The 144179-nt window shown below is 40.9% G+C and overlaps 1 protein-coding gene across 4 annotated transcripts; it reads right to left on the minus strand.

Moving 5' to 3' along the window:
• Window positions 1-18100: 18100 nt before the first annotated feature.
• On the minus strand, window positions 18101-86296 carry LOC124551061 (speckle-type POZ protein-like). Of its 4 annotated transcripts, none has more exons than XM_047125942.1 (4): window positions 85957-86265; window positions 53487-53575; window positions 42655-43693; window positions 18101-18150 (listed from the first exon to the last, which is right to left on the minus strand). In XM_047125942.1, the coding sequence occupies exons 2-3, from the start codon at window positions 53524-53526 to the stop codon at window positions 42666-42668; spliced, it is 1068 nt and encodes a 355-aa protein (XP_046981898.1). In that variant the 5' UTR covers window positions 53527-53575; window positions 85957-86265; the 3' UTR covers window positions 18101-18150; window positions 42655-42665. The 4 variants fall into 4 exon arrangements, with proteins under 4 accessions (XP_046981898.1, XP_046981899.1, XP_046981896.1 ...); XM_047125943.1 differs by having other exon boundaries at window positions 18101-18153; XM_047125940.1 differs by lacking the exon at window positions 18101-18150 and adding an exon at window positions 37711-37802 and having other exon boundaries at window positions 86240-86296.
• Between the last annotated feature and the right edge of the window lie 57883 nt (window positions 86297-144179).

Here is a 144179-nt window from a genome sequence, read left to right on the forward strand (position 1 = left end):
ATGGTTGGCCAAGAAATCTCTTTCTAAAATATTGTTGAACCAAACTGCGATTACCGATGTGACAGAAAGCGAAATATATTGTAGATTCGCTTGAACTACACTCATAGCTTCAGCACCGACAGGAAAGGGGCGATAAAAAATTTTTCGACATGCGCTTTCGGTTGCCAGGCGTCGTATTGGCTAATCTCGCGTTTTACCTCAAGAATACGGTTGTAGTCAAGAGTGATGTACTCAGACTGCAGTCAAGACTTCTTCCGGGAAGTGCCACAGTCTACAAAGTTGCGAGATCGAGCATATCGCCATACATAGAATTCTGAGGGGAGCACGGCTGTATTGTCCAACTTACGTGAACGGCTCGGCGCTCAATTTTTTTTGTCTAAGACTGTATCTACGACACATATTGCACGCTGAAGAAAAACAAAATTAGTTTATGAGAGCAACATTAACTATAGCGTTCGAAGTATTTATGGTATTGTATATGTGTGTGTAAACGCCTTCCAATGCCCACTCTGAGTGGCCAAGCGGTTCTACGCGCTACAGTCTGGAACCGCGTGACCGCTATGGTCGCAGGTTCGAATCCTGCCTTGGGCGTGGACGTGTGTGATGTCCTTAGGTTAGTTAGGTTTAAGTAGTTCTCAGTTCTAGGGGATTGATGACCTCAGCAGTTAAGTCCCATAGTGCTCAGGGCCATTTGAGCCAATGCCCACTCAAGGAAGACAAGGATACACAGTCTAGCTTCAATATTATAAATATGCATCAGTTTGTGGATGAACGCAGACTTAGGTTGATAATAATTTTGAATATTTAGCAGTACTGTACCCTTTAGTGTTAAACTTGTTTTCAAGCAATGGTTCCCACAGCTACTGGAACACTACCTGTGATACCTCTTAGACAAAATACTTATGCAGTGCTATCAGATGAAAAGATCAACCCGACACAGACAGTGGAAAGTTTGTTTTACAGCCTTCGTACCTGGATAAAGAGCTTTTCCTATTTGAGATAGATTTAAGAAGAAACTAATTTCCTTCAGCTACGACAATGTTTAAAGAAATCATCTTAACGGCACTAAATCGTGGTTTATGAATCGTTTACCGGCTGTACTCTGCAGCATTTCGCTGCTTGGAAGGCAAAAAGCTTATTGACAACTTTCACAGAAGGAAAAGGGGGACGAAATGTCTCCCACTGGAAGGTCATGTTGTTTTATTTAAATGATTACAAAATCATATAAAACGAACAGTGTGGTTGTCAGTATAAGCACATTACTGTTTTCAGTATGATGTTGCACCGCCCAGGGCCTGTAATGATAAGGGCTCATTTAGGTCAGGCATATTGTATACAGAAATGGAAGAGAGAGCACCACTAAATTCTACAATCCGTATGCATTACATACAGAGAGAAATTACTGTCATAGTGCACTTATGGAGGACAACAAGTGAACTGTGTATTTTCCGGTGAGAAAGAGCACTAGCAAACAGTATTCGCTACACTAGGTTGCTTAAACTGGTGTCACTCTGAGATAGAATTTATGGTCAGCGACTAAATGTAAGGTCAATGAGTCGGATGCGGGTTTTGCAACTGTGAAATACTTTAATACATTATAGAAACAAATATTAAATTTGAACTAATATTGCGAAAATTTTGAACTTGGATAGCTTAGAATGAAAATCTTTCTGTTTATTGTAAAGGAAAACAATTGATTTTCTAAAACATTCTCTGTCATACACAACTTGAAACAGGTCACGTTGACCAAATCAAATGGGGGAACTGACAGCAACGTATATCGGAAGGCAGTAAGTTGGCTTTTGGTTTGGCAGTATTCGACAGCCATTTCTAGGCGCAATTAAATGAAGAAAGGTAGCGCGTTTTTGTTATCAAGTAATGTCTTCATCAATTACTTTAGTTTTAATATAATCTACGAGTAATTGCTGGTGTTTGATATTAACATGAAAAGGACTCTGTAGACAGAGAAAGAACCTGTTCTTGGACAACTATTTCGATAATGACAAAAAGGCATTAAATGATCATCAAGCACATGTGTTCCAGCAGTGGTATGAAGATAATGATAGTAGTAATTACGGCAATAATCGAATTATCCGGTAACATCACACTTCACAGTGGATTTTCTCGAACTAAGAAATTTGCTGAATTAGTGAACATTTCAAAATGACTTCACATCGAGGCTATGATGCCTAGAAGAGTCTTTACATTCTGCTGACATGAGAATAGCATAATCTCCGCGTCAGAAGCTTGCTTCTACCTAACCATTTAATAGAGTCGCATTTTTTCCACCGTGACTAATTTTGTAAGCTAAGCACATCATCTGTCACAGCACACTCCTGGGGCTGGGAAATGTGTCCACAATGATCTGGTGGAACGAACTATCACAGGTGCAATTTGTAGGTTCAGGCATTTACTTTTAAGAAGCACAAACAAATTTACTTTTACCTCTGGTAATCTCAAGAAAAAGACGTTATTATCCAGAACCCGCATTAAAAATCACGTTCCTTCATTACCAACTGGGCAGAACCGGTTTATGCTGGGAAATGGCATAGGAAAAGTCATGGTAAACAGAAGTACTGACCCCAGTAAACTTAGTTACGTTAGAAAATGTTATTTTATTTACTGTACCGATAGTTATTTAAAGTAACAGGGCTTTTATTTTACTTGTACTTGATTGAACTATAGACGCTAAAGAATTTGGTGTTGGACTGCTATTGAATTCGTGTCTCCTCTTTCGAGGATCTGAATCTCTCGGAACACTGTAGTTCAATCATTTCGTCCCTTTTCCCAAGACTGCAGTCTTCTGTAGGTCTGCTCCAAAGGTAAGTATGTGGGTCTGAATACTGATCCAGTACAAAAATATTCATAATTTCGTTTCAAGCCCTATCACGTGCACACCAGCCTGCTAGTAAAAATTAACGTGCATTTTTAATGCCTGTTCATGTGTTGCCAACAATCGCAACAGGTGTCGTTATTTCTGGTCAAACATGCACACATCTTACTGTTGGTGAGTAAGCAATTGATACTTAAGCTATATTCGTGGATGATAAAGAAGGACGGTAGGTGTGTTGTTAGATTGTCTCTCAGGCCCAAAAATTTGTATCCTTATTTTAGATTCAAACACCTTGCAGTTGGTAAGAAAAACCGATAATAACATTTGATTTTATTTAGTTAACAGTCCGATTATGTGTTGGGTTCGTGTCTCCATCACAGAACTTCACATCATGTGCTTCATCTTTAAATGCATGCACTCTTTGTTACTTCTGAATGGAGGTATATCAGACATCTTTTGTGGTTAGCTAACAGGGACGAAAGGGTCTTGATAGGAGTCCCAGTTTATTACAAAAACTTTCGTCTTTTATTTTGAAGTTTGGATTTAGTTACTGATATTGACGAAAATTTCGGTAATTCATGCCTCTTTCTGACTAGTCAGCAATATGATATGATTAGATTAGATTAGATTAATCATTTTTCCACAGATCATGAATACGACATGTTGTAATGATGTGGAACATGTCATTTTAAAGAAATATTTCTTTACATACTATGATACTATTTCTTTACAACAATTTTTTACCCTCTCTCTCATTCTTACACACACACACACACACACACACACACACACACACACACACACATTCCTTTTTTTATTTGCTTGTTGTGCTCGACTATCAGCAAGGCACAAAAAGGTCCGTGAATGAGTTTCTAAGTTTTGAGTACAATTATGAAAGAAATATAAAAACAACTATGAGAGTTACTGATTTATGATGCTTAGTTTTCAGTCAGTTCTGAGTTTCATTAGTAACTACACTCCTGTCCCTAAACCTTGTTACAGAAATGTGAATCAGATGCATTATGTATTCCAATCCATAGCAGCCGTGTCTTTGAGACGTCACCTATGGTCACTTCCCAGCCCGCTGTAGGATCACATCAGTTCGTCTTCTTCCTGCTGGTACTGTAACTGAGATTTGGCAACAAGGCAAGGTATGTTACTTCCTGGTATGCACAGAATTAAGCCTCAAAGTTCACTTGATTTTTCCTGTCATTTCCATTGAATAATCTCAGTTATTATCGCTTGAAGTGTAACAGAAGATTGTAAACTTACGGTTTCCAGCCCAGGAAAGTCGTTGCAAGTGGAAATCGCTACTAATGTGGTCCTTTAAATAGCGGCTTACGAGTTCTAGCCGTTATAGTCCTCATAAGAGGTTGGCAAGACATACCTCTTTGCTAGCTCTGTAGTAACGAGTTTACCTGTGAAAAAGCGTCTGTTATAGTTCACGGTTCCAGCCTCGCTGACTGTTACGTTTTTATCCCTTCTGTGAAAGAGCTACAAATAGTCAGATCAAACATCGATAAGGAAATCGCAAGAAAATATTTTCGGCTCATAGTGGAATGGTGAAAAACTTACAATGCTGCACAACAGGTAACACCTCTTTCCGCTGCTGACAAGCAAATTTTGGGTTTCTAGGAATACATAACTTTATTTATGAAATACAGCATTTGCATACCTCTTGAGTATGGCAAAGCATACCAGTTAAACACAGACCCAATCGAAATCTAAGTGAGTAGTATTTTACTAATTCGTGCCAATCCAGGCACGCTTGTGTACAGATACTCAGTTTTATTAAAACAGATTTTCATTGTAAGGTTATCGTACGTAGTTTTATTTCATTACTTATAATAGTGTGCACAATTTTCGTAAGGGTTCTTTTAGTGTTGTTAAAACAATAGTAAACGTGAGAGAGAAACTAATCATCAACGATATATGCGAATTCTCTGATGTTGTCTATAACAGTTTGACAATGCACATGCAGTTTATTGATTACAAGCATGTAGAAAACTTGTTCTGAGTTAAAACTGTCAAAAAAGGTTTGAAGAAAAATAAAATGCCACTATCACACGACACCTAATGTAGGAAATGCTTTTCTGACGTATTTTGGCACGATGTGCTCATTACACTATTAGCTGACACGTAGTTACAGCAGCTCCAGAAGTCAACATTAATTCCTCCAGAACTTCCGCATTCCACAGTGCTGTGAGATAATGCATATGGCCAGATCGAGACTTCCGAGAGACAGACACTTACAGCTTTTCTTTCGCACTGCACGGCTTTTTTTTAACAAACATAGCGCAATACAGTAGCTCAAGTGGAAAGGAACACTTCCTATTTAAATCTCTGCATCCTACGGTGTTGACAGTTCCGTGTAGGTGGCAGTTACGTGATTTTATTTCAGTTATTAGAAAATAGAGTCGAATGTATGCAATGGGTAGCCGAGTCAGCTAGTTCATGGCGATTAGTCCAAGCAAGTAAATGAATGTACTGAACATGCTGCGAACCGCTACAGGGAGCCAGTGTGTCAGAATTCTCATCCAGTTTGGTGTAACGGCGTTGTGATAGAAAAATGAGTCACAGAGGAGAGGGTTTACTGGTTTGTTGCATTGATGATAGGTTCATATACTTATGGTCTGGGTTCTATTCCAACTTCTTCCAATGGCTTTTGGCAGGGAGAGACAGATTCTATTCCCTTCTAGGTACGCCACGTGAAGAAGGTATAATGGCATTGTGGTCTGAAATTCACATTAAACATGATATTCCTTCTCTACCAAGTAACCTTTAGGTTGAACCACGAAAAAATCAGGAGTGGCGACATGTAGAAACTCTATCACCAGTAACTTCTCTTATACAAAGTTATTTATTTCTAGTGACGAAACAAACGCTATGTAAGGTCACAGGACACTTATTCCATCTTTTATTTGAGCTTCTGTATGTCGATGAAATTGGTTCTCAACGACTACAATTTGTTGTTTGCTCAGAACTGCAGATTCCTCAACATCTCCACATATTTCACGTGAATGGGTTCATATCCTGGCCCAGCACTAAAGTTTCCATTATGTATTATCAAGCTCTAGCATAAGAACACCTGTCTGCTGGTGGATAATAATTTTGTTTTTAATGTATTTTCGTGCGTTATCAACACTAACTATATCTGACGTTTTTGACTACCATCGAGACACAAAATTTTTTGTGAGATCACTGCAAGTTCAAAGATGTTATTCCGAGCTGCTGGTGGAGAAAAAATCGTTAGTTGACGTCTCTTCGTGTGTAGTCAACAACGATATGTGTGGGGTTCGATTCCCAGTCAGCACTGAACTCTTCGTCATATTATTTCTAGTTCAGATATGCTCACATGTCGCCGCTGGTGCAACAAACCCTTATTTGCCGTTCGTTTTCTCTAGAGTCTAGAATATAACAGCAATAGGTGCCGGTTTGGATTCCTGGGAAGGAAAAAAATTAATGTTTCGTCTCGCCATTTCAGTTAAAACATCTAGCTACTGCCGAGAAAATCCGATATATTACAGTTGATTTGCCCTTCGATATTAATCCGATTAAGTTCTGGGTTCGAATCCCTGTCCAACACAAAGCTTTATCTCACGGCATTTCAAGTTAGTTACTTGTGAAGGAGCAATATTTAACATCTCTCGTAGTTCGTTAACAGGCACAATAGATCCTGGGTAGGAATTCCCGTCCGTTAAAGATTTTTACGTTATGTAATTTAAAGTTGATATTTGCTAACTGATACTGTCTAAAATCTAGGTATATCACTCTCTATATGCCTAGTCAGGAATGACTGATAGTTTCCGTCAGTCACGAAATCTTTGCTTAGTCTGCATATGCAGAACACGACGGTTCGTCGTGTCATTTGAATGTCATACATATTCTCATCTAACTGTTCGTGAATAACTTAAATTTTTAATGTCATTTTGTGTTAAATAATAAGTTAGGTATGTTACTTTGAAGAGGAAATCATGAATACGACGAACTTACTACGTGCATTACCTATCTACGTAATAATGAGAGTGGTAACATTTCAGGTATGTCATTTATTGTAATAAATGTGAGCTTACGATCCTTAAGGACAGTCTTATCTGTGGTAAGGTGTTCCCTGATATTTGCAGTATCATGGTATTACTTTACATATTGAGTTATTGCGATACAGAGTAGTGTTTTCTAGTGGTGACTTGTTGGAACCATTTTCAGTAGTCAAACGACTGTACCGAGGAGCGACTAGACGACGCGCTAGACAGCTGCGTTATGCGGGTTGCATGCAAATCAGGCGAAATGCAATTTAAGTCGTTCGGATACTTTTGAGCACGACTGTACATCTTTTAATAGCAGCGTGAAACGAACAAATTAAATTACCAGTACTTAAATTATTTGACTGTGTTTAATTTCTTACACTTGCAGAAATATGAGAAATCTGCCAGATTTTTAGCTGGTTGCTGAGAAGAATATTTTCCGGCTTTAAGAAACACAAATTGGCAACACTGTCAAGAGTTGCTACCACATTGTTTGAATATCACTGGCGAATGGCGATTATGCCGATGGATGGAGAGGAGGGATGTGCCACAGCTGGCCAGAGTGCGTGATTCTGTGTCTGTAAACAGTTCATTCCTCATGACTGAGCATTCGTGAAGTGCTTTATATTTTGCTATGGAGGGGTGTTGCACTTTATTAGTCGAAATGCCCTCAGGTTATCAAACTCCAATCATAAATATTTTAAGTAAGAAATGATTTGCAAATTGCAATTATGGATCTGTGTCAGATGGAGAGTACTTCAAAACAAATGAAAATCCATGCCAGACTGGGACTCAAACCCAGATTTCCCATTTGTCGGGAGCAGTCACCATAGCCACTTTGGCTATCCGAGCATGCTTCCAGAAGCAGCCCAAACTTTCATTCGTGCTGGTGTCTGCATTCCCTAGTGCTCATACTGTACTATCGTGGTTCCAGCACAGGTCAAGACACTGTTTTTCAATCATCACATGGCACTGCGGTGGAGTGAAATCTTGCACTGTAGTACAGTGTGTGTGATTGTACTATTTCGTCTGCAGCAACGTGCATTTGGAGATGCATGCATGTCTGAATGAAAACTGCTTTTGATCTATATAGCACAAAACGGACACTGCACTACAGTAAAGAAGAATTTTACCTGTGTCCCTTCCATAGCTAAATGTTAGCATTCACATGGTGGACTTGCATTTGATTACTGGTGACAGAACCAATTTAAACTGTCAAGGCCACCACAGATGAAAATATTTCCACGAAGCTGTGAGCCACACAACATTTGTTATTTGGTTGTCACCTAATGGGAAAGGTGTTTTGTATCCTTCGCACCTGTAGGCACCTTTCCTTCGTAAACTGTGAGCATCATATTTTGTTTAATACTAACTGTTTATTGGAAGGGACTCTAATGGGAATGTGTGTATTATGGTGTTGTGCAAGTGTCGGATGATAAAGGGAGAGGGTGAAACCTGATGTAAGCACTTAGCACCAAGCACCATGGGGGCCTCCAAGCCTAACTTCCCCACCTGACAGACAGACCACCACCAACAGTGTCAAGTGACCTTACTTTGCAACACACTGCAGAGAAGTTTGGAACTGAATCCAGGACACTGCCGCAAAGACTTGTGATTGGGGCTTCATACCACCAACCCTCCTGATGTAAAGGCAAAAGGGACAATTGCCAACAGCATCTGGCATGCTTGAACGGTCATCCATTCAAGTACAGGCCACACCCAATGATGCTTAACTTCGGTGATTTGATGGGAACTGGTAACCAGTGTATCGACCACGACAAGGCCATTGACCAATGTTCGGTTATGTGCCACCCTGGCTTCAGTAGTGATTATTGTCTTGATACAAATGTATTTGAAATGAAGACATTTCTATAAAATCAAATTTCATCCATGGGCTTCCTTACCTTAGCAACATGGTGATATGTGGCACATGTACAATGTGGGGCAGGCACATTTTGCTATTGATATTAGACATCTGGAGTGCAAATATGGTTCAAGATAGATAGGTAGTGCACAGTCACCAAGATCACTTGTTCTAAATCCTCTGGATATTTCTGCATGAAGTCATCTGAAAAGTGAAGTATACAGCACTCCCACTGATACAGTTGAAGAACTGGAATAGCAAACTGTACAGTAAAAAGCTCCTCCAACAGGTACAAGTGTACAGTAAATTGTAACAAGTGAGATGCTGACGCAGTGTTTTATTTTTTTGTTAAGGTATGCCTTATTTAAATTTTGAGTCCAGCTACAAGGGACTTAATCAAAAAGATTACACTTGTAACACATTTACACCAACTAGGACAATATTTGACACATTCACAATTATCTTGCAGACAGCTCCTTTTCAGATCCACATTTACTGGAACATTTTTATTCTGTTCTCGTATACTTTCAGCCATGTCAGTTTTTGCTAATTATTATAAACACTGTATACGAGTTACAGTTGATGCCTCACGCAGCCACTAGTGTTGCTTGGGCCTCAAACTGGCTCTGAGGACAGCTTATCAGAGTGGATCATTGCATTTTTGTTTGCAAAGCTCCACTCTGTTAAGGAAAGAGGTGTGTTATTAATGCCACAGGGTGAGGAAAAAGTCTGGATACACCCCTATAAAAGTTGAATAATGCGAGGAATCATAATGGCATACGGTGTGGGGTGTCTGTAGGTTGCAGTGCAACTTACAGCAGCTATGGCTACAGCAGCGGCCACCTTAAATCCGCCATCATGCATTTGGGTTACATGTTTCAAGTGGGAAGGGGGCATGTGGCACATCATTTTGAACTGCCTCTTTTTCAGGAACACAAATCTGAAATCTGTTTTAAGATCACTTTATTTGTGTAGGAGTTATGCCCTGTTAAAGTTTGAAACTGCAAGGAGATGATCAATTCTGTTTATTGTTGCAAGTGATCCACAATGGCACTTACACTACACGAATGCACTGAAATTGTGTTAATGAGTAATGGACAAAGTACCAGAGTGGTTGCTGCTGACTTCAATGCCTGGCATCCTGAGGCAATGACATTTCACATATGACATTAACCAAGTTATTGGACAAATTCGTGCAACAAGTTACGTGGTGAACACGCCATGCAGTGGATATCCAAGAACAGCAACTGAGGGGAAGACTGCAACAGCAATTGTGACATTGTTTGTGAAAAGTCAACATTCCAGTACACACCAGCTATCATCAGTATTCAGTGTCAGTCAGCATTCAATCCTGCATGTGTTTCATACCTATAAACGTTACAATTGCAATTTTATCTCTCGGAGGATGACCCTGAACGGTAGGTGCAGTTTACAGAATGGGCTCTGGATCAGTTTAACAGGAATCCAAACTTCATATACCAGGTGTTGTTCAGAGATAAAGCTAATTATTATGTGCAAAGAGAAGAAAACAAAATAGAATCATCGTTACTGGTCACATGCAAACCCCTTGTGGATGAGTCCCTGTAAAAAGTGATGGTTTGGTGTGGAATTTGGGGCACAAGAATCGTGGGTCTGGTATTTATTGATGGAACCTTGAGTGGAGAGAGGTAGCTTAACATGCTCTGTAACTGTGCGCTTCCAATGCTGTTGAATCCGGAGAGTGATTTCCCAACTTCGTTCCATCAAGATGGTCCACTTTCCTATTTTGCTACTGAAATCAGAGAGTCACTGGATAGGTAGGAGGGATCCTATTGAGTAGCCACAATGGTCCCCTTATCTTAAACCTCTTGACTTTTATCTGTGGGGACGTTTGAAATCAATTATGTACGACATAAAAATCAACAATGTAGTCCACCTTTGCTGCTGTATTGAGGCGGCGTGTGCCTCTACTAAGCCACACAAGTGTCCTAACTTTAACAAATTGTAAGTCTTACACAAATATAGATATCTTAAAATAGACTTCACACGTGCACTCTTGAGAAAGAGTGGCAGTTCAAAATGATGTGCCACATAACCCCCTTCACATTTGAAAATCATAACCCAAACCCAAGATGGCGGATTTCAAGATGGCCGCCGCTATCACCATAGCTCCTACAAGTTGTGACCCCATCTACAGGCACCATATACCACAGGCCATTATGATTCCTCACACCGTTCGACTTTTACAGAGGTGTATCTAGACTTTTGCCTCACTCTGTACAGAAACATTTTATGGCACACACAACCTTAGGTTTCCCTAAGATCATGAAGAAAATCAATAGATAATTGTTTTCATAAACTTTGTAATTTCCTGTATGCAAAATCCTTTACAAGTGCTACTCTATAATGGAGATTTTCTCCCAAGCTAATAAACACGGTATATTTTTGTAATAGACTTTATATGTAACTCGGACTCAATGTAATCTGTATCTTACCGATTATATTTTTTGTATATATTTACATACGCATCAACAAAAATTCAAAGAAAAGTAACAGATGTCGTATCCAGCATGGTGGTGTTGATATATCACCTGTTATTTGTGTATAATGTATTACATATTAGCAAAAGTGTTTTGGTCCAATAGAAGAAGTGTAATATTTGAAAATTTTGTGGAGACAGAAGGAACAAAAATGAGGATGAACAGTTCATGGGCTGCTGAAGTGCAAGGATGGATGGCAGAGTAGTGTTACATGCCATTTAGGCAAATAACATTTCTCACTCCCTATTTATGGCAAAATAGTAAAGTAGTATTGGATAGGGAATAAGTCATGAAACACATACTGTGTGTGGTTGTTTTGTTTCACATTTGTGCAGCGTTGAATAGAGAGGTGTGCAGTTTGAGAAACCAGCAGGCCTTTTACATTTTGATGTCGCAGCCTGGCAGCTCTAAAATGAAATGCCAGTATCTCTTCTCAAGCCTTCAAGGTGGATGTTGTATTTAATTTGCATTGTATCTGCTCCAAGTTGTGATACTTCTCTGCAGGACCTCCGCATAAGGAAGATAATTAATGCTGACCGAGTTACATCAAAGTTATATTAAAGCATGTAAATGTTCTGACTCGGCTTCAGAAATATAAGAAGGTGAGCTACAAGAACATTTCAGCAGAGACATGTCAGTTTATTTGTGAAAAAATAAGTTGTGTTCTATAAAAAGAAGTTGCTTTCTTGACAGTAGTTGATGGAGGTAGAAATGTGGAAAGGAGAATCGAAGTATTTATGTGACAACAGCTGAAGCTGGGACATTGATGCGTAAACACAGATGTAAGGGATGTGTCGTCTTATTAATGGAAAAGAATGATAACTTTGTGAAAAAGAGGCAGTTTCCTTTGTGGTAATAGTGGGAATGTGTAGCAGGGAGAAGGGAATTTAGTACTGAAGCACTGTAAGCTATGTTGCCAATACAAGCGGAGCAAAGAAGTTGCAAGCTGATTATCATAATGGTATTGATGCAAAGCATTACTAAATTTTAAGAAGAGACACTGATTTTGAAAGTATCAATGAAGAAGAGGAGACCAAGAGAGAAGATCTCAAGGACTGAGACTAAAGATTTAATAAAAAAAATTGGCACAGAAGACAAAAGGGATCTAGGTTTACAAGGTGTCACACAGAAGAGGGTTGCAAACAGTCTCATCACAAGAACATGAATATTTGATAGATCAGCAAAGAATATGTACAAAGGAGATAAAGTGATTTAGGCTAAGACACAGATTGAGATTATGAACTACAGCAGTGGTGCAGACTCAGCTACAGGAACTGACTGTTTACTGATTTTCATGTCTGAGGACATAGTCAGTGAGCGAATCAAATATTGTTACAAGGGATTTACTGTGAGGACCAAAGCATGCATTAAATCTGACAACGAAATGATAATAAATATATCCACTGAGTGTGTGTGCTGTCAGTTTGTTCAGTAATCCTATCTCCATATTACATCCTGAATGTTTCACACAGTTGCTGGAACTGCAGTTACACCTCAAGTGAGGCACAGAGGAATCACATTGGTACTACTTTGGAGGTGAATATCATTTTTCACAAATCAATGGATGTTTATAACACAAACAACCATTAGCTTATGGACATAAACTAGAGTCAGACAAAAGTAAAAGTCATTGAGATTAATGAAAGTTATTTCAAACAGTAACAATAAACCCAGGTATATTCTATTTGCATTCAAATAAAGAATTTTCTCACCATCACCATTTTCTGTCCACTACTTAACTTGAGCAGAAAAACCAGAGTTACTTGACAGCAAAGTGTTAAATGGGTATAATTTTCTGCTTTATCTGCAGTTAGTAATTTTTCAATTTAAGATCATTTGTAAGGATCCGCAGATTTGTATCATTTTGTGAAAAACATATTAACAGAAGCTAATCCATACACTGCAGCTGTAATATTACAAAAGACACCGTGTTACTGTTTCTTTCCAATCGTCACCTTTATGTACTGATTCAATAATTCATAACATTTTAAACATTCTTAAATTTACACAAAAAGGTTCACTATAGTTACATTGATGCACAACCATTCAGTCAAAAAAGGTAAGTAATTTAATTTGCATAAATAATATTCTGATGTTATGTTTCACATGTTCTATGTGTGTGTGACTGTGCGCATGCATGTGTGGAACTAAGCCACTTGTTATACGCAAGAGCAGAAGTGAGGCTTAGCTGTGTGTTGATGTAGTGAAGAGAATTTGTCTATAGTTGGAGTCGAACGACGGCAGTCGACATTGGGCTTGTTCTGCGCATTTACATCACACATTCTCCGGCAACCAGTGAACATTCAGCAGTGTTATTACTGCACTGCACTTAGTTCGTAGCCAATCCAAGCATTAAATGTGATCGTAGCAATATTTTAGTGAATTTTTATTCCATCTCTTGTAAGTTGTCACAGCTGACGGTGGCGGTAAGTGAAGCACAGAACAGGTGTATGCACTTACCGCAACCGTCTCTCAGAACTGGCGACAATGCAGTCCTTGTCTGTGTCTTAAGCTGAGCGAACCGCAATCGTTCGTGGATCGGACTATAGTACTGAATTACTTTGGCAGGCTTGGCGGTACTATTTTGAGTCTCTATCGCCTACAGTAGCAATTTGTAACCCATCGAGCATTCCCTCATATTTATATTGGTGTCGGCTAGTAGCCAAGCATACCACAGTGGTATTCAAGTGTACTAATACATTATTTCAGAGTTACTTTGACAATCAATTATTGTTGTATTATTCATTTCATAACTGTATTAACATTGGTAGATATTTAATAAGTTCTGATAGTGAAGGAGCATCCTTGTCCTTATTCTGTTGAAGGTACAGTACCTTAAAACATAATTTGAAAACAGAAGGAAGGACATGGATTTGTAATAACAGATATCTGTTTAATAGACATCTGTTATAAAATCTACCTCAAGTCATTGATTATAAATTTTGCTCAAATATAGTCCTCCTAAAAGAGAACAAAATGTAAATAATATTCAAGAAAGCACCACAATGAAAAGAAAGAATGCTTTTAAGCAGCTTAACAATTTGTCCAGTACCGCATCTTCAGCAGCTGTGTATCTGAAACTATTGTCTGCAGTAGGTGTACACTACATCTGCAGCAGTGAATCTAATGCGCTTGCATATGGATTTGTCTTTGTAGATGCAATGCGTGTTATCCCCAAACACCTCTTGTATAGAAACTCAGTTTTATTCTTTATATTGTTTAATAGATACACTGCTGGCCATTAAAATTGCTACACCAAGAAGAAATGTAGATGATAAACGGGTATTCATTGGACAAATATATTTTACTAGAACTGACGTGATTACATTTTCACGCAATTTGGGTGCACAGATCCTGAGAAATCAGTACCCAGAACAACCACCTCTGGCCGTAATAACGGCCTTGATACGCCCAGGCATTGAGTCAAACAGAGCTTGGATGGCGTGTAAAGGTACAGCTGCCCATACAGCTTCAACATGATACCACAGTTCATCAAGAGTAGCGACTGGCGTATAGTGACGAGCCAGTTGCTCGGCCACCATTAACCAGACGTTTTCAATTGATGAGAGATCTGGAGAATGTGCTGACCAGGGCAGCAGTTGAACATTTTCACCAGAAAGACCCGTACAGGACCTGTAACATGCGGTCGTGCATTATCCTGCTGAAATGTAGGTTTTTCGCAGGGATCGAATGAAGGGTAGAGCCATGGGTCGTAACACATCTGAAATGTTACGTCCACTGTTCAAAGCGCCGTCAATGCAAACAAGAGGTGGCCGAGACATGTAACCAATGTCACCTCATACCATCACGCTGGGTGATACGCCAGTATTGCGATGAAGAATACACGCTTCCAATGTGTGTTCACCGCGATGTCGCCAATCACGGATGCGACCATTATGATGCTGTAAACAGAACCTGGATTCATCCGAAAAAATGACGTTTTGCCATTCGTGCACCCAGCTTTGTCGTTGAGTACACCATCGCAGGCGCTCCTCTCTGTGATGCAGCGTCAAGGGTAACCACAGCCATGGTCTCCGAGCTGATAGTCCATGCTGCTGCAAACGTCGTCAAACTGTTCATGCAGGTGGTTGTTGTCTTGCAAATGTCCCCATCTGTTGACTCAGGGATCAAAGCGTGGCTGCACGATCCGTTACAGCCATGCAGATAAGTTGCCTGTCATCTCGACTGCTAGTGATACGAGGCCGTTGGGATCTAGCACGGCGTTCGGTATTACCCTCAACCCACCGATTCCATATTCTGCTAACAGTCATTGGATCTCAACAAACACGAGCAGCAATGTCGCGATACAATAAACCGCAATCGCGATACGCTACAATCTGACCTTTATCAAAGTCAGAAACGTGATGGTAAGCATTTCTCCTCCTTACATGAGGCATCACAACGTTTCACCAGGCAATGCTTGTCAACTGCTGTTTGTGTATGAGAAATCGGTTGGAAACTTTCCTCATGTCAGCACGTTGTAGGTGTCGCCACTGGTGCCAACATTGTGTGAATGCTCTGGAAAGCTAATCATTTGCATATCACGGCATCTTCTTCCTGTCGGTTAAATTTCGTGTCTGTAGCATGTCATCTTCGTGGTGTAGCAATTTTAATGGCCAATAGTGTATATTTTTCCTTTTTTCTTGGACTGTTTCATTTTACGTGTATGTGGTGTGTATTTTACAGTATTGTTGGTAATCTAGTTTCAGTTCACGAGTGCTGTGCTTGTAATCAGATACAATTTCCAGCAGAGAATTTCATGCCATTCTCTCTGATTTTACACTCAACTGTTCCAGAAGAAACAGTAATCAGTACTATGGGATTATGTTTCAGAGTTAACAACTTGATAGTTTGGATGCAAAATGTAAATTCCTTCTTTGAACTGTTCCTGTATGTTGTCTAAGTATTCTTCCAAAGTAATTAGTTATGATTTTGTTATTCTTTCTCTCTTTTATGATTCAACCCTAAGCCAGCAGCACATTTTATTGTTAATATTTGAGTGTCACGACTAAATGAATTTTATTATAGATTTTAATTTTAAATAAGCAGGCTATGAAGTTTTCTTTCTCCAATTTACTTTATGAAGTTTAAGATATTTTTCAATAGATATGTGCATTGGTGGTACTGCTAACTTGTTATTCCCACTAGCTTGTGAAAGCTTTCAAAGAGCTGTTTCTCCAGGTATGCACTAATCTAAAGGGCCTGGAAGGTAACCACAATTTTTACATATATATCATTTCTCAACTCCGCTTACTGGTTGTACAATATGACATTAGCTTCTCCATTGAGGAAGATCTTTCCTTTTTATGTCTTCCAAGTGAGGTTTTGATAAGTGTAACAAATCATATACTGTAGCACCCTTGTCCTTTCATCTTTCTTCATTGGTACTACAAATTCTCCCATTTTAATTCAGAAGTTTATTATGCTTATAGGGAAAATATTACGTTCTAGACAAATTTCAGAGTTTTGCTTTGTTATTATCTCTCAATTCTGTTTATTTACTCTTCATTACTGACTCTTATTAAGAATTCAGGCCAAAAATGTACATCGAAACTAATGGAAATATTTGGTAACTAGTGATGGAGGTATCCCCTAAAAAAAATATCATTTAAATGCTGAATGCATTGCGCACTTCCCGTGATAATTCATAAATTGTTGTTTGTCTATTGAGAATAATTTTAAACAAGCTGTGACCTAATGAACAAGATGTATATAATCATGGACAAAATCCTTATTTCTTGTATTGTTGTTTTCTCACTGCAATTAATGTATGTTCTCCTTTCATTTCAAATGTTACTACTGTAGAAGGCAGTGCGTCGTTGACATGGACAGTTTCTCACTTTATCGCAAAATGTGAGTATGATAAATCTGAGCTGCTATGGGTTTGTTTTTGCTGATTCTTGCACAGAGACATAATTTGACAGTTTAATATCTACCATAAGCTCATAGGCTTCCACAGCCAGTGTCATTTTGGGTAAAATAATTTTGGATATTGGGCTGCACCACTGAAAACTAACAAAGCAACTAAATTGCCAATGTTTCAACGGACTTGCTGCAATCATTTTCAGGGTAAGGACCGCAGCAAGTTGTTTGAAACATTGGCAGTTTAGTTATTTCAATAATGTGGCCCAATACCCAAAATTATTTTATCCAAAACTTTTCTAGTTATTTTTGCAAAATGATGAGTGTGTACTTTGAAGCAATGTTTCTGATGGTCAGCTAAGCTCATTTTCCATGTGGGATGAGATAAAAAATTCACTTAGATCTCAGATGCTGATATGGCAACAGTGCTGTAGGGCCTGCAGTAAACTGATCGGATAAACAGAGGTACTACAAATCCAATTACAACAATTAAATACAGCTTTTGTTCAGGTTTCAATCTCACGTACAGAATAAAAGTAGAAATTTCAGTGTTTTACATTTATTTGGTCTTAGTTACATTTTTACACTTATAAATTCATTGGACAATACAAATGTTTTCCATTAAAAAAGGGTCACAAAACAGTAATTGTTGACCAGGGAATATCAAAAGGGAACTTCATCCTTAACTTTCTTGATTTTACAATGGAATGACATTTCTGAGTAAAATAGAGATGAAGGTGTAATTTGAAACAGTAATTAAGAAATGTGTTGGTTGTGCAGAAGACGACTGAAGTGAATTATTATATTATTAAAAGAAAGATATATCAAAGTTGATTTATCTTGATAAAGCATATGATGAATGTTCCTCATTTGTCATTAGTGCTAAACTAAAGTCAGCTGAGTTCAGTGTTCAATAACATGTTCTGAGTTCCCGTTTATTGCATACCCAATTATTCCTGGAACTCCTGGAAATGAATTTCATGGTGATCTCTGCTGGTGAATTCTGCTTCTTCTGTCTTCCATCTGCTGATGTTATAGCTTCATCTTCTGCTAGAGGCAAAAACTTAGTATCAGCTTCTCGTATGTGTTTCGAGATTCTGTTTTACATTGAATCAGTTTTGAGTGTGTCTCACAGAAGTGTGATAAATCATTTCTGTGCCTGTCATGTATTATATGCTAAATTGATAGTATTAGCAGCAGTCTGGCCTTTTTGCAGATGCTGCTACTACCTACAATTTAGCACAATCCAATAGCTATAATATTGAATCAGGTGTGGACAAAAATCAGCCTGGCATGCAAAAACTGAAACTAGCTCTACACAGAAAGGAAGGGTGTTATGCAAATTCCAAAGTGGGGCAAACTTTGACTACTGAATTAATGAAACACAAATGGAGTCATTTAAGCACCGCAAATCCTTGGGCTTAAAAATATGTAAACATACTATTTAGAATGATCTCACTTGCTCATCTGTAGACTCATTTGTAGATAATGCAAATGACGTTACCTGTAAACTAATGTTTCTTCCAAAAATGTTGCTTGCAGGACACTTGTGTGGTCTACACTTGACTGTGTGTGTATGGAATGGAATTCAAATTGGGCGCAAGTATCATTGGACATGAGACACACACAGTGGAGAACAGCAGTAATTGGCAAACACTTGTTTGGAGAGAGCGTAACAAGAGGAAGACAAGTGCTTCTTGCTTTTCATTTTGCAGGCAGACTCTACCTCCTCAGCATTTCCTGTTCAGTTCTCTAATCTGAGTAGACAAAATAACTTTGACAAGCTTATGTTTATGTAGGGGAGCTACTTTCAGCCTATTAAAAGAGTATTTATTTGCATTTGTTAAGTGAGCTAATTATGAAAGGAAAGCTCCACAGCTGGAGATGTCAGCTGTCAATGCCACTGAAGAGCCTGTCCCAACTGTAACATGCTGGCAACATGTATTCAACAATGTCGCTTCCATTGTCTCTGGTATACTTTTCACATCATGAGGGGTATCAACTGCATCACCCTAAACTCCGGTCTCCTGATGTCTCAACAGACTGAGGCTTAAATTGGCTCCCTCTGTAATAGTAGTATGTTACCTAGTTGTTACAGAACTTCAGATATTTCACTGTAAGTCAAGCAACATCAGATTACTGTTCTTATCTGAAAATGATCAGTCTCATTCCATCCAACATATTCATGCCCACCTTGGAAAATATACACTCATGTTCAGAAGAAACGGAACACCCGAACGACTAGAGATAGGATGATCATATTCATAGGACGTGTATATTAGTATGTTCTGCAGAAATGATCAGCAAGTGTCCTGTTGCCTAATAGGCACAAGGTTTATCATGGGCCATGATAACTTGTTTCAGTGCATGATGGCAGCGACTTGCATAAGGCATGAATGGTGTCCTGTGGTATAGCCATCCATGCTGCATTCACCTGGTTCTGAAATTCACTTGAGATTGTTGGCACTGGATCACACAGCAGCACCCGTCATTTCACCATATCCCACACATTTTCAATTGGTGACTAGTCTGGTGATCTGGTAAGCCAGGGCGAATGGCTGACATCCTATGACACCAAGAAATCATGTATTTGTGCAACAACATGTGATCGTGCATTGTCTTGCTGAAAAATGACGTCTGGGGTGTCGTGCAGAAAGGGCACGGCTACAGGTCACAAGATGTCATTCACGTAGGTCACACTGGTCTCAGTGCCCTGGGCACGCACCAATTTTGATTTTGGTTGTACCCAATAGCACCCCATTTCATAAGTCCTCGAGTTAGATCACTGTGATGCCCCTCTCCCTGTCTGTGGCAAAGCAAAATGCACCCATCATTTCAAACCAGCAAAAACTCCACCTGATGCCATTCCTGTCCCCAGTAATGTTCTATACACCATTGCCATCTACCATGTTTCTGCACATTTGTCAAAGGCAGGGAGAGAAGTGGACGATGTGCACGTAACCGATGCCACAATAAATGGGGACAGACTGTCTCCCTTAGTAGTGTGCAATGTGTTACTCTGTTCCACTGTTGCGCCAGAGCCGAGGAGGACACAGATCTGTTTTGCAATGCCATTTGGATGTGGTGTCAATCTTCTCAGGAGGTGGTCTGGGTGTTACGACGTGACCCATCTCATCATGTTCTACGGCCTTCCATGAACCATTCTGCACAACCTGTTGCACTGCTGAAACGCTTCTTCACACATGAGCAGAAATTTCTCAGGTCAATGCATCATATTTTCTCATGCCAATAAAACATTCTCTTTCAAACTCACTAATTTGGGGGTATGGTTTGCACATATGTCTGCAAAGCAGCCTGCTCGTCTGCTCAAGCCATACAGATGGTGCACCGCGATACACGAGGTGCTATCCAAAATTTTCGGGACTGGTGCTGCCATCTGTCAAAAACCTTACCTTTGGGCTAATGGTCACCATGACCCTCGAAGTAGTTCCCATCCACAAATACACATCAGTCCCAGCACTTCTGCCACTGGTCAGATGTTTTCTGGAAGTCCTGTTCCTTGAGGGTGTTCATCGCTACCAGCGATGCATCTTGAACCCTCTCTAGAGTGTCGAATCGACGGCCTTTCAAATTCAGTTTCAGTTTTGTGAATAGTGCGACGTTGCAAGGTGCCAAATCTGATGAGTACGGTGGGTGGGGTACAACCGCCATGTTGTTTTTTGCCAAAAACGTCCTAGTGAGCAAGGACGTGTGACAGGGTGCGTTGGGATGCAGCAGCCAGTTCCCCTCACGTCAAAGTTTGGGCCGACGTCGCTGCAATTTTTCACGGAGCTGTTGCAAAACATCACAGTAGTACGCAGAATTCACTGTTTGGTTGGGTGCACAGTTCCCTTGGCATCAAAGAAAACGATGATCATTCTCTTCACTTTGCTCTTTATCTGTTTTGCTTTTTTGGGTCTTGGAGACCCCAGGCTCTTCCACTGGGACGATTGTTGCTTTGTCTCTGGGTCATAACTGTAAATACAACTCTCATCGTCGGTGATACCCCGTGACAAGAAGGTTGGATCATCAGATGTGGTCTGACAAAGGTCCGTGCACACTTCAACACGCTGTGCCTTCTGATCGGCAGTCAAGATCCTTGGCAAAAATTTTGCAGCAACACGATGCATGCCCAATTCATCAGTCAACATTCGTTGACATGTTCCATAATCAATACCAACTTCATCCGCACGGTCTCGAATGGTTCGACATCGATACGCACAAACCAATTGTTGAAGGTTGACAACAATGTCTGGCGTTGCGCAGCTAACTTCCAGTGAGCATCATCTTTGACATCTGTACAGCTGGCCCTGAACTGAGCATGCCACTTACACACGTACTGCTCATGCTCTGTCCCCCAAACACTTGTTGAATCATTACAAGGGTCTCTGCAGCACTTTTCCCGAGATTCGCACAGAATGTGATACACACACGCTGTTCTGTTCACAGATCCATCGTAAAATCACCACACACCAAACACAGAGTATTACGGAAATCACTGTGGACAGGCAACATGTCCTCCCAACTGAATGCCACTCCACACACTGACTGATCAGATATGCAGCTCCCGCCACCGAGCGGTGCAAAGATCTACTACTCCTATTTTCCAGATGGCAGCTCAAATGGCTCTGAGCACTATGCGACTTAACTTCTGAGGTCATCAGTCACCTAGAACTTAGAACTAATTAAACCTAACTAACCTAAGGACATCACACACATCCATGCCCGAGGCAGGATTCGAACCTGCGATCGTAGCGGTCGCTCAGTTCCAGACTGCAGCGCCTAGAACTGCACGGCCACTCCGGCCCCAGATGGCAGCACCGGTCTCAAAAATTCTGGATTCCACCTCATAGATGTTGACCTTGAACACGTGGGCTGACATGATTCAAATGCTAATATTTTCTGCAGAACATACAAATGTACATGTCCTGTGAATTGGAGTGTCTTATCTCTAGTCTTTCAAGGTGTCCAGTTTTTTCTGAACGTGAGTGTACATGCTGTGGACATGTGGTAATTGGCTCCATCCAGTACACAGCTATACAACTTTACAGTACACTGTCAACAATAGACAACAGCAAGGTGCCAAATTTACCAGTCCAATCCCTTTCCCACAAACAATACAAAGGTCACTGACAACATCAGACTTTTAACTTATCTCTTCTCAGCTACTGTTTATAGGAACAAATTTTACATAAAAGCTCACTCAACAATTGCAAACAAGTACTCAATTAATAAACTGAAAATAGCTCCACTATATAATCAAGACTTTAGTGAAGTTGTTTTGTCTATTCACATAAGAGAACCAGACAGGAAATGCTGGGGAGGTATCATCTGTCTGCAAAATGAAAAGTTAACAATGCTTGTGGTGGGGGAAGCTGCCTTTCCTAGAAGAATGCTATGCACTCACAACACATAACTAAGAATCAATTTGTCCTTTTAGCTGTGTAGAACAGTGTGCTGAAATTTATGTAGATTCTGTCCATGTGTGTTTTCAAGAGCAACCAAGGGGTTATTATTGAAGATAAGAAAGCGATCTTTAAACGTCCCCCCCCTCCCCTTCTCTCATGTTCACACCCTGCCAGTGAGGAATGTTGTTGCTGATATTCGCTTCTACCACTGTACAAAGACTGGCATGTACATGATTTTTCCTTCAATTTTCCTTCATTGACTGGACTAAGAGGAATAAGACATACAACTAGCCATTCTTCTTCTTCTAGTGCTCCAATCCGAGGGGGGGGGGGGGGTAAAAATTACCGAGTGTTGACTGTAGGTGAAGATATGAAGTTTTATCCCAGTATAAACTGTTGTAAATGTAAACCTTGTTTGTCAGGAGATTATAGCTACTCCTCATTCTCTATCCCTAAAGGTAGAGTGAAATGGCACGAAGCCTCCAGCTACTGAAAATCCACTCCATGACCAGCATTACTATAAAAACTCCCAGTGTGGATAAGGATTAAGCGTGTCACACACAGAACTGTAATCTATAAAAGTGTCCAATAATTTCATTTCAGTCTCAATGCCGGCTACAGGAAAATTAAGAGAGACCTTTAGAGAAAAGAGAAGCACCTATGTGAATAGTAAGAACTCTGATGTCATGACATACTAAGCAATAAAGAGAAGGCTGAAAGGTGAAAGTCTGAACAAGACTAACAAGATGAAGATTATGTAGCACAGAGAATCTGGCACAGCAATGAAAGACCTAAGCTGAAACAAGGCAGCTGGAGCAGGGACAGTCCATCAGAATGAGAGACCATTTGGTGAGCCAGCCATAGCAAAACAAACTCCATCTATTATGCAAGATATAGGAGAGGTAAACAGCCCCAGCCTTCAAGAAGAAAGTGACGATTCCAATTTGAAACAAGGCAGGTGCTAATAGGAGTTAATATTGCACAATCATCAGCTGAATACGAGGGGCATTCACTGAGCAATGCAACACATTTTTTTCTCAGTCACTTTCGCTTAAAAACTGCAGAATTCGTTACAGGACATTGTCGAACACTCCCACTTCAGCCTCTACAGCTTCATGAAGTTCCAATGGGTGGTGGCACTATGTCCCACCTCCCAGTTGCTGGATGGCCGCACACAGTTGCGACTTGTGCAACGTCGAAACGTGCGGACAGTCAGTCTCATTCACGGTGGTCGATGGATTACAATCAAATTCCTCACTGGACAAATGGACGTCTCTTTTGGTAGTGCTGATACAGTCGCTCATCAGCTGAGGTGTGTGCTCCCTAGGTTCCTCGTTGCTCAAGAAAAGACCATAAAGACCAATGGAGGACCATCCGTGCAGAACTGTTCTTATGTTACAAGGCCGATTGCAACCTTGCAACCAATTTTTGTCGAACATCATGACTGGCGATGAAACAGAGTTCAAATTAGAAACAAAACAGCAATCCACGGTGTGGCGCCGCACCACCTCTCTGCCAAACAAGAAGAACAAAGCCGCACCCCCAGCTGGTAAAGCCGTGCCAAATGTCTCCTGGTGCTCTGAAGGGGTTATTCAGTTTGATGTCCTCCGTTTGTGCAATGATCTACCCTGAAGTGTATTTTGCTACCCTCAGGAAATTGACGACAAAAAATGCAAACGAACTTCTGCTCCTTCGTGACAACGCAACGATTCACACCGGTCTGCACCAAAGAGGAGCTCACAAAACTTCATTTGACTGTTCTTCCTCATCCAACCTAAGAGCCCAGGTCTCATCAATTCTGACTTTCATCTGTTTGGCCCAAAGAAGGATGCATTCCATGGAAATCAGTATATGGATGATGTGGAGGTTATTGATACAGCAAGACATTGGCTCCTCCTACACAGACCAATATAGTGGTACCATGCGGGCACATAGGCCTTCCAGTAAGACAGTGTAAGGTAGTCACATTGAATGGAGATTAAATTGAAAAACTAGGTTTTGTAGCCAAGAATGGTGGGGAATAATATATTGTATTGGAATCGTGAATAAAATCAACCTGCTTTCCTTAAAAAAAAAAATGTGTTGCATTATGTATTTAATGCACCTTCTATCATAGCTAAGAAATATGAACAAGAATTATTTAAACAATAAGAGAAAAATTGACAGAAGCCAATCTCCAGTAATATGATACCCTGGCCGACAATTTGGACAGACCGCCGGAGGCACAGAGACAGACGACAGCTGTTAGGCGGCATCCCTACAACCTGTGAGCACTACTGTTGCTGCCAAAGGGCCATGCCCAGTGCACCACCCTACTGGTGCTCACAAGGATGCCTGTAATGCTGGCAGCACAGGGGCTCAGAAGTGAGTCGTGTTCTGACTGCACATTGTTCAGTTCTTGTTCTTGCTACGTCTAGGCTCATGATATGTCTTCCTCTTCTGACTTGTCATTCTATCATTGCTGTCCATAGCTGTTGTTATCATCTTCATTGTTATTCACAGCTGTTGTCTTTCTGCAGTTTTGGCAACTCACTGCGAGGGCCTCGGCTAGTCGGCCTGCACCTTTCGGTTGTGTCCGATTTCAATTACTAGAGGTAAGATCAGCTTGGCTTCTGGGGAAATGTAGAACTCTGTGATTCAGTACTGACCCGATGACTTACTTTAAGAGGTTTTCGTAACATAAATTTGAATCCACTCTTAAAATTTTAAACATAGCATTTGTAAAATATGGAGTGGAAGTTATTTTACAACTTGTACTCAAAACACATTACAGTTATGAGAGTCAAAGAGCATGATAGGAAAGCAGCAGATGAGAAGGAAGTGTGACAGGGCTGTAGCCAATCCTTGGTGTTATTGGATCTATGCATTAAGTGAGCAGTAAAGGAAACCAAGATGAAATTTGATTCTCTTAAGTTCAGGCAGAAGATATAAAAATTTTAAGGTTTGCTGAAGACACTGTAATTCTATCAGATACAGAAAAGGGCTATGAAGATCAGATACTGTTTTGAAAAGAGATTGTTAGATGGGTATCAATTATTTACAAGGGCAATGGAATGTAGGAGAATTAAATCAAGCTATGCTGAGGCAATTGTATTACGCAATGAGACAGTAATAACAGTAGGCGATTTTGCTATTTGGGTGAAGGTAAGTGACGATGGCGGAAGTAGAGAGGATACAAAATGCAGAGCGGCAAAAGCAGGAACGGGATTTCTGGAAAAGAGACATTTGTTGACATCTAACACACATTTAAGTGCTAGGATATCTTTCCTGAAAGTATTAGTTTGGAGTGTTGCCTTGTTTTTAAGTGAAATTCAGATGAGAATGTAAGGCTACAGAAAAATGTTGAAGACAGAATGAGTACACTTGAAACAAATGAAGAGGTTCAGATGCAATTTCTTTACTTCTTGGCTTGCATATTTCTTAATTAAAACTTTTATGCTAACTGAAATAAGTAAATTTCACATGCGTGTGAGAAGGTTGTATGTGTGCATGCTCTACCCAGAGAAAATATATCAATGTAAAATCAGAGGAAGAAGGAAATGCAGACAGTTGAAGGAGTAAAGTGTCATAGGAGAGAAGAGACTGATTCGTGACATGCTGAGTGAGGGATACTAAAGTAGAAACAGAAGACACTGAAAATTAATACTGTTTGTGTAAGGCATTTTAAAGCACAGGCAAATTTATGCCTAAGCAGATTAGGCAGCTACCTGGGCCAGCAGACGTTAAAGGCCAGCAGATTTTAAAGAGTGGCTTATAAGCTGTTACTGTTTGTTTAAAACACTTTATTCACAACTCTTGAAAAAAGTATGTGAATTTAACTCAGAATTAAACGGATATGGCTAACATTGGCAACAATCAGCTCAAATTTAATGGATGGTCTCGTGAGACAATGGGATAAGGACAGTTTTTATTTTAGTAATAATGTTACGTTTTAACAGTGGCACAATTATCCACTTTCTTCAGTACTGTTCATTCTCATGTGGTAGGTCTATATATTAGGAAGACAAATGTCATTGCTCACAATTAAGCTTCAGCATAGGAGATGCCACTGACACAGTCATAGGAATACTGCTAATCATTCTAACAGCCAACTGGTTAAGTGAGAGTTCAGTTTAATTTGAAACTGTAGTTGTTTTGTGTTTAGTTCATGACTTCTATTTTAGTATTGATTAAAATGGGTGACAGTCAGAGAAGAGGAAGTGATTCTCGGTACTGGAAACTCACGAAAGATATGGCAATAAAGAAAGAGGAAACTGCGAGGAAGAGTACAGAAATCAATGTACTATTTAAAAATGAAACACAGCCAGCTAGTTACAGCTTGAGCTCAAATCTAAACAGATCAGAACACAATAATGTGGAGTGTAATAGTTGTGAACAGCATTGAAAATAGTGCACCATGTGACTTATCCGAGTCAGAAGTTTCTGATATAAGAAACAGTAATACCGGCTTAGAAACAATCATTCTGATATTAGAAACAGTAATAACAGCTTCTATTCTCTTCTTGTATAAACTATTTATCATACATGTTTCACTTCCATACATGGCTATACTCCATACATATACTTTCAGAAACGACTTTCTGACACTTAAATCTATGCCTGATATTAACAAATTCCTCTTCTTCAGAAACGCTTTCCTTGCCATTGCCAGTCTATATTTTATATCCTCTCTACTGCTGAAGATTAGATGGGTAGATCACATAACGAATGAGGAGGTACTGAATAGGATTGGGGAGGAGTTTGTGGAACAACTTGACAAGAAGGGATCGGTTGGTAGGACATGTTCTGAGGCATCAAGGGATCACAAATTTAGTATTGGAGGGCAGCGTGGAGGATAAAAATCGTTGAGGGAGACGAAGAGATGAATACACTAAGCAGATTCAGAAGGATGTAGGTTGCAGTAGGTACTGGGAGATGAAGAAGCTTGCACAGGATAGAGTAGCGTGGAGAGCTGCATCAAACCAGTCTCAGGACTGAAGACCACAACAACAACAACAGCTTAGAAGCAATCATTTCACTTGCCCCAGATGGCGCATATAGAGTGAATGATTAGGATGGTTCTTTTTTTTTACAATGTGAACTGTATAACAAATGAATTCTTCACGATCATTACACTAAGAAGGTCTTGTGTCACAGAATATGGATTGTGATTTCAGTAACTCATGCAGGCAATATACTAATTATCCAAGGTAGTGAAATAAAGGTTTTTTAGAACCATGAGGAATGGCAAGAAACAATAGACTATTTTTAGCATGCTCTCATGGCAAGCATGGTGTAAATTTTGTTCCTTGTTTATTGTTTAATGGTGCATCGCAGTTTGCAAAACCTAATGAGAGATTTAATGACAGAAAAAATGCTCAGTCCTGATTAACTGCCCATGAAAATTCTGCTGAATGTAGGAAATGTGTGTTAACTTAAAAACTAAGAGGATAAATCATGGGGAGAAAGCATAAAAACCTAACATCTCAGCTTGCGACAGAAGTAAAATACTGGAGGGACATGATAAAACGGGTTGTTGCTGCAGTCAAAAATTTTCCATACTAGGCCTACCTTTCAGGTTTACAACTATGGATCTGGATCAACACATTGTGGAAATTTTGAGAAGGCACTACAGCCAATACTGGAATTCAGTCTTCTTCTAGTTAAACACTTAGTACTTATGGAAACAACGGAAAAGGGAGCACATCATATCTTTCATTTCAAACATGTTAAGAGCTTACACCATTTCTTGCAGAAAGGGTGATGAAGGATAGTGTGGATGAAGTGAAGGAAACTAAATATTTCTTCATCATATTACCATATTTGACTCCATCAAGCAAGGGGAAACTACAGCCGTAATTTTTCCCGAGGGCATGCAGCTTTACTGTATGATTACATGATGATGGCGTTCTCTTGGGTAAAATATTCCGGAGGTAAAATAGTCCCCCATTCGGATCTCCGGGCGGGGACTACTCAAGAGGATGTCGTTATCAGAAGAAAGAAAACTGGCGTTCTACGGATCGGAGCGTGGAATGTCAGATCCCTTAATCGGGCAGGTAGGTTAGAAAATTTAAAAAGGGAAATGGATAGGTTGAAGTTAGATATAGTGGGAATTAGTGAAGTTCGGTGGCAGGAGGAACAAGACTTCTGGTCAGGTGACTACAGGGTTATAAACACAAAATCAAATAGGGGTAATGCAGGAGTAGGTTTAATAATGAATAGGAAAATAGGAATGCGGGTAAGCTACTACAAACAGCATAGTGAACGCATTATTGTGGCCAAGATAGATACGAAGCCCACGCCTACTACAGTAGTACAAGTTTATATGCCAACTAGCTCTGCAGATGACGAAGAAATTGAAGAAATGTATGATGAAATAAAAGAAATTATTCAGATTGTGAAGGGAGACGAAAATTTAATAGTCATGGGTGACTGGAATTCGAGTGTAGGAAAAGGGAGAGAAGGAAACATAGTAGGTGAATATGGATTGGGGGACAGAAATGAAAGAGGAAGCCGCCTGGTCGAATTTTGCACAGAGCACAACATAATCATAACTAACACTTGGTTTAAGAATCATGAAAGAAGGTTGTATACATGGAAGAACCCTGGAGATACTAAAAGGTATCAGATAGATTATATAATGGTAAGACAGAGATTTAGGAACCAGGTTTTAAATTGTAAGACATTTCCAGGGGCAGATGTGGACTCTGACCACAATCTATTGGTTATGACCTGTAGATTAAAACTCAAGAAACTGCAAAAAGGTGGGAATTTAAGGAGATGGGACCTGGATAAACTGAAAGAACCAGAGGTTGTACAGAGTTTCAGGGAGAGCATAAGGGAACAATTGACAGGAATGGGGGAAATAAATACAGTAGAAGAAGAATGGGTAGCTTTGAGGGATGAAGTAGTGAAGGCAGCAGAGGATCAAGTAGGTAAAAAGACGAGGGCTAGTAGAAATCCTTGGGTAACAGAAGAAATATTGAATTTAATTGATGAAAGGAGAAAATATAAAAATGCAGTAAGTGAAACAGGCAAAAAGGAATACAAACGTCTCAAAAATGAGATCGACAGGAAGTGCAAAATGGCTAAGCAGGGATGGCTAGAGGACAAATGTAAGGATGTAGAGGCCTATCTCACTAGGGGTAAGATAGATACCGCCTACAGGAAAATTAAAGAGACCTTTGGAGATAAGAGAACGACTTGTATGAATATCAAGACCTCAGATGGAAACCCAGTTCTAAGCAAAGAAGGGAAAGCAGAAAGGTGGAAGGAGTATATAGAGGGTCTATACAAGGGCGATGTACTTGAGGACAATATTATGGAAATGGAAGAGGATGTAGATGAAGATGAAATGGGAGATATGATACTGCGTGAAGAGTTTGACAGAGCACTGAAAGACCTGAGTCGAAACAAGGCCCCCGGAGTAGACAATATTCCATTGGAACTACTGACGGCCTTGGGAGAGCCAGTCACGACAAAACTCTACCATCTGGTGAGCAAGATGTATGAAACAGGCGAAATACCCTCAGACTTCAAGAAGAATATAATAATTCCAATCCCAAAGAAAGCAGGTGTTGACAGATGTGAAAATTACCGAACTATTAGCTTAATAAGTCACAGCTGCAAAATACTAACACGAATTCTTTACAGACGAATGGAAAAACTAGTAGAAGCCAACCTCGGGGAAGATCAGTTTGGATTCCGTAGAAACACTGGAACACGTGAGGCAATACTGACCTTACGACTTATCTTAGAAGAAAGATTAAGGAAAGGCAAACCTATGTTTCTAGCATTTGTAGACTTAGAGAAAGCTTTTGACAATGTTGACTGGAATACTCTCTTTCAAATTCTAAAGGTGTCGGGGGTAAAATACAGGGCGCGAAAGGCTATTTACAATTTGTACAGAAACCAGATGGCAGTTATAAGAGTCGAGGGACATGAAAGGGAAGCAGTGGTTGGGAAGGGAGTAAGACAGGGTTGTAGCCTCTCCCCGATGTTGTTCAATCTGTATATTGAGCAAGCAGTAAAGGAAACAAAAGAAAAATTCGGAGTAGGTATTAAAATTCATGGAGAAGAAATAAAAACTTTGAGGTTCGCCGATGACATTGTAATTCTGGCGGAGACAGCAAAGGACTTGGAAGAGCAGTTGAATGGAATGGACAGTGTCTTGAAAGGAGGATATAAGATGAACATCAACAAAAGCAAAACAAGGATAATGGAATGTAGTCTAATTAAGTCGGGTGATGCTGAGGGAATTAGATTAGGAAATGAGGCACTTAAAGTAGTAAAGGAGTTTTGCTATTTGGGGAGCAAAATAACTGATGATGGTCGAAGTAGAGAGGATATAAAATGTAGGCTGGCAATGGCAAGGAAAGCGTTTCTGAAGAAGAGAAATTTGTTAACATCCAGTATAGATTTAAGTGTCAGGAAGTCATTTCTGAAAGTATTCGTATGGAGTGTAGCCATGTATGGAAGTGAAACATGGACGATAAATAGTTTGGACAACAAGAGAATAGAAGCTTTTGAAATGTGGTGCTACAGAAGAATGCTGAAGATTAGATGGGTAGATCACATAACTAATGAGGAAGTATTGAATAGGATTGGGGAGAAGAGAAGTTTGTGGCACAACTTGACCAGAAGAAGGGATCGGTTGGTAGGACATGTTCTGAGGCATCAAGGGATCACCAATTTAGTATTGGAGGGCAGCGTGGAGGGTAAAAATCGTAGAGGGAGACCAAGAGATGAATACACTAAGCAGATTCAGAAGGATGTAGGTTGCAGTAGGTACTGGGAGATGAAAAAGCTTGCACAGGATAGAGTAGCATGGAGAGCTGCATCAAACCAGTCTCAGGACTGAAGACCACAACAACAACAACATAGTATTATGCAACTGGATCAGCTGTATTTTGTTATTACGGTTTTTTATAAAAAGATGTATTTGCTTTGTCCCAAATTTAGGGCACAAATCAGAAGAATTAGCTTAACTCGGTAGAAATAATATTAGCTTTGGAAGTTATTCGGGACAATGAAACTCAAAAGGCTTCACTAAGATATGAGGCAGCTGGAACACTGAGCAGTCTTAACTGCAATAACAACTACTTCTTAGTTAATGTTATGGAAGAGATTTAAAGCTAGGAATAAGCTATTGCAAAGTGTTGATACTGATACTGTAATAAAGTTGTACGATTATTTACTTAAATAAATTCGAGAAAACCATTTTATGTACACCACATATAAAAAGAGTAGCACAAAAGAGTAAAATGAATATGTAGAAAAAGGGGCTCAGATAGGAAAAAAGTCAATAAACTGAAAGTAGAAGAAACAACCAAGCCTGATAAAGCTTTTGATGGAAAGTAAGATTTTCAGATGAATACATTTCTTTCTGGTTATTACAGGCAGATTGATATCAAAATTGCAGGGAGAGGAGAGGAGAGGGGAGGGGAGGGGAGGGGGAGGGGAGGGGGGGGGGGGGAGCACTGGAAGAGTTTTAACAGCAATTTTGAGTTCAAATTCATTTTCCTGGATGGGACAACACTGAACCATTGAAATGTGTTAGAAAACTGTGACAGCATCACAAAGCCTTGGAAGAATTTTTGAGTATTTAATAACATCATTTTATAACATTTTGCCTGGTTTGAATGTTGCAAGTTCAATTTGCATATATTTATTATTATTATTATAACGTTTGTCCCCTTCAGGAGAGCGATTGAACTTGAATTCATAATTTCATCTCCGGACATTTTTCTTCTTTGCCTCCCAAAAACTCTTCATCCTCTGAGAATGCTGGTCCTTCCATTCTTCTATCCATTTTTTACCAGGCCGGTGCAATGTAACCACCTCAAACTTCACCCTTGTGATTTTATTCCGGCACTCAGTGTGGCCTTCGAGATTTTTCATGTTGACCTGCTGCAGATACCTCTGGACTTCTTTCAGCCATTCTGTGCCGCATTTACTCTTTGTTATTATATTGAAAAGTTTCCTTGCTGTTCTGGAGTCTGTAGATAGGTGTATAAAATTTGGCTCGGTGTTTTCTGATTTCTTCTGTTATTGTGTTGGTCTTTATATAGAGTTCATTTTGTGGTCTCTTCGTCCAAATGCCATTTTTGTTGATTGCCCTGTAAATCTTCCTGAGAATTTTTCTTTCCTGCTTTTCTATTTTTGAATGACCATCAATCACCACTGCTTCAGCTGTGTAGATTGCTTCTGGAAGAATCACTGTTCTATAGTGCCTTAATTTTGCATCTGTTGAAATGCACTTCTTGTTGTAATGTGTCCATATTAGCTTGTAAGTGTTCTGGAGCTCAGCAATTCTTTTGTTTATTGGTGGTTCAGTTTAATCTTGAGGACTGTATAGTTTCTCCAAGGTATTTAAAATGGCAGACTTGTACAGTTTTACCATGTTTTGTGATTAAAGAGGATTTATCTTCTGGCTGTCTTTCATATATTTGGTTTTTTCACGAGATATCTGTAGTCTGGTTTTTGTAGTAATTTCATGTAGCTTTTCCACTGCGTGAATTGATCTGTTCTGTTATTGGTGATAATTGCTATATTGTCAACGAAAGCCCTTTACATGAGATTCACATTCCGTGATGTTCTTTTCTAGAACAATGTTGAAAGCATTTGGGATAGTCCATCCCCATGTCAGACTCCAGTTTTGATTGCAAAGGGTTCTGATATTATGAATTTCACTTTGGATGTTGTTCCTGTAAGTGTCCTGTGATTTTTTCATGTCTTTCGGTCGATCCCAAATTCTTCCATAACTTTACACAGGATTTCATGGTCCACTGAATCGTATGCTTTCCTGAAGTAGATGAATGTAATTACTGTGTTTCTGCATTTTCTCATTTGTATTATCGTCTTTAAGCACCAGATATGTTATGCACATGATTGTCCTTTCCTGAATCTGGCCTGGTATTCACCAATTAATGGATCTGCTTGGGATTCTCTCCTGTTTAATAGTGCTTTGGAAAGGATTTTGTAAGTAACTGGGAGCAGGGAAATTCCTCTGTAATTGTTGATGTCTGTCTTGTCGCCCTTTTTGTGTAGTGGGTGAGAGTAGCAGCAGCAGTAGTAGTTATTGTATTCAGTTATATACAAATTTAAGTTACTCGGTGGTACATTTATTTTGAAATGAGGGATAGAAATACTTTTCTCTGCTTTGGGGTGGCAAATTGCTACATTCACTCCTGGTTTAAGATGTGTGCAAACTGTTGGAATTAGAAGCTAACATTTAAAATTAACTACTAGAGATCACGCATTACTCCAAAACTAGGTGGAACATTATTTAACGTCATTTATAAAACGAAATTGTGTAAAAAGGCCATGTGCAAGTGCTTAAACTGTGAGGGCTTAGTTTGTTAAAATGATTTATCACTCATTTACCAGCCATAAATAATTTTAAGCATGAGTTTAGTGATAATCACGAAGAAATTTTAGCACTGGACCCAACAGAGACTGTGTGAACAGTCCCGCACAAACTCAGCTACCTAAAGAACACAAATATTATGAAAATGACAGACTACGCACCAATTCAGTTTACGTTAAGTTATGGCATAATTTTGTGGGGTGGAACCTCAAAAACCAATACCAACAAGGCGTCGAAAATGCAGGAAAGAGCAAGAACAGTAATTGCCACTCTTAAATGTAGAGAATAATATATGCAAGTATTTGAAGCAATTGAGATACTAACACTACAAAGCATCTACCAACATGATGCCCTATAATGGGCATAGTTCAAATTTTTTCACAATACTCAATATATCGACAAACAACACAACAGTGAAATTAAATTTCTTCCACGACCAAACACACTACCATGGATTTCAAATCACAGCCATCCTATACACGAACAAAACCCATAGAAAAACTCACTTCAAACTTCAGAGAGAACAACAACAAAAAGATTTGCAACACTCTTTCTAAGCATTGATATAAAACTGTTTCTACAGTGTAAATGAGCTCTTGTACACTACAGCTTATGACAAAGGGCTATGTAACACTGCATTCAATGTGAGCTGTAAAGTAAACCACAAAATATGTTCTTAAAAGAGAAAAATAAACACACACACACACACGATTTATACAACTGTAACTGGCTAAATGCTTATCATCAGCCTACATCATCACCTGTCCTCTGGGGCTGACCGGCATCTGGATGTGGTGGTATTGGTGATTGGCTGAAGTTAATGATGTCCTAAGAAAGGCAGCTTGATCTTTAAGCCTGAACCAATAGATGTCTCTGTAGTCTGTTTGTGGTGTTGTGACCCTTTGTAGTGATAATACTAAGAACAGACCTCATGTGAATTGTTGAAAGCCTTTCACAAGTTTTAAAACGTGTTGCATATTAAATGGGTCCATGATTCATCCTGTTGCCACCAGAGCATTGATTGCTGAAAAACTTTCAGTGGTGCATTTGTGTTGAAGTGTTACGTTTTTTGTGCATAAAAATGGCTGTGAAAGAATTGAACTGTGCTTAGTCTTTGGATGCAAATTAGGTAAGAAACACTCCATTGCATTACCAATAAAAGGAATTGTTATGGAGACAGTTTTTGAGATAAGATGGCACAACTTTCGAGGGGGGGGGGGGGGGACATGGAAGACTTAATCTGAGGTTTGTAAAGGATCATGTCTTAAGAACGATTAATGAGCGTATTCACAAAAGAGATGGCCTACAAAACACTCGGTGTCTCATCTTTGAAAATTTCTCAAGCATTCAAATAGGACTAATGGGGCATAGTGAAATAACCTTAGAAATGGCTTATCCAGTTTGACATGGACCCCACAGCCTCGTGCATCTTGGCATTTTTCACATTAACAAGTTGTTGTCAGATGTAGAAGAAGTGACAAAAAAAATGGAAGAAGAAGAAGATAATAGCATCAATACAGCAAGGAACCAAGAACCTTTACATTAGTAGTCCAGTACCAGGTCTCGCCACATTAATGTGACCACCAGTCAAGAATGAGTAATCACCTTTTGCAGTGTGGACATGTCACTCAGGTTCTGGAAGGTAAAAAACATGGATGTGGAGCCATGCCAATCCCAGTGCTGTGGGCAGCTGACCTAGGTTTTTCCATTTAGGATCCACAGCGCGAACAGCCAGAATGAGGTGATCCCACAGATTCTTAATTAGATTTAAATCTGGGAAGTATGGTGCCAGGGAAATACGGTAAACGCATCCTAATGCTTTTTGAACCACATATGTACACTGCGAGCTGTGTGACACATTGCATCCTGCCACTGGTAGATACCATTGTGCCGGGCAAAAAGCAAACTGCACGTAGAGGTGCACATGGTTCTCAAGGATAGATGCATATGTGTGTTGATCTACTATGCCTTTCAGAATGATGAGATCACACAAGGAATGCCACAAAAACATTCCCCAGACCTAATGCTCCCTCCTCCAGTTTTGGCCCTTCCGATCACTGCTGCTGGGCTGTACACGCCGATGGAGCACAGAATGTGGTTCACCTGAAAAGGCCATCTGTCACCACTCAGTGACGTCCAGGTGCAGTACTAGGGTGCAAATTCCAGCCTTTGTCACTAATAAACAACAGTTAGCATTGGTGCATGAACCAGGTGCCCGAATCAGAGGGCCATATGCAGCAATGTTCGCTGAACTGTCATTAAGCAGACACTGTTAGTAGCCCACCAGTTCATCTGGGTGGTCAGTTGCTCAACAGTTGCACATCTACTTGCCCATACACATTTTCACAGCAATTGTCCTCCCATCACCACTGGCCCGTTGTGCACCACTACCACCTTGGCACTGGTTTGGATAGTGCCATTCTTCCACACACAGTATACTTTAACCATGGGAGCACACGAATAGCTTACAAATTAGCTGTTTTGGAAATGCCTCCACCCTTGGCCCAAAAGCTAATAATCATACCCTACTGGACAGCAGACAAATCCCTCCATTCTGGCATTACAACAACGAATGTACTGTTTTCCGCAATCCCTGACACACTTTCTATACTTGTCCACTGCCAGTGCTGCCACCTGCCAACTGTAAGTGGTTACTGTGTATTGACGTCAAACACAGATGTTGGTCACACTGAAGTGATTGGACTGTGTATTTTGTTCCAGAGTCACTTAATCCAACAATCACTAATAGCTAAAGATACAGACATAGCATTTTGCAAGTGGGGAACCTGTTTCACTCTATAAAACTCATGTAAGTTGTGAGAATGAAGCTGGGAGTGTAAGGGTACCATTATCCGTAGCCTTACCAGTGAGCTACCTATCAGCATACGCTAACTGGTGGACTTTAGCTTCCAGAATTATTTGTCACTTTGTGCTTTCTTTCAGTGGTTGCGGTACTGTCGTGTCGCGCTGACGACACTAGCGGTGGCGAGTGCGCGAAGTCAGTAATGGGTTCGAGTTGGTCAGTATCTGGTGACAGTGTCTGAGGGCAGGTGTAAGTGAAATTGAAGGGGAATGTTTTTAATAGCTGTATTGAGGAGCAGATTTAATTGATATAGTGAGGTTGGATTGACCATAGCTTTTCAGAGTGAACAGACTTGAATTTATGAATTTCATCAATGTGAGTGGGCAGGGTGTAGTTAGGAGTGTTCTATTGTTGGAACTTCAATAATCTGAGTAAATGGTCATCTATTATGACCATCTTTTACAATTAATGTTATGTGACAGGTAATGACAGACACATTATGCACAGTTCGTCTGCAGTTTAATTTCTTAGTTCAACACGGTCTGTTATAATGCGTCATACTCAAAAGGTCTGACAGCAAGAGTCTTAGGAATATGGTAGTTTTAATTAGAATTTATAAGGGAGAACTTACAGTAGGAGCACAGTTATGATGTAACAAAATGCAGTAATCGGTTCCAAAATTGCAATGAGTGCCACTTGAAGGTATAAAGAGCTGCTGATTTAATCCCTCTGCTAGAATGGCTACTGTTGTGTAGACTCACAACACCTTCACTGCAGAGACATCTATTGGTGCCTTCAGTTGTCCATCGTCCAATGCAGTCTCCCTCAAAGAGCAGGTTTCACTATAAGACAGATTGCAGTTTCCTTGTGTACATTTCTGAACACCAAAAAATATTGATAGCAGAAATGAACCAAAATAGTTCCAAGCGCAGATTGATAGTGTAATGCATTAACGTTAATAGTGTAATGCATTAATGTTTTGAACTAAGATACATTTTAAAGATTTCTTTCTTCTATTTGGTGAAACAAGACACTCATATACTCACTTGGTCGTTCTATATTGCCCAGTCCGAGCAACGTTTCTGGGAGGCTTCCCTTCGTCATCAGGTGAAGTGTCATGTCCACAGTGAAAAGCCAAATTCTAGAAACAATACTGAAGTTAACAAAAACTAAAGACAGAAAGTGAATGGAGCAGAAGCAGCCACAGGGGTCAGACGGTCAGGACAGAGTGTGCCTAGGGAAGCTCTGCGAAATAAGCTAGGAGACACACTTAAAGGAACAAGGTCCCTAGGCAGTAGAGAAATGAGGTACATGAAGCTCAGACCTCAGACAATAGCGAAATAAATAAGGAGATAGAGCTAATGAACAGCTAATGATAGATGCTGAAGAAATGAACTAAAATTCATGCCGAGGCCAGGACTTGGACCTGGGTCTCTTGCTTACTAGGCAGATGTGGTAGCCATAAACCACTGTAACAGTACAGGTAACACAACTGTACAGACTACCCTAGTCCACTGCCCTCCCTAACACAAGCGTCAATTCAAGCTCTGCAACCCATACTGCAAGGGTGGTGTAATTTTTTTGAAGATTTCTTGATGCCTTCAGCTGCCATTCTCTTTATTTCATGTATGATTGTACAATTTCAGCCTCAGGCCATTTTCAAGTAATTTAAAGATGATTTTTTAGTAGTAAATTGTCATATATGTCGTCGATGACACCACGTTATGCTCATAAAATAAACTTGAGATGTTCACAGTATTTTAGGAGCATGTTACTTTCGAGCAGTTGTGTTAGGGAGGGTACTGGAAGAGGGCAGCCTGTACAGGTGTGTTACCTATACCATTACAGAGGTGTAATGGTTAGCACATTTGCCTAGTTAGCAGGAGACATGGATTCAAGTCACGGCTGTGGCACAAATTTTAAGCCATTTCATAAGCCTCTTTCATTATCAAAGATAAAGTTGAAACACTTTATGTCTCCTGGAAAATAGAAAATGTCATCAGATCAACTAATGAAAAGAAATCTTAAATAATAACAAATAAGTAATGTAAAAGGGAGAAGACTGTTAAACAAAAAGGCTAAGAAAAAGGAGATAGCAGGAGGAGAGGGAGGAAAAGGAAAATTGAGAGCAAGGGGGAGGGGGGGGGGGGGGGAGGGGGGCAGAGAGAGAGAGAGAGAGAGAGAGAGAGAGAGAGAGAGTTTGTGCTGCAGTACATGCCATGTCATGAAAAGTCAGTGAAAGGACCAGGATGCTGTGGACATACAGGGGAAGGCTTCCTGTCCTCTCCACAAAGACTCGGAGAAATCTAAAGAACAACACACCAGTATAACCAGTATGGTGGTGAGATGCCTTTCAATATTACCTCATGTCAGAGACAAGGGGGATCAGATGAAAAGCTGGACAAAATTCTAAGATGGAGCATGTGGTGAGCAAGAAGTGTGGGGTCAGGCAGAAAGCAGTACAGGTTAGACGTTAGAAGCAATCACAGATGGACACAATCAAAATTATAGGCTGAAGCTGATGGAAAGAAGTTGTTTATCTGCAGTGCTCTGATGGTGTTACATTTTACACTACTGACCATAAAAATTGCTACAACACAAAGATGACATGCTACAGATGCGAAATTGCGAAATTCAGCTGACAGGAAGGATGCCGTGATATGCAAATGATTAGCTTTTCAGAGCATTCACACAAGGTTGGTGCCAGTGGTGACACCTACAATGTACTGACATGAGGAACGTTTCCAACCTATTTCTCATACACAAACAGCAGTTGACCGGTGTTGCCTGGTGAAACGTTGTTGGGATGCCTCGTGTAAGGAGTAGAAATGCGTACCATCAACTTTCCAACTTTGATAAAGGTCGGATTGTAGCCTATTGTGATTACGGTTTATCGTATCACGACATTGCTGCTCGCATTGGTCAAGATCCAGTGACTGTTAGCAGAATATGGAATCGGCGGGTTCAGGAGGGTAATACATAAAGTCTTGCTGGATCCCAACGGCCTAGTATCACTAGCAGTCGAGATGACAGGCATGTTTTCTGCATGGCTGTAACGGGTTGTACAGCCACGTCTCGATCCCTGAGTTAACAGATGGGGACATTTGCAAGACAACAACCATCTGCACGAACAGTCTGACGACGTTTGCAGCAGCATGGACAATCAGCTCGGAGACCATGGCTGAGGTTAGCCTTGACGCTGCATCGCAGACAGGAGCGCCAGCAATGGTGCACTCAACGATGAATCTGGGTGCACGAAAGGCAAAACGTCATTTTTTGGATGAATCCAGGTTCTGTTTACAGCATCGTGATGGTCGCATCCGTGTTTGGTGACATCGTGGTGAATGGACATTGGAAGTATGGTATGGGGTGCCATTGGTTACATGTCTCGGTCACTTCTTGTTCGCATTGACGGAACTTTCAACAGTGGACGTTCATTTCAGATGTGTTACGACCCGTGGATCTACCCTTCATTCGATCCCTGCGAAACCCTACATTTCAGCAGGATAATGCATGACCGCATGTTGCAGGTCCTGTACGGACCTTTCTGGATACAGAAAATGTTCGACTGCTGCCCTGGCCAGCACCTTCTCCAGATCTCTCACCAATTGAAAACGTCTGGTCAATGGTTGCCGAGCAACTGGCTGGTCACAATACGCCAGTCACTACTCTTGATGAACTGTGGTATCGTGTTGAAGCTGCATGGGCAGCTGTACCTGTACACACCATCCAAACTCTGTTTGACTCAATGCCCAGGTGTATCAAGGCTGTTATTACGGCCAGAGGTGGTTGTTCTGGGTACCGATTTCTCAGGATCTATGCACCCAAATTGCGTGAAAATGTAATCACATGTCAGTTCTAGTATAATATATTTGTCCAATGAATGCCCGTTTATCATCTGCATTTCTTCTTGGTGTTGCAATTTTAATGGCCAGTAGTGTATATGAGGGTCCATTCTAGAAGACAGAGCAACTGATAAATTGTCAGTGTCTGTGTTAGGGCTACTGTAGAGGCACCTCGGCTAATTCTCCCTTCTTAGTTGCTTATTGTCCTAATCATCCTGCAAGCCCATAAATCCACCTGAGGGATTTAAGTCAGATAATTAACTGTCCATCTCACTTCAATTGACCAGCTGAATTCCATTTAGTATGATCCCCTGTTGCTCAATCCCTTGCGAAACATTCAATCAGGATGCAACAGGATGCCAGGACCGTAAATTTCCTTTCACATATTCCCAACTGGGACTCGCTTTGCCACACTCCCAGCCTGTTGGGATGTTTATCTGTATAGGTCCAAGTTCTCTAACAGTGTGCTATGCTCTTACAAGCTGAGAATGAAATTTGTATCAAAAAATTGAAGGGTAAACTGCACATGGTCTTGTAGCTAGAGGATGAATTTTTTAATAACCACCAATAAACTCTTTTAATGACTTGTAGCAATATATTTTTAGAGTATAAACTGTCTTATGCTACATAAATTTTATATGGCAATGTTGGATATCTGGATTAATGTTATACATGTGTTGAGAGGCCATTTCTATGCTGAAATAAAGATTAGCAGTGGAAGGACAATTCTGTCAATAGTACAGAAGAAAATTATGTTGCAAGGTGTCGAATCAAATCACTGAGAAACGGAATTTATGGCACAATTTGACTAAAATAAGGGATATGTCAATGGGACATTCTGATGCGATGAGAAATGGTGGGCAGGGTACAATGTGGGTGGGGTAAAAATTGTAGAGGGAGACTGCGGCATGCCTTCATTAAACAGGTTCATCAAGTGGATGAAGGCTGCAGTAATTAAGAAGAGATGAAGGCACTACTTGCATAGGACAAAGTACCATCAAAAGCTGACTTTGGACGGAAGACGGTGACAGGAGTGCAGAGAAAGATCTGATGCCACATGCTACAAGGGACAATCGAGAAGTTTCTGTCTGAGAGCATTGCTACTGCGTGTCTCAAACATGGAACAACTCTGATGTGGGTATATAAGGACTGACATACAGACAAGAGATTAGTGTGGCATTCGTGTCCTTATGACGTGCATACAGTAAGTGCAGAAATGTGGATGAACTACAGTTATGTTATTGTCAACTGTGTCCAAACAGGACCGACGTGCTGTCACTTTTTACCTGGTTGCTGAAGGACAAACAAAGGCAGACATCCACTGGAGAATGAAGAATGTATATGAAGCAGCATATCTGTTGCAAATCAGTGATTGGAGTTGTGAGGTTTGACAGAAGATACTGGTCAATCTGGGAAGCCAGCCTCATTCGTTACGGACCAACTCAAGTGAGAGATACTGGAGCACTTGCCCTATAGTCCTGATCTCTCCCCATGTGGTTATCATGCCTTCAGTCCCTTAAAAAAGGCTTCAGAGGGTTGACAATTCCTGTTGCACAAGGGTGTGCAGTAGGTAGTTGCAGGCATCCGCGTGCAGCGGACACGGTGTTTAACCAGACTAGTACCTTGAATCTGGTGGGATGATTGCCTCAATACTCAGGGTGATTCTGCCTGAACGGTATAAAGATTCTGGACCGTGAAGCCTTCGAATGGAAACTTTTTAATCACCCATTGTAATACAGTTGTCAAAAACCTACCCAGACAACCACATACCTGCTTCTGGTATTCAGGGAGGTGAGGCTGTTCTAGATCCCATCCTCGCAGATTAAAGGTGAGGGCTGATGAGCTGGCCAGCCTGGATTTGTTTATCTTAAATAGTTACCCACATCGAACTAAGTAAATACTGGGCTGAGCCTCAATGAAATGGTATGCAAATTGTTAGAAAACATTCTCACACTTTTAGATTTACTATTGACACAGACAGAAGGGGCACAAAGATTCTGTCCTGAGGGGACTAGTGGTGTCATTTGGACATCCTGTGTAACACTGCTGACCCTGCAGAGCAATGAGAAAAGGCAGGGAGAAAGATGAAGACAAAGAAAAAGACAGAACAGCTGGACAAAGGTTCTGAGAACAGGTACAGTTAGTTACCTCTCACTGGCTCATTCCATCAGCTCGTTAATACGCTGTATGGCTTCCGGATGTGTAGCTCCTGCTTCAGTCCATCCAGGCGTGCACATCACCTCACTGAGGTTGCGCTTGATGAAAAGGACGGCTCGGTCCCACAGCATGTCGCACGAGAAAACAGAGGCATTGGCTGCAGTTTCTGCAGCATTTTCCACATTCAGACAGCTGGCAATGTGTGCTTCGCACTGGCGCTTCAACTGCCGGAGTTGGTATTTGTCAGCTGCTTTCAGTAGGTCCCACGACATGTCTTTGAGAGCCGGAGCGACACCCGTGTACATATACAATAGAACCTGTTTCAATACCTCCGGCTTCACATCTGAGACCTGTGCGAAGCCTTCCTGTGCTTCCTTTGTGTCAGGCTGCAGCATGTCAGCGAAGTAAGGGCTCCGTACAGATAGTAGTGCTCTGTGTGCCTTGAGAACAGTGTCTCCTGCATGAAGCTCAAAGTCTGTGTGGACTTCTTTGAGCAACATCTCATACAGACCCCTTACTACATCAGCTTGTACTTCTGTCGTGTTTACCACAGGTAGCTCATCCTGTACAATGCACTGTATGCAGACTTCACACTGCAAGGTTATCTCATCTTCGTCATCGCCCTCTCCTGCAGTTTCAGTTTTCCTAACAGGCAGCATTTCAGTTCTCTCTCCTTCATCCAAACTATACCACGTGCTCGGGAACACTTCTCGCTTTTCTCCAGTACGAAGAATCTCGTCTGCTCTTACATTTGCTCTCAGAAGCATTTCAGTTGGACTATCTTTCAGCAAAAATGACAGATAAAGTCCATCTGAGTCCCTTGTAAGGACCATGCACCAAGTACTGGAGTTCTGGTGCTTGAACGGAAGGGACTCTATGCAGGTTGTTGCTGCAGTGAAGCTCTTCAGTCCCCTTACAGTCCAGGTGTTGGCAGTTGAGCAATTCTTAAATTTTGTCCCACTTGAATAGTTCAAAGGACTTTTTATATCTTCTGCTACTTCTGCAATAGCAGTTGTCACAGTCCCTTTATCTGAAACAAACAACATCCCATAATGTTTAACAATATACCATTTTTGCTGTCGAACATATATATTAAATTAAGCCTTGAGCACAGTACCATCCACATAAAGCATAGATGTTGGGTTATTCACCTAACACTACTACCACAAACATCCCTGAGAGTAGAAATTGTTCTTGCAAAGTGGAGAGGAAAAAAAAAGACCAGCTACACCGTTACACCAAATAATGAGGGACAATACAATGAGTGATAGCATGCATCTATTTTATAAACAGAAAAATCTACTTTTACTCTGAAAGTGATGTGAATCAAGGTGGCATTTACTGCATCCTATGAGCAGATCAGTGAATTTTTCAGTTTCCTCACATGATGAGGGTTTTGCCAGTTATTCTTGTTAAATTCATACATTTAAACAGTTATATTTTGTTACTGCATTTGTTTTTTGTCCAGAGAAATACTCAGACTTCAACAAAAACTGAAGATTCTAAATATAGGTATTGCAAATGTTAAGATAAAATTATGTGCTTAACATAGTTTTAGTGTTAACATTAATGTATAGTGATTAGATAAATGGAAAAGTGGAGAAACAGTAGTGCATCTCTGGGGGGGGGAAAAAAAAGAGAAACAGGGTAACGGGTAGCCGTATGAGGGAGAGGGGGTTGTGGTTAGATAGGTCACATAGCATCATCATTTTACCGATTTCATTTAACATTAAAAGAATATTTTTGTTCCAACAAAACTGATAGTATCAAAATTAAATTTGTTGAAATTCTTTGACAGTGTTTCACTAAAAATTTAAATAATGCTGAATCTTGAGAGAGAATTTTAACAAATTCTTGAGAGAGAATTTTAATAAATTCTGGTTAAAGACACAATATGCTAGGAGTAAATGTAAATGTTTGTACAGACTCAAACTTTGTCTACTTCACATATACACACACGTGCAGTGTTACGTACTCAATGAGCACAGGTCTCCCAGCTATGTAGCATGGACATTTTACACGCTTCTATATTGCATCATGTCTATGTATTTTCTATACAGTAGTAAGCATAGGGGGCTACAGAGTGGTGCAGAAAGCTGGAGATGAGCAGAAATGATTAGTGAACAAATTAACACATCAAACAGGAGATTTACTTAACTTATATTTCTCCAAGCGTATGAAGAAACATTACAAATAATTCAGCAAGAAACAGAGTCCAGCTCATACAACAGCAATAACACTGAGGCTCTTTGAATTAAAGCACGGATGACAGTTTCTGAGCCACCGCTAGGCAGCACCTGCATAGTGCCACGCAGCGAAGAGGCTCCGAGTGGGATTGGATACGTGGTTGCTGCCGGCCATCTTACATCACGGTGGTAGAGGGCGCTCGTAGTGCACGGCCACTGGAGGTGCTCAGTGGGTGTGCTGCACGGAGTCTGTCGGATCCCGCACAACCGCTATTGGTGTCTGATGGAAACTTGCAATTCTGTTGCCAACATCAACATCTGTGAGGTGGTATCCACACGTTTCTACATATTCTGTTCTCTTTGAGATGAGAGGTAGTAGTAATATTCATAGTTATTAACTCTTGCCAACATGCTATTAATTTTGCCTCTACACCACTTTTGCTTACATATTAATCCTGCTTCTGAAGATGATGCAAGTCCTCGTGACCTCATTTTGTATTCTCCACTAGCCAGTTTCTAAGACTAATACATATGTCCCAAAGTGTTACTATCGCTCATGTTTCAATATGCTCTGACTTTGGGCTACTACGGACAGGTGCTATAACTACTCTTTTAATCAAGAACAATATTATCAGGCTTACTCTCATATAGTGGAGAGGCGATTTATAATATTGGAAATAATTAAAAGCAGTGAAAAAGTTTTAATTAAAATTACTGATATACAATGTCTCATCAGAATAATGCCTGCAGCAAAGTAGTGCTTCAGGGAAATCAAAGACGGTTTAATGCGGCTACTTGTGTTTCTAAACTGTACTATATAAACCATACACGGGTATTGTTAGTACTCTTGTCTTGTCTTCTGCGCTCTGAATAAGTCTTCATAGCTGCAGCGTGCAATATAGCGGGCATTTCTGTGTGATATGCTATGGAAGGGATCAGGGCACTTTTGTAAAACTGCAACAAAATTGACTATAGTTAATTTAAATGGGACAGACTTTTACTGTAAGGTCATGGACTAAGAATATCGGAGGAATTGTGTGTGTGTGAGAAAAAGTAGCGCTCAGTATTAAATTCTGTTACATGCCGAATAACCGATAATAGGATCTGTGGACTATACGAAGGGACATTAAATTGAATACAAGAACGGAATTGGACATGTAGCTTTGTGAAAATAAAAGCATATGAAGTTTGAATGACTATATCGAAGTATAGTAATGGATCACTATGAGTGACAAACTATAAAAATCATGGACATTTTAGTTGCTGTAATTGCTGAGAGTGATTGTAGAATCAACCCTCTTATTCCCTCTATACAAAGCACAATCATTCATGATCATTTAATTATTATTGAATGTTTTTAATAAAAAACTAAAGCAATTTCCATAATTATATGTGTATTAGTAATTAATAAATAACATCCAAAGATGTTATTAACTATCTAGTCTTCAGTAACGCAGCAACAAATGAAAGTTAACATGAATTATTATGAAAATCTGAAATTCAGTTGCCTTTACAGTGAAGATGTTTGTGGCTGTTCTATCTGAGGTACAAATATAACTAAAAGCCGAGCATACACAGTAGATAACAACATTAATATCATACATCAGAGAAGTCGACGACAGCAGATCGATGGAAGGCAGCTACAGTGCCTACATTCTAGAATTTAAATTTTATCTTCCGAAGGTGTGATTAGGATGGCGGTGTGAGAGCTTCTTTTATTGATGACATTCCTGGAGTATCAATCTTAATCATGTTGCTAATGAATATTCTCTGTATGAAACTCATGAGAATAATTATATCATAATTTGTAATTAAGTCACAACACAATATGTACAGTTACTGATTTCTTTATATCATGTCTTCATTAAAATATTGTACCTTTATGTGAATCAAGTGCCTTCACAATATTAATTACCTGACTATTAACATTCAACTAAGTATGTAATTTTGAATGGCTGAAATGTTCTTCATTTATGTATTGTTTTAATGAACAGATTTAGTTATCCTAGGTCATCTCACCCAGCTGCAAATTCATTTTACCTCTAAGTCTATGCATGAATTGATGCCAAATTGTTTCAGATGTTTGATATTCTAAAGCATGTGTTTCTTCCAAATAAGACAATGGAGAAATAAGATTACAACGGTGGAACAGGATCATTAAATTATTATAAGAATCAGATATTATTTTAGAAAAGATGAGTCTTTTGAATATTTCAGGACATGTTCCTTGTACTTAAGAACATTATGGATTTACTTTTTTGCAAGTATAATTAGATGGATGTCAAAAGTTTTAATATTCAGGATATGATACATATATTACAGAAAGAAGTAAATTTATTGTGATGGAGAAGAAAATAAGAAAAGGATAGTTTATGTGAAACATAAATGGTCACAGTAGTTTACCTGAAATTCACGTGGTTATTCACTGAAGAGAACATATGACAACGCATTTTAATACATTGACAAAGTACATGTGGTTATTTTATAAACACATTGATAAATTTGGTTCAGCTTAATGAATATTAGTGTCATACAGTTACTGATTGAAAAATGTGCTGTTCTGTGATATTAACAAGCATGTTGTGATTCAAAAACTTATTTCTGTGAGTGTATTACTATATTTAATGAGCAACTTTTTTTGATCGGCACTGGTCATTCATCAGTTAAATCTGATTTGCAATGAGCTTTCCACAGTAGCTAACTTATCAAACCATTGTGTCCCATACGAATTTACATACAAGGCAATGCAGCCAACTATCCCCAATATGTTTTGACTTATTAAAGATATTGACCATCTGGCAACCCATTTCACCACTATAAATACTTACCAAAGTCATCATGATACTTTGCTTTTATTTTTAACCTTATTTATTGAGGGAAATACATTAGTTATGGTTCTTCAAACGAAATGACGCTGTTCTTGTAGCAAGCATAGCAAGAGACCAATTCAAAAAGTGAGTATATACTTTGTCACTTATAAAATGTTTATTGTAGAATATGAATGAATTACAGTGGGACCATTCTCTACATAACTCAGGCTCAGTCAGAAAGTACACAAAAATACCTTCACAGTCTGCTGATCAAAAGACGATTACATCTGGATATGACAGGTGGTAGGTATATTTACTGAAGCAGTTTTAAGCATTTACAATGCAAGTGTAACAAATTACCATTTATACACATGAAAATAATCAAGTATAGTATTGTTGTGTTACATTATAGTACATATATGATATAAACTGTTATATATGATATAAAACTTTCAACAAAAACAAATTTCAAAATAATATGAAATTATTAAACAGTAATTATAGGATTTTTAGAATGTGTCTTGTTGATGAAATTAAGTTTAAAAACAAATATTATTATGAATTTGTGACAAAATTACAATAGTTAATTACATACAATATTTTACTTTTCTTGGAGGAATATTGTCAGCTTTGATAACATCTACTGTGGCAGACTTTTATTGTAAGACCAGTTGAACTGAATGGGTGACACATTGAGGAGAGAAAGTTAATGGAAATTTGTCAAATCTGGGTGATGCTGAGGAGACTCAGAAATGAGACAGTAAAAGAAGTACATGGATTAGCCATTTGGTTAGTAACATAATTGACAGTGACTGAAGCAAAGAGGACACAAAATGCAGACTGGCAGTTTCAGAAAATATAAATGTGAGTGTTAGAAAATATTTTCTGAAAGTACTTGTCTCCAGTGTAGCCTTGTATGGAAGTGAGATGTGGATGAAATTACTGACAATACAGGAACAGAAGACTTTGAAATGTGGTGCTACAGAACAATACTGAAACCTATATCGACAGAATGAAGGGGCACTAAACTGATTTGCAGAGAAAAGAGCTTTATGACACCATTAGCCTAGAAGAAGACACAGCACTCATCTGGAGGCATTCAGCAGTTTTATTTGGCAAATGAGATTAATGTAGGGGGTAAAATTTTTTAGAGGAAGACCAAGGCTTGGCTGTAGTAAGAGGGTGCAAGTGGATGTAGGGTGTTGTTTTCATGTAGAGATGTGGATTCCTGCACAGCACAGACTAGCATTGGTAGTTGCATCAAAATACTTGAGACTAAACATCACAATGGCTTTAACTGTACATGGAAGGAGTCACCATGTCAACATCTACACCTGAACTATGGTTGCAGGAATCAAAATTCGATTTTTTAAAACTAATGGCATAATTTTTGACACACATCTGCAAGCTGCATGTGTGCCAACTGTCGAAAATAATTATGTAACTGTCTTTAAGTACAAAATCAGCCCGTATAGAAGCAAATTCACGTACATGCATGTTAAAAATGCTGTTATGGTCTTCAATCCGGAGACTGGTTTGATGCAAATCTCCATGCTACTCTATCCTGTGCAAGCTTCTTCATCTCCCAGTACCTACTGCAACCTACATCCTTCTGAATCTGTTTAGTGTATTCATCTCTTGGTCTCACTCTACGATTTTTACCCTACGCACCGCCCTCCAATACTAAATTGGTGATCCCTTCATGCCTCAGAATATGTCCTACCAACCGATCCCTTATTCTAGTCAAGTCGTGCCACAAATTTCTCTTCTCCACAATTCTATTCAATACCTCCTCATTAGTTATGTGATCTACCCATCTAACCTTCAGCATCCTTCTGTAGCACCACATTTCGAAAGATTCTATTCTCTTTTTGTCAAAACTTTTTATTGTCCATGTTTCACTTCCATACATGGTTACACTCCATACAAATACATTCAGAAAAGACTTCCTGACACCTAAATCTATACTCGATGTTAACAAATTTCTCTTCTTCAGAAACACTTTCCTTGCCATTGCCAGTCTACATTTTATATCCTCTCTACTGCGACCATCATCAGTTATTTTGCTCCCCAAATAGCAAAACTCATTTAGTACTTTAAGTGTCTCATTTCCTGACCTAATACCCTCAGCATCACCCGATTTAATTTGACTACATTCCATTATCCTCGTTTTGCTTTTGTTGATGTTCATCTTATATCCTCCTTTCATCTGCTTCTGTACAAATTGTAAATTGCCTTTCGCTCCCTGTATTTTACCGCTGCCACCTTCAGAATTTGAAAGAGAGTATTCCAGTCAACACTGTCAAAAGCTTTCTCTAAGTTTACAAATGCTAGAAACATGCTAACCTGAGGATAATATAATTCTATTGTTTAGTACCATAAGCTACATAGGTGCCAGCAATGCTAATCTGGAGTCTGTGTGCAAGGAATCCAGTTAGAGTCACACTCTTAGCTACATTTTGTTTATAAAATCACTGTTCTGAGTCTGTGAGCTACATGTTTTGCCAGATTTAATAAAAAATGTATTAATCTGTGTAATATTTGGTTTATTTTAGAAAGAAAACTTCCTATGAGTATACACAGCAGTTAGTAGAACCCAAAAAAAGGAAATAATAAAAGATGTAATAAAGCTTGAAGACAGCCAGTCAGGCTCTACCGAAAGAAATAAGAATAGGAAATCCTTGCTTGTGAGTATTTATTATTTAAAATATTTACCAATAATTTGCAATGCCAAAGCATGTGCAATAATTTGCAAATCATGCAAAATAATTCACTGTGGAATATTATAATTTTCAAGAAAATTCATATTGCAGATAAGATGCAAGGAGTTACTAATATGCTATTTGTAATATACTTTGAATAAATTTTCTCTAAAATACATTTCAGCTTCACAAAGCCTTTAAATAATATCAATGTAGACACAAAGGAATTACGACTTGGCCGGCCGGGGTGGCCGAGTGGTTCTAGGCGCTACAGTCTGGAACTGCGAGACCGCTATGGTGGCAAGTTCGAATCCTGCATCGGGCATGGATGTGTGTGATGTTGTTAGGTTAGTTAGGTTTAAGTAGTTCTAAGTTCTAGGGGACTGATGACCTCAGAAGTTAAGTCCCATAGTGTTCAGAGCCATTTGAACCATTTGAATTACCATTTGTAGCTGCAAGCAAGCACTGATTAAAATCAACGGGGAAAGTTGAAAATTTGTGTTGGACTGGAATTCGAGCCCGGGTCTCCTGCTTGCTAGGCAGATGCTCTGACCACTAAACCATCCAGACAAAGTGGTCATTGCAGCTGCACAGACTACCCTTGTGCACTTCCTGTCAGAACCAAACTCACATCTTATTCGCACACTACTAATACAGCGCCCCTGCCCGTTATCCTCATCATTCTCGACCTTTTGCTGAAGAGTTCAAGCGTGTTGTGCATCTGCACTGAAGAGATCGCTGGCCAGTCTCGCCTTAATGGTATATGAGGTGCCTGTTCTTTTGGAAATGTCCAAAAGTGCAGACACCATTTTGGTCCTGCAGCCCTGTGAGTAATGAGGATAATGGGCAGGGGCATTATGTCAATAGTGTGCGGATAAGTTGAATATTTGGGTCTGACAGTAGGTGTGCTTGCGCAGTCCTTGCAGTTGCAATGACCACTGTGTCTGGATGGCTTTTTAGTCAGGGCGCCTGCCTAGTAAGCATGAGACCTGGGTTTGAATCCCAGTCCAACACAAATTTTCAACTTTCCCCATTGATTTAATCAACGCCCACCAGCAGCTATATATCGTAATTCCTTTGTGCCTCGATTAATAATGGCTGCAGGATCAAAATGCTGTCTTCTCTTTTGGACATGTCAGAAAGAAGAGAGACCACATTTGTAATATCAATGTAAATGAAACGAATGGCCCACAGTCTACTTAAAAGGTCTTTACCCATCAGTCATTGTGATTTTATTCCATTTTAGTAACATTCTGCATTGGAATATGATATCAACTTCCTTCCAGAACAATACTATATCTAAAGGAATTCATGAAATAAAGATGGTTAAACAATGAAATGTTTTTAAGACCAATATATTATGAATCAACTGAACCTCATTGAACTTGACTGATTCCACTACACTGTTTTCAAATTCCTTTATGAGCAATACACATTTGATAAAGTATCTTAAACTGTGATGCATTAATTTATCACTTAGAATTGTACAATCTCCCATGAGGTGTGTCAATCACAGCAATAATAGAAAATTTTCAAACATCATGCATACTTTGACTCAAACCTCCTGCCAAAACTACAAAATCAGCAAAGTGCTACTGTGGAGCACAATGAATAAATAAATTGTAGATCAAATTTTAGTAAAGTTTTTTGGATTTATGTTTAATAAGATTACGAAAACATAAAGGTCATCACATTAGGATGCTGATGGAGACTGCTTGCAGGATGATTCGTGTCATACCCAATGTCAACAAATGATATTGTTTCACTCTCAGAATTAACATCATGTCTATGTTGTAATTAGATGTGGTCAGGTGAGGAAGAAAGCAGTGTCAGCAGCAGCTACTAAAAGGCTGGATCTGAAGACAGTTCACACAGATGAGGCACAGTCAGACAGAAATGGAAATACTGGTTGTCATTGATAGCAAAATACGAAGAGTAAACAAGTTGAAGCTGAATATTGCACCAAATTATTTTTATGCTGTTCTCTCAATTGGGTAGATGAAATTTCAATTTATACCAAAATTTATGTTTATGTAATCAAAATATATCACAGGGAGATTTTTTTAACACATTTGGGGCACTGAACATGTTATTGACTCCACTTACACAACATCATATTAAAGACTCTTCAATAACTGAAAGCTTATTTATAAATACCACTGAATAGGCAGGTAACAATTCTTAGAAGGGTGATTTGTTAATTTCGAGTCAAATATTTGTGATTACTGAAGGGCAAATCACCTCGTATGCATACCATTTAATAATACTAAGATAGTACCCAAAATATACCACAAAACATGCTATTATTAGCACTCAAATCAATCGTACAGAAGAGAATTTCTCCAGATCATAATCCAGCTGCAGACATAGGAATACATAAGTTCCTTTACTTTCCATTCTCCCCTCACACTAGTCACCCTTTTTCCATTTAAACTCTGTTCAGTTATGCAGATAACTGCCTACTTGTTCTGTGAAGTACACAATCACCTGTCTTAGTTATTTCTTTGCAAGTTAAACAAAGATTTTTCCCAGTATAAAAAGCACAAAATACCCTTGGGTGGTCACAATTTGGACATGTAAGCATACTTATACACCCACAACTAAAAGATAGCACAATTAAAAAGAATGAGCAATACAACATGGATTAATGAATGAACACGCCAAGAAAAGTCAGAGAAACATTGATACAAGCAACCAGTTCCCTGCAGTACACAAGAGTGAAGTAGTAAAATATTACAAATATGTCTCACTTTCCAAGATTGTAAAAGAAGAAGAAAGAAAGTTGAAATTTTAAAAACTGCAAGCTAACAAGTGTGAAATTCAGTGTGTGTGTGTGTGTGTGTGTGTGTGTGTGTGTGTGTGTGTGTGTGTGTGTAAAAAGAATGTCTCCCCACCTATTCAAAAACCAATAATAACTTCACATAAATCAAGTAATGAAAGTTAAACACGAAAGATACATACAGATTTTTTTTCACAGTCACTGGAAAGCATATTGAAACACAAAAGTGGTTTTCTGTACATAAAGTTCATATCAACCATAGTTTCAATATAAATAATAGTAAAAGTTAGTTCTCAAAAGATTTCTTGCTCATAAAACATAAAGAATAAGAAAAGTTCAGTATTACCTGTAGAACAAGAATTATAGTTGTTTGAATTGAAGCTCATGGTTTCTGGACAAGGCCCAGTACTTTTATTGCACAAAAGATCCTATTTCCTGAAAGAAAAAAAGTCATTGTTTCCTTACTTACAAGATATTTACTTTACACAAAGAGACGTTGTCTAAATTTTTCCACAAATTTATAAACTGATTTCAAAGACAGACCGTATTCGGATACAGATTAAAAACAAGGTTTAAAATATTTAATGTTGGTCAATTATACAAATTAAACAAAGGCAAGACTGTTGATGTCACTAACACATATACGAACCAGAAAGCAACATCAAATATAACTGTTAACTCATTAAGTACAGTACACACACAATAACATAAAATAAAAATCCAAGATTTGAAATTCATGCAGATGCTAGCAACCAGTGTTGGCTCATGGCAAGTTTTACCTAAATTACACTCCTGGAAATGGAAAAAAGAACACATTGACACCGGTGTGTCAGACCCACCATACTTGCTCCGGACACTGCGAGAGGGCTGTACAAGCAATGATCACACGCACGGCACAGCGGACACACCAGGAACCGCGGTGTTGGCCGTCGAATGGCGCTAGCTGCGCAGCATTTGTGCACCGCCGCCGTCAGTGTCAGCCAGTTTGCCGTGGCATACGGAGCTCCATCGCAGTCTTTAACACTGGTAGCATGCCGCGACAGCGTGGACGTGAACCGTATGTGCAGTTGACGGACTTTGAGCGAGGGCGTATAGTGGGCATGCGGGAGGCCGGGTGGACGTACCGCCGAATTGCTCAACACGTGGGGCGTGAGGTCTCCACAGTACATCGATGTTGTCGCCAGTGGTCGGCGGAAGGTGCACGTGCCCGTCGACCTGGGACCGGACCGCAGCGACGCACGGATGCACGCCAAGACCGTAGGATCCTACGCAGTGCCGTAGGGGACCGCACCGCCACTTCCCAGCAAATTTGGGACACTGTTGCTCCTGGGGTATCGGCGAGGACCATTCGCAACCGTCTCCATGAAGCTGGGCTACGGTCCCGCACACCGTTAGGCCGTCTTCCGCTCACGCCCCAACATCGTGCAGCCCGCCTCCAGTGGTGTCGCGACAGGCGTGAATGGAGGGACGAATGGAGACGTGTCGTCTTCAGCGGTGAGAGTCGCTTCTGCCTTGGTGCCAATGATGGTCGTATGCGTGTTTGGCGCCGTGCAGGTGAGCGCCACAATCAGGACTGCATACGACCGAGGCACACAGGGCCAACACCCGGCATCATGGTGTGGGGAGCGATCTCCTACACTGGCCGTACACCACTGGTGATCGTCGAGGGGACACTGAATAGTGCACGGTACATCCAAACCGTCATCGAACCCATCGTTCTACCATTCCTAGACCGGCAAGGGAACTTGCTGTTCCAACAGGACAATGCACGTCCGCATGTATCCCGTGCCACCCAACGTGCTCTAGAACGTGTAAGTCAACTACCCCGGCCAGCAAGATCTCCGGATCTGTCCCCCATTGAGCATGTTTGGGACTGGATGAAGCGTCGTCTCACGCGGTCTGCACGTCCAGCACGAACGCTGGTCCAACTGAGGCGCCAGGTGGAAATGGCATGGCAAGCCGTTCCACAGGACTACATCCAGCATCTCTATGATCGTCTCCATGGGAGAATAGCAGCCTGCATTGCTGCGAAAGGTGGATATACACTGTACTAGTGCCGACATTGTGCATGCTCTGTTGCCTGTGTCTATGTGCCTGTGGTTCTGTCAGTGTGATCATGTGATGTATCTGACCCCAGGAATGTGTCAATAAAGTTTCCCCTTCCTGGGACAATGAATTCACGGTGTTCTTATTTCAATTTCCAGGAGTGTATGTGATCAAATGTATCCGGGCACCCCCAGAAACATACGTTTTTCATATTAGGTGCATTGCGCTGCCACTTCTGCCAGGTACTCCATATAAGCGACCTCAGTAGTCATTAGACATCATGAGAGAGCAGAATGGGGCACTCCGCAGAACTCATGGACTTTGAACGTGGTCAGGTGATTGGGTGTCACTTGTGTCATATGTCTGTATGCGAGATTTCCACAGTCCTAAACATTCCTACATCCACTGTTCCCTATGTGATAGTGAAGTGGAAACATGGAGGGACACGTATGGCACAAAAGTGTACAGGCCGACCTTGTCTGTTGACTTACAGAGACCACCGACAGTTGAAGAGGGTTGTAATGTGTAACAGGCAGACATCTATCCAGACCATCACACAGAAATTCCAAACTGCATCAGGATCCACTGCAAGAACAATGACAGTTAGGCGGGAGGTGAGAAAACTGGGATTTCATGGTCGAGTGGCTGCTCATACATCACACATCACCCCGCTAAATGCAAAACGGCACCTCGCTTGATGTAAAGGAGCTTAAACATTGGATGATTGAACAGTGGAAAAACATTGTGTGGACTGATGCATCACAGTACACAATGTGGTGATCTGATGACAGGGTGCGAGTACGGTGAATGCCCGGTAAATGTCATCTGCCAGTGTGTGTAGTGCCAACAGTAAAATTCGGAGGCGGTGGTGGTGTGGTGTGGTCGTGTTTTTCACGGAGGGGGCTTGCACACCTTGTTGTTTTGCGTGGCATTATCACAGAACAGGCCTACATTGATGTTTTAAGCACCTTCTTGCTTCCCACTGTTGAAGAACAATTCGGGGATAGCGACTGCATCTTTCAACACGATTGAGCACCTGTTCATAAAGCACGGTCTGTGGCAGAGGGGTTACACGCTAATAATATCTCTGTAATGGACTGGCCTGCACAGAGTCCTGACCTGAATCCTATAGAACACCTTTGGGATGTTTTGGAACGCCGACTTCCTGCCAGGCCTCATCGACTGACATCGATACCTCTCCTCAGTGCAGCATTCCATGAAGAATGGGCTGCCATTCACCAAGAAACCTTCCAGCATCTGACTGAACATCTGCCTGGGAGAGTGGAAGCTGTCATCAAGGCTAAGGGTGGGCCAACACCATACTGAATTCCAGCATTACCGATGGAGGGCGCCACGAACTTGTAAGTGATTTTCGGCTATGTGTTGGGATACTTTTGATCACAAAGAGAGAGAGAGAGAGAGAGAGAGAGAGAGAGAGAGAGAGAGTGTATGTGTGTGTATTGTTGACAAAGGTCTTATTGACCAAAAGCTTTATTTATTCATGACAGTCTTTTTGTTGTGCCTATCTGCGACTCAGCATCTCCACTATATGGTGAGTAGCAACTTTCCTATTCATAATATTGTTGCACAGTATACAATGAAAGGTAAGACAAATAATTGAGAAGCAAGTAGAATTTCATTGACATCAGTTTATTGACTACATGAAAAACTTTGACAATGCAGACAGGAGAAAGCTAACGGAAATACTAGACAAGGGGCATACCATGGCACTTGCTATGAGTAATCCAACAAACTTACGAAGGCTTCAAAATTGGCATTGCCAGGAAATAAAACGTTTAAGTGATACATTTACACTTGCGACAATGATACAGTTTGCCTCTAATGCTTTTCAATATCTAAGTTGACCAAAGGTTGAGAAAATGGATAAAAAAATAGTGTTTCGCTTCCACAAATTTACAACTGGCTATGAGGACTCCCGCCAAAAATCCATTTATAAATCAGATATAACTGCCAAGAGCTATAATTTAACATCGACCCAAAAAATGAGTCATGGCTTTTAAACATCAAGACTCAGTTCCAAGCTAAATATTAATCATTAACTAAAAAATAAGGAGTGAATGAATTCAACGTATCAGGAAATACCATCTCTTTCACAACTGAAAAAGACATGCTGAAAAAAATTGGAAGATTCAATAATATTAATGGGACCGTATACTGAACACTGAATAAAAATATGAGGAGGAAATCCCTAACACAGTTTAACAAAACAATGGCAATGCCAACTATACTTATTCAGTGAGACTTCTAACAGCTGGAAATGAACAAAAAACGCAAGCTATGGAAATTAGACCCTTATGAAGAACAGCTGACTGCAGACTATCCGACATGGTAAGGAATACAAAACTCAGACAAGAACTGGGACTTAAAGGCACAACTGAACAGGTCAAGGAGCATGGAAATAAACTGCTTGACGAATAAAGTGAAACAGCCAGATGGGAAGGAGGAAATGAAACTTCACAGGCTGAGACAGTAAACGACGTAATTTCAGTGATTAGAAAACTGAGTCAACTTTACAAAGATCTTGACAGTATGAGCCCTCATATCAATATGACATTGGACCCCCTCTGGCCTGAACGAATGCATTCATATGTTTGGGAAGGGTGTCATAAAACCATTGTATTCTCTCCTGAGGAAATTCTGACCTACAACTCTCGTGACTGGTTCTCGGTATCCAAGGTACTGACACTAAGGTGGAGACAACATCCGAGCTGATACCACACGTGGGGGGTCTTGCTGGCCAAGAGAGTCCCTCAACATCATGCAACCGGTTCATACAGACACACAATATGTGCAAACGAGAATTGTTCTGTTGAGAAATGGCACCACAATACCGTCCCAGGAGAGTTCACACATGAGGACATCGGGTGTCCGTGATGTACTGCTGACTCCAGGGCTGCTGAGAGCCAGGACTGGGCCGGGGGTGGGGTGTGTCCATGTCCAAACATTGCAACTCAATTTTATTGTTATTTTAAAGACTGTTTAACACGATTTAAACATGAGGCATTTTGGGGAATATTGAAGAAATGCCAAAAATTCTCACTGCGCAATAGCGCACAGTACCATAATGTTCCAAAAAAATGCATGCAAAAATGCAATCAGGTCATATCTCGGTTTCTCTTCACTGGAGAGATAAGAGGTCAAGTGTTTTGGATAACTCTTGACCTACTGACCATTTGGATACCTAATGGCAGGACAAGCAAACTGTAGCTATCCTCCAGTAAGGGGTTAAAACACAACACTACACACTTTCTCCAGTGCAGGCAGATTGAGCAAACGGGATGATTCTTTTGCATTAGGTATGGTCTAGGGTGGACCCTAGGTGGCTTATAAAAGCACCATTTGTTCATCGGCAATCTTGGGGTATGAAAAATATCAATTGTGGGGATGGAAAATTCCATAATTTCTATTCATGGTGGAAAATTTTACTCTTTATTCTTAAGATGACATTCCTGGGGAACTTTGAAACTTTTTTCAATATCATTATCCATCACCAATAATCAGAGGTTCAAAGTTACCGAACGTACAAAGAAAATCTCAAAAAGTAGTTTATAACAATTTTTGCACTGTGTGTCAAAGGAAAATAAGTAACTAACTGCAGCAAAAGGTCCAAATTTTTACTGTTCATTCTTTAGACCTTAATTTATAAATCCTATTTTTCTCATTTTTGAAAATCTGTATCTGTTATGAAGATACACCTGAATAACCATGATTTTTCTGGTAGCAAAGGTACCTATTGTGGGGAAGGTCACTTCTGTAATTTCTATTGATGGCAAATTGTCAAAAATTTTACCATATGTTCTTAAGATTATATTCTCAAAGGAATTTCAAAACATTTTTCAGTATCATTATCTGTAACCAAGATCCAGAGTTTCAAAGTCGTTGTACTGACACTGTAAACTACAGATGTAATATCGGCGTCACCAAACTATGCTTTTAGTCATCATTTTTTTGACTGAAAATTTTATGACACAGTATTTCTGTATAATGTACCTGATACTGTAGTAATGAAAAACAGGCTAAAAACAGTCTTAACTTGTCTGAAAAGACCTTAAATTAACTGCCAAAGGCTGTAAAACTAGAAAGACTGGAAATTCAGTAAAACATCTCTAACAACATTTTTACTGTTTCACTAATACAACCACAAGATGGACGTTTTCAGTGAATTGAGGTCTTTGAACAATGTATTGAGAAAGAGCATAAAGCAAATGATTTTGTATTAACTTTATATTATAGATAGTTATTTGTTGTTTATATGTGTCAAAGTATACAAATAAACTTTCAAAACTTTACCGACCCATGGGATTAGTTTCGTATAAGCTACTCTAGCAGGAAAAAGGGAACCGACGGAAAAATCCTCCTGTAGGAGCACAACAAAACAGTGAATATGTACCTCTTGAAATTGATGAAATGTATGATGAGATAAAAGAAATTATTCAGGTGGTGAAGGGAGATGAAAATTTAATAGTCATGGGTGACTGGAATTCGACAGTACGAAAAGGAAGAGAAGGAAACGTGGTAGGTGAATATGGATTGGGGGACAGAAATGAAAGAGGAAGCTGCCTGGTAGAAGTTTGCACAGAGCATAACTTAATCATAGCTAACACTTGGTTCAAGAATCATGAAAGAAGGTTGTATACATGGAAGAACCCTGGAGATACTAGAAGGTTTCAGATAGATTATATAGCCTAATGGTAAGATAGAGATTTAGGAACCAGATTTTAAATTGTAAGACATTTCCAGGAGCAGATGTGGACTCTGACCACAACCTATTGGTTATGAACTGTAGATTAAATCTGAAGAAACTGCAAAAAGGTGGGAATTTAAAGATATGGGACCTGGATAAACTGAAAGAACCAGAGGCTGTACAGAGTTTCAGAGAGAGCATAAGGGAACAATCGACAGGAATGGGGGAAAGAAATACAGTAGAAGAAGAATGGGTAGCTTTGAGGAATGAAATAGTGAAGGCAGCAGAGAATCAAGTAGGTAAAAAGACAAGTGCTAGTAGAAATCCTTGGGTAACAGAAGAGATACTGAATTTAATTGATGAAAGGAGAAAATACAAAAATGCAGTACGTGAAGCAGGCAAAAATGAACACACATGTCTCAAAAATGAGATCGACAGGCAGTGCAAAATAGCTATGCTGGGATGGCTAGAGGACAAATGTAAGGATGTAGAGGCTTATCTCATGAGGGGTAAGATAGATACTGCCTACAGGAAAATTAAAGAGACCTTTGGAGAAGAGAGAACCACTTGTATGAATATCAAGAGCTCAGATGGAAACCTAGTTCTAAGCAAAGAAGGGAAAGCAGAAAGGTGGAAGGAGTATATAGATGGTCTATACAAGGGTGATGTACTTGAGGGCAATGTTATAGAAATGGAAGAAGATGTAGATGAAAATGAAATGGGAGATATCATCGTGAAGAGTTTGATAGAGCACTGAAAGACCTAAGTCGAAACAAGGCCCCGGGAGTAGACAACATTCCATTAGAACTACTGGCAGCCTTGGGAGAACCAGTCCTGACAAAACTCTACCATCTGGTGAGCAAGATGGATGAGACAGGCGAAATTCCCTCAGACTTCAAGAATAATATAATAATTCCAATCCCAAAGAAAGCAGGTGTTGACAGACGTGAAAATTACCGAACTATCAGTTTAATAAGTCACAGCTGCAAAATACTAACGCGAATTCTTTACAGACAAATGGAAAAAACGGAAGAAGTCGACCTCGGGGAAGATCAGTTTGGATTCCGTAGAAATGTTGGAACACGTGAGGCAATACTGACCCTACAACTTATCTTAGAAGAAAGATTAAGGAAAGGCAAACCTACATTTCTAGCATCAGTAGACTCAGAAAAAGCTTTTGAGAATGTTGAATGGAATACTCTCTTTCAAATTCTGAAGGTGGCAGCAGTAAAATACAGGGAGCGAAAGGCTATTTACAATTTATACAGAAACCAGATGGCAGTTATAAGAGTCGAGGGAAATGAAAGGGAAGCAGTGGTTGGGAAGGGAGTGAGACAGGGTTATAGCCTCTCCCCAATGCTATTCAATCTGTATATTGAGCAAGCAGTAAAGGAAACAAAAGAAAAGTTCAGAGTAGGTATTAAAATCCATGGAGAAGAAATAAAAACTTTGAGGTTTGCCGATGACATTGTAATTCTGTCAGAGACAGCAAAGGACTTGGAAGAGCAGTTGAACAGAATGGACAGTGTCTTGAAAGGAGGGAACATCAACAAAAGCAAAACGAGGATAATGGAATGTAGTCGAATTAAGTCAGGTGATGCTGGGGGAATTAGATTAGGAAATGAGACACTCAAAGTAGTAAAGGAGTTTTGCTATTTGGGGAGCAAAATAACTGATGATGGTCAAAGTAGAGAGGATATAAAATGTAGACTGGCTATGACAAGGAAAGTGTTTCTGAAGAAGAGAAATTTGTTAACATCGAGTATTGTTTTAAGTGTCAGGAAGTCGTTTCTGACAGTATTTGTATGGAGTGTAGCCATGAATGGAAGTGAAACATGAACAATAAATAGTTTAGACAAGAAGAGAATAGAAGCTTTCAAAATGTGGTGCTACAGAAAAATGCTGAAGATTAGATGGGTAGATCACATAACTCGTGAGGAGGTATTGAATAGAATTGGGGAGAAGAGCAGTTTGTGGCACAACTTGACCAGAAGAATGGATCGGTTGGTAGGACATGTTGTGAGGCATCAAGGGATCACCAATTTAGTACTAGAGAGCAGCATCGAGGGTAAAAATCATAGAGGGAGGCCAAGAGATGAATACACTAAGCAGATTCAGAAGGATGTAGGCTGCAGTAGGTACTGGGAGATGAAGAAGCTTGCACAGGATAGAGTAGCATGGAGAGCTGCATCAAACCAGTCTCAGGACGGAAGACCACAACAACAACAACAACAACAACAACAACATGTACCTCTTGAAAAGATTTGAACAGAAAAGTAGGGAACCAGTTGCCCCAATCCTCATTCTGCCCCCCTTATAAATTTTTTTTTGCATGGGAGCATATTCACACCTTTTGTGGCAGAGAGACAGTGGCAATGGAAGAGAGAGGAGACATTGATAGTGGGAGAAAGTGTTAGTGAAAGAGAAAGAGAGCTGGATGAAGACAATAGCAGTGGGAGCCACAGATAAAGGAGATACTGATGGTGAGTGAGAGACAATGGCAGTAACAGAGGGAGGGGGAGGGGAAAGGGAGGGAGGGAGGGAGGGAGGGAGGGAGGGAGGGAGGGAGAGGGGGGGAGAGAGAGAGAGAGAGAGAGGGAGGGAGAGAGATGAATGGAGATAGGGGCAGTGGGAGGAAAAGAGACAGGGGACAGTGGAAATGAAAAAGAGAGACGAGTGGACAGCATTCACAGGATTGGGTCTGGACCCTCCCAGATCAGTGAACATTAACACGTAAGTATTGGGGAGGGTGCATTTCCAACCAAAATTTTAAACATTTGAATACAGGGGAAAAATTAAGTTGGATCCCCCCCCCCCCCCTTCAAAATTTCCAAAATTTTGAGAAATAGTGGAGACAGCGGCAGTGGCAAAGAAACACAAAAGAAGACAGTGTAAGTGAGCAGGGTCCCTCCATTTCATCAGAGAATGATAGAAATGCTTTGAAATATTAAAAAGCAAAAAAGTTGGGACTTGGCTACTCCAACTATATAAGCAAGTCACAGAGTTTGAAAATGGTATGACACTAGTTGTAACATGATAGGTAAAAGAAAACAGAGATAACCCAGGCAGCATTTTGCACGAGGGGGTCTAAAGGCACAACTAAGTGAGAGGGGAAGAAAGTAACTCATGGTCACATGGTGGGTATCTACCACAAGAAAAGGCTCTCTCTCCTATAACCACCCCAACACATAGAGCAGAGAAGTATTACAGTTTAGTGTAAAATCCACTCTCTCTCTCTCTCTCTCTCTCTCTCTCTCTCTCTCTCTCAGGAAATGCAATACTTTTATAAGGGCTGTCTCATCATCCACAAGCATCTGCAGTGGTGAGGTAGGCATGCTGAGAGTGTGCTGCACATCAAGCAGGGCGCACTCAACAAGAACGTGCACTATCATCAGTAAACTACCACAGCTGCAGTGAGGAGGATCCTCCTGAGACAGAAGGAACTCGTAGGTGAGTCTCGTGTGGCTGATGTGTAGTCAGCAGAACACAATGCCACCTTTCTGAGAGACCTGCAAAGATGTATGCCACACCTTAGCGGACTCTTTAATGACTCTCAACTTGTTTTGGGTCACAGTAGCCTGCAATTCTAATTCCCAGAGCCTCAAAATATTGTGTCGAAGTTGTAATCTTAAGTTGGAGCCTGGTACTCCAATGTCTTCTGTAGTTGTGTCTTTAGCAAGCACAGTCTGCAAGCTTATTTCCTGGAATGCCTATGTGGCTTGGTGTCAAAATGACGATCACTGTCTTTCAAGAGCTGTAGAGATCTACCAATAGGCCCTGGATTGTTGGTGACCAAAAAATTTTTGGGATAGCACATAGATTTGCCTTTTAAGCAACTCATGGAATCACTAGAGGTCCAAAAACTTGTTGTGACCATGGATTTGATGTACTGCAAAGCCTGAGATATGGCAACCAACTCTGCAGTGTATACACTGCAGGCACTCAGCAGAGAGCTTCTCGTTGTCCCCTTGTGTGTGCAAATGCATAACCGACCCTGTTGTTGACTTTTGATCCACCCGTGTAGATGCATACTGAATTAGAATAATCGTGGAAGATCGAACGAAACAGGTGTCGGAGGACAGGATCGGCAACCTTCTTGGTACCACCTAAGAGGTCCATCTGTATCATAGTTCAGGGTACAGACCACTAGGGGTGTTGAGAGGGAGCTCTGGGAGCACAGGCTAAAGGAGGCTGTCGGAGGTCCTTCAGTAGATTATCAAGTCAGATCCCAGCTGGTCTATCCAGTTTTAGGAAATGCGCAAACAGTCTGAATTGTTGGTTGTGGAAGACAGTTAAGTGACACAGCTGAGTAGGCATCTGACAGATTGTGACTGTGTATTTTACCAGATGCTGCTGTCATTTAATCTGCAGTGGTGGGACACTGGCTTCAGCCAGGAGGCTGTCAACAGGACTCGTACGGAAATCCCCTGTTGCCAATCATACTCCAGTGTGGTGAACAGGGTCCAGCAAGTCAGTACAGATGGTGATGCCAACCTGTAGGCAACATATCCATAGCCCAAGTGGGATAAAAACCAGCACTTTGTAAAATCTCAGAAGAACTATGCAGTCCAGACTTCGTGAGTAGTTACTAAGAAAATATACAGCATTTAACTTCTTCATACAATCTGCCTTGAGCTGGCAGACATGTGGCAGCCAAGTTAACTTGTCAAATAAAATGCCTAAGAATTGAAAAGTTTAAACGATGTCAAGTAACTGCTCACCAAGATAAATTTATGGGTGCAGGTGCACAGTCTGGAGTTGGAAAAAATGCACAACTCATGATTTTGCAGGAGAAGACTGATAGCCATCATTCTCAGGCCAGTCATGTATTTTACAATCAGCCCCCAGAAGTTGGTCCTCAGTGGTGCGCAGTAATGCAGAGGCATAGTAAAGCCAAAGATCATTCACATACAGCGATGGACAGACTGTGAGACCACTGCATTTACGATGCCACTGATGGCAACAGCAAACAGCATTACGCTCAGAACCGATCCCTGAGAGACTCCAGTCTCCTCTACGTATCGGTTGCTGAGAGTCAAACCTACCTGGACCCAAAAAAGTCAGAGAGGTAGGAAATTCTGGATAAAATAGGGTAAATTGCCTCGGAAATCCCACTAATGCAATGTAGACAGGACATGATGTCACCGGGTGGTATTGTATGGCCTTCTGTAGGTAAAAGAACACAGAAGTCAGATGATGGAAATGGGCAAAAGCATTGCACACTGCAGATTCCAAATGAACCAGGTGATCTATGGTGGACCAAAAAGCCTGAAAAGCCACTTGCAATCTTGATATATGCCCTCCAGCTTCAACACACCAACAAAGATGGCAGTTGACCATTCATTCCAACAGCTTACAACAGCCCATTGATCAGAGAGATTGGCTGGTAGTTAGTTAAAATATGTGGCTCCTTTCCACGTCTCAGGATGGAAATAATTACACCTTCCCGCCATTCAGAGGGAAATTCTCCTTCCCACCAAATATAATTAAAAACCCCAAAGATATGTTTCATGCTGTCTGCACGAAGATGTTTGAGCATTTGGCTATGGATTTTGTCAGGTCCAGGTGCCATATCTTGATACGCTAGCAAAGTGTTGTGAAACTCTCATTCACTAAAAGGGACACTGTGTGATAGAGAACTGTTTGCATGGAAGGATAGTAGGCTGCACTCAATAAGGTGTTTCCAGGCCAGGAAATGAGGATGATAATTACTGCAAGTGGACCCTTCAGCGAAGTGTGCCGCAAAACATTCAGCAAGTACCACGGGATCAGTGCAGATGTTACCAAATTTTTTTGTTTTTTGTTTTTTTGTTTGTGGTTTTAGGGCGCAAAACTTCTATGGTCATTAGCGCCCAGCCCGTGACGTAGGAAACAGGAAAAAAACGAAATTTAAAATCAGCAGCAATGGGAACAAAGTCATAAAATTTGAGAAACTAAAGGCAGAAGGAATGCTTAAAAATCCACTATAGAAAGGGGTTGGTTGTCCCCAAAAAAGCTTCAAATGACTGACGTCATTTCACTGTCACTAATAAACTGTAGAACGCGGTCAGCTGAGCGCGTGTCATCTGCTAAAATCGACGATAGATCAGGCGATAGCTGTAGTTGGGAGCGTAACGGATTAAAATAGGGGCATTCAATTAAAAGGTGTCTGACCGTCCACAGCTGAGAGCAGTGGGGACAGAGTGGGGGAGGATCACCGCTTAAAAGATGTCGATGGCTAAAAAGACAGTGCCCTATCCGGAGTCTAGCTAAAATTACCTCCTCCCGACGACGCGTTCGGGAGGAAGAGGTCCAAGCGCAAGGAAGGGCTTTCACTTCCCGCAATTTATTATGGGGAAGTGTTGACCAATGCGCATGCCATAAATGAGCAACTTGGCGACATAAACCGCTCCGTAGATCGGTAAACGGAAGAGACTGAATAGCTGGCCGAGGAAGAGAGACTGCAGCCTTGGCCGCTATATCGGCCGCCTCATTCCCACAGATACCAGCGTGTCCCGGGAGCCAGAGGAACGCCACTGAGACGCCCCCCAGGTGGAGCAAGCGCAGACAGTCCTGAATCCGGTGGACCAGAGGGTGCACAGGGTAAAGAGCTTGGAGACTTAGGAGAGAGCTGAGAGAATCTGAGCAGATTACGTACTGTATCCGCTGATGGCGGCGGATGTAGTGGACAGCCTGGAGAACAGCGTAAAGCTCCGCAGTATAAACCGAACACTGGTCGGGAAGCCGAAAGTGATTTGGGGTGTCGCCAACAATATAGGCACTCCCTACACCTAACGATGTTTTCGAGCCGTCGGTGTAAATAAATGTGGCTTCCGTCATTTGTGCACATAGAGCAGCAAATGCCCGACGGTAAACAAGTGTAGGGGTACCATCCTTGGGAAATTGACATAGGTCTCTGAGCAAGTCGATCCGGGGCCGGAGCCAAGGCGGTGCTGTACCCCAAGTTGTCAAGAAGGTTTTAGGAAAGCGGAAGGAAAGAGAATGGAGCAGTTGACGGAAGCGGACTCCCGGGGGTAGTAGGGAGGAGGAGCGGCCTGCATACCCGACATCAAAGGAGGCGTCGAAAAAAAGGTCATGGGCTGGATTAGCAGGCATGGAAGACAGATGGCTAGCATAACGACTCAGAAGGACTGCCCGCCGATTGGACAGCGGAGGTTCAGCAGTCTCAGCATAAAGGCTTTCCACAGGGCTGGTGTAAAAAGCTCCAGACACTAAACGTAATCCACGGTGGTGGATAGAGTCGAGACGCCGAAGAATAGACGGCCGAGCAGAGGAGTAGACTATGCTTCCATAATCCAATTTCGAGCGCACTAAGGCGCGATAGAGGCGGAGAAGGACCACTCGGTCCGCTCCCCAGGAGGTACCATTCAGGACATGGAGGGTGTTAAGGGAACGCAGACAGCGAGCCGAAAGATAGGAAACGTGGGAGGACCAGCACAGTTTTCTGTCAAACATAAGACCCAAGAATTTAGCGACGTCGGAAAACGGAAGGTTGATAGGACCTAGATGTAAGGAGGGCGGAAGAAACTCCTTACGTCGCCAAAAATTAACACAAACGGTCTTACTGGGTGAGAACCGGAAGCCGGTTTCGATGCTCCACGAGTGGAGGCGATCGAGACATCCTTGAAGACGTCGTTCAAGAAGGCTGGTCTGTTGAGAGCTGCAGTAGATCGCAAAATCGTCCACAAAGAGGGAGCCCGAGACATCAGGAAGGAGACAATCCATAATTGGATTAATGGCGATGGCAAACAGTACAACACTCAGCACGGAGCCCTGGGGTACCCCGTTTTCTTGGGAGAAAGTACGGGAGAGAGTAGTGTTCACCCGCACCCTAAATGTGCGCTCTGCCATAAATTCACGAAGAAAAAGGGGCAGCCGGCCTCGAAAGCCCCAAGAGAACAGTGTGCGGAGGATGCCTGTCCTCCAACAGGTATCGTATGCTCTCTCCAGATCAAAAAATATTGCTACCGTTTGGCGTTTCCGGAGAAAATTGTTCATGATATAAGTGGAGAGAGCAACAAGATGGTCAACGGCAGAACGATGCTTTCGGAATCCACATTGGGCTGGTGTTAAAAGACTGCGGGATTCCAGCCACCAAGCTAATCGGTAATTCACCATACGCTCCAAAACCTTACAGACACTACTCGTGAGAGAAATGGGGCGATAGCTAGAGGGGAGATGTTTATCCTGTCCAGGTTTCGGAACGGGAACGACAATAGCTTCCCGCCATCGCTTGGGAAAGGTACTGTCGGTCCAAATTCGATTATAAAGGCGAAGGAGGTAACGCAGGCTATGGGTTGATAAATGCAGCAACATTTGGACATGGATACCATCCGGTCCTGGGGCGGAGGAGCGAGAAGAAGAGAGGGCATGTTGGAGTTCCCGCATGGAGAAAACAGTATTGTAGCTTTCGTGATTTTGAGAGGAGAAAGCAAGATGTCGCACTTCCGCTGCACGTTTCTTCGGGAGAAACGCTGGCGGGTAATTTGAAGAGCTCAAAATCTTAGCAAAGTGCTGACCCAATGAGTTAGAAATTGCGACGGGGTCCACTAAGGTATCATGCGCGACAGTGAGCCCGGAGACCGGGGAGAAACTAGGCGTGCCTGAGAACCGTCGAAGCCGACTCCAAACTTCCGAGGAGGGAGTGAAGGTGTTAAATGAGCTAATAAAGAATTTCCAGCTTGCCTTCTTGCTATCGCGGATGACGCGACGGCATCGCGCACGGAGCTGCTTATATCGGATACAGTTGGCCAAAGTCGGATGGTGACGGAAAATGTGAAGAGCACGTCGCCGCTCACGTATTGCGTCACGGCATGCCTCGTTCCACCAAGGAACTGGGGGGCGCCGGGGCAATTCGGAGGTGCGTGGCATTGAACGTTCCGCAGCTGTGAGAATAACGTCGGTAACATGTGTGACCTCATCGTCGACGCTGGGAAAGCGACGGTCATCGAATGTCGCTAGAGACGAAAAAAGTGTCCAATCGGCTTGGGCAAACTTCCAGCGTCGCGAGCGCATATATGGCAGTTGAGGCTGCAGTCTAAGAACACATGGAAAGTGGTCACTCGAGTGTGTATCATCAAGGGCGAACCATTCGAAGCGCCGAGCTAGCGGAACAGTACCGACCGCAAGGTCCAAATGAGATAAATTTGTCGTGGAGGCAGACAAAAATGTGGGGACCCCAGTGTTGAGGCAGACTAGATCCGCTTGGTGGAAGACGTCTAGCAATAGTGAGCCACGTGGACAAGGATGTGGAGATCCCCAAAGCGGGTGGTGGGCATTGAAGTCCCCAACCAGCAAATAGGGGGGTGGAAGCTGATCAAGAAGATGAAGGAGATCAGCTCGTGCCATTGGTGTGGACGATGGAATGTATACCGTACAAAGAGAGAACGTGTATCCAGAAAGGGAAAGACGGACGGCGACAGCTTGGAAGGAACTGTTTAAGGGGATTGGGTGATAATGGAGAGTATCATGGAGAAGAATCATGAGTCCTCCATATGCTGGAGTGCCTTCAACAGAGGGGAGATCATATCGGACGGACTGAAAATGAGGGAGAACAAAGCGGTCATGGGGACGCAGCATTGTTTCCTGAAGTCAGAAGATGACCGGCGAGTAGGATCATAAGAGGATCGACAATTCATCCCGATTGGCTCGAATGCCGCGGATATTCCAGTGGATAATGGACATAGGGTGAACAGAAAATAGAGGAACGTGACGAAGGGTGCTGTCAACTCAATGACTGCTCAGAGCTGGCGACCGACAGCATGGAATGGCATTCAGTCGAAGGCAGAAGATCCTGATTCATAGGTTGGTCAGGAGCAGCTCCTGCCACCAACGATCGGCCAGTTGACCGGCCACCAGCAGTGCGCCTCGGCGACACAGAAGACGGCCGAGGGCGATTGCCGCCAGGTGGTGCTGTAGATGGGACACGCCTTGGCGGAGAAGGAGAGGAACTGTGTTTCTTCGTAGCCTTCTTGGAAGTATGATGTTTAGATGAAGGAGGAACCAATGGTTGTGAAGTAGCGGTACGTAAAAACTCTTCACGAGAATGCTCTTTTTTCGAAGACTTGGCGTCTGACTTTTGGGCTCGAGATTTAGCAGAACCCGACGAAGGGTGAGCCATAGAGTGGGCAGGTGAAAGTGGTGAGGTTGAACGGGCGATCTTTGCGCTGGCCGATCTGACGACCGTGGTACTAAAGGTGAAGTCGCAAGTCTGCGTGGCCGCCTCCTTTGTTGGCCGAGGAGAAGCAAGGACAGTGCTGTATTTTCCTTTCTGAGGCACGGTGGGCTGTCGACTGGCGAGTAACTTTCGAGCAGCAAAGGTCGACACCTTTTCCTTCACTCTTATTTCCTGGATGAGCTTTTCGTCCTTAAAAACGGGGCAATCTCGAGAGGAAGCAGCGTGGTCACCCATACAGTTGATGCAGCGAGGGGATGGAGGTGGACAAGCACCCTCATGGGCATCCTTGCCACACGTAACACATTTGGCCGGATTGGAACAGGCCTGGCTGGTGTGATTGAACCGCTGACAGCGATAGCAACGCGTAGGGTTTGGGACATAAGGGCGAACGGAAATTATCTCATAGCCTGCTTTGATTTTTGATGGGAGTTGAACTTTGTCAAATGTCAAGAAGACAGTGCGGGTTGGAATGATGTTTGAGTCAACCCTTTTCATAACCCGATGAACAGCCGTGACGCCCTGGTCAGACAGGTAGTGCTGAATTTCTTCGTCAGACAATCCATCGAGGGAGCGGGTATAAACGACTCCACGCGAGGAATTTAAGGTACGGTGCGGTTCCACCCGGACAGGGAAGGTGTGGAGCAGAGAAGTACGCAGCAATTTTTGAGCCTGGAGGGCACTGTGTGTTTCTAACAACAGGGTGCCATTCCGTAATCTGGAACAAGACTTTACAGGACCCGCAATTGCGTCGACACCTTTCTGAATAATGAAAGGGTTGACCGTGGAAAAGTCGTGACCTTCGTCAGACCGAGAAACAACAAGGAACTGTGGCAACGATGGAAGGACTGTCTGTGGCTGAGACTCAGTGAACTTACGTTTGTGAGCAGACATAGTGGAAGGTGAGGAAACCATTGCGGAAGAATCCCCCATGATTACCGGCGTCTCCGATGGCGCGCTCCTCCCTTGTGGGGGCCCTCACCGAGGGCACACCCGCCTTAGGTGATTGTTCACACCTCAGGTCACACCTCCCGACAAACGGACGGAGGGACCAATTGGCACTTTCGGAAGGTATCAGCTCGGGTAATCACCCCTCCCTGGGCCTGGCCGTTACCAGGGGGTACGTACATGTCCTACCTGTCTACCCGGGGCGGGGAATTACGCGTTACCCCGTCACCGGCTACACATGGAAGTGCGTGGGTCGGCCTTCAGACACGCACAGGGAGGAAAAGAGAGAAGGGGAAAGGAAAGAAGAGGGGGTCTCAAACGCCGCAGCGGAGAAAAGGGCAAGGAGAAGAGGGAAGGAAAAGAGAAGGACAGAGGAAGGACGAGGACTTGCAAGTGTAAAAGCAAGGAATTTGGAACAGTTTCGAGCGTCCGTCTCCCAGAGGGGGAGAAAGGGAAGGAAAGAGCCAGAGGTGAGGGGGGGGGGGGGGCGAAGATGGGGGACGGGGAGGGATGCGGAAAGGGAAGGGAAGGTATGCAGCCCGGAAAGGAAGGAGGGCCACATTAGCTCGGGGTCCCGTGCTCGCTACGCACGTGTCCACAAAAGAGTTGTGGACCCCCTGGGGGGGGATGTTACCAATGACAAGAATGCACGGAATCACCATGGGTGGCAGATAGCTGCAAATGGGACACTTGGGAAATGGGATTGCATAGGTGACACACTTTGCTCCCTACACTCATGCTTCCTTTTCTTTATTAGAACCCACACTTTAGCCTGGAGTCTTTTGAATGCTATTAAATTATCCATAGAGGGATGGTGCTTATGCCATTGAATTGCCCTGCAGTACTCTCTCATAACTTGTGGCTACAGTTTCAGACCACCATCGCACCAGCGGTTGTCGGGATGAGCATAGGAGTAGGGTATTAGGGTATCATTGCTGGTGGAGCCTGAATAATAGTATCAACAGTATCCATCACACACATGCCTGCAAAAGTGGCTGTAAAGCCAGTCAGCTTCCCAAAGCAACCAACATGGAGCATGTTCCAGATGTCCGTGAGTAGAGAGGGAGAGAACGATAGGAAAATGGTCACTGTCACAAAGATCACCATGGACACAGCACTGAATTTAGGGTAAGACATTTGGGCTGCAAACTGTGAGATCAATAACTGAGTATGTTCCGTTGACTGCACTGAAATATGTTGCAGTTCCAATGTTGAGCTGCCAGACATCCAATTCTGAAAGATGTTCTAGAACTTGGTCTCTGTGAGACATAGTATCGCAACCCAAAATGGGGACAAGAATTTAAAAAGCCAAAAAGGTGAGGGGAAAAAGTGTTAAAAAAAGAAGAGAGAACGAAAACCTTCGGAAGTCCAAAGAATAGTCAAAATACCAACATAAAAATGTGACCAAATAAAAAGACACTTATTAGTCACCTCTTACGACAGGCAAGGAAGGGTGTGGTTCTATTCTAGCCCCTGACACCACAGTGGGTATTCACAACAAAGAGAGACTGGATAAAAGGATCTGTGTGTTAGAAGAGTGCAAATATGTTGGTATGACAGCATTTTTGGTGAAAAAGGCGGAATGAGGATTGAGGCAGCTGGTTATTCACTATTCTGTCAGAGTCTTTTCAATAGGAACACATTCCCCTTCCTGTGCTCCAAAAGGAGATGGTAATATACGAGCGTTGGAATTTTTATAGTGGCAATTATTTATTTACAGCTCGTAGAAAATAGATGTGTGTTTCAAAGTTTTACTGACCTTCAAAGTAGTCACCAGCATTGTGTATAACCCATTGCCAGTGATGTGGAAGTCGTAGGATACTCTTAGCAGTGCCAGTTGTGTTGACAGTTCGAGCGGCATGGTCTATTGCCCGACGAATTTGTAGCAGTTCTGAAGTGAATGCCACGAACTGTTTCCTTCAGTTTAGAAATCGAGTTGAACTCACGAGGGCTTAAATCAGGGAAGTGCAGTAGATGGTATAGCACTTAGCAGCCCCATCAATCAAACAAATCCCTGATTTAAGCCCTTGTGAGTTCAACTCGATTTCTTAACTGAAGGAAACACTTCACAGCATTCGCTGAGGGGCAGAAGGCTGGTTGTAACAGATGTGCCAGTACGGTCGTTAGTCTAAAGTCATCTGGGTCGTGTTGAGAGTCTAAATGAACAGGTGAATAATTTGTTTTAGTGTTATTTAGATAAACTGTTCTGAGTATATACAAATATAAGAGAACAGTACACTAGGTATATCCGACGGAGGTGGAGCATTTATTAAGGTGTTTGCCTCAGATTCAGGAGGGCGAAGGCTCATTCACTGTCCATCCATGATGATTAAAGTTTTCTTAAATGACTTCAGGCAAATGTCACAATGTTTTCTTCAACAAGGTAACAACTGACTACCTGGACTTTCTTCATTATACATGTGCATATATTCACATGTCTGTACATGTCACTCACATTCTCCTTGTACAAAGCAGATAGATCCTTACAGTAAAATGATGCTTCATTGTTGAATATACTAGCACCACACAGATAGTGCTGATCTGAAACTTCCTGGCAGATTAAAAATGTTTGCTGGGCGGGATCTCAAACCTGGCATCTTTGCCTTTGGTGGCCAAGTACTCTATCGACTGATCTATCTGACCACTTATCGAACTGCCTTCACAGATCTTACGCGAGTGTATCTTCACAGGATTAAACTAATGTTCACCATGAATTTTCAAAACCAAACTACATTATAACATTTCGTGTGTTGAGATGGCTGCATGGGCATGTTCCAAAAAAAAGTTCACAGTAGTTTTTCTGTGTACCTTGCGAGACCAGCACTCCTGTAAGGAAGGCTGCTTTTCCCACAAGGTATGCACGAGAACTTCATCCTAGTATGGAACCTAGGAGAAGAGGTACAGGTGTCTGTAGGGCTGTGATGTCAATTCCTGAGTAGTACCTAGATAGCTCAGTCACTGTACAGGGTGATTCAAAAAGAATACCACAACTTTAGGAATTTAAAACTCTGCAACGACAAAAGGCAGAGCTAAGCACTATCTGTCGGCGAATTAAGGGAGCTATAAAGTTTCATTTAGTTGTACATTTGTTCGCCATTTCAGCCAATAAAGTTTTTGGTCCCTTTTTCTTCGAAGGTGCTACTGTAACTGGACTACAGTATCTGGAGATGTTAGAGAATTGGCTGTTCCCTCAGCTCGAACAAGAAGCACAACAATTCATATTTCAGCAGGATGGAGCGCCACCACATTGGCACTTATCTGTCCGTAACTACCTGAACGTAAACTACCCGAGGCGATGGATCGGCCGCCAGGCAGCCCGTGACAGAGCACTTCATCACTGGCCTCCAAGAAGCCCTGATCTTACCCCCTGCGATTTTTTCTTATGGGGGTATGTTAAGGATATGGTGTTTCGGCCACCTCTCCCAGCCACCATTGATGATTTGAAACGAGAAATAACAGCAGCTATCCAAACTGTTACGCCTGATATGCTACAGAGAGTGTGGAACGAGTTGGAGTATCGGGTTGATATTGCTCGTGTGTCTGGAGGGGGCCATATTGAACATCTCTGAACTTGTTTTTGAGTGAAAAAAAACCTTTTTAAATACTCTTTGTAATGATGTATAACAGAAGGTTATATTATGTTTCTTTCATTAAATACACATTTTTAAAGTTGTGGTATTCTTTTTGAATCACCCTGTATTTTTGCATGTAGATTCTTTTTATTTCAGATAAATAGGGCAAGTGGTCTTGATCCCAGGTTTACAAGCTGAGCTTTGGGCAACATCTGATTTTGTACTATGCATAGTTTGTACTTTGAATTCAAATGTTATGATATGGATCTTTCTTATGCATAATTTTTCTTGCTCTTCCATGATTCTTGGGGTGACCTGACAAGCCAAAAATGTACTTGTTGAATATTTGATATTCGGCTTTGAGACTATTTAATTCACCTGTGGACAAGAGTCCACTGTAAACAATCATATTCCAACTCTCCTTGCATTTTCCATGTGGCTTTAGATGAGGGCAGCACAGGTCACAACAAAGTTTTGAACAGTAAGGGACAAAGATTCTGAACAGGAGCACATTAAATGACAGAACAACTGCAAGCTGCATTTAAGGTACTCTTCAGAAGGTGGTGGTGGTGGTGGTGGTGGTGGTGGTGGTAGTAGTAGCAGCAGCGGCAGGCTTATTCATACATGGATCATGTTTATAAGGACATTGTACCTGTCTTAATATTGCAGTGTAAGAGCTAAAAACATAATTTGTACACACAGACATTAACATAGTTATACGTCTAGTTTGAAAACCATAGAGCAGGTAGTCGGCCAGGGCCTTATAGAATGAACCACTGTGGCTTTAGATGAGGGCAGCACAGGTCACAACAAAGTTTTGAACAGTAAGGGACAAAGATTCTGAACAGGAGCACATTAAATGACAGAACAACTGCAAGCTGCATTTAAGGTACTCTTCAGAAGGTGGTGGTGGTGGTGGTGGTGGTGGTGGTGGTGGTAGTAGTAGCAGCAGCGGCAGGCTTATTCATACATGGATCATGTTTATAAGGACATTGTACCTGTCTTGATATTGCAGTGTAAGAGCTAAAAACATAATTTGTACACACAGACATTAACATAGTTATACGTCTAGTTTGAAAACCATAGAGCAGGTAGTCGGCCAGGGCCTTATAGAATGAACCACTCCAGCAGTTGCCTCAAGTAATTTAGAAAAAGCAAGGAGAACCTGAATCAGGATAGCCAGATGGAGACAAGGAACCATCATCCCAACGACATAGATAGTCTGTTTGAAAAAGCGTAACGAGGTATAGGTGTAATTTTGCATACTGAAAGTAAAGCCAAATATCACATTAATTCTTTAATGGGAAATCTAGCCAAAAAATGGTATATAATGCCCATAGGTTACTAATAAGACTGCCTTAAAAGTTAATTTTGAGAATGTTTTGTTCTAAAGATACAGTAACGCACTAAACACTAACAGTACAATATAGTATTGTGTAGTATTGGAGAGCAATTCCGCCTTATGCAAGACACCTTTTCGGATAAGTTTTCATCCCGGTATATTTCATCACTTTTTGTGTTATCTTCCAAAAATTTTCAAGCCTTTGCTAATGTGGAAATTGCGTCTTCAAAGGAATTATGTGCATCAGATGTAAAACAACGTTTCATTCCTCTTGTGCAAATGTAAATTCGAAAGAGAAGGTGGTGTTGTGCAGAAGCAAACAAAAAAATATTCGCACAACAGATACAGCAATGCCACAAGCAGCTCATCCTAACATGGGGCAAGAATAACAGTGTTTGCAGACAGCCGTGGACAGTCAATTGCAGTCAGCTTAATAAATCATAGTAATTACATAGTTGAAGGAAATGTTATAAAAGGTGCACCATTAACAACAGTACTATAATAGAAAGCTGCAACAACTTACAGAACCTCTCAATGAACAATACTACTATCACCTAGGGTGGCACAATTAACATAGCCTAAAAAAAAGGCTGATAAGGCATTAAAAGCTATGATATCAACACTAGTGAGCCTGCAACACAAAGATGTAATAATAATAATAATAATAATAATAATAATAATAATAATAGTTGGAATATCACACAGAAACGATACTGAGAACAGGTCTTATACGAATGGTGAAACAATATGAACAAATAAGAAAATAGCCAGATAGTGAAAGCTTTCCAAATAATCAGTTTGCAAGAGTTCCTGAGAACAGAGACTGGTATACTTCTTATGTACTGAACCTAAAGGCTACAGGAAAAGAAGAAATGGAAAGAACTCTACTTGTAAACAATCAACTAAAGCTTGCAATATCACTCAAACTGTAGGATCCAGATGAAACTGGCCAAATGGCACCACAGCTACAACCAAAACAGTACCTGTTATTAACTACAGTGATGTCAAGAGAGCATTAATGAGTAGGAAAATCAGTTTGTGCCAACAGTAGGTCTATGTACTCAGAAGGCCGGACACAAGCAGTGTCCCAAGAAGATAAACAAGACCAATAAAACCCAGAGCTCAAGACAACAAATTTTTGTGGCAAGGTCAGTGTACAGCCTGCCAAGTCAATGGGGTGGGAACAGCCAAGTCAGTGAGTGGGAACAACATAAGTTGTGATATCAACAAGTTCAAACTTTTCAGCATCAATTATCCAGTCAAATGTTTTAGAACACACAGCTTCAGTGGCTGCAACAACAAGCGCTTCTGCAGCTCATTGGACTGTATGGAGAAGAAAGGCACCTCAGCACCTTCTATGACAACTAAATGGACAGATGCCAAGTTGGGTAGTAGCTTCAGAACTGCAAAAGAAACAAATGCCTGGACTCAGTACTTAATTAAGTGAACCAACTCAGTACTTTATAAATGAAGATAATCAGCGTGATCAGTTAAAAATACCAATAAGGCTCATGCTTCTACACCGATCAGCCACAATATTATGACCACCGATCTACTATCGATATAAACCCATCTGGGCAGTAGCGGCATCACCTGTTGAGGAATGACAGCCAGCTGGACACACACACACACACACACACACACACACACACACACACACACGGCATGTGTAGTATCAGTGAGAGTGCTGTCCATGTGTAGAATGGGGAAGATGCACAATCTATCTGAGTTTGACAGAGGGCAGATTGTGATGGTCCAGAGAGTCAGCACAAGCATTACGGAAACTGGGTGACTTGTTTGGTGTTCAAGGAATTCTGTGGAGAGTGTCTTCAACACATAGCAAAACCAAAGTGAAACTCCATCCAGATGTCATGGGGTTGGACGACCATCCCTCATTACAGATGTCAGATGTAGTAGGTTGAGCAGACTGGTAAAACAGAACAGGCGGTGAACTGTGGTAGAACTATCATCAGACTTTAACGCTGGGCATAGTACAAGTGTGTCCGAACGCACTGTGCACCGGACACTCCTAACGATGGGCAGCCACAGCCGACGTCCCGTGCATGTGCCAATGTCAACACCGCAACACTGGCAACTATGACTGAAATGGGCATGTGACCATGGCATTGGATGCTGGTGCAGTGGCGGAATGCTGAGGGTCTGACGAATCCTGATACCTTCTTAACACCAACAGGAGGGTGCGAATCCATTGCCTTCCAGGGAATAGCTCCTTTACACCTGTACTGAAGGACAGAGACGAGCTGGCAGTGGCTCAATTATGCTCTGGGGAACATTCATGTGAGCATCCACGGGTCCAGTGGAGCTCGTGCAAGGCAGCATCATGGACAAGGAGTATTGTACACTGGTTGCTGATCATGTACACCGCTTCACGATGACCATGTTCCCCGACAGCAGTGGCATTTTTCGACAAGATAATGCATCATGTCACAAGGTCAGGAATGTGACGGAGTGGTTTGAGGAACACAGTTGTGAGTTCCAGTTGCTATGGTAGCTCCCCAACTCATCAGATCTGAACCCGATCAAACACATGTGGGATGTGATTGAATATGGTGTCAGAGCTCATTGCGCCCCTCCCCGGAATTCGTGGGAATTACGTGTGTGTGTGTGTGTGTGTGTGTGTGTGTGTGTGTGTGTGTGTGTGTGTGTAGATGTGGCACTAACTCCATCCAGCAACCTACCAAGGGCTCACTGCTTCCATGCCACAATGCATAGCCACTGTTATCTGTGCCAAAAGTGGATTAGTGTCAACTGAGCAAGGATTAGAATGTGATTAAATTATTTACTGTGAACTAGAGGGATACTTCTTAGCAAAAATAAACTGTAGACAGCAACAAAAGGTTGGTGGTGTCACAGTTTATGTTAGGGAGAATCTTGAGCCTAAGAAAATAAACTATTTAGATAAGTACATCACAGAAGAATTGATCAAAGTGACAAGCATTGAACTCCACATCAAAGGATGCAGAAAGATTATGAGAAGACACAGTTATAGGGATTTATCATCCACATAAGAACATTAAAAAAAAGAAGTACATGCAAATGGGATTTGACGAACCTCAAAAATGAAAATACACTGAAGCACTATCAACTAGAAACAGACAAGAAAACAAATGCAGAGGGCTGCAATGACATCCAAAGCAGCTGGGAAAAAATAAAAATTGGTATTTTAGAAGCAGCAGAAGAAGTAATAGTAGGAAAAGAAAGGACAGAGAAAAGGAAGGAATGGATCACTAATGACCAACTAAATATGATGGAAGAAGGAAGGAAATTAAAAAATTCTGTGAAGAGGGAAGACCAAGAGTAATACAAGAGTCTGAAAAACAGAATCAACAGAGAGGCAAAACAAGCAAGAGAAAAATACCTTGATGATCTCCGCATTTCAGTTGAGGACAACATGAGAAAGGGAAATATTGACAAGATCTATAAATGTGTGAGACATTTCTTTGGAGACAGAAGAAACAAGTGTAAGGCTGTGATGGATGAAAATGGCAATATGTTGGATGTCGATGATGAAGTTGCAGAAGATGGAAACAATATATAGGAAAAGTGTACAGCGGATCAGAACTGTCTGAAAACATCATGGAAGAAGAAGTAATATTACATTACCAGGGGTGGAAGGAGCAAGGCAGAAGTGAGAAGTAGAATTGATCAAGCAAAGGCTGCTATTAACACGAAGAAAAACATCTTAACATCTAAGAGCATCAGCCTTGAAATCAGGAAAAGATTTTTGAAATCATATGTGTGGAGTGTGGCATGCTATGGGTGTGAAACATGGACTCTTGGGACAGAGGAAGACCAGAAGCTAAATTCTTTTGAAATGTGGTGCTATAGACGCATGCTCAAAATAAAATGTATCGACAAGGTCACAAACGAAGTGGTTCTGGAAAGAGCAGGTGAGACGAGAAGCTTCTGGAGTTTCATTGTTAAAAGAAGAGTGTAATTTACAGACCATCTATTAAGACATAAAGGACACAATCATAGAGGGATATGTCGAGGGAAAAAGACCATGAGGAAGGCCACGGCTGAGGTACACGGATCAAATAATGAAAGATGTGGGATGTAACACCTATAAAGAAATGAAGAGAAAAGCTGAAAGACACACAGAATGGAGACAAGCTGCCATTGTAGCTGTTGCAAACCAATCCTTGGACTGACCACTACAGAAGAAGAAAGAAAGGTTAAGATAAGGAGATACATTTAGTAGGATACTGGGATGCATGGAAATCTGACTATTGAGGCAATATTTTGCAATATTAAATTAGGTACATAGAATGGGATCTGCTTTACCATCCTAAAAGGTCAGAAAACAAATGTGCCAGATTCTATGTTATTATGCTAAGATATTTTATCTTTTGCTGTCCTGTTAAGGAAAGACAAGATAATATTAACCCATAACCACAGTGCAAAAAACAGCAGACTGAGACTTCCAACAAATATGGTCAAACTCAGGCAAAATATCCAGGACCTGGATGTGCTACACAAGTCATCAGATTTTGAGGGATAAGTATAATGAATCAAAAAAAATCTTTCAGAAACAGCTTTCAAGTCTAAGAAAACAGATGTACAGCAGTGAAATAGCTCAATCAGCCACTACAGCCAACACTTCCTGGATAATAGTGAATAAACTTTGCAAAGTCATTCCAAAGCCAGAAACTGAAATTGTAAACATCAGATATGAAGGACACATAACTAAAAATCCCAATGAAGTATAAAACATTTTAAATATATATTTTGTATCTGCAGATGTCAATCCATTTAATCCCAAAACTTAAGTAGTAAGGTAAAGCTCATAAGAGCCACCTTTTGAATTCAAAGGAGTGGTTGAACAAGGCAGGATAACAAATAACCTAAAGAATAAGTACTCATCAGGCTGCGAAGGTTTGCATTGTGTTGTTATTTAAAAAATGTAATAAAGAATAAGTTAAAATACTTATGTGTCTGATTAACTGCAGTATCAGAGAACACACAAAATGTATTGAAATGGAGCACACTTAAACCAACACACAAAAAAGGATCCAAGGAGGAGGTTTAAAATTTCAGATTCATCAGTGACACCCATATTCAGTAAGTACCTGAAGCTATATTCAGTAAAGTACCTGAAACTGTATTGCTGGAACAGCTCAGTCATTATTTCTCCAAAAATAACTTGTTAATAGAGGTGCAGCATGGCTTCTGAAAGGATCACAGCAATTAGAGTTTCCTTGATCAAAGTATACAAAAAAACATGCATATTTCTGGACCCCAGTAAAGTGTTTGACTCAGTGAACTACGAGTTACTCTTCAGTAAACTTGACGCCCAATCGTGTGGGCCGGCCGCTGTGACTTAGCGGTTCTAGGCGCTTCAGTTCGGAACCGCGCTGCTTCTATGGTCGCAGGTTTGAATCCTGCCTCTGGCATGGATGTGTGTGATGTTCTTAGGTTAGTTAGGTTTAAGTAGTTCTAAGTCTAGGGGACTGATGACCTCAGGTGTTAAGTCTCATAGTGCTTAGGGCCATTTGAACCAATCGTGAGATGCACGACATGGGGTAAATCCTATTTTACAAGTTATTAGGGTTTCTTCCTTTTCCGTTCATGTATGGAGTGTGGGAAGAATGATTATTTGAATGCCTCTGTGTGTGTAGTAATTATTCTAATCTTATCCTAACAATCCCTATGTGAGTCATACTTAGGGGGTTGTAGTATATCCGTAGAGTAATCATTTAAAGCCAGTTCTTGAAACTTTGTTAAAAGACTTTCTTGGGCTAATTTATGTCTGTCTTGAAGAGTCTGCCATTTCAGTTCCTTCAGTATCCCTCTGATACTCTCCCATGGGTTAAACAAACCTTTGACATTTCGTGCTGCCCTTCTCTGTATATGTTCAATATCCCCCGTTAGTTCTTTCTTACGGAATGGACAGTGTCTTGAAAGGAGGGTGTCAGATGAACATCAACAAAAGCAAAATGAGGACAATGGAATGTAGTCGAATTAATTCAGGTGATGCTGAGGGAATTAGATTAGGAAATGAGACACTTAAAGTAGTAGATGAGTTTTGCTATTTGGGCAGCAAAATAACTGATGATCGTCGAAGCAGAGAGGACATAAAATGTAGACTGGCTATGCCAAGGAAAGCGTTTCTGAAGAAGAGAAATTTGTTAACATCAAATATAAATTTAAGTTCAGGAAATCTTTCCTGAAAGTATTTGTATGGAGTGCGGCCATGAACAGAAGTGAAACATGGATGATGAATAGTTTAGGCAAGAAGAGAAAAAGAAGCTTTCGAAATGTGGTGCTACAGAAAAATGCTGAAGATTAAACGGGTAGATAACATACCTAATGGGGAGGTACTGAATAGAATTGGGGAGAAGAGGAATTTGTGGCACAACCTGACTAAAAGAAAGGATTGGTTGGTGGAACATGTCCTGGAGCATCAAGGGATCACCAATGTGGTATTGGAGGGAAGTGTGGAGGGTAAAAACCGTAGAGGGAGACCAAGAGATGAATACAGTAAGCAGATTCAAAAGGATGTGGGTTGCAGTAGTTACTTGGAGATGATGAAGCTTGCACAGGATAGAGTAACACGGAGAGCTGCATCAAACCAGTCTCTGGACTGAAGATCACCACAACAACAACAACAACCACCTTTTTTGTACGGATCCTACACACTTGAGCAATATTCTAGGATGGGTCACACAAGTGATTTGTAAGCAATCTCTTCTGTAGACTGATTGCACTTTTCCAGTATCATACCAATATACCACCTGCTTATCCCTAAAAAGTGTTACACCTAGGTCCTGGTATGAGTTGGCTGATTCCTATAGTGATTCATTGATATTATAGGCACAGGATACTTTTTTTTTCTTTTTCTTTTTTTTTTCGTTTCATTAAGTGCACATTTCTGAACATTTAGAGCAAGTTGACAATCTCCACAACATGTTGAAATATTTTCAAGATCAGACTGAATATTTATGCAGCTTGTCGCAGATGGTACTTTACTTCAGACAACTGGATCATCTGCAAAAACCCTCATTTTACTGTTAATATTGCCTGCAAGGCCATTAATATACAACATGAACAGCAAGGGTTCCAGCACACTTTCCTGGGGACACACCTGTAGTTACTTCTACATCAAACAATGACTCTCCATCCAAGATTACAAGCTGTGTCGCCACCTTCCACAAAGTCCTCAATCCAGTCACAAATTTCACTCGATACCTTATATGATCGCACTTCTGACAATAAGTGTAGGTACGATACTGAGTCAAATGCTTTTTAGATAAAGAAACATTATATCTACCTGGTTGCTTTGATCCAAAGCTTTCAGTATGTCATGTGAGGAAAGTGCATTTCACGAATGATATTTTCGAAAACCATGCTGGTTGGCATTGAGGAGGTCATTCTGTTCAAGATACCTCATTATGTTTGTGTTCAGAATATGTTCTAAGTTTATACAACAAATCAATGTCAACAATATTGGATGGTACTTTTGTGGATCACTTCTACTACGCATCTTGTAGACAAGTGTGACCTGTGCCATTTTCCGAGAACTGGGCACAGTTTTTTGTTTGAGGGATCTATGATAGATTATAGTGAGAAGAAGGGCTAACTCAACTGAAAATTCAGTATAGAATCTGACATATCATCGACGCTTGGAGCTTTGTTCAATTTTAACTATTTCAGCTGTTTCTCAACACCACTGGCGCTAATACTTATTTAATTCATCTTTTCAGTGGTACAACAAATAAATTGGGGCAATTCTCCTGGGTTTTCCTTTTAAAAGGCGGATTTGAAAATGGAGTTAAGCATTTCAGCTTTTGCTTTGTCATGTTCAGTTTGAGTTTCTGTCTCATTCACTAGGGATTGGACACTAACTTTGATGCCACAAACAGCCTTTCCATATGACCAGAATTTCTATGGATTTCTTGAAATGTCAGTTGACAATATTTTGCTAACAAAGTCATTGCAGGTATCATGCATTGCTCTCTCGACAGCCGAAAGTGTTTCATTCAGCATCTCTCTATTTATAGCCCTATGATTTATTTTACACCTATTATGCAGTAATCTCTGTTTCTTTAGAAGTTTATTTACTGTGACTGTATACCATGGGTTTCCCTCCCATTATGAACTGTTCTACTGGGTATGTGTCTATCCAGTGGTTGGTCGACTATTCTTTTAAACTTGTGCCACAGTAACTCTACATGCTCCTGACCTGTGCTGAAGTTTCAAGTGCTTCACTGAGATATGACATTGCTGACTTTTTATCTAGTTTACTGAACATATATATGTTTCTGGATGTTTTAGTTGTCCTTTGTACTTCCGTGATCATTGCTGACACAACCATGTCATGGTCACTGATAGCAGTTTAGATGTGGGCATCTTCAAATAGGTGAGATCTATTTGTTGCCATCAGATCCAATGTATTCCCATCATTGAATGATTAAAGTCCACTGATGATTACAGTATAATTGGAAAATGGACGTACAAGTCAAGTGAGGTTTTCTCTAAAGTTTTCAGTTACATCAGGAGATGAGTCTCGTGGGCAATAGAAGGATCCAATTATCATTTTATGCTCACCCCTTATAGTGATAGCAATGCTGTATCCATGCAAATGCTAACTACACATCTAGTTGAATGTAAGCGGTGTAAAAAGCTGACTTACAATATCAATTCTCAACTCTTAAGTTCCCAGTCCACATATAAAACAGCAAGGCTCAGTTTCGGTGCCTTACCCCTTCCTTGTGTACATAAATGATAGAGAGCTACCTCTCAATTTCCAGTTAGTAACCTGTGCAGATGATGCCTCACTGTTACTCGTTAGAAAACAAAATGGTGAGTAAACATTGGTTGCAGCTGAGGGACTACATCGAGTAACAAGTTATTTCCAGGACCAAGGTCTGAAGGTTAATGTCAACAACAAATTACCCCTTCCTTGTGTACATAAATGATAGAGAGCTACCTCTCAATTTCCAGTTAGTAACCTGTGCAGATGATGCCTCACAGTTACTCGTTAGAAAACAAAATGGTGAGTAAACATTGGTTGCAGCTGAGGAACTACATCGAGTAACAAGTTATTTCCAGGACCAAGGTCTGAAGGTTAATGCCAACAACAAATCACGGTCACTGTCATTCAAACTTGCAAGGTATATACAGAATACTGTAAAATTCAAGGTATTTACCTAGATGAAAATCTACAATGGTTTAACCAAATCAGTTTTACATGTAACAATACCAGTAGTTCACTATATAGACAGCTATCAAAAACAGTTTCCGAACAGACATTAAAAACACATTATTATGGGGCCATTTTCACAGATTAAACATGGACTAGAGATGTGAGGGTCTGATGCTACATCCAATGAACAGAATATTAACCTTGGGGGAAAAAAAATAAAAAGAGAGAGAGAGAGAGAGAGAGAGAGAGAGAGAGAAGAGGGGGTGGGGGTGGGAAGAGCAGAATTAGCCATAGAAGAGGGTACACAGGCTCCTAGAGGATCATCTTTGTACATCATAAATATCTCACTGTGTCTTTGCAAATTAATTACTTTTTTTATGACAGCAAAAAACAAATAAACCAGGTGCTCTGATATGCTGGTATGTAAAACAAGAAAGAAAGGTGCTATTACAGACAAAGAACTAAGCTAAACACAACAGACCATAGTGCATGCATTAATGTCCTGATGTGATATAATAAACTGCCGAGCTCTATAATGTGCCACAAAGGGAACTTATTCAAAGCGAAGCTGAATTCATTCTTGATTGGTAAGTACTTAAGTGCTTATATTCTATGAATGAGTACTCATGTTAAACTGAACTGAAATCTCTGCAGATTTTGTTATGTAAAATCTGGACATTTGTAATAATTATGATGTAATATCTTATTCTATAGTCTTTTCTAAGTACACTGACATTGGTACCATGTACATGTTAGCAATTATGCATATATAATATGTATCTGCTCTCTGTTCAAACAAAAACTGTAAATTCTGTTGTCTTGCTAAGTAATAAGACACATACATCTAAGTAAGATATACGTACCATTTACGCTTATACGTAGTCACTTAGGCATATGTAAAATGCATTTACTGTTTGTATGGAATTTGTAAAAAAATGTTACAACATTTGCAAAAATCTTCAACTGGTGACTCGCATGCAAAATACAATAAATAAATAAAACGGGACAATATATAGTATCGCACTTTCAGGCACTGTAGCACAACAAACAGAGAAAAAGAAGGGCGTCTCTTGGATAGATCTTTCATGCTCTGTATCACTCAAACTACATATTTGCAGAACAAGCAAGTAGAAATACACAACCCACCAAATGCGGCACAATAGCGTCGTAAACTGTGAAATCGAGATTGCGCTGTACGATGTGCTTTTGTTACACAACTTGTGCACAACACAAGCGATCTCTTCAGCCAATCAGAACACAGAATGGGAGGCCATTACACGTTTTGCGCGAACATACAAACGACGGAAAAATTCTGCGAATGAAACACGAATAAAGTAGATATTCCACTGTGATGTACATAAGTTACAGTACCAAGCAAACCGATGTTGTAACACACCAGTAATTTTGAGGTAATTGCAGGTGCCGGTTTCCGACAAAAGGCACGGAACAGAAGAAGCTAGTCATTCTTGCAACATTTTTCGAAAGTATTATAATTTAGCAGGACGGGTAAAGTTTGCCTGCTTCAGCAAAAAGCTGATGTAATTATTTCTTTATGGCGATGTGCTCGACGGAACATATACTCAGCTAGGTAACCCGCCAAATGCTTGGTCTTTCTGCCATATGGTGGGATGGCACCTCTGAGGTTCCGCGACGTTCTGTCCATGTTCAGTGTGTGAACAGAACGATCTTCCGTATCTACGAAGTTCAGGTTATGGTTCACTTTAAGGTGCTGAAAACTCGAACAGAACGATCTTCCGTATCTACGAAGTTCAGGTTATGGTTCACTTTAAGGTGCTGAAAACTTGAAAACCTGAACTTCGTAGATACGGAAGATCGTTCTGTTCACACACAGAACATGGACTGAACGTCGCGGGACCTCAGAGGTGCCATCCCACGATATTGCAGAAAGACCACATATTTTGTGTCAACTGAAGCAGTCACTAATGATCGTTGCCCCATGGAGGATCTTCTGTTTTATTATTCTGAACAACACATTGGGCTCAAGGGACCATTTCTCGACCCTCACTGAACTATACCAAACTCCCAATTTCCTACCATTTCAAAGCCTTTGTTGTGCTGCCTTTTCCCAAATTTCGCTTCGCCAATCTACAAGCAAACTTGCATTCCAACGTAGCCTTCACCTCTGGCTACGCTACAGATCGCTCTGTCACCAGAAACAGATTTTTTTCTGTCAATTCAAGTTGAGCTCTTACGTCCCTGCCTAACAGAACTATGGGAAATCGCGAGATACTAAGAAAAATTTAGCCGAAAACAGCTGAACTACACTTCTGGAAATCGCGACCTTTTCGTGGAATAACAGCGAAGTATTTGTAACAACAAGGAATATGAAAGTCACTGCAATTTAACGATAGATCACTAAACCCTCCTAGAATTTACGATAGCAATTGGTTGGTTCCCGCCAACATTTTTATTGAGTTCCTTTGAATAAAATATGGAGTAGTAAAATTTACAATGATTCAGTAACAGTGTCACAATACCCTCCCCATTTAATGTTTTTATGTCCGAGGATTCCTTTAATGTTCTAGGATTAAGTTTTGCTGTTACGTCAAGCCGTACTATATCCTCGGAAATCTCTAAATGGATACCACGATATGTCCCAAATAAAAGAGCCATAAATTTATCTCAAAAAAGAGTAGCAATGTCATTGCTTCATTCGCATAAGTTTCGTCTTACGCCCTGGCCTATCCAAATCTCTGATGAAAAAAAAAAGCAGAACAAAAATTACATACAAAGTTATAGCTCATGTACTTCTATACCGCACGTGTTTTAATTTGTGTGCGCGCGATAAGTAAAAAATAAACATCGTACAATGCAATCTCGATTTCAGTTTCGGAAGCCATTATCCCGTATTTGTTGAAGTTCGTATTTACACATACGTATTCCACAAAGATGTACCTTCAGTACTACAGTACACAAAGATCTATCCAAAAGACGTTCTTTTCTTCTCGGTTTTATGTGCTACAGTGCCAGAAAGCGCGATACCGATATATAAAAATTTTGCCACTAAAACGATGAAGAAATTTCCAGTGGGTTTATTTGTTATTTTCCTTGTGCAAAATTGTCATTAATGTCAATCTTTAAAGAAAGTTTAGGTACAAAATACTTACGTTTGTAAAATGATCGATTATTGTCAAATATTTTTACATAATTTTATATGCAGTATCTATGTACTGAACATGAAATAAAAGATACTCCTTCTGTAAAACCAGGTGCACCAGTGGCTGAAGTAACTAGAAACAAAAGATGCAAAAACGTCTAATTCTAATCTATGTACTGTAATAATTGGAGGTGCCAATGACATATATAAAAATTAATTAATTAAAGCCGCAAATAATTTGAGAGAAACACTGGTGCAACAAGAATGCATCAGTAGTTGTTATTGGAATTACACACAGACATCACCTGATAGAAAGTTCTTGTGTGATTGTGGAAATTGCTAACGCAAACAGACAGTTCAAATAATATGTAAAGCCTTCCTCAACACACATTTCTGATCTGTTGATTTCTTGCAGAGAGAAGACTTTACTAAACGTGGTTTGCATTTGCATGCATGTGGAAAGTTTCTCCTTGGACATAAAATTGTACAGTTGTGCCTGTGCGGGTTTGAGCAGCCCATAGTGCTCGCCTTCATGCATTCTTTTTAAAACATTTTATGACTAAAGCCCTTTTGGCCTGTTTTTTATTTTATATGTGACATGTAAGTACTGTCTCTGTCTTCTACTGTTAGTCAGTACTTGCACTTTTATACAGAAAACTTCTTTTCCCATAAATTTGTAATTATGTTATAAGCCACTTTAAATGTTTAAATTCTGATGAAGGCACTCTTAGAAGTGTTGAAACCTGGTTACTAAGACTAAAAATTGTGACCTAGGGCTCATCTGTCTCTATTTTAACACTGGACTGTTTTGATTTTTGACATATTGCACACTTTAATACCTGTACAACTCACTTTCTCAAATTGATCAGATTTTTCATGTATCCTATTAAACAAAACACCCTTGTGCTCCTGATACCATTTACTTACCTTTCCACCTTCATCATGCTTAAAGTTTCGTGTGACTTTACTCCAGCTGCAATCTTGCTGTTGTATAATTTTCATTTGCTTACAAAACTTATGATAACCAGACTGTTGTGCTGTATCTTGCATGAATAAAGTTTTGATTTCTGCATCTTGCTCTGTTGATTCACCATATTCCTCTAAACCTTGTGGCAACCTAGACAAGGCATCTACAATAACATTCCGACTTCCTACTTTCTTTAATATAAATGATCTCGAAATTCAGTTCTTGTAGACCACCTAGCTACTTTACAGTGCAATAGTTTACATGTTAAAAGAAATAACAGATACTGACACTCACAGTAATTTTTTGTGTTCTTGCCCCACAAAAAATATTCAAACTTTTTAAATGCCCATATTACAACTAAACTTCCCAATTCTGACGCAAAGTAAGATCTTTCTACTTCTGACAATGTTCAACTAGCACAACCAGTGACCCTGGGTACTTCTTTACCTTCTTCTTTGCATCTGGAACAAACATGCCCCCAGCCCCTGAGATGAGGCATCCATGCATGACAAAAATTCTTCGGTAGTAAATGTAGGAAATTGTCGACGTCTAAACAAACGATCACCTGAAAAAATACTTGACAGACCTGTGACATTTTCTGTCCTATTTATGTTGTTATTGTAGTTACCTGTAATTCTGGATAGCAATTGCTTAGGTATTGGAGCTGTGGGTATGTTTAGATTTTGCACTCTACAACTTTTGCTGGTACCTGCTGTAGGACTCTTGACAATTTGTGGATAAACACCAACAGGTTGTGGTTTGTTCACTGTAGCCTGTGTATTATTTTCATGCATATTTCGAAATCCGGTAATATTTTCTTTTAAAATATTGTGGATCCTACATACGGAGTCAACTTCTATTGTTGCTACCCTTAAAGTGAGCTCTTCTACAGCTAGAGGTACACCTTCATAGTCTTTGTTTAGTTTGTTAACGACATTGGTTACCTTCCTTACTGTCGAACACAACTGGTTTTGTGTTTTTTGTGATTTTCTTTATCTGTTACTCAACTAGATCATGATGGTTGTTAAAAGAATCTACCTTCTGTTTCAACTCTGTAATGTTACTGTTAACTTCAGAAAGTACTTCATGCTTTACTTGTTTTTCATATCATTCAATTTTTCATCAATTTCAGTGTAAAAATTTTGGCTAACTCACTGAACTTCTGTGAGACCGTGTCTTGAAAATTCTTGAATACATGTTTTTGTTCTTGTTTCATTGTATTTAGACCTTGTGTAACAGTGTAATGTTGCTGTTTTACCATGTTCAAATATCTTGTCAAATTATCAATTTTGGTATTCATATCTTGTTTCATATTGCTGAAATTGGTACTCATATTATCTAATTTCATGTTGATGTTAGATAATAACTGCCATAGCAGTGTGTCAGTTGCACTACAGTGGTTGCTGTAATTTCCAAGTTAATGTTTGTTTTGTGTACAAGTGATGTTCGTAACGTGTTGTCAAGATTCATATTTGCATTGCTCTCCAATGTTTCATTCACAAGCGGTATGTTGCTCTGGGAGATACATGACATTGCCTCATCAATTGTAAACATTGTGTCATCTAGGTTAGTCTGCTGTGGATCATTGCTATCATTTGTCACGCATGTGACACTCATGTCTGACCTATTTAAACTTTCTGCAGTAGATATACATGACGCTGAACTTCAATTGTTCAAACACGCAATTCTATGCCACTTTAGCTGATTGTGTTTTTGTTATTGCTATGAACAATAGACATATATTTTTCTGCCATGTTCTATGAATACGCAAAAATAAAAATTTCACAAAAAATGGTAAAATTTCATATCCTTATTATTAGACTTGATAATTGTAATTTATCTGATGTCAAAGCATGTTTTATGCCTATTATGAAATGCAAACTATTGTGTCAGAATTATTTATGTTTTATTGACAATGCATATCACACTGAAAAATTCCTGTAAACTTTCCACAGTAAAATTCAGGAAGGGAAGAACAAAGAAAATATTTTTATCTACATCAAAAGAGGTGCTACCAAGCGTAATCATGCAAGCACTTGCATAGCTCCTACCTTTGCTGCACTGAACAAAACAGCTTACTATGGAAAATTTTACTTAATCTGGGTCAAATTCTTATTTCCTTCCTAAATTTTTCCCACAATTTCTTTCCTTTTTGTTTTACTTGCTCCCCATTGTGAATTATGTAAACAGAAAATAGAGACAACTAGCGTTTATGACTAATAACAATGTCATACGAATTTCTTATTATAACAATAGTTAACAAACCCTAGTTACAACCAGTGGTCTGAAGTCGTGGGAATTAGGTCGCCAGTTGTATAATAATAATAATAATAATAATAGGCCTCCGGTATGTTCTGCCAGTCGTAAAAGGCGACGAAAAGAACAAACCACTAATAGGGCTAACCCCCCTTTTAGTGTGATTAGTTGGTTCAGGACAGAACTAAAGAAGCCTCGGACAAGCGCCGTCATGGTCGGGGACGACGCTTGAACACTATGCCCACCCACAATGGTAACGACACTGCTAGCCAACTGGAAAATGATTTAAATCCAAATAGAGGTGTTTTGCAGGATATGCTTCCTGCAACCACCCTAGAAGGAAAACAAAGACAGAGGATAAGATGGTCAGATGAAGTTAATCGACACCTCATGTTCTGTTATTACCAAGCAACAAACCTAGGAACCAACACAACTGGATACAGATCACAAGTATACACAACATTTATTACCAGATACCCAGAATTAAAATTTTTAACAGAACAACGACTAGCTGATCAGATCCGTGTAATAATAAAAAATAACAGGATACCCCAGTCAGAATTAGAAAACATCAAACAAGTACAACAAATACTGGAACAAAATAATGTGCAATCAGAAGAAGAAGAAAATACAGTAATGGACTCAAACATCCCAGAGCAAACAAACAAAGAACAACACACACCAATTAAACAATCAGAGGAAAACGAAATCTTAAGACAGCCACCAGAACAAGCACAAATAGAACACGAAGTGACACAGATGTTAGATATAGAAGAAAAATTTCAGCTAACATATATAGAATACAAAGACACAAATACAGACATTAGACCATTCTTGCATAGACCACCAAATAACCCACAAGTCGAAACAACAATAAAAACTATCAACACAATCATACACAACAAAATAAATGAAAACACAACTATGGAAGAGTTACAACTACTGGTTTATATAGGAGCACTCACTACACTAAATATACACACTAGGCAGAGATCAGAACCAACCAACACACAGAAGAAACCCACAAAACCAGCATGGCAACACAGGCTACAGATCAAAATAGAAAAACTGAGAAAAGACATCGGACAGCTAACACAATTTATAAGAAATGAAATCTCGGAAAAAAAAACGAAAAAGGTTAGGTAAAATCTCACAACAAGAAGCGACAGAGCAATTAGACGAAAAGAAGCAGAAATTACAAGCATTAGCCAAACGACTCAGAAGATACAAAAAAAGTGAAAATAGAAGGAAACAAAACCAAACATTCAACACAAACCAAAAGAAATTTTACCAGACAATAGATAACACACACATTAAAATAAACAATCCACCAAACATAACAGACATGGAACACTTCTGGAGCAACATATGGTCAAACCCGGCACAACATAACAGGCATGCACGATGGATACAAGCAGAAACAGACACATACAAGATGATACCACAAATGCCTGAAGTGATAATTTTGCAACATGAAGTCACCCAAGCAATTAATTCTACTCACAATTGGAAAGCCCCTGGAAATGATAAAATAGCAAATTTCTGGTTAAAGAAGTTCACCTCAACACATTCACATCTAACTAAATTATTTAACAGTTACATCGCAGACCCATACACATTCCCTGATACACTTACACACGGAATAACATATCTGAAACCTAAAGATCAAGCAGACACAGCGAACCCAGGTAAATATCGCCCCATAACACGCCTACCAACAATATACAAAATATTAACTTCAGTCATTAAACAGAAATTAATGACACATACAACACAGAACAAAATTATAAATGAAGAACAAAAAGGCTGTTGCAAAGGAGCACGAGGATGTAAAGAGCAACTGATAATAGGTGCAGAGGTGACATATCAAGCTAAAACTAAACAAAGGTCGCTACACTACGCATACATAGATTACCAAAAAGCTTTTGATAGTGTACCCCACTCATGGTTACTACAAATATTGGAAATATACAAAGTAGATCCTAAATTGATACAGTTCCTAAACATAGTAATGAAAAATTGGAAAACCACACTTAATATCCAAACAAATTGAAATAATATCACATCACAGCCAATACAGATTAAGCGTGGAATATACCAAGGAGACTCATTAAGTCCTTTCTGGTTCTGCCTTGCTCTGAACCCACTGTCCAACATGCTAAATAATACAAATTATGGATACAATATTACTGGAACATACCCACACAAAATCACACATTTGCTATACATGGATGATCTAAAACTACTGGCAGCAACAAATCAACAACTCAACCAATTACTAAAAATAACAGAAGGATTCAGCAATGATATAAGTATGGCTTTTGGAACAGACAAATGTAAGAAAAATAGCATAATCAAGGGAAAACACACTAAACAACAAGATTACATATTGGATAACCACAGCGACTGCATAGAAGCGATGGAAAAAACGGATGCCTATAAATATCTAGGATACAGACAAAAAATAGGAATAGATAATACAAATATTAAAGAAGAACTAAAAGAAAAATATAGACAAAGACTAACAAAAATACTGAAAACAGAATTGACAGAAAGAAACAGGACAAAAGCTATAAATACTTATGCCATACCAATATTGACCTACTCATTTGGAGTAGTGAAATGGAGTAACACAGACCTAGAAGCACTCAATACACTTACACGATCACAATGCCACAAATATGGAATACATCACATACATTCAGCAACAGAAAGATTCACATTAAGCAGAAAGGAAGGAGGAAGGGGATTTATCGACATAAAAAACCTACATTATGGACAGGTAGACAATTTAAGAAAATTCTTTCTAGAACGAGAAGAAACTAGCAAAATACACAAGGCAATCACTCATATAAATACATCGGCTACACCACTGCAATTTCATAACCACTTCTAAAACCCTTTAGATCACATAACATCAACAGATAGTAAGAAAGTAAATTGGAAAAAGAAAACACTTCATGGCAAGCACCCGTATCATCTAACACAGCCACACATCGATCAAGACGCATCCAACACATGGCTAAGAAAAGGCAATATATACAGTGAGACAGAAGGATTCATGATTGCAATACAGGATCAAACAATAAACACCAGGTATTACAGCAAACATATTATTAAAGATCCCAATACCACAACAGATAAATGCAGACTTTGTAAACAACAAATAGAAACAGTAGATCACATCACAAGCGGATGTACAATACTAGCAAATATAGAATACCCCAGAAGACATGACAATGTAGCAAAAATAATACATCAACAGCTTGCCTTACAACATAAACTTTTAAAACAACACGTTCCTACATACAAGTATACACCACAAAATGTACTGGAGAATGATGAATACAAATTATACTGGAACAGAACCATTATAACAGATAAAACAACGCCACATAACAAACCTGACATCATACTCACCAATTAAAAGAAGAAATTAACACAACTAATCGAAATATCCATACCCAATACAACAAATATACAAAAGAAAACAGGAGAAAAAATTGAAAAAAACATCCAACTGGCTGAGGAAGTCAAAGACATGTGGCATCAGGACAAAGTTGACATCATACCAATTATACTATCAACTACAGGAGTCATACCACACAATATCCACCAGTACATCAATGCAATACAGCTACATCCGAACTTATATGTACAACTACAGAAATCTGTAATTATTGATACATGTTCAATTACCCGAAAGTTCCTAAACGCAATATAACACATACCATACAGTTAAAAGGAAGTGACGCTTGATCAAGGTCCACGTCACTTTCCATTTTTAACCAGACTTAACGTCTGAGAAAGTAAAGAAATAATAATAATATTGATTAAAATGGAAAAATTAAAGGGTAGTACGATTGTATTATTAGTAAATATGCTTCGAGTACGAAATTGTGCTATTCTTCATTCACTTTACCTTGTGTCATTTCTCTTTTTTCTGTGTCCACCACTCTATATATTTTAATTTTATTTGTTGTCTTCTGAAAGCTTCTTGTTAATCTTGTGAAAATATGACCATGGACTTCGTTTCCTACATTTGTATTGTATTGTATTGTATTTTTATCGATCCAGGCAATCATAGTATTGTACAGCTGTACATATGATATTGGACAGGCCAAGAGAGCTATTTACAAGTAGCCTAATTTTTACAAATTGATTTTTACATTATTTTGTAGCAAGGAAATTATCTATCTTAAACAAACAGTTAATACAAATCATAGAATTGTACAGTTGTACATATGATATTGGACAGGTCAAGAGAACATATTTGCAAGTAATTTTTAATAAATTGATTTTACATTATTTTGTAATGAGGAAGTTAGCTATCTTTAACAAAACAGTAAATACAAATGTTGTATAGTAAAATACAAACAGCCAATACAAATGTAATAGTAAAGTAGTCCAGTATATTTCATAGACATGCACAGTATATAATTTTCAGACCTAATTGAACATTTATCATAAAATTGTTTACAATTTTAACCCCTTCCAAAAAAATGATCAACTGCATAAAAGCAATGGTTCAAGAGATATTTTTTTTAACTTAGTGTGAAGGCTCTTGGGTTCTTTGTTGCTTTGATTTAATTTGGTAAATTATTATACATTTGTATCCCAACATTAAAAACACTTTTTTGGTAGCAGGTAGTTCTGGACTGAATCATATGTAGGTCAGATTGCTGCCTTGTTGCATAGTTATGAATATCTCCATTGATTTTTAATGTGCAGTCATTGTTTAACAGGTATGAGTTGACAAATGAGACGATATTATAAATGTAAGCAGACGGCAGTGTCATAATGCCATTTGTTTTGAAATGTTGTCTGCATGATTCGTTATGTCCTAGGTTACATATTATGCATATTGCCTTTTTTTGCATTTTGAAAATATATCCACCTCCAGGTGAGTTCCCCCAAGCATAATATACATGTATGAGAACAGATTTTGTGACTGATTTTTTGAGTATCCTTAAAATGTAACACACAGTTGATAGCTTTTTTGAGATATAATTTGTGTGAGTCTCCCACTTAAGATTTTCTTCAAGCCATATGCCAAGAAACTTGATGCAGTCCACACTCATAAGCTCTTGGTTGTTTAGCATCACATTGGGCATTTCTTGTTTTTGGGATAAGAGTTTGAAGTTGATGTATGTTGTTTTCTGTATATTTATAATCAGTTTGTTCTGGTTGAACCATTTGCTGAGTGACAACATAAGTAGTTTAATTTTTTGGTTGTGGTCCTCTGTATCAGTACCTGTTATTAGTATACTCGTGTCATTGGTAAATAGTGTGGTATGTCCTGTAGCAAGCTTTGTGCTTATGTCATCAATGTATAGCGGAAACAGTATGGGTCCCAGGATTGAGCCTTATGGCACACCATATCTAATAGGCACTGGGTCAGAGGCATGGACAGTAGATTGATGGGTGGTTGTATTATTTTTTTCTAAATTAATTTCAATTTTTGGAAATCTGTTTGAAAGGTAAGATTCTAACCAGTTGTTTGCAATTCCTCAACTTTTTGAAATCTGTTTGACAGGTATGATTCTAACCATTTGTTTGCAATTCCTCTTATACCTTTATTTGCTAACTTCTTAAGGAGTATGGTATGGTCAATTACATAAAAGGCTTTGGATAAATCTAAAAAGATACCAGTAGTGGTTTCCTTATTATCCAGTGCTTTTAAGGTTTTGTTGAGATACTCATAAATAGCTGTCTTTTGATTCCTAAAACCATGCTGGTGTTTTGTTAATAAGGATAGTTTATTAGTAAAGTCTTCCAATCTGGTGTAAAATAATTTTTCAAATATTTCTGAGAATGAGCTGAGTTGTGCTATGGGCCTGCAAATGGCTACATCATTTTTAGGGCCCTTTTTGTGAAGTGGGGTAATTTTAGAAGTCTTTAGTAGGTCAGGGAAAACTCCATTTGTAAAGGATGCATTTATTATGTGGGTTAGGCGTTCTATAATGGATTCTCTACATTTCATTACAATTAAATCAGGAATGTTGTCACTGTCACTGGCGTACTTATTCTTTAGTTCTTTTATAGCTGTAAGTACTTCAGTATTGGAGACTTTGGGAAGAAACATTGATGCCTGTACTGGTATGGTTTCTATTAGTGTTTGGTGTTGAGTATTTGGTCTGTGGCAGTTTTTCTTTATCATGTTTTCTGCTATTTTGAAAAAATAGCCATTAAAACCATTTACTATTTTTTGGGGATCTGATGTGACTTCATCATTTAGGTTTAGTTTTAATGTTATGTTTATAACATGCTGCTTACTGTTTCTTTCATTTTTTACAACTGTCCACAAGCCTTTCATTTTATTGTTAGGTTCCTTTATAAATTTATCATTGTATAATTTTTTGCTTGTTGGATTACTTTTCTGTAGATTGCAAAATAGGTCTTTCAATATGACCTAAACTAATCATCGACTTCATGGTGTTTCATGTGATTTTTTAAGTCACGGTTTTTTTGGCTGGAAATCCTTATCCCTTTTGTTACCCATGAGTTTGTGTGTTTGTTTCCGATTTTCCTGGATTTCAGTGGAACTGCAGAATTGAAGTGGTGGAGAAATGTTTCACTGAAGGAATTAAATATGCAGTTTACATCATTTTCTTTATAGACCTCTGCCCAGTTTTCAGCCCTTAACAGATAGCTAAAAAGTCCTAAGTTATCATCATTAAATTGCCTTTGCGTTTTAGTTATTGTGGGATATTGTTCTATGTAATTTAAATTCCCCATTAGTATTTCGGCTTCATGGTCACTGTAACCTGTGCTGATGACTTCGATTGAGTGGTGTAGTTTGTCTGCGTTTATGAAAATCTGATCTAGAGCTGTTTTGGAATTTTTTGTGATCCTGGTTGGTGTGTTTACAGTTGGGGATAGGTTGAATGAATTTGTATTATTCAACAATTCATCTTTGTTTTTTCCAGGTGTGAGGAAGTCAATATTAAAATCTCCACTTATTAATAGATTTTTGTTTACTGAGTGAATTTTTGTGAGTAGTGCTTCGAGGGAGTGATTGAAGGTTTGGATGTTCCCATCAGGGGCTCTATATACATTCAGTACCAATAGGTTATAGTCTGTTAAGATAATTAAGGAGAATTCAAAGTCTGTTTCTATTTGATATTATTGTACTTTGTGAGGCTTTTGTAGCTTAAATTTTTTTTGACATAGATTGTTGTACCACCACCCTTACTTTTTTCCGACAAGAATAATCAGCTAGGGTAAATTCGCCAAGTGGAGTTTTTTTAATTTTGTCTTCTGTTAACCAGTGTTCAGTAATACAGAGAACATCTAAATGTGACTTTGTTTTTTGGAAGAGATCTATTTCTAGTAACTTATTAAACATTGACTGCACATTGTGGTGTAATATTTTAAATGATAATAGTGACTTTCCAATGGAATGATTTTTGACACCACTCACCATGTTTTCTTATAGTTTTGGTTCATGAAGATTTTGCTCTGCATCTGTTTTCCTTTCGTTTGCTGCTAGCAGGAAGCTATTGGTGTTCTTGCCCATAAAAAATCCTGGCTGTAGGCTGGAGCTCTGCGTTTTAGTGTTGAAGATCTTGTCACAGTTTCCAGTGGTACTGATTTGGAGTGTGGCTGCACATTTTTTGCTGTTTCCACTTGGATATCATGGGCTGCCTGATTTGTGGCACTTGATGAGATTTTTCCAGAGGATGTTGGTGGTGACTTGGTGCTGACTGTGGATACCTTCTTCTTTTCTAACACTGCTTCTGATGTTTTCCTTGATGATCCTGACTGCATATTCACTTTTGTTGTTGTTACTGAAGTTGCTTGTTCTTCTGAGATTGTCCACCAAATTAGCTTCATTGGACCACAAATATGTTTGATGTCCTGTTGTAACACGTTTTATGGCACTTCTTGTTACCAGTGGACTTCTGATGGCATTCAGCAGATTAACACACAGTTTCTTTTTCCCATTTTTATGTAGGTGAATCCCATGCCTAGTGAAGTCTGTCTGTTGGAGGAAGCTATTTACATCTAAAACTCTGATATGTTCACTGTAAGATGCCTTCTGCATCAAGTAACTGTTCATTTGGTAGATTTTTCAGTTTTCATTTGGCATGTCATATGTATATGGTATTGGGCATAGAATTAGTTGTGTGTGTCTTGTTTTTGTGATAGTTTCGGCTAGTGATGTCATAAAACCACGTTTTGATCCATTAATATCGTTTGCACCAGCTAAGACGACAACATAATCATTTTGTCCTAGGCTAGATGTTTTGTTTTGTATATTGCTTCTTTGAATATAGCATTTGGCTTTATCAAAGATGTAAATTATAACTGGTTGTTGAAATTTCGTTCAGTACTTTTGCACAGTTCCTACTGTGACTATCTGAAAGTAACAGTACCTGTTTTTTGTTATTTGTATGTTGACTCTTGTTCGAGTTTGTTTTCAACTTACTGCAGTCATTTTTCTTAACTATTTCTAAATTACACAAGAAATGTTCAGAAGCACTTTGTAGATTACCTTTGTTTACTGTTTCACATTTTTCATGTTCACTCTTCTTCAATGGAGCTTCATTTCTTTTGTGAGTACAAATATTTAACACAACATCACTGCAAAAATTTCAAACTTTTCCCTTATGTAGCGGTTCAGAAAGGTTTTTGATCATGCTTTCCAGTAGCAGAGCATGTTCTCTTGTTGTTTGGAGTTCTTTCTGCAGTGTTTCTAATACACTGGTTTCGCGATTTTCACGATACATTCCAGTCACAGGTAGATAACACGTTAGCTCTCTCTTCCCGTGTGCCGCCGCCTTTAGTGTTGCATGGGTGAAATGTGAGAGTTGAGATTTGGAATTTCTCTGGTGTACTTCTCTCAAATTTGACGATAGCTTCTGCCATACTCACAAATTTCTTCTGTGGGGGCTTCTTTTCATAAGGTGACTCATTTGATTTGTTCAGATGTAGCGAACGTGACCGCCTCCGTTTATCAGGTTTTAGTGACTGAGAGAAATAGGTAAGTTACTGGTCTGACATGTAAATGGGAAGTGAGGTTAGCTGACTGTGGCACAGTACAGCGTAATTTCTTGTAAGATGGATTTACCTGGTTACCTTGCCACCTCTGTGAACCATCTATAACAGGACAGGGGTTAAGATGACGACGAATATGGGTGTACGCGATTTTGCTGCTAAAATGAATTATAGCGATGCAGTTAAATAGATAGCATGTGTGAAGTGCATAAGTGAAATCGGTAAATATAATGAACGTATTTCAAGTTTATAGTGTGTAATCAACAGCCTCAGAAGAGAAAACGACAGCCTGAAGTACGAAAATATGCAGCTGAAATCGAAGCAAAACATGGATGATCTACCAAAAAAGAGTGCCAGCAATTTAGAAGAATGGAAGAAAGTATCTAACAAACGGAATGCATTAAGGCGGCGGCACACGGGAAGAGATAGCTAACGTTGACGGGGTAGCATTCATCTCACACTAGGTGAGGAGAGCTCTACGTCATAGTGACGTAACGCTACGTCATCATGGCATAAATAAACCTAAATCGACTTCATAAGTACGTATGTCGATCTTTGCAGTTGTACCACAGAGGTTGCACGGTAACGTGAATGCTAAATGTAAATACATGTGTACAAATGAAGTGACAGCAGTTGTATGGTATGCTCATCCCAGTTGAATTACTTATTAAGCTGTAACCTCAACAGTTTTCGATGTTCTTGTGTGTTTCTTAATGTAATGAATGCCTGAACGAAGGAACCAAACAATAACAAAAGTAAAAAATAGCGTCTAGTCATAAAAAAACCGATTAATTGTGCATAAATCATGTGGATAGAAACGTGAAGTAGAGAGAAATTAAAGTGTTTCGTATTTTATAAAAGCCAATGGATTGTACATAATTCTTCTGGACAGAAACGTTAAACTGAGAAATTAATGTGGTCCCAAAGATAATTCCGAATGTTGCTGGAATTTTAATTTTGCCTCATGCTGTAGATCAGCTCTTCAGAAATAAGTTATTGCTGATGATTATAATGTACTGACCTGTTATAACACATGTCATTGTTTTTCTTCATATGTTGTATACTGTGAAAAACAATGACATGCAAGTCACATTTACCAAAATTTTAAGCAACTGAGAGCAGTGAGTGCTTTTGCCATTTTCAGCTACTTTTTGTATGACTCTTGGGCAATATGGAAATAGCTATAGTAACCATGCCGAACACCTCCAGAATTAATATCATGTCTATTGAAATCTTAAACAAACACAGTATTCCACCATCGCATATGAAACATCGCTTAGTGCTGCTAAAACTGTGGGCTGTAGTGGCTGTTTTGCCTAGTAGTTCATCCAATGTGAGAGCCAGTGTTCCAACATCAGTTGGCAACTACTAGGAGACTTACTTTTTTTATAGTTGACACTGCTTACATATTAAAATGTGAGTAACAATTATAGACGAAATATCATTGTTTTTTCACAGTATACAGCGTATAAAGAATGAAGGCAAAATTAAAACTCCAGCAACATTCCGAATTATCTTTGGAACCACATTAATTTTTCGGTTTAACGTTTCTGCTTACATAAAAATACGAAACACTTTAATTTCTTCCTATTTCACGTGTCTGTCCACATAATTTATGCAGAATGAATTGGATTTTTTTTTTGAATGACTACTCGCTTTTTTTGACTTTCGTTGTGGTTATGGTTCCTTCGTCCAGATATTCGCTATATTCGTGTAACACACAATAACATCCCACATTCTTGGGATTAGAGCTTAATAATTAATTATTTCACGTTTCTGTCGCCACAATCATGCACGATACATGGGATTTTTCAAAAATGACTACAAGCTCTTTTGGCTTTCGTTATATTCATGAAATACCCAGTAACATCCAAAATTCTTTTGATTACAGCTTAATAATTAATTATTTCACGTTTCTTCCACATGATTTCTGTACAATTCATCGGATTTAAAAAAATGACTGCAAGAGTTTCTTTTTTCTTTCATTGTGGTTCCTTGGTTCAGACATTCATTATGTTCAAGAAACACACAATAACATCCAAAACTGTTGGGATTCCAGCTTCATAAGTAATTCAACTAGGCTGAACGTATCACATTTAGCTTTCACGTTACCATGCAACCTCTGTGGTACAAGTTCAAAGATCGATACACGTACTCATGAAGTCGATTTATGTGTATTTACGTCACGATGACGTAGGGTTACGTCACTATGACGTAGGGCTTTCCTCAGCTAGCGTGAGATGAATGGTACCCACGTTGACGTGGTGCTCTACGAGTTTTGTGAGGTCACTTCCTGCTATTTGGCGTTGAGGAGCCATTTTCTCACGTGAAACACAAAGTAAGTTCTGCGATATTTCGGTAACGTGACTCGTAAAGGAGAACCCATAGCAAGCGAGAACGCTCTCTACGTCTCAAACAGCACTGTTCTCACTGGTTCAGACTTCAGACGTATTTTCATAGGAAAAATGGCTACCTCGCGGACGAAAGAACATATGTGCGTTTTGATAGAAGCAGTGAAAGAAGAGCAGTGTCTTTACAACTTGAAAAGTAAAAATTATTATAGCAAACACTATCATACTGAAGCACTGTCTCGTGTTTTTAGTAAAGTGAAGCGTGTTAGGCCTCAACTGAGTAATCGAAAGGATTGCCAAGTTTTATAACATGAGGAACATGTATCATGTTGAGAATAGAAAAAGGAAAGAGAGTATGAGAAGTGGAGTTTGGAACAGATGATGTAAGTATTCACCGTTCATCTAGTGGATTATTAATAACTTTAATACCAGTATTCGATTGTACAGTCTAACCTGGGAATGAAGTACCGTACAGCACGTTTAATAATTTGTTTGCAATAGTTTTTCAGGTGTATACGCCAGCTTTGTGGTACTCTGACAAATTAGAATTTCTGGAAGAACACTACATCCCTCGCAATAGCGTGGCAACACCATTATCGTCATCCTCACCATAAGCTGAACACAGTTATAGTTTTCGGGCTTGTACATTTACTTAAAACCGATTTTGTCCTAGTACTTGGTATTATGAAAAGCACTGTTAACTGCACAGAACTATTTCCCCGTTATTCATGTAGTTCTATTCGAATTGCAGACTATTTGTGGTATTTGGAAATAAGTGTGTAAAGTGTACTTTTATATGCAACGTGCAAATAGCATGATTGTTAAATGTTGCGTCTGTTTATGTAGTTGCATCAAATGTAATATCTAATTGAAGCATTTTGCGTGTTGAGAGTGCAGAAGAGAGGAGGGGAATATTACTTTGTCGAGGACTTTCACCTTTGAAAGTGAATCTGTAATTGTCTTGAAGTGTCTGTATTTCACTGTCAAGTTGGCATACGTCTCTTTTTAACCTGTTACGAGGTACTATTGTTTGTTGGTTGATTTTAATACTCACCAGTAACAGGAGTGTAACGATTACTACTTTCAATTAATCTTCATTTGGAGTTTCCATCTTAGTATTTTTTAAAATATGATTGGGATGTTGTCTGGCAACATATCTAACCCACCCTAATGCATTCTTCTGCTGTTGCTGGTTACTGATATCAATGTGAATTTGTCACATGCTCATAAAAAGTAATTTTTCTTTACACCACTCTAAAATACAAAGCTGGATACTTTTATCCGAGTTGTTTTATGTACACTCCTGGAAATGGAAAAAAGAACACATTGACACCGGTGTGTCAGACCCACCATACTTGCTCCGGACACTGCGAGACGGCTGTACAAGCAATGATCACACGCACGGCACAGCGGACACACCAGGAACCGCGGTGTTGGCCGTCGAATGGCGCTAGCTGCGCAGCATTTGTGCACCGCCGCCGTCAGTGTCAGCCAGTTTGCCGTGGCATACGGAGCTCCATCGCAGTCTTTAACACTGGTAGCATGCCGCGACAGCGTGGACGTGAACCGTATGTGCAGTTGACGGACTTTGAGCGAGGGCGTATAGTGGGCATGCGGGAGGCCGGGTGGACGTACCGTCAAATTGCTCAACACGTGGGGCATGAGGTCTCTACAGTACATCGATGTTGTCGCCAGTGGTCGGTGGAAGGTGCACGTGCCCGTCGACCTGGGACCGGACAGCAGCGACGCACGGATGCACGCCAAGACCGTTGGATCCTACGCAGTGCCGTAGGGGACCGCACCGCCACTTCCCAGCAAATTAGGGACACTGTTGCTCCTGGGGTATCGGCGAGGACCATTCGCAACCGTCTCCATGAAGCTGGGCTACGGTCCCGCACACCGTTAGGCTGTCTTCCGCTCACGCCCCAACATCGTGCAGCCCGCCTCCAGTGGTGTCGCGACAGGCGTGAATGGAGGGACGAATGGAGACGTGTCGTCTTCAGCGATGAGAGTCGCTTCTGCCTTGGTGCCAATGATGGTCGTATGCGTGTTTGGCGCCGTGCAGGTGAGCGCCACAATCAGGACTGCATACGACCGAGGCACACAGGGCCAACACCCGGCATCATGGTGTGGGGAGCGATCTCCTACACTGGCCGTACACCACTGGTGATCGTCGAGGGGACACTGAATAGTGCACGGTACATCCAAACCGTCATCGAACCCATCGTTCTACCATTCCTAGACCGGCAAGGGAACTTGCTGTTCCAACAGGACAATGCACGTCCGCATGTATCCCGTGCCACCCAACGTGCTCTAGAACGTGTAAGTCAACTACCCCGGCCAGCAAGATCTCCGGATCTGTCCCCCATTGAGCATGTTTGGGACTGGATGAAGCGTCGTCTCACGCGGTCTGCACGTCCAGCACGAACGCTGGTCCAACTGAGGCGCCAGGTGGAAATGGCATGGCAAGCCGTTCCACAGGACTACATCCAGCATCTCTATGATCGTCTCCATGGGAGAATAGCAGCCTGCATTGCTGCGAAAAGTGGATATACACTGTACTAGTGCCGACATTGTGCATGCTCTGTTGCCTGTGTCTATGTGCCTGTGGTTCTGTCAGTGTGATCATGTGATGTATCTGACCCCAGGAATGTGTCAATAAAGTTTCCCCTTCCTGGGACAATGAATTCACGGTGTTCTTATTTCAATTTCCAGGAGTGTATTTCAGATGGATGAAATCTCAGTCGAGAATAACGCTGTGCGAACTTCCACACATGATGTGATGGTGGAGAATGATATAGACTTCAGTGAAGAAACTGAAGTAATAGCTGAAGTACCTTCGCTGGTAACTACATTGAGTATAGGACAGAGTGGTGCAGCAAGGAATTCTACATCGAAAAGAAGGAAATGGGGTGAGGAAGGGAGCTATTCTAGTGCTCTTCAATTAATAGCTGAAAGATTACAGACTAATGGTGATGATGATGACATATTTGTGAAATATTTGGCCACGGAGATGAAGGCCATTAGAAGCCACGAAACAAGAATGTTAGTTAAACAACAAATTCTCCAACTTGTGTATGAGGCTGTTGTCAATCAATAAATGGTGTGTGAATTCCAGTTTTGTTTTGTTTATCTACTCATTCTTTCATGGAACCCACAGAGAATCTTATTTTCTTATCAGCTCTTAGAGATCTGAGAGTAGTCTATTCATATGATGTGTGGCTTATCAAAATATTGTCAGCAGCAGCAGATATGTATCTTTGTGCTACCAAATCACATTAAATCCCATCAGTATGAAGAACTATGGTAAGGTGTGGGTAGTATTAGTCATATTTCCTTGTATTTTTCCATCATTGGTGTGAATCACATCATAAAAGTGAAAGTGATGCATGCTAAATTAAATACTGTACCATACAACTGAAAATTGTAAAAGTAGCTGCATGATTCGTATGTACATTGAAGGTCACTGCTGGCTGTGTGATTTGAGAAGTAAATCAGTCTAAAAGTGAAAGTATGACTCCACAATTTATGTGTATTTACACAACTCCCATTTTTAGTGTAGAATTTTGAAAGACAAGTAGGTTAATTTTTTAGTTATCATTTGGGAATGGCAGTGTGAGTATAGCTGTTACACATTTCAAATCACCACTCTCAGCACAGATTTTTTTAAAGTCATAAGTGATAACTGTAGACTTCAGCCTCCAGCCTCAATATTTTCTGTTACTCATTTTGTACATGAGTATCATCAGTACTTAGAGGCAGTGCCCTACCTTGAGGTTTTGTCATCTTCATAACCAGCAGCAACAACAAATGATTAATAATGCAACAGTAAATAATTGATAATGCAATACATACCAAAACAATGATAAACTTAATTTAATAACATAAATAGTGTTAGAAAAATTTTAGGCCTATAATAGGCTTCAAGTTCACCTTAGTCATTCTCACAAAGAATAATGAAAACTGTCATAGGGATTGTTAGACAATACCTCCATATAGCCAAGAAAAGTTTACACTACTGAGGTGTTACTTTTATATTCCAAATGAAATAGGTGTAACTTTAACCCAAAACAGATACCGGTTAGTTTCATGTTTCGCGGATCACTTGCACGAAAAATTGTAGTGACGTAGAAAAAGTCATTTTTACATACACATTGTAAATTAGTTTTGAAATATGGCAATATGTTGGACATTTATAAAGATTGTTTAAAACAAAAAGGTAATTCCTGCCCACCACCTTTTACAAATTATACTAATAGAAATTCTTCTAGAGAATAAGAGTTGTGAAGGAGAAACTTTAGTTTGCTTTAAAATTGTAATTTGCTGTCGGACATTTTATATTACTGGGTAAGTTATCAATTTTTGTCTCAGCATTGTGCAACACTTTTTTGTTCTAAAGACAACCTTAATATTGAGCAACGAATGCCAGGTTTGCTTCCGGTATTGTAATTTTGTACATTGTTGTTTCTTTTGAACTGCAGTAGCTTGTAATAAATTTCACAATGGAATATACTATGCAGCATTAGTCAGCCCCACTCCTTAATGCCTACAAGATTGTAATGGATCCACCAGGTATTACTCTTACAGCACATTTTTGAGCCATGAGTGACCTCAAAGCATTATTCCATGACAACTTACTGATTTAATGTGACTGAATGCAGTAAACTGGTGAAATTAAGAGTTATTAATATGTATATTATTGTTAACCAGTATCTGCATACCACAGTTCAACAGTCTTTGAAGAGTAATTCAATGTTTCTGGTAAATTATTTGTGTGCGTCAGGAATAAGACGGAAAAGTACTATCAAAATCTTAGAAAATAGCAGCAGGAGTATTTATCCTGCTTTGTTCTAACAGAACACAGTTCATGAGCTCGTATTTCTCTAACCTATTTCATGAAATAGATCACTTTAGCATTTCCTAATTTTGTCAGGTGTGTTATGGTAGGGAACAAACCAATGTTGGATTCAGTAACTATGTGCCTTAAATCATTGCTATTAGAGACTGAATAAATATTGAAATTACCACCAATTATGATGTAACAGTTAATTATATTTACTCTTCTGTATAATTGTGAGCAATAAGCACAACTTCTTTGTAATTGCTGTAAGTCTTTATTGTAATGGAAAACTAAAATTTTTTCTCAACTGGGCACTCGTGCCCACAAAACAACATTTATTATGTGTATTATGTACAGGAAATTACACTAATTTCTGGATTACAACTTCTGTACCACAGCAAGTTCTGATGATTGTGTCAACCTTATTTGGCGATAAACGAATTGGGTTGAGTAGAACTCCAAATTTCTTTGACATTATGCCGAAAGCATTCTCCACTATTCTCTGGGCTCTGCTTAATCTATAATTGAATACCTTCTTTTCTTTTGACAACCCTCTCTCTGGATAGGGTTTCATCATATATGGTTTAAGAGGAAAAGCATCGTCTGCCACAAATACATATGGCAGATGAGGCCCACACTCCATTTTCTCAGGAGGCGCCTAATTCATGTTATTGCTCTGTAAGGCCTCTGACAGTTTGAAATGGCTCTGAGCACTATGGGACTCAACAGCTATGGTCATCAGTCCCCTCTGACAGTTTGCTTTGGTTGAAAATTGCCCCATCATTAACTCTACCATTGGCACCAATGTTTGTATATAAGAACCTATAATGGGCATCAACGACCGCCAGGAGCACAATTCTGTTGTGGCCTTTGTAGCCTCTGAAGTAGGGGCCTGCTGCTCTTGGTGCTCGGAAGGTTGCCTTTTTACCATCAACTGCACCTATGCAATGGGGGAATTGCCACAGCAAATTGAATGAGTGCGCTACATGTGCATGTACTGCTTGCTTGCTGTAATGTGGACACTTTCTTCAATATGTTAAGGCACAGGAAGAGGCTCAGGCCCAAAGAACAATAATTTATGCACACAAGTCATGAATATTGGCATTAGTGTTCATCATTAAATTAGTGAGTACTTCCTGAACATTGTGAACACTTTTGTTGTGGCACAAATGGTGAACACTGCTACTAGGGTGTCTAAAAGCCTAGCATTGTTTCAGACCATGTACTTCAGACAAAACTGTACAAGTTTATAAAAGATTTTGGCACCTCTGATTATAACTGTCAACTAATTAAGCCAAATACAGGCTCCGTAAGACTGGCAAAACTGCCAGCATACAAAAGGATCTTCTCGAAACTTCAAATACATATGGTTCTTTCTCTTGGGCATTGGCAGTTCAAACTTAGGGATCAAGTGTATATGGAAAACAATGCATATGCACCTTGTTGAAACTAAGTTTTGGCACTCCCTAGCTAACTATCACAGGTTCAAACTGTCGATACTGGTACTGCTTGGTGAACAGAAAAACATTCAGTTACAAAATAACATACAATGCAGAAAATAAAAATCTGAGTGGGATGTGTGAAAACATAAAACTAAAAAGACATACCTGGATATAACATACAAATTTATGATGGGAGTAAACAGAAAATCCCCAGGAACTGGCAAATTTTATGAATCAGTTTTCTCTGGTATGGTGGAGTTGCAGGAAAAACAAAAAAAAACCTCAAAACAATTGCATCAGGGAATGAAATTGTACAGTACATTGCGCAAGGAGATGAAAAAGATTTCTAAAATACATCTTTCAGAAGAGGCAGCTAAAATGTACTTCAGTAATAACGCATACTGCACTATTAGCAGTTACCGTGTAGTAACAGTTAATAACGAAAGGGGACAATTACAACTCCTATTGCATTAAGTGATCACAATGTACTACTCTCACAGAGAAATCATCTACCTAGACCTAAAGTATATGATAGTAATGTCTTACTCTTGAGCTCGACATGTCATTCATCATGCTGGGATGCTGAGTTAATTTTACAGGTGGACATGAAGAGGTGTAGCTGATGTCTACGGGCATGGAACCACGTTTTTGAACAAACTGGAGGGAGTGCATGGAGCACGGCAGCATGTGTTTGGTTGATGAGTTATTAGCCGGTGTCCATAGTGAGTAAAAGTCTAGAACAGGGCCATGCTGAGACTCCTGCTGGCCCTCATATAGGCCTTAGCCTCCATAGTTTGTGGAGTGATAAACTACGTTTCATATTACTGTATAAGTTATCTGGTAAAAAGTGTGAATTATTGAAACAACATTGTATGACAGGGATCAACATAGTGATGCAGTGCAGTTGTTAACACACAGATCTCATATGGGGGAGGATGGAGTTTGCTCTGTCCAGCTATCCTGATTTGGGTTTGATTAAATCAGTTAAGGGAAATGCTAGGATTATTTCTTCAGCAAGGTCACAGCTGCTCAGCTGTCCTACCCTCATAAAGACATAATTACATATTGTGTGTGTATGTACGTATGAGTTATCTACTTTCATTAGCCCTATATCATGGTTAATATACTAAAGCACTGAGAGAGGATCGAAATAAATAAGCATGATCACAACAAAAATCAGACAGCACTATATACTTAAAGCATTACTCTTCCTAATGCACCCGAAATTTGAAAGTAGTATTACCGGAGCCAGTTAGTACTAAATACGTGAAAGGTACATATTACCTTTATGCACTTGTTTTCCAAATTATTAAGAATTGCCTGCAGCGTTTCTGGGATGATTTTTGACAATGTATTTGGCGCAATTCTTGTTGCATAACCCAGAGACTGGAACGTTTCTCCAGTCGCCAAAAATCTTAAAGTGACTGCCAGTCTACAACAAAATATGTACCGGTATAAGCAAAACAACATTACACACTGGATGTTTTTGTTATCATCGAACATTTATGTAAAGTATACTTACCGATAACTTGGTTTTATCGATTGTCTCGTTGGTGTCTTGGCGACAAATGTCACTGCCAATTACATGCAGTAACTTCGAAAACACGTCTTCATCCTTGTAGAATGAAGGCTTTCAAGACCGGGTGACATGGCTGTTGATATACTTTCCGGGATGTGAGGTCGTGGTCCACGAACTTTTAAACCAACAAAGAAAATGAGTCAAGTACTACGATCTGTAAAGGATAAACGACCTCCCCTGTCGACATGTGGTGTGTATAAAATTCCATGTACCTGTGGTAAAGTTTACATTAGTACTACCAAAAGAAGCGTAAACACGCGACTGAAAGGGCTGAAAAGTCTTTGTCGACTTGGAAAAATAGAAAAGTCAGCTGTAGCGGAACATGCTCTTCAACCAGGCAACCACCAAGTGAAGTTTTCGGATACCGAAGTTTTATCTACAACGTTAAATTTCTATCCACGGCTATATAGAGAAGCTATCGAAATTTATAAACATCACGATAATTTTAATAGGAAAGAGGAGGCTATGAAACTTAGCGATGTATGGACAGTGGCTCTACAAAATTGCTAACAATTTTTATCTTTGACAAGGTGGTAATCGATAGTCAACCTTATCTTTGCTATGGATTATCACTGCTCATCACGTGTCACCTGAACCACGCCCCCCTTTCTCACAATATATAAGTCGCTCTCAGACACCCGACCAGTCAGTCGGCAAGACTCAGTGGAGCAGTACCTCTGAGGAAGTCCAGCGCAGTCCTGGACGAAACGTAAGGAGCAGAAAAGTTCTTGGACCACGACCTCACATCCCGGAAAGTATATCAACAGCCACGTCTTCATCCATTCTGGCGAAGTTCCGAAAAGACTCTGCATCTTGTAATCTAAGTTACATTAGGGCAGTAATAGTATACAAATTAAAAAAATTAATTATTTATGCAAAAACTGAAGGTTGACACTATATTTTAACGGTTTCCAACACAAATCTTGAGTGTCTGACAAATTTGTGTTGTTGAACAACTACTACTAGCACATACCTCAGTTCATTGTGCAGCATATGAATTGTTCCTCTACCATTATCGCGCTGCCGAATCCACTGGCGTGTCCATAAAATTCTGTGGTGTTTTCTCCGTTCATCTTCCACAATAGCCAATAAAGCCAACACAGCTAGTTCAGTTTGATCCATACTCAGTTCGTGAAACGTGTGCTTCGCGCGCTAGGCATAAAACTCGTGCGTTAAATAAATTCAACAACTGTCGCTGGATAGCGCTGAGAGCTCAAGATCACGTTAACCGGCTCATCCCATGTGCCAGTTGTGTTGTGCCTCGTGACGTGGTATACCCCGTTTGCGTGCACGTCAACGTTAGCTGCCTCGTCCCATGTGCAGGCGGCTTTAGCGCTAGGATTTCACCTGGAACAACGGAATAAGTCCCGCCCATTCACGCCCCCCCCCTCCATGCCTATCCATAGTGTAAGGCCCCCCCCCCCCCCCTAAACAGCCTCAAGTTCGCAAACTGGAAGCTACATCAGTTATCGTCACAGTCCAACACATGTTACACTGTGATGAAAGTCAGTAATGACAAGAAATTTGAGTTTTTCTGGATAGTAATATAATATGATTCTGCATTATTAAAGAAATAAAAATATTTATAGAGAATTGAAAGCATAGCCAGCAATAGAAAACAAAAAAATAACGTGATGTTATTTAAGGGCAATAAGGACAAATATTCATTAACTACTTCACTTCTTATAATACGTTTATTTGAGAGAAACAGTAGAGCAAACATACAATGCGAAAACAATGCTCTTGAATCCGCCATGTCGGTAGTAAAGCCACGGATGCAGTCGAATAACTCTGTTGTCTAAGATCAATGTTATATAAAAATAACTGAAAGTCGTTTAGTTTATGTAGGCTCTTTCAGTACCTCACGAAAATTAAAGAATATGAGAATGCCATAAAGTAGAAATGCCTAATGAAAGCAGTAAGATATTTGCTTATATGACATATTTCGTTAGTATTTGCATGGGTAATGGGTGAATTTTAACTTTAAATACTTCCAATGCCATACCTGCGCATTATAAACGAGGTTATAAAGAATTGCGGCTGTTTCTGTGTGATTAGTGTCCTATACGCTGTTGCAAACGTCTCAGGAAAATAATATGTCGTAACTTTTGTTCTGTCTGTTTTTAACCAAAAGATTTATTAATTTCGTAAATGTCTTTCAGACCATTTTTAAAAAATGGTAATGATGATGTGTATGTTTGTCACAGAGTAGTTATGGAGGAAATAAATGCTGCAGTGTTCCGCGGCATGCTGTACTAGTTCCTTTCTACCCCTAAAACTTTTCAGCAAAACTATTCAGTGAATAACACGCAAAAACAGCTTGAATCGATCTAGCAAGAACAATGTAATTTTAATGCCCTACGGAAGTATAGTGAACATTGGTGCTTGTTTCACACATACTGCCTGAGTTTTGAAACTTAAGTGTCAAGTATGCTGTGGTTCCTCTTTCTCCAAGGAAATTATTCTTTGAGAGTAGAATTTTCCTATTTTAGTTTTGGGTGTTTTTCTCACATGGAAGTATTTTTCTTCGTAGGCTATTCATCTGTATACAGAGTTCCCATATTTAAAGAATTCAGTGCTAAATTGTGTTCTCTTATGTTTGCTGTGGAAGTACCTGGCACAACTGAGGCCAACAGTGCATGTTTTTTGTAACGTGTGTTTTAACTATGTGGCAAAATTTAAGACGTAGCAAAATGTTAATTTAACATTCTTTTCAACTGCAGCCGAACGCGGTAAACCACGTGGGTCAACTGAAACGATGCCCAGGCGGCGAACAAAGACTGGGAAAACTGGGGGTGAGTGGGCGGGACTTGTTCTGGGTGAAATCCTAGCGCTAAGGATTCCTTTCACACTGGGCCAAGCAGCCGACAGTGTGCCCCTGCTATCGCCACTGGCTTGAACACAGAGCTATACAAAGTGTATCTGACTTAAGTGTGGGTGACCATATTTCAGTACACTTTTAACGAAGTGTAAGTGCATCTCTTTGATTCGTGTAATGTGCATGTACCAGTCTACCATAAAACTGAACGCCTCTAACCAGTTTTACGTCTGCTTGCTCTTTACACTGTCTCCATGGTAGTTTATCCTCACATACTCAATCAGTATTCGAGAAGAAATCGTACACCTGTGGTAAAAAGATGCTTTAGGGTATATTTGATGAGCACAGCAATTTAGGCCTGGATGATGAAGTCAACAACAGCAACAGCAGAAGCTAAAAGCGTCTCAGTTTGATGCCTTGCCATAAGGAATTTCCGTGTATATTGCGTGTAACAGATTGAATTACTAATGCAAAAGTGTGATTACACCATGTCTGAGTATATGTATGAGATTAAACTGTAATAAAGTGATATATTCTTTTTTTACAAGCTGCAATGTGTATTTAATTCTACCATAATTTTTATATTTCTTTGGGACTTAGTCGACTTAACAGATCTTAATAATTTACTCTTTTGGCCTAGGTTGAATTCAGGCAACGTGACTTAATCCATAGAATTCTTTCAGTTTACGTGAAATTGTAATGATATTCACACCACACATTGATTATAATCGTAATACAGGCTTCTAAGTTGAATTTAAGATCGATATGTGAAGAAGTGTACGTGCTCAGATGATAGTATTAACAACACTATATATCACAGAGTGTCAGCTAAATCACACATGGAAACTACTCAATAAAGTGAGAGAATATGAGAAATAATATGGCAGACATATAAATATTCTTTTTTTAAATGTCTGCACAATGAACGAGCATTCTTAGAAGCTTTGCTATCAAGGTAGGTAGTTTCATTCTGTCAACAAATTTCCTGCCAGTTTATATTCTGATGTAGTTTGTGTAACACATATATTTCTGTTTGAGTAAATGGGTTAATTATTTCTCTTTTTCTTTCTATACATGTTCAACTAATGAGACCAGTGTTGCTACCAGCTGCATCAGCACGTGTCTGCAGCAAGAGAAACTCTCATGCCTCTAAAGCACAACACCACTGCTACTATCACTGATTTTCACTATTGACCTCAAAAAGTCACCACAGCATTGGTTGATTGCTCCTGCATCCATCTTTGCGTGTATTCTCTAGGTGCTGTAGGTTTTTGTAAAAAAATAATCATATCCTAGCAATATATATATATATATATATATATATATATATATATATATATATATATATACATACATAATAAACTTACATACAGTAATTTCTTTACTGTCCCTCACAGGATGCTCCACTGCAGCTTCATCGTCGCTGATTGATGCAATATTCTCACCATTATCAGGTATAGTATCCTCGCTATTTAACAGTATCTCAGGTTCATCATGCTGTGGTGTAAAATTATTCACACTGTCGTTAATCATGTGTTATATATACACAGCTCACGCAGTTAAATGCCAATTTCTGTGATAGATGAAAAGTATGCCATAGAATCCCATACGTATGTGCTGTTGTTGTAAAGCAGTTAAGAAACAACATACTCAGGCAGACATGTCTGTGGTGATGTTGGTGAGAAACTCTGATAATTTTAGCATTATGTGCATATGGTATACCATTCAGAGCCATTAAACTATAGGTGAGATTACTGGAGTCAGATTGCCATGACAGTGTGTTGCGAATTATACAAACAGTGCTCTTCAAATATTTATGAAGGACTCAAAATATTTGAAAGTGCTATAATGGCTATCTAGCTAGCAGTGTCACAACCTCATATGTAACAGAGTAGGAGATTACTGAGTATTCTGACCAGGAACTCACCGACATCAGCATCAGTATTCAAGGACTTCATACATCATCTCGTCTGGCCCTGTGGACTGAGTCCCTGACATCACCAATCCAGGCATTGACATCATCTCATGTTGCCACATGTAGCAAGGTCATGACATTGTCACTCCAGGAATCCTGACATCGTTGCATCTGGCCATGTGAATCAAGGCCACACCCATCCCCTGACCGGGTGGTACATGAATCAATACCTGCTGTATTCCTTCCATGCCAAAGTGTGTAAGCACTGAACTGATACATTTGTATCAATATTCCAATGTATGTGTTTGAGCCTGTTGGACTCGTACAATACAGGCTGAATCAAAGACTCATCGAAGACAGCTGCTTGCAAAACACTGTGATATAATGTAATAACTGTAAATAACTGTATATATGTAAATAAACCATTGTTCTTGAACTCCGATGACCTCACACACACACACACACACACACACACACACACACACACACACACACACACACACACATATATATATATATATATATATATATATATATACTTGCCAATGAACTTGTGCACTTGCAATTGAACTCTAGCTCAAGAAATTAACTTGTGAACTTTCTGAATTATTAGTATCAAGACTCACACTTTCATTTAATAAAAGCACTTCCCTTAAATATAAACTATATGCAGTTTCAACACTATCTATACTCCTTTTCAACATTAATAGAATCTGCATTGTAATTTACACCAGCACAAGTGGGTGATTGTTGTAGATTACAGTGAGAAAATTGTAAAATACTGTATTTTTGTTGGAATTTAGACACTCACAGTCAGAAAAAAAATCGTAGCATCTATTGTGATTATGGTAATCGAATGAGATAATGTGTGTACATACACAAAGACACCAAAGTCGGCTTCTGTCACATTCATAAGCATTAAATGCAAACAGGCTGTATTTGTGTTATAAAGGGGTGATTATTTACATAAAGAAAATTATGTCTTTCCAGAGAATAGGACATGTACATTAGTATGTTCTGCACAAGTGGTTTGCATTTCAATCACCTTGGTTCAGCATGTGTCCTGGTGTCTAGTAGTCATAGGGTCTGCCATGGACCCTGATAACTTGTTCTATTCATGATGGTATCAGCATGTATAAGGCGTGAATGGCGTCCTGTGGTGTAGACATCCATGCTTCATTAACCTGCTTCCAAAGTTCATCTGTGATGGTTGGCATTGGGTCACAGCACTGCATCTGTCATTTCGCCATATCCCACATATTTTCGATTGGCGAAAAGTTTGTTGATCTGGCAGGCCAGGGCAAAAGGTTGACATCCTGTAACAACAAGAAGGCACATATTCACGTAGCAACATGTGGTCATGCATTGCCTTGCTGAAAATTGGCGTCTGGGGAGTTGTGCAGGAATGGTATGGTTATGGCTAGTAGTATATTATTCACGTAAGTCACACTGGTCACAGAGCCTTGACCAAACGCCAACTGTGATTTTTGGTTGTACCTAGTAGCACCCCACACCATAATGCCTTGAGCTGGCACTGTATGTTTTGTGTGAATGCAGTCACTGTGATGGCGCTCCTCATGTCTGTTGAATCAAAATGCAGCCATAATTTTCAAACTAACAGAAGCTGGATTTGTGTGAAAAAAAAACTGTCTGATACCATTCCTGACCCCAGTGACATCGTTTCAGACACCTTCGCCGTCTATCATGTTTCTGCAGATTCATCAAAACTAGCTGGAGAATTGGATGATGTGCTCATAACCCATGTAATAATAAACAGTGGTGTACTGTTCCACTGTTGTGCCAGAGCTGAGGAGGATGCAGATCTGTCCTACAATGTCATTTGGATGAGGTGTCAGTCTTATCTGGGAGTGGTCCGTGTGGTGCAACCTGTCATGTCCTAGAGCCTTCTGTGAATCATTACACACACACCTGTTGCACTGCTGAAACACTTCATCCTACACAAGCAACAATTCCTTGCTGGATGCATCACATTCTATCATTCCAATAGTGCACTTTCTTCAAATCACTACTTGACAGTATGATTTGCACATATGTCTCCAAGACATGCTGCATGTCTGCTCAAGCCACAATGATCCATTACCTTCGGTTTATAGCGACAACGAGAGCTGCAGTAACATTTTACTGGTAGGTGATGTTGCACTGCAATGTCGATGTTGACTTTGAACCCGTGGGCCAGCATGGTCCAAATGCTAATATATTAACACACATGTACTGTGAATATGGCTGTCCTGTCTAATCGTTGATGGTGTTCTGTCTTTTCTGAACATGAGTATATATATATATATATATATATATATATATATATATATATATATATATAAATTTTCGGTAGTACTGGAGGTATCTGCATTTTTGGTGTTACAGGTGTAAACACGAAAGTGCAGTGAAAGAGCATCATGCATGGAAATTTAAAATCTACAACCAAAGATGTTTGATATCATCTACTATGGATAATGAATATTAGTAATTAATACCACTGGTGAAAAGGTGTGATGTGATGATCATGTGACCATCGTGGAAAAAAATTATATATATATATATATATATATATATATATATATATATATATTCCACGATGGTCACATGATCATCACATCATATTCATTATCCATAGTAGATGATATCAGACATCTTTGGTTGTAGATTTTAAATTTCCATGCATGATGCTCTTTCACTGCACTTTCGTGTTTACACCTGTAACACCAAAAATGCAGATACCTCCCGTACCACCGAAAATTTTTCGGCGTTTAATATCTGTTGATAACTTGTATTGTACTTCTGAGTTTGTAAGCTTTATTACAGAGACTAAGTATGTGATGGTCTATTTCTCACTGTATACAATATATTGTAATTATTATGTAAATACTGTAAATTGCTGGATAAAAGCCAAGGAAACTTTAATTTTAATGCATCGATAGCAACGGCGAAATGGCAGTAGCTGTGCTGTTGTTTATATTTGCGTATGGAGCGTCTCTGTTACGCTGCGAGCAGAGAGGAGGCAGAGCAGCTTGAGTGCGGAAGTGTTTGTTGAGCGCTCCCTCAGAAGCGGGGTGCAGCTGTGACCGCGTCAGTGTATGCGAACCAAATTCGTTAATCCGCCAGCATTGAGAGCACGGTAGGAGTGGACAGGTGGAGGAAGATGCTATTCCAGCTATTGCCTGTTCCATAATTATCTGTGGCTCTGGAGATGACTCGGGGTTCTCAACCAGCAGCAGCAGCAACAGCTGCAGAACAAAGGTGTCGTCGGTTACTTCTTTGTCGTCCGCACAGGTACAAGATCGTAAGGCCGTAAAGTGACAGATATAGTAATATAGAGGCATTACTCAGTGACATTTCTTTTACGAAGTATGACTAACTTGAATAATAACCTGCAATAATTAAAATTTGTAGGGCACCTGTGTTGTAATTGTCCTCAGACATTATTACCAAGAAGAGTGCCTTTCCTTTCCATGCAATCACCGCATGTCATAAGAATATGAGAACTGATTAACAGTTTACTGCCAGTTTTGAATAAAAGTCTCTTGGTGTACATGCCGTGTCAATTACAGGATAAAACTCCGAGCTTTCGACCACTACCTCCATGGTCGTCATCAGGGCTAAAACTGACTGTCGTAAACTTGTGAGGCTCCCACTTTTATATACAAAAGACGGCTTCTGATTGGCTGGAATACGTCATAGCAACAGCGATATGGCGCGTAGTGAAGTGGTGTCCTCTGCCTCCATAGATTTAGTTTCTATCCCGGGTTGCTTGCAGCGCCATCCCTTGAATCAAGAGGTAAAGTGTGGAAAGTTTACCTCTGCGATTTTTCTTTATCCAGTGCACTCTTCCAGGTGTTGCTAAGTGCATAGTCGTTCTGTCTGTTAAAGTTATTATCGCTGAGTCTAATTTCGACTGCTTCCCGGATCACATAGTCCCAGTAATTCGATGCGTGGGATGTGAACGAGAGTAATAGCCCATGCATCGAATTACTGGGACTCTGTGATCGGGGAAGCCGTCTTTTGTATAGAAATGGGAGCCTCGCAAGTTTACGACAGTCAGTTTTAGTCCTGAAGACGACCATGGAGGTAGTGATCGAAAGCTCGGAGTTTTATTCTGAATTGACGCGGCATGTACACCGAGAGATTTTTATTCAAGAAATACGTCGCGAAAGACTTCGTAGCCATACTGCCAGTTTTGTTTGTTTGGTAATGAGCAGTCTCGGTCTAAATTTTCTGCTTAGTAACGGTTCATTCTTGTACTGCATAACAGAGGCTTAACTGATCTGCAATTCTGAGTATTAACTTCATTCACTTAAAGTAACGTAAAATGTCACTGGCAAAACTAGTAACTAAAGATACAGCACAAATTAAGTGCGCAATTTCATTTATTCTGCATTCAGCTTAGCGAGTGACTTCCGCTAGCTTAGTATGTATTTTGTTGTTGTTATCATAAAAGTAAAATCAATTGTGTAAAGGTCACAGGCCTGAACACAGCTGCCACGTGCTGGCGTTGTGGTGGAATGTTGACAAACTTCGGTATCAGCGTACGCCGGCCGCAGAACGCCTCAGACACGCCCACAGTATGGAGTGTAGCCATGTATGGAAACGAAACGTGGACGATAAATAGTTTGGACAAGAAGAGAATAGAAGCTTTCGAAATGAGGTGCTACAGAAGAATGCTGAAGATTAGATGGGTAGATCACATCGCATCGCTGGCCGCCTGCTCGGGCAGAACTGTTTCCAACGCGCGTGGTTTCGGCCTAGAATTTATGTCTTTTTTTAGCTCACAGTGGAGTCCTGACGTATGTGTAATTGTTAGTTGTGGGACGTCAGACACAGATACCACGCGTCGGCATAGCAAGCACGTTAATATAAATTAACGTCTTTATAGAAATAAAGTGGTACTGCTTAACAACTCGCACTTCGCGTGTTCTGTACCTCCTGGACCCAATGCCCGCAATAATCCTGACATATACTAACGGAGGCCCTCAGCCGAGGACACAGACCTCAAAAGCGCCTTATAGTTGCTCATTTGGGTAAAGTAAATTCACTTCAGAAACTTCCTAGCAGATTAAAACTTTGTGACGGACCGAGTCTCGAAATCGGGACCTTTGCCTTTCGCGGGCAAGTGCTCTGCCAGCTGAGCTACCCAAGCACGACGCACGCCCCGTCCTCACAGCTTATAATTCTGCCAGTTCCTCGTCTCCTATCTTACAAACTTCACAGAAGCTCTCCTCTCATTCTGGAAACATCCCCCAGGCTGTCTCTGCAATATCCTTTCTTCCAGGAGTGCTAGTTCTGCATGGTTCGCAGGATAACTTCTGTGGAGTTTGGAAGGTAAGAGACGAGGTACTGGCCGAATTAAAAGCTGTGAGGACTGGGCGTGAGTCGTGTTTGGGTAGCTCAGTTGGCGCCGGAACAGTAGCTCAGCGTGTTTGGTCAAGGGCTACTCGCCCTCTGTAGTAAAAAAAAACTGAGTAAAGGAATCAACGATCAACTTGAACGGATATCTTGTGACGTCCGCCCAAACGAAAACGCAACGAATAATACCGAACAAAATGAAGAAAAAAAAAGTTGGTGGAGCACTTGCCCACAAAAGGCTAAGGTCCCGAGTTCGAGTCTCAGTCTGGCACACAGTTTTTATTTGCCAGGAAGTTTCACAACAGCGCGCACTCCACTGCAGAGTTAAAATCTCATTCTGGAAACTCAATTCAATCTTTCGACAATCACAAGTAAATTGCTTGCCTTTTTCTAAATTTTACATTACGTTGCATGGAGGTTACTGAAAATCATTTCTTACATAGTAAAGTTTTAGTTGCATTTATTTAACCAGTAACTTCATTTAACTTCACTTTCAAAGTTTAGTATTTCAGAATAAGTAACTCCTTTCTGGTTCAATTATCTTCTCGTGAACTGTTGTGTTGCGGAAAAGCGTGATAACCTTATGTTGCTACGCCAGTGACTATTTGCTTAAATTTCTTTGCCATTACCTTTCTTAAGGATACAGAGTACTTATAAATGGAGGAAAAATCGAAATTTTTTATGACTTTATTAAATACTATAGTTTTTCCTGATCAAATTGTTATATACATTGCAGGGTTTCAAATGAAAAATGACCTATGTATACCAAATTTTAAAGTTACAGTCATGTATGCCACCACGCCCCCTGTATTTCTGTTGCAGAAACCAGTATTATTAAGAAAAGAACTCTGAACTTTCTATTTCCAGCGATTATACTTACGATACATTGTATACGCAGGCAACAGAGCAGATTTCTAGTGTCTGTAAATTATTATCTTTGCTAGTATTTACTTTTGTTACGGTGAAGCAGTTTGTTCATATGTTACTGAATGTTCGTTGCAAAAGTGCCACATATATTTGTGGAAGTACATATCCTTAAGTGTGCAATAAATACGAACTATGCCACACATCAAGAAACTCAATAAAAGGAAATTCTTTGGTAACCAGTTCACAAAGAAAGCAAGCCACACTGTTGAAAGAAACCTATGTATCAGTTCTTCAGGGAAGAAACTCCCACATGGCACGCCTCCTGGTGATTCAAATATTTGTGTCAACAGTGATGCTGTCTGTAATGGATTTGTTTTATTGATGTGGGCATCTTATGTTTTTTGATAAAGAAAGTGGCGAAATGTAAACAATGTCATGGTGTACGCTGTCTGGAAATAACTGGACAACAAAGTAGCAGGAAGGGTTTAGCGTCAAAAGTAGTTGTCCTGTGTAGATCCTGCAATAAATCTACCTTAAAAATGACTTCGAACGTTGTGCATAATTCATATGATGTGAATTTGAAGTTTGTGTATGCAATGCATGCAATAGGAAAAGGAAAGAAGGCTGCTCAAACGTTTTGTGGTTTGATGGGCTTTCCCCCTCCTCCCAGTTGGCTCAGAAAGTACTAAAATCCGTTTAGGTGCCTTGACGGTTGTGTCTAAAGCGTCTATGAAAATTCCAGTAGAAGAAACTGTAAATATTAGAGGAACCAGGGACATTGCGGTTGCACTTGATGGGACATGGCAACGTCGAGGACATAGTTCCTTGAATGGTGTGTAAGTGCTACTTCTCTGGAGAATGGAAAAGTTGTTGATGTTGAGTGCTTATCTACATACTGCCACTCCTGCCATGGAAGCACTGAATAACATTTTGAACATCAGTGTTCTAAGAATTATGATGGTTACAGTGGAGGTATGGAGTGTGATGGAGCTCTAAAAATATTTCAGAGGTCGGTGCCCGTTTATAGCGTTAGATATACGTAGTCCCTAGGCGATTGGGGCTCTAAAGCTCTCAATAAAATTAATGAGTTCAATGTTTACAGTGATACCTCGGTAACAAAACTGGAGTGCTGTGGACATGTGCAGAAGAGGATGGGTGCTAGATTGAGGAAGCTATGAAGAGAAATGAAAGGAGAGTTGCTATCTGATGGAAAATCTCTGTCTGGCCGAGGCAGATTGACAGAAACTGAAATAAATATTCTTCAGAGTTATTATGGACTGGCCATTAGATGAACTGCACCTCTGAATAATGTTACAGCAATGAGAAAAGCTGTATGGGCCACCTGCTATCATAAGTTGTCTACAGATGACAACCCTGTTCATGGACTCAAAATAAAAATGAAAGTTTCAACCATTTCATATGGGAAAGATTACCCAAGAAAGTTTTTACAGGACTAAATACACTCCTGGAAATTGAAATAAGAACACCGTGAATTCATTGTCCCAGGAAGGGGAAACTTTATTGACACATTCCTGGGGTCAGATACATCACATGATCACGCTGACAGAACCACAGGCACATAGACACAGGCAACAGAGCATGCACAATGTCGGCACTAGTACAGTGTATATCCACCTTTCGCAGCAATGCAGGCTGCTATTCTCCCATGGAGACGATCGTAGAGATGCTGGATGTAGTCCTGTGGAACGGCTTGCCATGCCATTTCCACCTGGGGCCTCAGTTGGACCAGCGTTCGTGCTGGACGTGCAGACCGCGTGAGACGACGCTTCATCCAGTCCCAAACATGCTCAATGGGGGACAGATCCGGAGATCTTGCTGGCCAGGGTAGTTGACTTACACCTTCTAGAGCACGTTGGGTGGCACGGGATACATGCGGACGTGCACTGTCCTGTTGGAACAGCAAGTTCCCTTGCCGGTCTAGGAATGGTAGAACGATGGGTTCGATGACGGTTTGGATGTACCGTACACTATTCAGTGTCCCCTCGACGATCACCAGTGGTGTACGGCCAGTGTAGGAGATCGCTCCCCACACCATGATGCCGGGTGTTGGCCCTGTGTGCCTCGGTCGTATGCAGTCCTGATTGTGGCGCTCACCTGCACGGCGCCAAACACGCATACGACCATCATTGGCACCAAGGCAGAAGCGACTCTCATCGCTGAAGACGACACGTCTCCATTCGTCCCTCCATTCACGCCTGTCGCGACACCACTGGAGGCGGGCTGCACGATGTTGGGGCGTGAGCGGAAGACGGCCTAACGGTGTGCGGGACCGTAGCCCAGCTTCATGGAGACGGTTGCGAATGGTCCTCGCCGATACCCCAGGAGCAACAGTGTCCCTAATTTGCTGGGAAGTGGCGGTGCGGTCCCCTACGGCACTGCGTAGGATCCTACGGTCTTGGCGTGCATCCGTGCGTCGCTGCGGTCCGGTCCCAGGTCGACGGGCACGTGCACCTTCCGCCGACCACTGGCGACAACATCGATGTACTGTGGAGACCTCACGCCCCACGTGTTGAGTAATTCGGCGGTACGTCCACCCGGCCTCCCGCATGCCCACTATACGCCCTCGCTCAAAGGCCGTCAACTGCACATACGGTTCACGTCCACGCTGTCGCGGCATGCTACCAGTGTTAAAGACTGCGATGGAGCTCCGTATGCCACGGCAAACTGGCTGACACTGACGGCGGCGGTGCACAAATGCTGCGCAGCTAGCGCCATTCGACGGCCAACACCGCGGTTCCTGGTGTGTCCGCTGTGCCGTGCGTGTGATCATTGCTTGTACAGCCGTCTCGCAGTGTCCGAAGCAAGTATGGTGGGTCTGACACACCGGTGTCAATGTGTTCTTTTTTCCATTTCCAGGAGTGTACATTAAAAGTTGGTGTACTAGATGCAGTGATATGTTTCAGAGATGGAGTGATAGGAAGGTTGGAAGTCATGAGAAATTTAAGCATAAAATGTGACTCTAATATGGAAGATCAATTGCTTCTGTGTGACAGAGAACAGGTGCCTGAAGCTGAAAGATTCGCTCTTCAAGTTACGAAAGAGGTAAGAGGTGCTAAAAGGAATGCCAAGAGGAAGCTTGAAGGTGAAGAAATGCTGCAGGATGATGCTTCAGGAATGTTCTGTGGCACAGTTTAATTGGACTTGTATCTTCATTCACAATTTCCTGCAAGTTGTATTTTTCAGAATTCCGGTACAAATATTTCCTAAAGTTTATAAACCATTGTTCTAATTTTTTTTGTAACTTGCAATAGTCCATACTTATGTAGTAGACCTAAACTTTATTGCAGAATCAACTAAATTATAGAGAAAATAACATTTTTACTAGGAAAAAATTACAAAAATTTAAATGTAAGATGTAATATTTTTTATCCTTGTAATACACATAATAAGTGGAATTAAATATGTATCGTACATCAGCCATAATGTCATGTATATCTGGTAAAAATTTGGTCTCCTTCAAATGTATAACATTGGGTAAAATGGTACCTCAGTTTGAGGAAGCATTTTGGAAAAACAAAATTGCGTAGATACTAGAGTGAAGAAACAGCCGACTACCTGTGATGAGAAAAAGAGGGAAGTGGAAACGCTAGCGATGACCACTCACCAAGTACTTATAAAAATAACCGAACTAGAACTGAGATTAGACGAAAAGCTGCACTAAAATCTTAGCAAAGGAGGAGCGTTTCGACCCTCTTAAGAAGGAAGGGTGGATTGCACGCACCAGCTTCATTGAAAATCGCGAAAAGGTATTGCTTGAATCAAGGACGGATGAATTAACGCTGTAATCGAAGTGCTAGCGGGTGAGGCTAAGCCACGGGGCTTAAAACTCGCTGTTGTGAACTTGAGCTTTCAAGAATTTAAGAACACATTCTTGAGACAATATTGGTCAGAGCAGAAGCAGGGCGGGCCTCAATGGCCGAGCAGTTCTAGGTCCTTCAGTCCGGAACCGTGCGACTGCTACGGACGCAGGTTCGAATCCTGCCTTGGGCACGGGTGTGTGTGATGTCCTTAGGTTAGTTAGGTTTAAGTAGCTCTAAGTTCTATGGGACTGATGACCTCAGATGTCCCATAGTGCACAGAGCTATTTGAGCAGAAGCAGGAGAGTGTATGGTGTGATTTTGTAGTGTCAAAACCCTATGACGCAAACTCACGCTGCTGGATGAAAGAATTTTTCGAATATTGCATCTGCAAATTAGAATATTTGCGAAATAGATGCACTGAATCGTCGATTGTCTGGGAGTTGTGGAAGAAGCTTCCAGATGATTCCAAAAGGTACACAGGCAGTCGTTACAGAACTATTACTGCATTTTTAGAAAGGATCGAAGATGACGGTAACTAGCGGAATAACCGCGAAAATTTTAAAAGCCGTGGTATTGGCAGCAATTACCACAATGGCAAAAACCATAATGACTATAACCATGACTATTATGGTAACCACCTCCATAGTGATAATAACTCACACCACTATAACAATAACAGTCACAGTGAGAATAATAATAGCAGAAATGATAGGGGCCAGTATCATGTGAATATGGTACGTGCTTTTCAGTAGCATGTTATTGGCAGGAGAAAAATCAGCAATTGCGACAGATGGTTAGAAACAGGCCTGTCGTATTTAGTCGGGGAAACCATTAGCTGCGCAGTTTTGGGGCCCAACGGGCGCGGGAAGACCTCAGCGGCCCAGAAGAAAGTCTAAGCAACGTTGCTGTGACAGATCCGAACGGATAAATCGGCGGTGGGAGTATGTGCAAGAACACAGAGTTAGTAACGTATCCGCGGTAACAATTGAAACGGCAGTCGACAAAGGGATCACTGTCCGTAGTTAACAATTGTCCGTAGCTCGTGGTCGTGCGGTAGCGTTCTCGCTTCCCACGCGCGGGTTCTCGGGTTCGATTCCCGGCGGGGTCAGGGATTTTCTCTGCCTCGTGATGACTGGGTGTTGTGTGATGTCCTTAGGTTATTTAGGTTTAAGTAGTTCTAAGTTCTAGGGGACTGATGACCATAGATGTTAAGTCCCATAGTGCTCAGAGCCATTTGAACCATTTTTGAAGTTAACAATGAAAACAGAGTACCGGTCAGCAAGGAAGAGGCGGCAGCTGTTAAAGCAACGATGGTACCGCAGACGCCAATACAGTGTGATTCACTGACGCAATTAAGAAGCTGATATCGGATTAAACTTCGTTATCGCACAGGGCAACATGGAATGCGAGGAGGTGTAGGCTAGGTCAGTTCGGTCAGATATATGACGAAGAATTACAGGGAGGTGTGCTAATGGCGAGAGCGGACAATATTTGATGATTCTCACAACCCACATGAAATTAGTGTTTATGGAGAAACGGAAAGCTCTGAACCAAAGAGGAAGGCTTATCCAAATGTTGTAGCAACTGAAGCAGCCAAACACAACGACGCTGATCCTAAAGAAAACCGAGGCGAAATTGCTGAAGAGGAGTAAGACGAATTTGCCGATGATGACCAGGTACGGCTAATTGAAAGCCATGTAGATTACAACATCTACAAAGTTAAGGCTGATGTCATACAGTCAGACGAGAGTGGTATCGGTTGTGTGAGTTCGGGAGAAGAATTAGAAGCAGAAACAGAGCATATTTCTCCTACCAATTTGGAAGATGATAGCCATAATCCCGAAGAAAATGTACCTGTTGTTGACAGTTAGTGAATTGCTAGTAATGCAAGGGTCGTAAATTGAAGAAATCGATAAAAAGGTTACAGTGTTGGGGTCGAAAAGGCTTCAACAACCGCAGAACAGACTGATAGAAATTATGAATGTCCAAGAACAGAAAATTAAAAAACCAACAGATAAACTGCTATCGGTGTCACAGCCGGACGGATTTTTCTGGAATGACCTAGATGTGGATGATGGCTTGTTAGGGGATAACGAATCAGAAGGTGTTCCAAATTCTACTACTTTCCCGATGTAGAAGAGTGAAAGAAAAGAGAGAGTATTTGTAAAAATATGCGTCGTCCTCAAAGTGAGGATGAAGCCTGAAAATATTGAAGACCGAGTATGAGAAAAAGAATAAAGACAGAGAAAACTTGAGAGAGTATCACAGGATGTACAAGAACGTTGTTGTTGTGGTCTTCAGTCCTGAGACTGGTTTGATGCAGCTCTCCATGCTACTCTATCCTGTGCAAGCTTCTTCATCTCCCAGTAACTACTGTAACCTACACCCTTCTGAATCTGTATAGTGTATTCATCTCTTGGTCTCCCTCAACGATTTTTACCCTCCACGCTGCCCTCCAATGCTAAATTTGTGATCACTTGGTGCCTTAGAACATGTCCTACCAACCGATCCCTTCTCGACTAGTTGTGCCACAAACTCCTCTTCTCCCCAATTCTATTCAATACCTCCTCATTAGTTATGTGATCTACCCATCTAATCTTCAGCATTCTTCTGTAGCACCACATTTCGAAAGCTTCTATTCTCTTCTTGTCCAAACTATTTATCGTCCACGTTTCGTTTCCATATATGGCTACACTCCATACAAATACTTTCAGAAACGACTTCCTGACACTTAAATCTATACTCGATATTAACAAATTTCTCTTCTTCAGAAACGCTTTCCTTGCCATTGCCAGTCTACATTTTATATCCTCTCTACTTCGACCATCATCAGTTATTTTGCTCCCCAAATAGCAAAACTCCTTTACCAATTTAAGTGTCTCATTTCCTAATCTAATTCCCTCAGCATCACCCTACTTAATTCGACTACATTCCATTATCCTCGTTTTGCTTTTGTTGATGTTCGTCTTATATCCTCCCTTCAAGACACTGTCCATTCCGTTCAACTGCTCTTCCAAGTCCTTTGCTGTCTCTGACAGAATTAGAATGTCATCGGCGAACCTCAAAGTTTTTATTTCCTCTCCATGGATTTTAATACCTACTCCGAATTTTTCTTTTGTTTCCTTCACAGCTTGCTCAATATACAGATTGAATAACATTGGGGATATGCTACAACCCTGTCTCACTCCCTTCCCAACCACTGCTTCCCTTTCATGCCCCTCGACAAAAACTGCCATCTGATTACTGTACAAATTGTAAATAGCCTTTCGATCCATGTATTATACCTCTGCCACCTCCAGAATTTGAAACAGAGTATTCCAGTCAACACTGTCAAAAGCTTTCTCTAAGTCTACAAATGCGAGAAACGTTGGTTTGCCTTTTCTTAATCTTTTTTCTAAGATAAGTCGTAGGATCAATATTGCGTCACGTGTTCCAACATTTCTACGGAATCCAAACTGATCTTCCCCGAGATCGGCTTCTACCAGGATCTCCACTCCTTCGTAAAAAATTCGTGTTAGTATTTTGCAGCCGTGGCTTGTTACACTGATAGTTCGGTAATTATCACATCTATTAAAACCTGCTTTCTTTGGGATTGGAATTATTATATTCTTCTTGAAGTCTGAGGGCATTTCGCCTGTCTCATACATCTTGCTCACCAGATGGTAGAGTTTTGTCAGGACTGGCTCTCCCAAGGCTATGAGTAGTTCTAATGGAATGTTGTCTACTCCCGGGGCCTTGTTTCGACGTAGGTCTTTCAGTGCTCTGTCAAACTCTTCACACAGTATCATATCTGCTACTTCATCTTCGTCTACATTCTCTTCCATTTCTATAATATTGTCCTCAAGAGCATCGCCCTTGTATAGACCCATCCTTTAAATATGCAAAGATGAGGACAACCACGCTTGTCAGGTGTTGGTCCACCAAGTACATCACCGGAATAGTAGACTACTGTCACTTAGCCTATGGTCATTGCAGACCAAAGAAATTTACAGAGAAAATTGCTGAGGTTGTGAGTTTTAACAAGATGTTAAAGACAGTTTCAGACAGGACAAAGACCTGCGATAAGCGTCAGAGGGTGAAAGTGGCCAACTGTACAAATAGTGGCCCTGTGCAGAGCATACGATACGACGATGTACTAGAGTTAGTGTGTACGGACCTACACGGCCGCCTGCCAAAAACCTCGGGTAATTTCACTTACGTATTAGTAGTGCTTGAAGTGTTTTCGAAGTTCATTAAGTTATATCCGATAAGAAAGGCAACAGCTAAAGCGGGTTATAACAGACATGTAAACGAATACTTCCTGCATATCGGCAACCAAAAGCGATTTTTTCCGACGATGGAGCACAGTTTGCTACCAAGTTATGGAATGAAGGTATGGAAAGCAACGGGGCTGAAGTGATACACATCTCGGCCTACTGCGCGACCAGAAATCCAGCGGAACGATACATGCGTGAGCCGGGGCGACTTTACCGAATGCATTGTCACCACAATCACAGGGCGTGGGACAAGTTTACAAAAGATTTTGAAAAGATTATGAATGCTATGACGCACGAATCTACAGTATTCACTCTGGAGGAAATCCTTTTACACCGTAAGTCTAAGATTTTGGTGGAAGAGATAACTGATTTCGCCCGACCAGTTAGTACTGACATTGAGGTGAAGAAACAACGTTTACGATAGGTATTGAAAAAGAAAGCTGAGACGCGAATACGGAGCATGACGCGAAAGCGCGGTTTGCTAAATTTGCAATTGGCGACCTCGTTCTCGTTAAAGCGAACGAGAAATCAAACGAAGGCGATAATGAGATTTCAAAATTTAAATTCATTTATAATGGACCATTATTGTCCAGTATAACTCACACTATAGCTTACTGTTTAGCTTTTCCTAATTTTGGCAAGTTGTTAGGAGTACGTAACATTGTTGACTTGAAGTTGTATCAGTCAAGAATTGATTGAGAAAGAATTTCCAGTAAAAACGCTTATTGTTACAATTTTCAAAATTTATTCCAAATTGATCCCGTGGACCAGACGGTCATCAACGAATTAGCAAAAAGTATAACATCTACGCGATTATTCTGCTATTCATATTAAAGTGCCTGGCAGAGGGTTCAATGTACCGTTCCACTTTCGAACGGCGCGCGGGAAAAACAAGCACTTCAATTTTTCTCTGCGAGCCCTAATTTCTCTTATGTTATCGAGATGATGATTTCTCCCTATGTAGGTGGGTGCCAACAGGATGTTTCGCAACCGGAAGAGAAAACTGGTGCGTGAAATTTCAAGAGAGGATTCTCGTCGCAACGAAAAACGCTTTCGTTTTAATGATTGCCACTCCAATTCAGGTATTAAGTCTATGGCACTGCCTCCCCTATTTCGCGCTAATACAAAATGAGCTGCCCTTTTTTGTACTTTCTCGATGTCATCCGTCAGTCCTATCTGATGTGGATCCCACACCGCAAAGCAGTACTCCAGAATAGGACGGACAAGGGTGGTGTAAGCAGTGTCTTTAGTACACCTATTGCACCTTCTAAGTGTTCTGCCAATGAATCGAAGTCTTTGGTTTGCTCTGCTCACAATATTATCTATGTGATTGTTCCAATTTAGGTTATTTGTAATTGTAATCCCTAAGAATTTAGTTGAATTTGAATTTACAGCCTTCAGATTTGTGTGACTTACCGCGTAATCGAAATTTAGCGGATTTCTTTTAGAGCTCATGCGAATAACTTTACACCTTTCTTCATTCAGGGTCGATTTTGCCACTTTTCGTACCATACAGAGATATTATCTAAATTTTTGCAATTCATTTTGGTCATCTGATGACTTTACAAGACTGTAAATGACAGCATCGTCTGTAAATAATCTAAGAGGGCTACTCAGATGTCTTCTATGTCATTATGATGTAGATCAGGAACAATAGAGGGCCGTTAACACTTCCTTGGGGTACCCCGGATATTAATTCTGTTTTACTCGATGAGTGTCTGTGAATGAGTAAACATGATATACAGTTTATGAACTCTTTTGGTATCAGTGTGGATTAACCAGTAACTTATTGTAAAGTTTGAAGATGCATGAATGAGTGTAAGATGGCCTCTAATACAAGTAGAAGTTCATTTCACCAGCAAATTTGATAAATCCATGAGAAATCGTTTGATAAGTTTACTAGGAATGATGAGATAAAATAGGAATCATGTTGTCTTGGCACTATCCACATCCTCAGCAGTGTCTCAACTGAGCACGCAACCCCAATGCCACATACGACCGAGATTTCTTTGATGTACTTCTGCTTTAATACGTTTTGAGCACAACTTCAGTGGAAAAAATACGGAAACCAGAATGAAGGAGTGACGTCCTTCGATCGTTTTTGTGGAAACAGCCATGTAACGTATGAAAATTCATATTGAAAGACCCATTTGATCGTAATATTTATTGATGTCGAGGTGTAAGGTGGCTATAATTTCGCACCTTACCCATCCACATACTTTGCTGTGATCTAAAAACACAATTAGGTATCATTTGATAGGTTTTACATCGTATACAGGGTGGTCCATTGATCGTGACCGGGCCAAATATCTCATGAAATAAGCGTCAAACGAAAAAACTACAAAGAACAAAACTTGTCTAGCTTGAAGGGGGAAACCAGATGGCGCTATGGTTGGCCAGCTAGATGGCGCTGCCATAGGTCAAACGGATATCAACTGCGTTTTTTAGATAGGAGCTCCCATTTTTTATTACATATTCGTGTAGTACATAAAGAAATATGAATGTTTTAGTTGAACCACTTCGCTTTGTGATAGATGGCGCTGTAATAGTCACAAACATATGGCTCACAATTTTAGACGAACAGTTGGTAACAGGTAGGTTTTTTAAATTAAAATACAGAACGTAGGTACGTTTGAACATTTTATTTCGGTTGTTCCAATGTGATACATGTACCTTTGTGAATTTATCATTTCTGAGAGCGCATGCTGTTACAGCATGATTACCTGTAAATATTACATTAATGCAATAAATGCTTAAAATGATGTCCGTCACCCTCAATGCATTTGACAATACATGTAACGACATTCCTCTCAACAGCGAGTAGTTCGCCTTCCGTAATGTTTGCACATGCATTACCAATGCGCTGACGCATGTTGTCGGGCGTTGTCGGTGGATCACGATAGCAAATATCCTTTGACTTTCCCCACAGAAAGAAACCCGGGTACGTCAGATCCGGTGAATGTGCGGGCCATGGTATGGTGCTTCGACGACCAATCCACCTGTCATGAAATATGCTATTCAATACAGCTTCAACCACGCGCGAACTATGTGCTGGACATCCATCATGTTGGAAGTACATGGCCATTCTGTCATGCAGTGAAACATCTTGTAATAACATCGGTAGAACATTACGTAGGAAATCAGCATACATTGCACCGTTTAGACTGCCATCGATAAAATGGAGGCCAATTATCCTTCATCCCACAGTGCCACACAATACATTATCCCGCCAAGGTCGCTGATGTTCCACTTGTCGCAGCCATCGAGGATTTTCCGTTGCCCAATACTGCGTGTAACACTGGTTTACGTTACCGCTGTTGGTGAATGACGCTTTGTCGCTAAATAGAACGCGTGCAAAAATTCTGTCATCGTCCCGTAATTTCAATTGTGCCCAGTGGCAGAACTGTACATGGCGTTCAAAGTCGTCGACGTGCAATTCCTGGTGCATAGAAATATGGTACGGGTGCAATCGATGTTGATGTAGCATTCTCAACACCGACGTTTTTGAGATTCCCGATTCTCGCGCAATTTGTCTGCTACTGATGTGCGGATTAGCCACGACAGCAGCTAAAACACCTACTTGGGCATCATCATTTGTTGCAGTTCGTGGTTGACGTTTCTCATGTGGCTGAACACTTCCTGTTTCCTTAAATAACGTAACTATCCGGCGAACGGTCCGGACACTTGGATGATGTCGTCCAGGATACCGAGCAGCATACAAGCACATGGCCGTTGGGCATTTTGATCACAATAGCCATACATCAACACGATATCGACCTTTTCCGCAATTGGTAAAAGATCCATTTTAAGATGGGTCATGTATTACGAAGCAAATACCGTCCGCACTGGCGGAATGTTGTGTGGTACCACGTACTTACACGTTTGTGACTATTACAGCGCCGTCTACCAGAAAGCGAAAAAAGTGGTCCAACTAAAACATTGATATTTCTTTAGGTACTACACGAATATGCAATAAAAATGGGGGTTCCTATTTAAAGAAAACGCAGTCGATATCCGTTTGACCTATGGCAGCGCCATCTAGCGGACCAACCATAGCGCCATCTGGTTTCCCCCTTCAAGCTAGACGAGTTTCGTTCTTTATAGTTTTTTCGTTTGATGCTTATTTCGTGAGATATTTGGCCCGGTCACCATCAATGGACCACCCTGTATATGAATACATAAAGGAGACTGATATTGTCACCTATGCCTTCTAAATAATTGTTAACGCTTATTGCATGAAAGGTGACGGAGTGTCTTTTATTATTAAACGGCGTAATGAATGATGGCCTATACTAGTAGAGGTTGGAACGCCAGTGGAGATGAAACGGCAGGCGAAACTCAAGCCCTGGATGGAAGGCCCACACAGGTGTGTTGGTCCTGCTTAAACACAGGAAGTAACTAGACGGACGTCGTGACATCTGAACGCGAAGACACAATACAGGGGCGACCGGCCGCTATTGTAGTAGGGCCGGAAGGGCAACCAGATAATACTTCCGAACTTTGCAAATCTTCGACGCAGGTGAGAGGAACGAAGAAGCGGCACCTCGGAAACCACGCAGGCTGGGTATTTTGCAAGGATTTTTACTCAGAAGCCTGTCATTGTACTAGTGTAGGATTTTCCTCGCAAACTTTCCGCGCTGGACGACAAAAGACTAAAATATGGTTGGTTGGCGATCGGAAGAATTTGTAGAGAGGGAGAATACTCCGTGGTTTCTGGAATATGATTCGTTTTCGGAATTACGATGGTGGGGAGCCGAGCCTTGCTGGGAGACCAGCGGTGGAAAGACGAGGTCTTTCATTGTGAGCTCCCGTGTGTGACGGTCACTCGATATCAGCTTTACTGGTACGGAAGGACTTGCTGTCTTTGCTCTAAGGAGAGTTTATAGTTAGAACAGATAGGCACTGTACTGTTGCGAACCTATACGATTCTGGACTTCACCTCCGGGTTGGAAGTCGTCGTTGAGTACGCAGTGTTCAGTAATTGAGAGCACTTCCTCTGCCTGTACTTACGTTGAGACATTATCTGAAGTGCGTCGTTGTGGCTGGGAGAAGACAGTATTAGAGCATATTAGTCAGAGGCCCGCCTTCTGCCGTCCTAATGTTTGAAAGTATTATTTTGTGGCTGGAGTTCTTCCATCGTCGCAGACGTGTACGAGAACCAGCACGCCGACGCACCATACGCAGTACATACGGTGATATCACAAATTGCCTCTTCTTATTAGGGGTATAAAATCCAAACAGCTGTGATTACGTTAGTTTATTTCCACTGAGGTTCCACACCACTGTAGATCATCTTTGAAAGTAGTGTTTTCTAGCGTTTGATATGTAGATGATCTCAGTAATTTCGCAATATTGATACTAGACTGCGCAGTCATAATAAGGGGCAGAGTTGGGCAATTGTTTAGTAATTTTACTTAGGAAATGTAAACTTTGTAATATAAAGTTTTCTTTTAATCTAAAATAAATATATAAGCAGGAACAACGTTTATCATTTAGTAGGATTAGTTCCCTTCATCATTCATTTGTGTTTAGATTGTAATTTATAGAATTAAGAGAGGGGTTCTGAGGCGATCCTCAGTTCGTACAGGCGGCTGGCGAATTTGGTGAAGACCGCTGCCCTCGCACGCGGGGTGCAAGCAGAGCTCTCTATTTGCAGCATCGTTCCCAGAGTGGATCGGGGTCCCTTGGTTTGGAGCCGAGTGGAGGGTCTCAACCAGAGGCTTCGTCGACTCTGTGACGGTGTTGGCTGCAGATTTCTAGACTTGCGCTATTGGGTGGGGAATTGTAGGACGCTCCTAGATAGGTCAGGGGTGCACTACACAAAGGAAGCGGCTACTCTGGTAGCAGAGTACTTGTGGTGTGCACATGGGTTTTTTTTAGGCTAGGCGGTAGTGCGAGGTGTCCTGATGAACACTCACCAGTCGACGTGCAGGCAGGGAAATCAGGACGCGCTCAGTGTAGAGACACTTCAGCTATCAAGATATTAACAGTAAATTTTCAGAGTGTTCGGAATGAAGTTCCTGAATTTAGTGCCCTCCAGGAAGCGTGTGGCGCGCAAATTATTCTCGGGACTGAGACCTGGCTAAGCCCTGAGATAGGAAGTTCTGAAATATTTAGGGAGGGTTGGAACGTGTATAGGAAAGACAGATTAGACACCGTAGGAGGTGGTGTCTTCATTGCAGTTGACAAAAATATTGTGGCTACTGAGGTCGAAGTAGAGTGTGATTATGAAGTTATCTGGCAGATTAAAACTGTGTGCCGGACCGAGACTCGAACTCGGGACCTTTGCCTTTCGCGGGCAAGTGCTCTACCAACTGAGCTACCCAAGCACGACTCACGCCTCGTCCTCACAGCTTTACTTCTGCCAGTATCTCGTCTCCTACCTTCCAAACTTCACAGAAGCTCTTCTGCGAACCTTGCGGAACTAGCACTCCTGGTAGAAAGGATATTGCGGAGACATGGCTTAGTCACAGGATGGGGGAATAAAGGCTCTTAATAGTCTCCTCTGGCAAGTAAATTTTGTTCAGGAGGCTGTTACTCTTTCTCTCAACACCTCTTGTGAGACCAGTACCGATCCTGCGATATGCTGAATCAGACAGGAAAAACTACATATTTTGAACGCAATCCTTCTTGTCCAAAACAACGATAGCATTGCCCTGCGGGCAAAATAACAAGTTCAGGATAGGCTCTTAAGTGTACGTAAAACAGCCATCACAGCTGCTCTTGTATTACACTTCGGCAGACGTGACCCTGTCAACACACGAAATTCTTGCCTCTGAGTCTCCTTTGCAACATCGGGAGATAATTTGAAAACATTCTGTTCAACAGAGCTGATAAAGACAACCACCGGTAAACTCTTGGTCGTTGGTGCAAAATTTAAACGTTTGGTTTGGACAAACAGCATTGCCTTCAGTGGATTTAGTGCTTACTATCTGATTTACACTCCTGGAAACGGAAAAAAGAACACATTGACACCGGTGTGTCAGACCCACCATACTTGCTCCGGACACTGCGAGAGGGCTGTACAAGCAATGATCACACGCACGGCACAGCGGACACACCAGGAACCGCGGTGTTGGCCGTCGAATGGCGCTAGCTGCGCAGCATTTGTGCACCGCCGCCGTCAGTGTCAGCCAGTTTGCCGTGGCATACGGAGCTCCATCGCAGTCTTTAACACTGGTAGCATGCCGCGACAGCGTGGACGTGAACCGTATGTGCAGTTGACGGACTTTGAGCGAGGGCGTATAGTGGGCATGCGGGAGGCCGGGTGGACGTACCGCCGAACTGCTCAACACGTGGGGCGTGAGGTCTCCACAGTACATCGATGTTGTCGCCAGTGGTCGGCGGAAGGTGCACGTGCCCGTCGACCTGGGACCGGACCGCAGCGACGCACGGATGCACGCCAAGACCGTAGGATCCTACGCAGTGCCGTAGGGGACCGCACCGCCACTTCCCAGCAAATTAGGGACACTGTTGCTCCTGGGGTATCGGCGAGGACCATTCGCAACCGTCTCCATGAAGCTGGGCTACGGTCCCGCACACAGTTAGGCCGTCTTCCGCTCACGCCCCAACATCGTGCAGCCCGCCTCCAGTGGTGTCGCGACAGGCGTGAATGGAGGGACGAATGGAGACGTGTCGTCTTCAGCGATGAGAGTCGTTTCTGCCTTGGTGCCAATGATGGTCGTATGCGTGTTTGGCGCCGTGCAGGTGAGCGCCACAATCAGGACTGCATACGACTGAGGCACACAGGGCCAACACCCGGCATCATGGTGTGGGGAGCGATCTCCTACACTGGCCGTGCACCACTGGTGATCGTCGAGGGGACACTGAATAGTGCACGGTACATCCAAACCGTCATCGAACCCATCGTTCTACCATTCCTAGACCGGCAAGGGAACTTGCTGTTCCAACAGGACAATGCACGTCCGCATGTAACCCGTGCCACCCAACGTGCTCTAGAAGGTGTAACTCAACTACCCTGGCCAGCAAGATCTCCGGATCTGTCCCCCATTGAGCATGTTTGGGACTGGATGAAGCGTCGTCTCACGCGGTCTGCACGTCCAGCACGAACGCTGGTCCAACTGAGGCGCCAGGTGGAAATGGCATGGCAAGCCGTTCCACAGGACTACATCCAGCATCTCTACGATCGTCTCCATGGGAGAATAGCAGCCTGCATTGCTGCGAAAGGTGGATATACACTGTACTAGTGGCGACATTGTGCATGCTCTGTTGCCTGTGTCTATGTGCCTGTGGTTCTGTCAGTGTGATCATGTGATGTATCTGACCCCAGGAATGTGTCAATAAAGTTTCCCCTTCCTGGGACAATGAATTCACGGTGTTCTTATTTCAATTTCCAGGAGTGTAGATTGATGGTGCTCTTTCGAAAATGTATTGAGAGACTAAAAACTTCCTGAAGAAAAGTTTCCTGTTGTAGGAGACTATCAAGAGTCTTAATTCGTGTCGTGTTGTTCCCCTATGTTATATGGCCTTCTGAAGGACCACAACGAAGGAGATCTTCTTAGGCCAATTGTGTAACGTTGGCGCTCCAGCACACCGTGTATTACAACACCTTGCTATGCTGCTAACCACACTAGTACCCGACTAGCGTGGTCGGTGTGAGCATCACATTAAAACTCGACGGATTTCTTACATCGGTTAGAGTGAATGCGTTTGAATAACTCTGATATTCTAGCAAATTGTGGTCTCTTCCTTCAGTCATGTTCCTCTGCCTGATTCGTTATATTTAGGTTAGGTTTGGTGTTGAACTAACCAACCTATTTCGACATTTGTTGACTTCCACACACTTTTTATTGAATGACTAGTACTATGAGTAGATAGATTGAGTTGCGACGGGAAGCCTGTTGCCAACAGTTATTGCCCACTTGTTATGGGAGAATTCTAGCCGGCCACTGTGGCCGAGCGGTTCTAGGCGCTTCAGTCCGAAACCGCACTGCCGCTACGGTCGCAGCTTCGAATCCTGCCTCGGGCATGGATGTGTGTGATGTCCTTAGGTCAGTTAGGTTTAAGTAGTTCTAAGTCTAGAGGATTGATGACCTCAGATGTTAAGTCCCATAGTGCTTAGAGCCATTTGAACCATTTTTTGGATAATTCTAAGGACATGCCTTCGAGTAGGTGGCTTTGTAACCTGCGTGTTCTTGAAGATATGAAGACGATAGTTTTGTTATTTGGCCTCGTGGCTGTGAGAATTTGAGCGAACTTTTAGAACACCTGAATTCACAATGGCGGTGGAATAGGGTGCGTGCTTCCTCTTCCTTAATGTATCGATCAGGATGTAAGGTTACAGTTAGGTGGTTTCTTATTCTACTGTATGACTGAACACAACTGTGTAAGCTGTAATGACACAGTTTAAAATTGCAATTTTGTCACTGAAATCACGCTTTTACACAGTTTACAACAATGTGACAATGTTAAGACAGTTGCCAAAGTGACGCATCTCGGCCTCTGAAAGTGAACTAATCCTAAACACGACAGTATTAAATTGTAACTCTCAGAAAGTTAAATAATCCTAAACACAACAATAGTAATGGTCAAATGTGTGTGAATTTCTAAGGGACCAAACTACTGAGGTCATCGGTCCCTAGACGTACACACTACTTAAACTAACGTATGCTATGAACAACACACACACTCATACCTGAAGGAGGACTCGAACCTCTGATGGGAGGGGCCGCACAGTCAGTGACATGGCGCCTCTAACCGAATAGTCACTCCGCATGGCCAACTATATTAGATTTTAACTAGAAGTTTCTTTACAAAATTATTCTTACGGTTACGTTATGACGTTGGCCAGTACTACGATAAATCATCCGATTCCGGTTCAAAGTTCGGTACTATTTTTAGGATGGCAATCCAGTCTATAGAGGATGGTTAATTTTGTGACAAGTCGAGCAAAAGATTACCCAAGGTCGCTCGAGTTTACAGTGGACGCAAGCTGGTGAACCAACAAGTTTACGCCTCTGCACGTGGAATTTACCTTAGCTGCGATGAGTTGTCATCTGGATGGCTGCTCTTGCCCACTGAAATTCCTATGAATCTAATTAAATCTTTGCTGAAGTTTCCAGCAGAAACTTTCCCTATGTCCGCCGGCCGAAGTGGCCGCGCGGTTCTGGCGCTGCCGTCTGGAACCGCGAGACCGCTACGGTCGCAGGTTCGAATCCTGCCTCGGGCATGGATGTGTGTGATGTCCTTAGGTTAGTTAGGTTTAACTAGTTCTAAGTTCTAGGGGACTAATGACCTCAGCAGTTGAGTCCCATAGTGCTCAGAGCCATTTGAACCATTTTTTTTTCCCTATGTCTCTCAATATGCGAGAAAACATGAACTCATCCCTAGTCTCAGACTATGGCAATATACACGTGCATGGCTGGAGCAGTGTGCATATTATAATGCCCTTTCAGTTCTTGCAACAACACTTGACTAACTGGCTGGTTCGTTTCTCCACAGTTAGAGCTCAACGACGCTACAGCTTATTTCTAGCTGGAGGTCAGCGACTGCGAACACAGTGTTCACACAAATTTCTACTCGGCTTCATAACAGAGCGTTATGCGCTCCATTCTACATTTGACGCCAGTTCAGAGAAGAGTATCCGAAAATTTCGCTCTCGTCTTTCTCGTACCCGAACTCTCTCCCCACCTGGGTTCCTTCGTTCTCCACGTCACGGCCTTTTTCAACCAATAGGAGCGTTCCTCTTATTTTATGGAAACTCTCTCTACCAATCGCAAGGGTCCTACCATGAAAACTGCATCGAAATCTCGGCACTTTACTCCTTCCGGGGGTGTTTCCACCAATCGGACGTTTTGTGCCTGCTCCAGACGCCTAAAAAGTTACATGTGTCTGTCAGGTGTGTACCACCTGCAGTTCACATGATAGAATGTATCACTCGTTTTGTTTGTATCCCTTTGGCATTCTGAAACACAGTTTTCTAAAGCTTCTTTCTGTCCTACTTCTGGCGGCCCCATTACTAGTTCTGCAGTATGCATCACTTGTCTGGTCGCTGACCCTCTGTGGGACGCCCCGCCTTAACAGCTTTCTGCAACGCCTCTCGGGGTGTGGCCTCTGTGTCTGCTTCCACACAAAACGTTTCCTCTCGTTGCTTGTTTCACCTTCTGCTCATTGAGATGCATTATACAGGGTGCTCCATTGATCGTGACCGGGCCAAATGTCTCACGAAATAAGCGTCAAACGAAAAAACTTTCAAAGAACAAAACTTGTCTAGCTTGAAGGGGGAAACCAGATGGCGCTATGGTTGGCCCATTAGATGGCGCTGCCTTAGGTCAAACGGATATCAACTGCGTTTTGTTTAAATAGGAACCCCCATTTTTTATTACATGTTCGTGTAGTAAGTAAAGAAATATGAATGTTTTAGTTGGACCACTTTTTTTGCTGTGTGATAGATGGCGCTGTAATAGTCACAAACATACGATTCACAATTTTAGATAGCAAGTTGATGGGTTTTTTAAAATTAAAATACAGAACGTAGCTACGTTTGAACATTTTATTTCGGTTGTTCCAATGTGATACATCTACCTTTGTGAACTTATCATTTCTGAGAATGGATGCTGTTACAGCGTGATTACCTGTAAATACCACATTAATGCAATAAATGCTCGAAATGATGACCGTCAAAGGTCGGCCGGAGTGGCCGAGCGGTTCTAGGCGCTACACTCTGGAACCGCGCGACCGCTACGGTCGCAGTTTCGAATCCTGCCTCGGGCATGGTTGTGCGTGATGTCCTTGGGTTAGTTAGGTTTAACTAGTTCTCAGTTCTAGGGGACTGATGACCTCTGAAGTTAAGTCCCATAGTGCTCAGAGCCATGACCGTCAACCTCAATGTATTTGGCAATACGTGTAACGACATTCCTCTCAACAGTGAGTAGTTCGCCTTCCGTAATGTTGGCACATGCATTGATAATGCGCTGACGCATGTTGTCAGGCGTTGTCGGTGGATCACGACAGCAAATATCCTTCAACTTTCACCACAGAAAGAAATCCGGCGACGTCAGATCCGGCGAACGTGCGGGCCATGGTATGGTGCTTCGACGACCAATCCACCTGTCATGAAATATGCTATTCAATACCGCTTTAACCGCACGCGAGCTATGTGCCGGACATCCATCATGTTGGAAGTACAACGTCATTCTGTCATGCAGTGAAACATCTTGTAGTAACATCGGTAGAACATTACGTAGGAAATCAGCATACATTGCACCATTTAGATTGCCATCGATAAAATGGGGGCCAACTATATTTCCTCCCACAGTGCCGCACCATACATTAACCCGCCAAGGTCGCTGATGTTCCACTTGTCGCAGGCATCGTGGGTTTTCCGTTGCCCAATAGTGCATATTATGCCGGTTTACGTTACCGCTGTTGCTGAATGACGCTTTGTCGCTAAACAGAAAGCGTGCGAAAAATCTGTCATCCTCCCGTAATTTCTCTTGTGCCCAGTGGCAGAACTGTACACGACGTTCAAAGTCGTCGCCGCGCAATTCTTGGTGCATAGAAATATGGTACGGGTGCAATCGATGTTGATGCAACATTCTCAACACCGCCGTTTTTGAGATTCCCGATTGTCGCGCAATTTGTCTGCTACTGATGTGCGGATTAGCCGCGACAGCAGCTAAAACACCTACTTATGCATCATCATTTGTTGCAGGTGGTGGTTGACGTTTCACATGTGGCTGAACACTTCCTGTTTCCTTAAATAACGTAACTATCCGGCGAACGTTCCGGACACTTGGATGATGTCATCCAGGATACCGAGCAGCATACATAGCACTCGCCCGTTGGGCATTTTGATCACAATAGCCATACATCAACACGATATCTACCTTTTCTGCAATTGGTAAACGATCCATTTTAACACGTGTAATGTATCACGAAGCAAATACCGTCTTCACTGGCGGAGTGTTACGCGATACCACGTACTTATACGTTTGTGACTATTACAGCACCGTCACAAAGCGAAAAAAGTGGTCCAACTAAAACATTGATATTCCTTTAGGTACTACACGAATATGTAATAAAAATGGGGGTTCCTATTTAAAAAGAAACGCAGTTGATATCCGTTTGACCTATGGCAGCGCCATCTAATGGGCCAACCACAGCGCCATCTGGTTTCCCCCTTCAAGCTAGACGAGTTACGTTCTTTGCAGTTTTTTCGTTTGATGCTTATTTCGTGAGATATTTAGCCCGGTCACTATCAATGGACCACCCTGTATAGGAGTGGTGTGTTAATACTGTGGATTGAGTGTCATCCCTTTTGCATTACATACTTATAGGCAAATCTGATCCTTACCGCGAAGTAAGTTAGGTGTCATATTCACCTTCCCGTTACGATGTATAAAACTCTTATGTAAGGTGCGAAATTGACCTTTATTTATTCTGCCACCTTACAAGGAGGAAGGTCGATATTACATTAGAACATAACATTTATAGGAAGCCTTCTCACACTAACTTGTATCTGCAGGCTGATAGTTTTCACCACTCCACACAGCACAAAGGGGTACTTCGTACATTGTTTGACAGGATCCATCTCATCTTGTACGCTGAGAGTTTGTCAGCTGAGTTAGCCCATCCTAAGGTCACCTTTCGTCGGAATGGTTAGAGTGAGAAACTGATCAGACGTGTGTTGCACTATCGAACAACTGTGCACCATGTGAGTGATGGCAATATTGAGCTGGGACCAAATTCTACACCGTTTTTGCGGTACACAGGGATTCAACAGCACTGGTCGTATTTTGTGGAAATATGACGTGAAATGTGTTTCTCGATTATCGTCTAAGATTACAGTTCCGTTAGATTCCATTTTGGATCATCTTGGATTGTGTAAGATGGGTGTCTATCGTATTCCTTGCAGTTTTGGCATGTCATATGTTGTACAGACTATCGGAACAGTGGAGAACCGGTGTAGCGAACATTAGCGTCAGCCACATAACAGATGAGCGAATCTGCTATTTTTTATGTGAATACTGATCTGCATAAAGTCCCGATGAAGCTGATATCATTAGTACCCTTAATTTTCTTTCCTTCCTCCTCCCTTCGTCTTCAACGTACATAATACACTCCTGGAAATGGAAAAAAGAACACATTGACACCGGTGTGTCAGACCCACCATACTTGCTCCGGACACTGCGAGAGGGCTGTACAAGCAATGATCACACGCACGGCACAGCGGACACACCAGGAACCGCGGTGTTGGTCGTCGAATGGCGCTAGCTGCGCAGCATTTGTGCACCGCCGCCGTCAGTGTCAGCCAGTTTGCCGTGGCATACGGAGCTCCATCGCAGTCTTTAACACTGGTAGCATGCCGCGACAGCGTGGACGTGAACCGTATGTGCAGTTGACGGACTTTGAGCGAGGGCGTATAGTGGGCATGCGGGAGGCCGGGTGGACGTACCGCCGAATTGCTCAACACGTGGGGCGTGAGGTCTCCACAGTACATCGATGTTGTCGCCAGTGGTCGGCGGAAGGTGCAC

The sequence above is a fragment of the Schistocerca americana genome, chromosome 9 (assembly GCF_021461395.2).
Source record: "Schistocerca americana isolate TAMUIC-IGC-003095 chromosome 9, iqSchAmer2.1, whole genome shotgun sequence".
Classification (NCBI taxonomy): domain Eukaryota; kingdom Metazoa; phylum Arthropoda; class Insecta; order Orthoptera; family Acrididae; genus Schistocerca; species Schistocerca americana.

Coding starts and splice junctions, on each gene's coding strand:
- LOC124551061 (XM_047125942.1), bottom strand. CDS start 53,526: ATGAGCTTCAATTCAAACAACTATAATTCTTGTTCTACAG. Junction 43,694..53,486: donor CTATAATTCTTGTTCTACAG/GTAATACTGAAC, acceptor TGTTTGTTTCAG/ATAAAGGGACTGTGACAACT.